A 144,179-nucleotide genomic window follows, 5' to 3' on the forward strand; every position below is an offset into this window, starting at 1 on the left:
TGTATTGTTTAGTTGACAACCACCCGGTTGCAGGTGTGCAAAGAGCGACCGAGAGGCCAAGGGAGATATTTATTAACGTTGTGTTTGCATGATGTTGTGTGTTGATAATACGTGTGTGTAGGAAAGCTTAAGACTGATAGGCTATGCATGACACTGGCTCGAGGCAAAGGAAAAAATGAGATTAGAAGCAAGAGGTGGAGGCATAGAGCATTAGAGGAAACAAAGGAGGGAAGAACTAACTAGAAATGAGAAAAAAAAACAAAGGAGAAAGCAAGAAAGAAAATATTTTAAGGCTACTAATTATTTTATTATTTTATATACATATATATAAATATATATTTAGCATTCTAATGCATATTAGGATTGGACTGGATCCAAATTGGTACAGACCGAAAATTTAATCCCAAGGAGCTGGGATTGAAGTACCCAACCCAACCCTATAAAAATTTCCTCAAAATTTTTATAATCCCATTTTCTTGGAACAATCAAATCGAAATTTTTTTTTTCTTCAACTATGCATTAGACTATCAAAAGAAAAATAAAAAAAATTTATAGTATATGCTCTACTATAATAAATATTTGGGTTTTAACATGAGAACTTGTTATTATAAATTTAGTGACTTCCAAAAATATATTGACAATAATTTTAAAAGAACTCGCAAGGTAAAAAATAAATGAATAAGCTTGATAAATAGAGTTTACCATTTTTAATGTTTATGCTTGCAGATCTCCCTACTTGACTTCGAGGTTACATATTAAACATATATAATGGGCTACGAAAAAAATGTCTCTAGTTAATAGCTAAATGTAGGACTTTGATATCCATAAACTATGAGGATTCCATCTTCATGTATTCCTCCTGATGGCTTTAACTCGAATAAATTGTCATTGATTATCATCTTTTAATAATGCTTTATTAATATTATCATTTAACATTCTTTGCAAAGCATATTCCCAAGTTATGAAGTTTGTTTAACAAGGAGTATAATGATAAAAACAAATTAGATATTGTAGGCTAAAATAAAGTTTGCCAACATAAAGACCCTAGGGTTAGGTGATACTCCCTATAAAAGAAATTAATATAGTAAAGCTAACGAAACATTGTTGGAGGATAATAAGTAAAGATAAATTTATTTGAGATAGAGCCATGCTGGAGAAGTACATAATCGTGAGTTCTTCCAACCTAGATTTTGAAGTTGTACGCTGAGCTTTATCGAGTTTTTGAACTAACTTAACCAATTATACCTTAACAAAGGTGCATGGGCGATACTTGGTGCAATTATAATTGGATAACATTATATACTACATAGAATATTTTGTCATTTTTATAAATACAAATATTCAATATAAGTAACATATGATAAACATCATTTTGTATTTTAACAATTGCATTAATGATAATATACACAATCTATTTAATAATTTATTTTCAATAAAAATTTCAACATATATAATGCTATTTTTTTTTTTGTTCTTTGAGGAAAAAACCCAATAAATGCATTCAACAATAAAAATGTAAAACATCCAGCACAATAACGAGAATTAATAAAACAGGAGGTTCCATGGTACAAAAGTGTCCATCTGTATTACATAATGTTCATTTGGCGTAGTAGAAGCAACTAAATTATAACCTCGAGATATCCAAACTAATAGAAACATATTAAAAAGCAAACAACATAGTTCTATAATCATCCATAAATAAGCGAAGTTTCAAGTTCAAAGAGGAATTGGAATTAAATAGTCTAATCACCAATTGAAAATCACCATCAACTTGTATTGTTTTAAATTCCAGCTGCAAAGTCAATTAGACACTAAATAGTATAACTTAGGCTTCCATGAGCTCCGTAAATGATGTAATAGGAGGATGTCTCATCCCACTAAAACACACCTTATTAGTACAATCCTAATAAACCATTCTTGATCTTGTCCAACCATTTTATTCCACTGAAGTGACATAATTCAATTTATAAATTTATAGTGGTGGTGTTTTCCATCAAGACTATATGCATTGTTCTGTAGTGTCACCTAAGATACTAAGTGATTCAGTATGACAAGCCATTTCCAGCTCATCTATATATGATTGAATTTTGTGCATCAAGATAATAACGATCAACCATTTACCAAAATGGACCCATTGATTTCGGCTCCACCAAATGCCCTATAAATAGTTATGATACATGTGATGAAATGAGAGTTATCCAAAGACAAATAGGAAAGTAGTTAGTTCAAAAGATATATATTCACATTGTTGTTAATACAAATCGTGCTAACTTTTCAAATATACCTTGCATATAAGCAACATTAAAATAAATATTCCACATGCTCATTAGATTATATGGTACTTTGCATGTAAGCATGCTAGATGGACCTTAATTGATAACACATCTCCAATTAATCTCTATAACAAATATCTGATCCTCAAAATGGCAAATACAGTGCTTCCTCAAAATCAAGTTTAGGTATAAAAAGGATAGGCTTAAAAGAGGAGTATTTCCTTATGGAATGCTAAATGATATCTTATTTTCACCGAGTGTTATTGGGCCTGTATGAAAACAGGCTGACCTGACTCACATAAAAACACACCATTTCACTAAAGAGTGATTCAATGCGTTCGAGCTAAATTGAGCTCGGGGACAGAACGAATATTTAAACCCATCTTCTTTCCCAAGCAACCCTAGCTGCTATCCTCTTTGCTCCCGTCGACGTAGTACTAAAAACTTCTATTTTTCTCTATTTTCTAGCACTTTTTTCTTGTTGTTTTGCATGTAAAGATGCACACTCATCATTCAGCCACTCCCTCGAAGAGGTTCTCTCTTTGTTTACTCGCTTCTGTGCTTTCTGCCGTCAAATAACATCACCTACAAAAATCCAATATTTTCCTTCCCTTTTATCTATCATTTTTAAACAAAAACATTAGTTTTGGATAATTTAGTCAGTGAACTTCATTTTTTTTTATGGTATAAGAGCATATGAGGAATGGAGAGTCAAAATTTCTACAAAACCACTGCAAAACCGAAACCAAACTTTTGGGATTTGGTCATTAAAAATCTGGACCCCTCAAATGTCAACAACCTGTATTATCTTGATAAGTCACTAAATTCTATCGATGTTCTTATCCCAGAACTACTTAATGACAACAACTATTAAACATAGACAATTTTTATGGAACGAGTATTGATTATATAGAACAAATTAGGGTTTATAGATAGAACCCTAACACAACCTACGGATCCAGCAGATCCATTGAGAACACACTAGAAACGGTGCAATGATATGGTGATTATTTGGATACAAAATGCACTTTTACCTGGTATTAAGACTAGCACATTTTATGCTAAAATAACATATCAACTATGGCATGAACTAGAACAAAGACATGTTGGACAAAATGCAACTAAGGTGTATCAAATTAAATAGTTCATATCTGCACTCACGGGAAACCAAGAGCCAGTACGGACTTACTTTTCAAAGCTCAATTTTTTTATTGATGAACTCATAAATTAAAGACTCATTCCCATGTGCACATGTGGGAGACTTAAACGATTATTGGGTACCAAGAGAGGGCTCTCATAATGAGATTTTTAATGGGACTTAATAAGTCATATAGCAACTTGACGTCTCAAATCTTGCCAATGAAGCCTCTTCATAATTTAAACAAGATATTTTCTATCATCCAACAAGAGGAGAAAATAAGAAACTTTTTTTCGAAATATGTCATTAATCGGGCAATGGCTTTTAGTATAAAAGTGGCCACTAAACCACAGAGATTTGCTAGCTCGAATAATGAAAAATATTATTGTACCTATTGTAAGAAGACTGGACATTCTTTGAGAAGATGTTTTTAAGGTCAATCCAAATAGACTTATATGCACCAATTGTAATATACCAGGACATATGGTTGATGTATGCTATAAATATAAGAACTAAGCAAATGGACAAAGGACCCAAAATAAGATCAGACAACCCACAATCAATCAAGTATCCTTTGTTGATGCACAAATTGAACTCAAGGGAGAAGAACATAATTTATTGACAAAGGATCAACTCCACCAACTTATGGCCTTTATTCAACAAAGTCAAGCTATAGTCTTATGGTATAAGCAACTTCAGAGCAAACTCAAGATCAGAAACTCACTGCATTCTCTAGTATATTTTCTTATTTTAATGTATGTACAATATATAGAAATATTAACACACACACAACTTGGATAATTGATACTGGGGCCTCAGATCACATAGTACACACACCACAATTATATACTGAGATACCATCAATTGTTATACTTAAATTTATAGTAACGAATAAAGAAAGGGTAGATATATCTCATGTAGAGATAGTAAAATTAAGTGATAAGCTTGTATTAAATAATGTATTATGTGTGCCTTTATTTAGATTTAATTTAATATCTGCAAGAAGGTTAACATAGGATATTAGATATTGTCTAATTTTATTACAACAATATTGTGTCATCTAGGACCTTTTGACCTAGAAAACACTTGGGATAGACGAGATTAAGGATGGACTATACCAGTGTAGACAACCCAAGGATTCAAAAAACGCAAGTCAACAAATCTTTGCAGGAATGACACTACGAAGCTCCAGTAAAGAGGAGAGAGACTTTGATATGTGCACTATAGATTTGGACACTCTTCATTCAACTCTAGTTTTGATTTTGATATATTAGCAAACAAAGACTCTAAGTTATGTTATGTATGCCAGTTGGCAAAAATGCATAAAATTTTATTTTTTGATAGCAATAATAAAATATAACGATGTTTTGATTTAATACATTGTGACATTTGGGGACCTTGTAATGAAATTTCTTATGATGGGTTTAGAAATTTTTTAATGATTGTTGATAATTTTAATAAATGTACTTGGGTATATATGATGCAAAGTAAAACTGAAACAGATTCACATTTATAACATGTTTGCACTTTTGTTAAAACTCAATTTGATAAGAAAGTAAGAGTGATTAGAACTGATAACGGAAGAGAATTTGAAATGAAGAGATTCTATAATAAGAAGGGAATCATGCATCAAAATAGTTGTGTGGAAACTCCACATCAGAATAGAAGAGTGAAGAAAAAACATCAGCAAATACTCAATATTGCAAGGGTGTTAAAGTTCCAAAGTGGAATGGACACCAAATATTGGAGTGATTTTATTCTTATTGCTGCATATTTAATTAACAGAACACCCTCCTCTATGTTATGTGGGAAGATACATTTTGAAGTTTTACATAGAAAGATACTAAATTATAGTTATCTAAAAGTATTTGGGTGCTTAGCCTTCATGTCTAATTTATTGGGTGGGAGAGGAAAATTCGATGCAAAAGCGAGAAGATGTGTGTTCATAGGGTATCATTTTGGTACAAAGGGATACAAATTGTTAGATGAAGAGACCGATAAAGTTATTATTTCTAGAAATATAATATTTCATAAAAAACTATTTTCTCACAAGGAAAAGAAGTGTATAAAGGATATGCAGACTATACATGAGTCTAGAAATATATTGATAGATGAACTAGAATCAAACACCTTTGTACAAGACAACACGAAGGACCAAGTGATGGGTAAAGATAGCCCATATATAGAGGTTAGGAAACTCACACAGATAGAAGATGTATCCAATAATCAAGAAATGATTGATGGGGAAGGAGAAGAAGAGAAGACCATGTGAATGATGATGAAATGTCAAAGAGAAAATCAATAAGGATAAATAGGCCACCAGAGTACTTAAAGGACTATATATGTTATTAGATTCAAAATAAAAATGATTGCATAGAGCTGTCTGATCCATAAGTCCGCAATGGTGGTGTCGCTCCCCTATCAAGCACAATTGCATACAATAGACTTATGTGGGGACACAAGAAGTACATACTTGTTGTAGCATATCATAATGAACCAAGTTCATATGAGGAGGTCAGCAAGGACCCAAACAGGAGAAATGCCATGGAAAATGAACTCCAAGTTCTTGAAGAAAACAAGACTTGTAAAGTAGTTGATTTACTGGCAGTGAAGAGAGTAATAAGATGCAAGTGGGTCTACAAAGTGAAATTCAAAACAGATGGGACCATTGAAAGACACAAAGTTAGACTTTTTGCTATGGGCTTCACTAAAAGAAAATGTCTAAACTATTACGAGACATTCTCATATGTGGCCAAAATCATCTCTGTAAGAGTATTGTTAGCTCTAGCTGTAATCAGAGGATGACACTTTCAACAGTTAGATGTCAACAACGCCTTTCTGCATGGGGATTTAAATGAAGAGGTGTACATGGAGCTTCCTCTTGGGCATCCTAAAAGCAGAAAAGGGAAAGTATGTAAACTCTAAAAAAGCTTGTATGGGCTCAAACAAGTATCTAGACAATGGTATGCCGAATTTTCTGAGTTTTTTACTCAACAAGGATCCAAGCAATCCAAGGCCGACTACAGTTTGTTCATGAAGACCAATGGTGAGAGCTTTACCGTACTACTTTTATATGTTGATGACATTATTGTGACAGGTAAAGATGAATATGTTATTAAAGAACTAAAGATAACATTGGATAATAAATTTAAAATTAAGGATTTAGGAAATTTAAAATATTTCTTTGGCATTGAAGTCGCTAGGTCAAAAAAAGGGGTTCATATATGTAACACCCTAATTTTCATTATTATTATTATTATTAGAATTATTATAATTTTGATTTATTTTAATTGATTTATTTAAGTAATAATATAATTGTTTTAATTTAGTTTAATTTAATTTAATAGAAATAAAAATAATAATAATGATAAAAATGGATAAAATTATTTTTTGGGTTTAATTGAAAATAATTTTGGGAAAAGGGGTAAAAATTCAGATTTTAGGGGTATTTTTGAAAAGAAAATCAGAAACTGAGGGTCAAAACGCAATTTAAAAAAATTACGCCACGTCAGCAGCCCGGTTAGTGGCTCCGGCCAACCAGGACATGCCGCGTGGCAGAGACGCTGACGCAGGAAGGCCACGCGAAACGGGCCACGTGGGCGATCCGCGTGTGCGCGATCGGACGGCTGAGATCGGTTCCCGCGCGCACGGATGACCCAGATCAAACGCGCGCGCGGACGGCCCAGATTGCACGCGTGCATACGACCCAGATTGAATCACACACGGACGGCCCAGATTGCATCGCGCTGGACGGTCCAGATTCATTTTTAATTTAATCGCGATCGGACAGCTTAGATTAAATTGTTATAGACGGCTTAGATTAAAAGGAGAATGTTGTAAATAATATCATCCACACTTAACCCTAAGCCCTAGCCGCCAGAGTCCTCGCCGGAGAAGACAGCCCAACTATCGGAGGAACTGACCGCCGCCAAGTGCTGCCGCACCGGAGCACTTTTTGGCCGCCAAACGAGGTAAAATTTCTCCCATTGGCTTGGATTTCAATGCTGAACCCCCCTGTGGCCAAATCAAAGCTAAACCACCGGCCAATTGGCCGGAAAACGCCGCCGAAGCCCAGCGGTGCCGCCACAGGTTTTTTCAATTTTTGCCTCCAATGACGCCTTTCCCGATTCTCATTCGATCTATTTTTACACCACTATGATCATCGTCATTTCCTCTACAGGTTGATCGGAGCAAAACGCCAATCGCGACTCGTGCCGGAGGAGCTGCCGCACTCGAGAGCTCCGCCGTCGGTAAGTCTCGGTTTTTGAGTTTTTTTAGGCCCACCAAAGGCCTTACGTGTGTTTTATCACAGGAACCAATGCAAGTTTGGCCGAATTCGGCCGAAAATGGTCAGAAACGACCAACCCGTGGCGGATTACCGCTGGAGCACGGCGGAGTCGCCGTGCCGAAATTTTGAAATTGGCTGAGGAGGCCCTGAGACTGATTTGGAGTTTTTTCGGGACATGTGTAGGTACCAGAAGTGTGTTTCAGTTCTCGGAAAAAAAATTCAGGGAATCTAGGGACTGCCCATAGGCACAGTGAAAAAAATCGATTTTAGACTTCGAATCAAGTAAGGATCTCTCACCCTATTTCCTATCACGGTATTAAAGTCTAATAAATGATAAAACGGTATTCTATGAATTCATGAATATGTATAATTAATTAAGGTTGCTAATGGAGCCCGAATCTGATATGTTTTTCGGTCAGTTCCTCTTTGATTTATTTTATAGTTTAAATGTAGTGTAGTATCTAATTTGTTTATTCTGTGGCTTCGTATGCATGATTCACTGTTTAGTTTATTATGGTTTGATTATTGTGAAACCGATGTTATGTTTGTCTGGTTTGGTATTCGTTACTGGTTTACGTATTCATGTTTGATTAGATAATTGAGACTAAGAACAAATAGGAATGGGATTGAGTTAATAAATGGATAGGTTGATAACCTCACTAGACATCCTGGGAGATGATGGACGGACTGGGTCCATAAGGGACCCTACCGGGAATGTTCTCTCATACCGGATGGGGTATGGAGACTTTAAATGTTTTGGCGCTCATACCGGACGGGGTATGGGGACGACCTGCTTCACCCTCATACCGGACGGGGTATTGAGGTTTATTGTTTTGGCACCTATACCGGACGGGGTATGAGGACGACTCTGGAATTAAGTTGTTAAAATGAATGGTTCACGTGTGGCGGGAACCCCTATGGATCCCCATGGATACTGGTAGGCTGGTGAAAGAGGAAATTTGTTGCTTGATGATTGAAATATTAAAAGTATGACATGTGTTATGTTATAGAGTGCGTATAATTTTATGATATTTTAATGTTATTATTTTCATAAGTTGTTTTCATGAATCTCACCGAGATAAATGGACAGTAAAGGGTTTTATTATTGATAAATGAATTTGTTATAAATTATGCTCCATTGGTCGTTTTTGTTTTTTACCAATCTTTACTTCTGTGACAATGAGATAGTGTGACATTTTTTATTGGGTTAATGTAGCTCATTCCTTACTTAACTATTTCAGATAATGAGGACTTGATTCCCGAGCCCGTTCCGTAGGAAGACGGAGAGTAGATGCCTAAAGATTTTATAGTTTTCCTTATAGTATTCATTTCTAGTTTTCACTTTAGTTAGCTTATTCTTTCATACGAGTTTAATACGTTTTGGTTATTGTGTGAGAGATGTTAATTATAATATTTTATTTCGCTTCCGCATTTAGAATTTTATATATGTAGTTCCTTTTAATTTCCTGGGTCGTTACAATATATGTCAGAGGAAATATATCTTAGACCTTTTGAAAGATGCAAGGGTTCTAGGAAGCAAAACCTCATCGCTCCCCCTGAAACAGAATATTAAACTTTCGAAGGATGAAGGAAAGCCAGTAACTAGATCCAACGATGTACAGGAGGTTGATTGGAAGGTTGATGTACTTCACATTGACAAAACCTAATCTAGCTTACTCTATTCAAGTTCTAAGCCAATTCATGGAGAGTCTTAGAAACTGTCACTTAAGGGCTGCATATAAAGTCCTAAGGTATGTTAAAGGTACACCATATTAAGGTTTATTTTACTCAAATACAACTAAGCTAAAACTAAATACTTATCCTGACAGTGATTGGGCGGGATGCCTATACACAAGAAAGTTTGTTACAAGATATTGTGTTCTTTTAGGAAATTCATTGATACCTTAGAAATCTAAGAAACAACAAACAGTTTTTAAATTTTCGGTAGAGGCAAAATATAGAGTCATGTCTAATGTGTGTTGTGAACTAACTTGGATAAGGTACTTACTTAATAACTTTAAAGTGTGTAATTTAGAAGCAACAGACCTATATTGTGATAACAAGGATGCCATACATATAGCTGTTAATCCTATATTTCATGAAAGAACCTAACACATTGAGATAGATTGCCATTTAGTTAGAGACAAAGTACAGCAAAGGAGTATAGTGATGAGATATGTGAGCAACAAACAACAACTAGCAAATATTTTCACTAAAACTCTATCTAGTTGGCTTCTCAAAGAGCATATGTTTAAGATGGGATGTTATCGGCCCTGTATAAAAATAGGCTGACTCGACCCACACTAAAACATACTGTTTCACTAAAGAGTGATTCGGTGAGTTCGAGCTCAATTGAACTCGGGGATAGAATAGGTATTTAAACCCATCTTCTTCCCCGAGTAACCCTAGCTGCTCTCCTCTCTGCTGCTGTCGACATAGCACCAAAAGCTTCTATTTATATATATTTTCTTGTTGTTTTGCAGGTAAACACGTACACTTGTCATTCAGCCACTTCGACAAAGAGGTTCTCTCTCCGTTCACCAGTTTCTACGCCTTTCGTCGTCACCGAACACCGCCTGCATAAATCTAATGTTTTCCTTCCCTTTTGTCTATCATTTTTGCATAAAAAAATTAGTTTTGGATAGCTTAGTCGGTGAACTTCATTTTCTTTTACCGAGTAAACCCCATTGTGTTCAAAAGCCACTATAGGCTTATAAGGGGGGATACAATGGTTTAGAGGTAAATTCAAAATAACACTAGTTTCATAGGGTAGAAAAATAGAGCATATCAGCGTTGAATTTCACAAAAGAGTATGAGAGATCATCAGGTTATAGAGTTTTGAAATAGTAACATCACTTGGGCGAGATGTCTAGAGTTTCGTGGATGTGGTGATGGAATCCATTTGATCCTCCCACACATGTACATGGTGTCCATTCTTAATATGCCAACCTAACCTTTCATTGAGTAGTTGTCTATCCACTAAAATTCTCCTCCATTTATTGCTAGGTCGTTTACCAAGATTAGCATACATAAAATCACCATGGGCAAGTATTTTTCCTTTAACAATTTAAATAACAAAGGGTCCAAATCAATCAACATGTCCTATCCAATATAGCTTTACTAAAACAAGATAAAAAGAAAATAACCGCATCCAGGTAAGGATGCTGAGACAAAAAAAAAAGGAATCAAGATTGTAGATAGATCACTGCAGTGGACCTCCTAGCAAACCTAGGACAGGAACCCAACACTCATTGGGTAAAAAAACCTAGCATCACTAGGATGTTAAAGCTTATATGTACATATGTAATATTATTAACTTACTAGATATAACTAACTTTGAGAAAATTACAAAATCCTCAACTAATATTTTTTTGGGTTTTCCTGATATATAGATTCACCAAAAGAACAAAGAAATTATCATAATCAAAATTTTAACATGGTGATACAACTTGAGCATCATGAGGATATTATGAATATATTGTATTAAAAATAACTGAATTTTGATTTTTTTTTTCCTTTTTGTGTTTTAAAATATAGATGTTTGAATAGTACGTGTACATATTCATATTATTATAGACTAACTAGTAATTTAAAACAAAGAAATCATCAAAAATGTCCTAAGTTAGCTCCATTTGTAGAAATAATTATAGATAAGGCTTAAAAAAATTGAGCAATTTAATTACAATCATATATATATACATTCATAATTATCTTTATAAGTGAAGTTTATATCTTAAGATAACTATATTGATAAACATAGTTAGATTAAGAAAAAAAAACTTTGATAAGTTACCTATAAATATAGTCAATTATAATGGAAAATTAACTAAATTTTTTCTTTTTAGACAAAAAACAAAGTAAAACTTTTTACTAATTTCATTATGTTACTTGGTACTGACTATCAGTAATGAGCTTGTATTATGCAATAGTGAAAATTGAAAATTCTTCAGCAACAACATTAATTCTTCTAGTAGTGTCAGTTCCTACTTGTGTTGTATATCCTATTATTTCAATATCTATTTAATATACTCACATTCTTTGGAAATAATTATACATTTTTGTCATAGATATGCACTCATTCTTATGGACTATTTTGTCAAAAATGGCTCCGATAAATATTAATGCGATTATTACAACTATGAGAGAGATAAATCTAAATGTATATATTACTATAAATAATGTGGATATGTAATCCCCATAAGTTGTGCGATGAGAGAGGTAAACTAAAGTTACATTTATAAATTCATAAAAGAATATATACTATATGAGAGTTAAGTTTATTTACAGATTTTGATATTTGGTTGCACGTCAATGGCTATCTTAATTATTTCAAGGAGAGTATCCGATCATGTAACTTAAAGAAGAATTTTATCCATAGGGAATGAAAATATTTACCATAAAATAATATGATATGCTATCAATATGTCATGTATAAAGGTCTTAGAAGTCACAACAAAGAGGTTTTTAGTTATGATGACTTCATTACAAATTTTAAAGATTGTGGGATTCAGAATTAAGTTGGTCTTTTTAGCATTTGAAGAAAATAGCATATGCACTATTTTGTTTTAAACCGAAGGAGGTGGTATGGCAAAATGACAACACCTATGGATACCAAAAAGAAATGAACTGAATTTCATAAGAGATTGATGTGCTAATAGTTAACAACAAAATTAAGAACCTAAAATATATCAAAATTACCAACTTCTACTTTCTCAAATCAATGTCAAAATTTGGGTTCGCTATTTTTTTTGAGAGAAAAAGTTTGCTGTATATCTAATAACAATGCTTGTTTTATACTTTAATGAACTGTTTGTTTCTTATGTCTAAATAATTTGTTTGGTTTTTAATTTCTCTATAATATTTGAATTTTTATGACGAGAAATTTTGTACAAAAATATAAATTACGCTATTATTTCTTCATAATTTAATAAAAATCGTATTGTTAGTTACAGTCTTGGTTAAATATAATATAAAAAAAATCTGATGATGGAAACTTCAAAATTAAAAAAAAAAAAAAAAATAGAAACTTGCTCCATGTGCATACTGATGAAATTTGTCTTACAAATGGAGCCCAAGGGTTAATTGTTTCAGTTACGTGAAGTATGGTGAAGAAATTGATTTAAAAAAATGAGACTTTTGACCATGTGGACAGCCATTCCCAAATGAATGAAAACTATAAATGAAAACAAATAAACAATTGCCCGATCGTTTTTTAAAGCAAAATTGCTCCATCGTTTCTCCATATTTATGAACTGGAGAATTATTATGCAAGAAAGACAAATGGGTTGGCTATTGTAATACATATTGATCTTGGATATTGGGTATGCAGCATGTTTGATATCTGATTCCATAAAATTATCTTAACTATGGTGAGGTGACACCTGGGCTGGTGAAACATTAACACCTGAATTATCGGCTCTACTAGCAGATGAATTAGTTGTCTTTAGTAGAGGTATGTTCTTGCTCTCTTTGGATTTGTTTGTTTCCACAAAAAACATGCTTAGCTTTCCTTCTCAGTCTATCCGGGTGCTTAAGGATCTTTCCTTGGTTACCATTTGAAGTTCTCTTTGTTGTTCATGTTTTTTTACCTGCAGCACTCTAATTCACATATAATTTTTGTAAACCTTCAGTTTGTTTGGATTGTAAGATTGGCTTTGGATTTGATATTTTTCAATTATCTTCATGATATAATTTTGGGTTTATCTTTAGATTTGGTTTATGGCTAAAATCTGGTTTAATCAATCTTGGATATCATTTTTAATCATGTTTAGGAGGATATTGCCATCTATGTCACTTCATAAATGCTTTTTGTTTATGGTTAAAATTACTGGGGATTAATTTTGTAAGTACTTGTCTGCCTTGCAGGTCTTGCCTCTGTTACAAGGAAAGCATGGAGACGTGGAGCAGAGGAAAGTGGACAGAGATGTTGCAGTTAAATTACTGGAAAGAAAATTCATTTCCTTCCATGATGTATTGAACACTTTTGATGAAGATGATGAGGGGGAAATGGATCTTGTTAGATCATCTTTCCACAAAGAGTCTGACATAATCTTTAATGAGTCACCTGAGGACCATTTGTCAAATTACACTGATAATGTCTTCAAATATCATTCATATTCCGATGAGACTTTCTTCATGTTTACAGCTACATTTGAGCCAGGATTACCACTTGATCTTACAATGGGAAAGAAGGATGCTGGATTAGAGATGATCAATGTCGAAAATTTCAGGATCCCAAAAGCATTAGCTCCCGTGTTACAAAAATTGATTGAAAAATATGGTGATTTCACTGCTGAATCTTATTTAACCAGTTCCAAAGTTAAGACATATCACCTGGTTATGTTTTTCTATGTCGTACATAACATGCGAAACACTAAGGTTATGGAAATAAATGCAAATTTACTGAGAGAATGGTGGATTTACTGCAAATTAATGCAACATGCTGGATTCAAAATTCAATTTGCCTTAGAATGTCTGAACAAAGTAGCATATGTTCGATTTGCCCTTGTATCTGAATTACATGCAGGTGCCATCCTTGATCAGATTGATGGTGGAATCACAAAGATTTCTAGATGGATGGAGGAACTAACACAACAGTTAGAGGAACTCAAAGCAAATCGAATTCAACATATATCATCAACTAGATTCGGACATTCAAGTCTAAGGGAGGGATTCTTGTCCGAAGTTTTGGAGTTGAGATTGAATACGGCAATGGCTGATCTGTTCTAATCTATGTGCACACCTGATTTACTTTTCATGTTTAAACATTCTGATAGAAAATAGAAAGAGTAGAAAAATAATAGCAAGGACGGTAAGAAATGAGAATTTCCATTGATAATCTTCAAGATACAAAAGAGTAATATATATATATATATGAAGGTTTTTTGCCTAAGTAAACAACTTCCGTAAATTATAGAAGGAAATTATAATACTAATTACTCTAAAATACTATGTGCATATTTTACTGTTAAAAATATGCAGGACCATACATATACACAGTACTTTGTACTTGCGAAACAGAAAATACTTAAACATTTCTAAGAAAAATTCTAATACATCAACATTCCTCCTTTTTCTTAGAAATGCTTAACTTTAATCTTAATTCTTCAAATCTTTCCTTCCCTAATGGCTTGGTCATGATATCTGCAAGTTGGTTCTTAGAGCGGCAGTGAACTAGAGAAACTTCACCTTCTTTCTCAATTTGTCGAATAGCATGGAACTTGACTTGTATCTGTTTTGTTTTGCCATGGTTGACTGGATTTTTTGCCATAGCCAAAGTTGACTGATTATCCACCTTGATCACAGTTGGAGTAACTTGAATTTACTTCAAATTATGTAGAACTTTTCTTAACCATATGACCTGATTTGCAGCAGCACTAGCAGCAACGTATTCAGCTTCTGCTGTTGACTGCACCACCACCTCTTGCTTTCTTGATAGCCATGAAAACACCTCTGACCCAAGTGTAAACACATATCAAGTAATGCTTTTGAAATCATCACGGTATCTTACCCAATCACTATCAGAGAAACCTTCAAGAACACCATTTTTAGTCTGTGTATAAATAATACCATAGTGAATTGTTCTTTTGACATATCCAAGCCTTTTAGCTGCTACTAGATGCAAATGTCCTGGGTCTTGAATAAATCTTGAAAGAACACTTGCTGCAAATAGCAAGTCAGGTCTTGAAGCTGTCAAATAACGCAACTCCCTATTAAAACTTATGAATAGAGTAGCATCTACATTTTCACCTTTGTTTACTTTTGATAGCTTCAGATTTTGAACCAAGGGAGTAGAAACTTGTTTGCAGGTCTCCATTTAAAACTTCTTTAATAATTCGGTGGAATATTTCTGTTGAGACATAAAAATACCTTCTTTTGATTGATTGATCTTCATGCCAAGAAAATATGTCATGAGTCCCAAGTAAGACATCTCAAATTATCTTCAATTTTTCTTTTGAATTCTGAAATAATTTGGAACAACTTCCAGTGACTAACACATCATCTACATAAAGAGAAACAATGATCACTTGCCCCATTTCAACAGCTTTAACATATAAAGTAGGTTCATTCTCACTTCTCATAAATCCACACTTTGTCAAGTGAGTGTCAATCTTACTATAACAGGCTTGAGGAGCCTGTTTAAGCACATAAAGAGACTTATGGAGTCGATACACTTTGTTTTCCATACTAACAATCTTGAATCCTTTGGGTTGCTCTATATAAAGCTCTTCCTCCAACTCACCATTCAAGAATGCAGATTTTACATCAAGATGGAAGACTTGCCATTTTTTTTGAGCTACAAATGCCCATAACAAGCTGATAGATTCATGCCTTGCCACGGGAGCAAATGTATCTCCAAAGCCCACACCTGGTTGTTGTGAATAGCCGTTGACAACAAGTCTTACCTTGTGTTTGTGAATGAATCCATATGGATTCAACTTTGTTATGAAAATCCACCTAACATCTATGGCATTCTTCGATTTAGGTCTTTCCACCAAGCTCCATGTTTTATTTTTGACAATCATAGATATCTCCTCCTATATAGCATTTCTCCATTCTTCGTATTTTTTTGCCTCCTTAAATGTAGAAGGTTCAAGCTTCATGAAATTACATTTTTCGTATATGTCAGACAACAACCTTATCTTCTGCTTTGATGATTCACTTAAAGCTTCAAAATTGGGATTTTCATCTTTATTGTTTGCTAAAGCTGGTTCAGGTACTTCTGCAGAGTGAACTAATTTTTGACCTTCAAGTTCATCTTTCGCAATTCCTTTAAGCTTCCAATTCCAATGTGAATTTTCATCAACAATTACATCTCTATATACTTGCACTTTTTGAGTGATCAAATTGTATACTTTATACCATTTAGAAGCAGCATCATATCCCACAAAAATTCCCTTCTCAGCTTTCTCATCAAGTTTGGTTCCTTTTACAGCTGGAATATGCAAATAACAGGTTGAACTGAACACCTTTAAATAATTTGCTGATGGCTTTACCTCTGACCAAGCTTCTATAGGTGTTTTAACCTCCACAGCTTAGTTGGTGACCTATTCAATACATACACCGAAGTATATGCTGTCTCAACCCAAAATTGCTTAGGTAAAGACTTATCATCAAACGCCTTGCCATTTCTACAGCAGCCCTGTTCTTCCTTTCACAAACTCCATTTTGCTGGGGTGAGAAACTAACTGTGAGTTGATGTTAAATGCCATTTTCTGCACAAAAAATTCTGGAATTCTTTTGAGACATATTCTTTACCATTATCTAATCTGATAACCTTCAGTTTACACCCACTTTGCAGTTCAACCATGGCTCTAAATCTTTAAAATACATCAAATACTTGCTTCTAACTTCTTAAGAAATAAATCCAAGTCATCCTATTACAATCATCCATGAAGAGCATGAAATATTTGCTCTTGTTAAAAGAATCAATGCGCATAGGTCCACATATATCTATGTGGACTAATTCAAGTTTTTCTCTTACTCTCCATTTAGAATTTGAAGGAAACGGCTGCCTATGAGACTTTCCAAGCTGACATACACCACATACAAATCTGATTCTTTTAATCCCTGAAAATCTCTAGTTAACTGTTGCGATTGTATTTGTCTCAATGATAAAAGATTGAAATGTCCATATCTCCTATGCCACAGCAATGTTTCATCACATTTACTATAAAGAGCACTATCAAGGGCTGAATTCCACTTAAGTGAAAAACATTTATCTGCCATTTTTACTTCAACAACCAAGTGATTGTTTTGATCAAATATGCAACAACTTTGATTTTTAAAAATTAGAGAATACCTATTGGAAATCATTTGTGCAATACTTACGAGATTTTGTGTCAAGTTTGGAATGTAAAGAACATTTTGAATATATTTGGTACCTTATGGAGAATGAACAACAACAGTACCTTTGTCTTGAGCTTCACCCACTTGTCTATTTCCAAGTTTGATCCGTGTATTGATTGTTCTATCAAGTTCGCAGAAAATGTTCTCCTTATTTTCCATGTGACTTGTACAACCACTATCCACATACCAAATATGATTGCAAGTGTCAAGAGAGGATTGAGAGACCATAAACAATTTTGAAGTTTTCTCCTCCTACTCGTTAGTGTAATTTGCATGTTGTGAAAGCTGCTTTTTGTTGTTTGCTTGATTTTTCTTCGCCCAACAATTCTTTTCTATGTGCCCCAGCTTCTCACAATATCTGCATTCAATCTTTGGTTTATCTTTGAACGTGCAATCTTTCTCAAGATGATTTGTTCTTCGGCAAATGCTGCATGCAGGGAACTTATTTCTCTTTCCCTGATCCTTTGAAGTTTCAACACCCTTCCCTTTCTCAGCACCTCCCTTCTTATACTGCTTCCCTTGAGGTCTCCATTTCTGCCTAGCTTGAAATGCACCTTCAACACCTTCACTTTTCTAAGGTTTGATCTTTGTTCCTGAGCATGCAATTTACTTATAAGTTTTGCAACAGAGAAGACTTTAAGATCACATGATTCCTCTATAGTAGAAATCTTAAGCACAAACCTCGCCGGAAGATTTATCAAAATCTTTTCAACTATTTTAAAATCTGGAAATGTTTCTCCATATAACTTGATTTTATTAACCATTTCTTGTAACTTTGCTGCATATTCTTTAACAGACTCGCCCTCTTTCATTCGTAGCATCTCAAACTCCCTTTTCGAAGTGAGAAGCTTCACTGATCTCACCATTTTCACTCCCTTCATATTCTCCTGTAGTTTGTCCCATATCTCCTTAGGAGTTTCACAAGCCATCAAACTTAAGAACATAGTTTCAGACAAAGCTGAGTGCAGACAGGTTAAGGCCCTTGGTTTCTTGGCTTTCTGCTCTTCATGGTCTTTAATTTGAGCCAATGTTGGATTTGGTCCAAGTGGTGTAGGATCTCCTCTATCTTCAATTACTTACCACAAGTTTAAAGCTTTTAAATAAGCTTTCATTTTAATTGCCCAAATCTGGTAGTTCTCTCCATTAAATAATGAAGGACCAGTCCCTATAAAGTTTGATGAAGTCATGTAGCAATTAGTTTGCAAAGTATTTGAACTCTCACCTTACAAATACTCAAAATCACTTTTCATAGATTTTTTAAGAAAAAAGCTCTGATACTATTTGATAGAAAATATAAAGATTAAAAAAATAACAACAATAATGGCAAAAAATGAGATGATAATCTTCAAGATACAAAAGAGTGATATATATATATATATATTTATATGAAGGTTTCTTGTCTAAATAAACAACTTCCTTAAATTGTGAAAGAAAATTATAATACTACCTACTGCAAATATTATGTGCATATTTTACTGTTAAAAATATGCACGATCATACATATACACAATGTTTTGTACTTGCAAAACAGAAAATATCTAAATATTTTTAAGAAAAATCTTAATACATCAACATATTCAAAATTTAATTGCATCTTTGTCAAGCCTTTTGAATTTGTTGTCCTTATCAGGTAACTTGCAAGAGCTAACTTTCTAAGTCGATCAAGAAAGGAAGCCTCACTTTGCCTTGCTTCATACAAAACTCATTTTAGAACTAGAAATTGATTCTAATTAGCTCGTACTCCTATTAGGTCCTTTAAGGGTGTTAACAATTAACGACTTAAAGAACCATAATGCTATTTTCAAAGAAGAAGAAGAAGAAAAAGAAAGATAGTTTTGAGTTGACTATGAAACAATAAATAACAAAGGCAATGATCCCATACAATATAGACAAAAATTTTATCCAGAAAGTTATGTACTAAAACTTTTCCTTAATAGCTGATACCTCAATGTTGAGGGATGTCAAAAGAATTAACCAGCAATTAATTAGGCAGCAGATTTTATGTAATTAATCAACATATGTTATACAGTTAATCAGAAGATTTTATAAAATTATGGCAGCAGATTTTATGTAATCATGGCAGTAGATCATAAGCAATTAATCAGCATATATGTCAGTACATTCTATGCGATTAATCAGTAGATTTCAGATAATTATGCCAACAAATTATATAATTAATTTGTTAGAAAATTTTATATCTAATTTTATGGCTTGTATAGTTTTAATAGTTTTAATTAGGATATATTTGTTTAGCTAATTTAGAGGCATAAAATTAGTTTGTATATTTATATATATAATGAGAATTCTCCTCCATGGAGAGTTCACAAAAATTGTTTTACTGAAAAATCTCTTAAATTGTAATGGTATCAAAGTATAGATTCTAAATTCTTAATTTTTTTTTGGTCTTATTTCAAGTCTTAATCTCGTTTTATCCTTAGTACAATCCTTTATTCTTGTTTGTTATTGATCAAGATCTCTCGACAGTATGTTTACAAGCAAGTATGAATCCATCTTGATTTGTTTTAATGGTAAAAACTATTCACTTCAGACATTTTACTTCAAAATTTTTGTCAAAGAGAAAGATTTATGGGACCATATTGATGGTAGCAAAGCTGCCCCAAACAAACATAAAGGAAAGGATGAGCATGTCAAGTGGGAGATCAAGGATGCTCAAATCATGGCATGGATTATAAGATCTGTTAACTCGAATATCATCTTGAATCTCCAACCTTTCAAGACTACAGTTGAGATGTAGACTTATTTAAAAAAACTCTTCAGCCAGTACAATACTCGAAAATTTCAGCTTGAACATGAATTAGTCATTCTTCAACAGGATAGTCCCTCTATCTCTGATTTTTATTTTATTTTTATGAATTTTTGGGATAAATATATTAATAGAATATATGGTACCTTACCTCCTGAAGGTCTTATCTCTGTTCAATCTATTCATGAAACTACTAAAAAAAATCAATTTCTTATAAAACTTACTATTTGAATTTAAAGGCATCAGATCTAATCTTATGAACCGAGAACCTATTCCCTCAATGGATGCATGCCTCAATGCTTTATTTCGTGAGAAACAACGAATTTTCACACAAACCACCATGGAACAGCAAAGATCTACCTTTGTCTCTGTGTCTTATGCAGCACAACGTATGCAAGAGGTTTGGGCACAAAAGGTAGAAATTTGAGCACAATTTAATATTTTTATTGCCAGAGGTTTGGGCATTATGCTTCAAACTGTTCAAAAAAATTATGCAACTACTATAGAAAAGACAATCACATCATTGAGTAATATCCTATCCGACCTATTAAGAAATCTAAAACAGTATATACAACGTCTATTAGTTCTTAGAGTACTGATAATTTTGTGAACATAGCACAGAGTGCTCATGCTGCTCCTACTCTACCTGCAACTCCTGAAATGATTCAACAAGTGATTATCTTTGCATTCTCTGTCTTAGGACTCTCAAGTAAATCTTTCTCAATATCATCTTTTTGGTACTTTGATTGTGCGACTTCTAATCATATGACCAACTGTCCCAATTTTATTACCTATGTAAAAAAGTACTCTAGAAATCTCAAAATTTATATAGCTGATGAAAATCCTTTACCTATCATAGCCATTGGTGACATTTCTTCTTCTCTAATAAATATTTTTGTCTCTCCTAATCTTATAAGTAATCTTGTTTCTATCGATCAGTTAGTTGATGATAATTAATTATAAAGTAGAATTTTCTTAATCTGGCCATATTGTGCATGATCAACAATCAAGGAAAATGATTACAAGAGGGTCTAAAGTAGGACGTCTTTTCTCTCTCTTATTTCTTTTGTCTCCTTGTTTTTCTTTACCCATTATAACTTGTAATTCTGTTAATGTTGATTACCGAGTATGACATAAATATCTCAGACATCCAAACTCTAATGTACTCCATATTTTATTAAATTCTGGTTTGCTTGAGAATAAAAACTCGTCATCTCTTAGTGTTGTTTAATTTGATTACAATTCTTGTAAGTTTGACAAAAGTAAAACTTTTCCATTTTCTACTCACACATCAAATGTAGTCCAACCTTGTGATATGATACATAGTGATGTGTGGGGTATGACACCAGTTACTTCTCATGCTAATTACAAGTACTTTGTCACTTTTATTGATGATTATAATCATTTTATATGGATCTATTTTCTTCATTCTAGGGACGAAGTACTTTCTGTCTTTAAGCTTTTCTATGCACATATTCAAACCCAATTTTCTTTTAAAATCAAAATCCTTCGCTCTAACAATAAGGGTGAGTACATGTTTCATTCTTTTCAGGAGTTCCTATAAATTATGGTATAATTTCTCAACGATCTTGTCCTTCAACCCCACAACAAAATGGCGTGACGGATAGAAAGAATCTTCATCTTTCTGATGTTGTTCACACCCTTTTACTAGAGTCTTTTGTACCATTTCGGTGTGAAGCTCTCTCCACTGTTGTGCACCTCATCAATGAATTGCCTTCTCTCTCATTGAACCATGTCTCTCCTTTTACTCATTTATTTGGTTGCACTCTAAATTATTTTAACCTTCGTACTTTTTAATCGAGCCGAGCTGCTGCCTAAAAGATCTGTTTCCAATTTGTAACTTGGTCTGCAAGTTGAACATGTGTGATATCCCTACACCAACTTGAGGGAGATGTTGAAAATAATAGTTTATTATCATTTATTAAAATAAACATTTTACTATAATAGAAATTTTATTTAATAGGAATTTTATCAAAATAATTAATTTTCTTATTAATAGTTTAAGAATTTTATAAATACACTGAATGTAATACTTTAAAAAGTGATAAATATAATTATATTTTTTCTCAAAAAATCTATAATAAAAAAAAATCTTGGTCAGCTCACATACTTCTTGAGGTTAGAGGTGCATCATTAGGCTCAAAGTATTTTTCTGAATCAACAAAACTATATTTAAGAGTTAGTTAAATTAACCGGTCTCATGAACACTCTATCTATTGACACTCCTATGAAAATTATGTGAAATATCGACGTGATGAAAGAGAATTTCTTGAGGATCTTACTTTATATTAAAAACTGGATGATAGTCTCATTTATCTAATTACCATTCGACTAGACATTTCTTATACTGTCCACATCGTTAGCAAGTTCATGCAAGCTCCTCGACACTTCACCTATCAGCAGTCTGTCGAATCATCAAGTACATTCACAAAACTCTTAACCATAGGTTATTCTTTCATATTGATTCTTTTCTTCATGTACAAGTCTATAGTGATGCTGATTGGACAAGGTGTCCAAACACTAGGAAATCTACTACTGAATAGTGTACATTTCTTGATGATGCCCTTATCTATTGGAAATGTAAGAAACAAGACTCTGTATCTAAGCCTTCCATTGAGGCAGAATACCGAGTCATGTCTGCTGCATGCTCCGAAATCATTTGACTACGTGGTCTTTTTACAGAGTTTGGTTTCTCACAAGTTGAACCTATTCTGCTACACACTGACAACACTAGTGCGATCTAAATTGCTGCCAACTTAGTCTACCATGAAAAGATAAAACACATAAAAGTTGGCTGTCATTCCATCTAGGAGGCATATGACCGTCAAGTTATTACCTTGATACATATATCCACCGCCCTACAGATTGCATATCTTTTCATTAAATCTATGACACGTCAGCGTCATAACTTCTTTGTTAGCAAATTGATGCTTGTAGATTTACCAGCATCAATTTGAAAGCGGATGTCCAATAAATTAACTGGTAATTAATTAGCTAGCATATTTTATCTAAGTAATCAACATATATTATACAGTTAATTAGCAGATTTTATAAAATTATGATATCAGATTTTATACAATCATGACACCAGAATATATGCAATTAATCAGCATATATAGTAACAAATTCTAGCAATTAATCAGCAAATTTCAGACAATTATGCCAACAAATTATGCAATTAATTAACCAACGGATTTTATGTCTAATTTTATGACTTGTATAGTCTTAATAGTTTTAATTAGGATAGATTTTTTAGCTAATTTAAGGCATGAAACTTATCTTGTATATTTGTATATATTGTAATACCTAAGTATTTTAATTTTTATTATTATTATTATTTTTTTTTCCTTTTTTTGTATTTGAATTTTTTAGATTTTTAATTAATTTAATTTGATTTAATTTAATTTAATTTAATTTAATAAAAATAAAAATAATAATAATGATAAAATTCGGTAAAAATATTATTTGGATTTAATTGAAATTGATTTTGGGAAAAAAGGGTGAAAATTTAAATTCTGGGGGTGTTTTTGAAAAGAAAATCAGAAACCGGGGGTCAAAACGTAATTTAAAAAAGTTGTGCCATGTCAGCACCCACGTTAGCAGTCACGTCAGCGGCCCGGTCAGCAGCCCCGGCCAACCAAGACACGTCGCGTGGCAAGAAAACGCTAACCAGGGGACGGGCCACGTGGGCGATCTGCGTGCGCGCGATCGGACGGCCCAGATCCGTTCCTGCGCGCACGGACGGCCCAGATTCATGCGTACGGACGACCCAGATTTAATTCCAATTAAATCGCGATCCAGATTTAATCTTGATGGACGGTTGAGATTAAAAGGCAAAGGGTATAAATAACCCTACCCACACCTGACCACAAAACCCTAGCCGCCAGTGCCTCGCCGGAGAAGAAGAACCAGACGCTGGAAGAGCCAGACGCCGCCACCCGCCGCCGTACCGGGGAAGTTTTCGATCGCCAATCGAGGTAAATTTTCTATTCCTGGCTCGTTTTTCGATGCTGAGTCTGCCTATGGCCAAACCGCAGCCAAACCACCTGCCAAACGGCTAAAAAACCCAGCCGAAGTACAGCGGCACCACCGCGCCCTCCCTCTATTTTTGCCTCTGATGAGGCCCTTTCCGGCCTCTGTTTGATGCAAATTTTATACCACTGTGATCACCGTTCTTTTTTTTACAGGTTGATGGGAGCCAAACATCAAAATGCGACTCACACCGGAGGAGCTGCCGCACCCGAGAGCACCGCCGCCGGTAAGTTTCAGTTTTTCGTGATTTTTTGGCCCACCGAGGGCCCTAGGGTTGTTTTATTACAGGGACCGATCCAAGTGTGACCGAAATCGGCTAAAAACGGCCAAACCGAGGCGAATCACTGCCGCTTGCGGCGGCGCCGTCGCCGGAGCACGGCGGAGCCGCCATGCCAGAATTCCGATATTGGCCGAAAGGGGCCCTAGGTCTGATTTGGAATTTTTTGGGACACGTGCAGGTACCGGTAGTGCGTTTCAGTTTTTCAGAAAAAATTCAGGGAAATTAGGGATAGTCTGTAGGTACACTGTAGAGTCGAATTCAGATCCCAAAACAAGTAAGAACCTCTCACCCTGTTTCCTATCACGGTATTAAAGCTAAATAAATAATTAAATTGTACTTTGTGACTTTATAGATGTATAATTGATTAAGGTTGCTAATGGAGGCCAAGTCTGATACAGTGTTGGTCTGTTATTGTTTGATCTAATTTTCAGTATTAAATGCAGCATGATGCTTGATGTAATTATGTTATGGTCTCGTATATATGAACTATGGTTTCTTTTATTATGGTTTGTATTATGGTGAACCCGGTACTGTATTGTCTTATTTGGTGTCAATTACTGGTTTACATGTTGTGTATGATTGGATGATTGAGATTAAGGAAAAAGGCAAAAAAGTTATGTGAATTGATAAGTGGAAAATGTGGACAGGCTGACTAGATATTCTGGGAGATGGTGGACGGACCGGGTCCATAGGGAATTCTACCGGGAATGTGGTCTCTCATATCAGACGAGGTATGGAGACCTTATGTGTTTTGGCGCCCATACCGGACGGGGTATGGAGACGGCCCGTTTCACCCTCATACCGGATAGGGTATTGAGGTTCATGGTTTTGGCGCCCATACCGAAGGGGGTATGGAGACGGCCCTGAAATCAGGTTGTAATGTTAATGGTTCACGGGTAGCGGGAACTCCCTATGGATCCCCATGGATACTAGTAGGCTGGTAAATGAGGAAAATATGTTGTTTAATGATTGAAATACAAAGGTGTGATAAGTGTTATGTTATAAAGTCTATATGATTTCATGATGATGTTATGTTATTGCTTTCATATGTTATTTTCATGGATCTCATCGAGGTAAGTGGATAGTAAAGGTTTTTATGTTAATAAACAAGTTTGTTATAAATTATGCTCCATTGGTCATTTTTATTTTCTACCCACTTTTACTTCCGTGGCAGTGAGATAGTGTGATATCTTTACTGGACTGGTGTAGCTTATTCCTTATTTAACCATTTCAGATCAGGAAGACGTTCCCGAGCCCGTTCCGCAGGAAGACGGTGAAGGGGACGCTTAAAGACTTCATAGTTATATTTATAGTTCTTATTTCGAGTATCTTTTTTAGTTAGTTTGTTCCTTCATGTTTTGAGTACATTTTGCTTATTGTATAAAGAATGTTAATCAAAATTTTTATTACACTTCCGCATTTGAGATTTTAATACATACATTTCATTTAAATATCCGGGGCCGTTACATATATAATGAGAATTCCCCTCCATAGAGAACATACATAAAGTTTTTAGCTCAAAAGCTCTTAAATTGTCAAGGGAGACACATGTTGTTAACTCAACTTGAATTTGATATCCCACCTTCTCTACTATGGGAATACTAGTTGAAGATTTTTTCTATTATAAATAGTTGTTTACAACTTCTTTCTATTAGACTTGAGTGTGTAATTAGGTAGCCAATAGTTTAACAAGAGAAATTACAAAACTTTCTGATAGAATTATAGTTATTCAAAAGTCTCCTGATTTTTTGATTATCTTGTTTAAATTAGATTTCGTTTCTTGTTAGTAATGGATGATGAATAGGTTCTGTCTTTAAAATAAATTAATATTTCTCATAATAAATACATGATGAATAGTTCTCTATAAAAAGAAAAAGTTAATGTTTTAAATCAATTGAATATACTCTTACTCACATTTGAAATAAAATTTTGAATCAATTTAATATGTCTATTTTTTTCTCTCGGTAATACTATTTTGCTCTTGTATATCATAACAAATTGATTAATAAATGAAACCTATTTCTAGAAGAAAATTTTCCAAATATTTGTTAAGATATCCAATTTCCTTATCTACTCAAGATGCCAATATTTGGTTTGGAATTGATTTCCAATCATAAAGTACAAAATTCTTTGGACCATTGTTGAAGTTCAAATTTCTTTTCCAACAAAATCCAATATATTATTGTGGCCATCAATAAATGCCGTAAATTATTATTTTTTTTATAAAATGTGTTAAAATTAGATTGACTCAAATATCATTAGGAAAAAAGTAAAATGATTTTGATGCATAATATAGTTTTAGAGGATATAAAACACGATGATCTTTGGCCAAATGAAAATGTCACAATGAAATTTTGAACGATAAATCCCTTTAAACAGTTAAGGAAATAAAGGTTTGAGATATGGAAAGCTAGAATGCCCTAATCTCCTATACCACAATAAACTTGATCTTCATTAAACGAGCTGTACCTAGTCCATAACTTGTTTTATTCCTAAAAGTTATTTTATTAAAGGAGTACAATCCCTTTATTTCTTTAGTAGTTCAAATCATCTTCCTCCTGAATAACACAATGAGAAAAAAGAAAAAGAATGGAATAACTAAAGTTTTTTATAATTTTCTGATCGAGAGAAGAATGCCAACAAGTTTAGTAACATACAAAACTAACTTGAGTTCGATCTTTTAAGAAATTTTAATTTGTTTTCTTGCCTGCAATACTAGAATCAGCTATTCTAACTTTTTGGATAGCAGAAGAGGGATGTTATTTATTTACAAAAAAAAAACAAGCGAGAAACTTGTCATGTGATGGGAAGCCCCTACATGATCCAAGGTACGACATTTTACAAAAACTAAAAGTGCTAGAGGATTAATACCTAAATGTGCTAGATAACCAATAGGAAAAGTAAGTGAATAATAGGATTTTAGCAATTTAATAAAATGATCTAATTGCTCTTTGCTGAAGAGGGGGTGGCTTCAACCTCATTGACTATAGGAGTGCATTGTTGTCCGGACTTGTTTCCCTTATCATTAAGTGATCTATCGTGTAGTTTATAGCAGTCACGAGTATGGACATGGTTTGCCACAATAGATGCTAGATAGATTGTTTTTATCTCCTCCACGCTTGTTTTAACAATTGACTTTGGTTTTAGGAATTGCTAGGCTGGTCCTTCTACATAATCAGTTGTACTAGTAGCCCTTTTTCTCTGCATCACATGTCTGCAACTTTCTTTTCTGCTTCAACAAATACATCACCTATCAGAGGTAGAGGACTTCGTCCAATAATCTGGTCACATTTTTCGTCAAACTTGATCTTCAAGCTTGCAAGCAACTTAAAGATCCGATTGATGTCCACCATCCTCCTATAATGGTTACAATCCTGCAATAGTTTCCATTCGTAAACATTGACTAAGACAAGGTCCTATCATACCCTTTTTAGAAAATTAAAATATTATCATAAAATCGTCATTATGTTAAAGATTGAGTTTTTCATTGAACAAGAAGCTGATGTTTTTGTCATTTCAGCTCCAGAATTATCTGTTTTCCACTATTTTTTATAGCGACAGCTTTAGCTGGTAAGCTGTTAAATAAGAATTGAGTTCTATAATTTTTTGTTCAGCTCTATATTTTTTTTATTTAATGATGATCTGCTTCAGAATTGGTAGGATTAGTTGGTCACTTAATCTGTAAATTTTTCCTCCATTTTATATATATATATATATCAAATTAATGGAAAAGTGCAGGGAATTGAACACTTTCCCAGCAACAGAAAACTCTCTTACTTTTTCTTCATTTTTCCTTCTTCATTTTCTTCCATATTCTTCTATTTTTACCAGAAATTTAATCTACTTATATCTCAACAGTGGTATTAGAGCTGTTGTTCTTGTGGGCTGTTAAGCAAGCTTGTTATTTAATTAAACTTCATCAAGTTGATATAAAATGGCCATGAATGTGAATTTACCTGTATCACCAGTGTTCACACGAGAAAGTTATGATTATTGGGCTGTGAGGATAGAATCATATTTACTTGCTTATGACTTGTGGGCTGCTATAGAGGAGAATTATTTTTGGTTGTCTTTAGCTGAAAATCCTACATTAACACAAATTCGTCAGGATACTGAGGGCTCCATGAAGAATTTCAAAACTCTATCTATTATTCATTCAGCTGTATCATAAAATATTTTTTCAAGACTGGTTGGTTTTAGAACAGCAAAGAAAGCTTAGGATTATTTGAAAGAGGAGTATGCTAAAAGTGAAAAGGTGAGGGGTGTAAAATTATTAACATTAAAGAGGGAGTTTGAGTTGATGAAGGTGCAAGAAGGTGAAAGTGTTAAAGACTACTCTACCAAGGTTATGAATCTGGTAAATTAAATCAAATTGCTTGAAGGGGACTTCAAGGATCAAAAAGTAGTAGAAAAGATGATGATTAGCCTTCCTGAGAGGTTTGAATCAAAACTCTCAGTGATTAAAGAAACATGTGATCTTGAGAAGCTTACTGTTGCTGAACTTCTCAGTAAGCTACAGATTCATGAGTAGAGGATTTCAATAAGAAATAATGAGCTCACTGAAAATGCTTTTCAAGTAAGACAGAGGTACAAGTTTGGGACCTCAACTTCAAAAGATAAAGGTCAATCATTAACAAATAAAAGAAAACAACCACAGAGTTCAAAAAATTCATCAGAAAAAGGAAAGTATCCTCCTTATGGAGGTTGTAGTAAATCCAATTATCTCGAGAGTAAGTGCTAGAAGCATGTACAATGCAAGATTTGCAAAAAGTATAGTCATTCAGAGAAGGTATGTTGGAAGAAAAAAAATCAAGCATCACAGCAAAAGAATCAGACTCCACAACAACAACAACCACTTCAGTAACAAGAAACCTATTTTGCTGAGAACCATGAACAGCAAGAAAGTCATCTTTTCATGATGACTGAGACATCTTGTGTGAGTGAAAGTGATTTCTAGTATGTAGACAGTGGGTGCACAAGCCATATGGCCAAGGATCGTATGTTATTCAACAACTTGGATGTTAATTGCAGAATTAAAGTGAAACTTGACAACATGACAGTTGTGGAAGCTCAAGGAAAAAACTCAATATAAGTTCAAACTTAGCAAGTTATTAAACTCATAACTGATGTGCTCTTTATTCCTGGTTTAGAGTAAAATTTATCGAATGTTGCTCAAATGCAAAACAAGGTTATTCCATTTTGCTCAAAAATGATTACTGCTTTAGTTATGATTCTATAAATATGCTAATAGCAAAAATCAAGAAAAATAATAATAGCTATGTGCTTGGTCTGCAATATAGAAATCAACATGCTTTTGTTGCCAATGATGATTTGACCTACTTGTGTCACAAAAGATTTAGTCATGATAATGTTGACTCTTTGAAGTTTATGCAAAAGAGTAGAGATGTGTTTGTTACTGAATCAACATTTTAGAATTGGGATAAAAAACAAGTTGAAGCAAAGAAAGCTCATAAAAGATGCAGCTGTTGCAGCTTCAAGTTCCCAAAGTGTTCCTATTGAAAAAATTCAATTTGATTTTGCAAAATTTAGTGATCTAATTGCAAACACACCAGACACAAAAACCAAGTTATTAACAGAAGATTATGAAAGGTGCAATTTGGTCATCATTAAATCAACAAACAATGAAGAGCCTATGACGTACAAGGAGTGGCATCTTGCTATGCAGGATGGAGAGGCTGACATGGTATATGAGTTGAAGAAGGCCTTGTATGGGCTAGTGAAATATCATTTTCTTTGTGAAGTTGAGAAGGATGGTGAATTTGGTTTAGTGTACTGTAATTCTAATGATCAAGTTGTTGATATAAAAGCTCTATCTTATTGTAAATTTGAAAATTTGATTGTTAAACTTGGTTGTTCAATGAAAAACTCAAGGAGGAGTGTTAAAGATTGAGTTTTTCATGGAACAAGAAGCTGATTTTTTTGTCATTTCAACTCCAGAATTATCTGTTTTCTACTCTTTTTTATGTTAACAGCTTTAGGTGGTAAGTTGTTAAATAGGAATGGAGTTTCATAATTTTTTGTTCAGCTCCATACTTTTCTAATTTAATGATGATCTGCTTTAGAGTTGTTAGGATTAGTTAGTGACTTAATCTGTAAACTTTTCATTTCACTTTGTATATATATATATATATGTATCAAATTAATGAAAAAGTGCAGGTAATTGAACACTTCCCCAGCAGTAGAAAACTCTCTTATTTTTTCTGCATTTTTCCCTCTTCATTTTCTTCCATATTCTTCCATTTTTTTCAGAAATTTAATCCACTCATATCTCAACACACTAGGTGAAAAACCACCTCTTGCAACTAGGTTTGTCCTATATATATAGAAAAAGGGAAAGAATCAATTTGAAAAGAACCCCCCTCACTTTTACCAAAACTTAATTTTTGGAATTTTTGAACAGTAAAATCCTTTGCCTATGAGCCACAAGTCACCAGAGTTTGACGCATGCAGCTTCCGAACATCTTTTCTAGTAATTGAATTGCAACAAGAGTCTGTTTAGTAACTTCTTAAAGCAAAGGTCTGGTTACTAACTTCCAAATTAGTCTTGCATGATTATTGAGATTTTGATTTCTTAACTTCTAAATTTGCACTTTAGCATAGTTTTTCTTCATTTTCTTTAACACCTTTAGAGTGTGTAAAACACCTTCAACGTAATTTATCTTCATTCTTTTTCACAAATCTTAGGATTGGTAATCTAGAAAGAGTTTATCAGCCTTAAAAATATTTAAGGGAGAGGCTTCTTTCAAACAAATACTCTTTGTAATATTATGAATTGGTCGCATTAGTACACTTAACTTTGTGTAGCTTAACAATTTAAAATGATGCCAAAAGAGTTCATAATTTAACAACCACAACAAAAAGAAAAATTAAAAGACACACATAATGAGCCAATTAATTATGAACTCTTTTATGTTAATTATGGTATTGTTGGATCGGATTTTGTTTGCTTTGAGATTTTTATGTTAATTATGGTTTTTTTTATTCTTGTTGATTTATTTCAGGATCTGTTTTTTAAATATCTGTTGAAATTAGTCCTGTTCTTTAGCTGACTTTTAGGAGATTTAAAATGAGTTTTCTGTTGCAAAAGTAGCTGATATTTTTAAAAGATATCAGCAGATTTTTTAGTATTTTTTTTGTATTTCAGTTCTATTGTAACTCTATATATTTGAAGTTAGAATTCAATAAAAATTAAACTTTCCAAAAAACAAACTTCTTGCTTCTGTTAATCCACAAATTAACAGTGGTATCAGAACCCTTTTTTCTTAAGGGACTTGTGAGAATTTTGGCTGAACGTTTACCAAAAATAACAACCAAATCTGCTTCTGAAAAATACCATTAAAACAATGGAAGGTAAGAATTCTTTTCAAGCCATGGCTCCACCAGTGTTTGATGGAGAAAACTACCAAGTGTGGGCAATGAGAATGGAAGCTTATTTGGATGCATGTGCCTTGTCGGAAGCTGTAGAAGAAGATTAGGAAGTGCCTACTCTATCAGGAAATTCAACCGTTGCTCAGATCAAAATCCATAAGAAGAAGAAGAGAAGAAGATCCAAAGCTAAAGCTTGTCTTTTTGCTGCAGTTTCTCCAACCATTTTCAGCAGAATAATGACATGTAGCTCAGCTAAAGCCATATGGAATTTTCTCAAAAATGAGTATGAAGGAGATGAAAGAATTAGAGGAATGAAGGTGCTGAATCTGGTCAAAGAATTTGAGATGCAGCATATGAAGGAAGCAGAAACTGTTAAGGATTATTCAGATAGGTTGATTGACATTGCAAATAAGGTGAGAATACTTGGAGCAGAACTCACCGATAGTAGAATAGTTCAAAAAATACTTGTATCATTGCTTGAAAAATTTGAAGCCACTATTGCTTCTTTAGAAAACTCTAAAGATCTGTCAAAAATTAGTTTGGTAGAATTGTTAAGTGCACTCCAGGCACAAGAACAAAGAAAGATGATGAGGCAAGAGGGAACTATTGAAGGAGCTTTGCAAGCCAAGTTGCGGCTGAATTCTGGAGATAGAAGTAAGAAATGGAAAGGAAAAAATGGGAGTGTCAGCAACTCTGAAACTACAGCAGCTGAGAACAACACCAACGCTACAAATAAAAAAGGAAAATATCCTCCTTGTCAGCATTGTGGCAAAAAGAATCATCCATACTACAAATGTTGGAGAAAGTTAGATATGAAATGCAGAAAATGTCAAAAGCTTCGGCATGCAGAGATTATTTGTAAGGAAAAGGAGATGCAGCAGCAGGGAGACGCTCAAGTTGCAGATCAACAAGAAGCAGAACAGCTCTTTGTTGCATCTTGCTTTGCATCCAGCATTCTAAGTGATAGCTGTCTCATTGATAGTGGTTGTACAAACCACATGACAAGTGATGAAAGTCTCTTTAGAGAACTTGATAAATCAGCAACATCAAGGGTAAGAATTGGAAATGGAGAATATATATCAGTAAAACGAAAGGGGACTGTCGCAATCGAAAGTTTCACAGGTACAAAACTTATTTCTGAAGTTCTGTATGTCTCTAAAATTGATCAAAATTTACTCGGTGTTGCAAACTTGCTAGAGGAAGGGTTCAAGCTTTTATTTGAAAATAAAATGTGTCTAATCATTGATTCAAATGATCAAGAATTATTCAAAATTAAGATGTAGGGTAAAAGCTTTTCTTTGAATCCATTAGAGAAGGAGTAAGTGGCATTTCCTAGTCAACACAGTAGTGCAGAAATATAGCACAAAAGGTTAGGACACTTTCATCACGAAGGCTTGTTGTTTATGCAAAGAAAAGAAATGGTAAAAGGAACTTGGAGGAACATGTTTCAAGCTGTAAGGCTTGTCTATTTGGCAAGCAAATTAGACTTCCATTCAAAACATCTACTTGGAGAGCTAGAGAGAAGTTGCAGCTGATCTATACTGATGTTTGTGGACCACAAACAACTCCATCACTAAATGGCAGCAGGTATTATATAGTTTTTATTGATTATCTAACAAGAATGTGTTGGATTAATTTTATGAAGTTCAAGTCAGAAGTTGCTGGAATCTTCCTAAAGTTCAAAAACTGGATTGAAAACCAAAGTGGCTGCAAGATTCAAGTAATCAGATCAGATAATAGAACTGAATATACATCAGAAAAATTCAATTCCTTTTGTGAAGAAGCTGGAATTGAGCACCAATTCACTGTCCTTTACTCTCCACAACAAAATGGGGTTAGTGAAAGGAAGAATAGGGCAATCATGGAGATGACTAGATTTTTGCTGCATGAGAAGAATCTACCAAAGAAATTCTGGGCAGAAGCAGAAAATACTGCTGTTTTTTTGCTGAATAGACTACCTACAAGAGCATTGGAAAGAAAGATTCCATTTGAGGCTTGGCATGGTGTTAAACTTATTTTAAAAAATCTTAAAATATTTGGATGTCTTTGTTTTTCTTATGTTCCACAGGTTAAAAGGGATAAACTTGATGAGAAGGCTGAACTTGGAATATTCATTGATTATAGTTTGGTTTCGAAAGCCTACAAAATTTTTCAACCTTAGTCCGTGATGATTGTGATAAGCAGAGATGTTCAATTCCTTGAACGTGAGCAATGAGACTGGAATGAGGAATCTCAAATCAAACATCATATCTTGCAATTGGATCCAGATGAGTTAGAGGACGAACAATCTGTAAGGAGAACAAGATAACTTTCAGATATTTATAAAAAATGTAATGTTGCTGTTTTTGAGCATGCAGGATATGATAAAGCAAAAACAGATCAAAAATGGATAGATGCAACGAAGGAGGAGTTGGCAATAATTTAAAAGAACTAGACTTGAAAGCTAGTGGAGAGGCCCCAAGATAGAAAGGTAATTGGGGTTAAATGGGTATTTAGGACAAAACTAAATCCTGATGGTTCAATAAACAAACACAAAGCAAGACTGGTTGTAAAAGGTTATGCACAAGTTTGGGGTGTAGATTTTTCTGAAACTTTTGCGCCAGTAGCCAAATTGGATAGCATTAGAATGTTTTTGGCTTTAACAACACAAAAGGGATGGAAGACCTTTCAAATGGATGTGAAGGGTTCCTTCTTGAATGGTATACTCCAAAAAAAAATTTATGTTGAGCAGCCACAAGGTTTCAGTTTACTAAAAAATGAAGAAAAAGTCTATTTATTGAAGAAAGCTCTCCACAGATTGAAACAGGCTCCTAGAGCTTGGTACAACAAGATAGATGAACATTTGCTCAACTTTGGCTTTGAAAAGAGTTTAAGTGAATCAACTCTTTATGTCAAGAGAGTTGGCTGTAACATAGTTATCATTTCTCTTTATGTAGATAATTTACTTGTTACTGGAAATAATGTTGTACAAGTTGAAGAATTCAAGGAGATGATGAAGGTCTTTGAGATGATAGACCTTAGAGAGATGACATATTTTTTGGGTATGGAGATTAAACAAATGCAAAATGAAGTCTTCATTTGCCACAAGAAATATCTGAAGGAGATTCTAAAAAGGTTTAAAATGAAAGAATGCAAGAGTGTGAAGACTCCTATGAATAAAAAGGAGAAGCTGCATAAAGAAGATGAATCTTAACTTGTTGATGAAGGAATATACAAAAGCTTAATTGGATGTTTAATGTATCTCACAGCAACAAGGCCAGATATCTTATTTTCTGTGAGCATTTTATTTAGATTTTTGAATTCTGCTAGAGAGTTGCATATGATGGCTATTAAAAGAATGCTTAATTGAAGTTTGGATATGAGATCCAAACTTGTTTTGTACTTTATTAATGAGGGGAAGGATTCACTAATTTTCTTTTTGAGCCAACAAGTTTGTTGGATATCTAATAACAACGCTTGTTTTATACTTTAATAATTTTTTTTTGTTTTCTATGTTTAAATAATTTGTTCCATTTCTAATTCTTTTTCCATGAAAAATTTTGTACAATTGGAGTATGTTATTATTAATTAAAAACTTAACAAAAATTGTAGTGTTAGTTAAATATTGTTAGTAAAAAGTTAGAATGACCCAAAATAAATCACTTTGTCAAGTAAAAATAAGATTAAAAAAAAGCTGATGATGAAAACTATAAAATAAAATGAATAGAAGATGGCTCCATGTGCTGCATACTGATGGAGTCTGTGTTAAGAATGGATCCCAATGGGTTTTTCTATTTTTTTTTTTTTGACTTTGACCATGTGGACAGCCATTGCCAAATTAATGTCAACTACAAAAATGTGACAAGTATAAATAAAAGCAACGAAGGAGACGCCAAAGCTATAAAAATAAAACGAATAGGAAATGTGAAAACTATAAATAAACAACTGCCCAATCATTTTTTCAAGTAAATTTGTCCGGTCATTTGTGCACACCTCTGAACCCAGAATTTTATCATGCAAGAAACACAGATGGGTTGGCTACTCTAATATATATTGGTCTTGGGGTTTGGGTATGCAGCATGTTTCCGATCTGATTCCATTAAATTACCTTCACATCACCATTGTGAGGTCAGGCCTGTACTGGTGAAATAGGCTATACTAGCAGATCAAGTAGTTGTCTTCCGTCAAGGTATGTTCTTGCACTCTTTGGATTTGTTTGTTTCCTCGGAAAATAAGCTTGACTTTCCTTCTCCTCAGGCTAATCCGGGTGCCCCAAGGATCTTTCCTTGGTTACCATTTGAAGTTTTCTTCGTTGCTTCCGTGTTTTTTACCTGCACCACTCTAGTTCTTGTTCACCGTGCTCCGTTTTTCATTTATCAATTCTGATTTTAGTAAAGTTTCCATTTGTTTGGATTGTGAGATTGGCTTTGGATGTGATCTTTTTCAATTATCTCCATGACATAATTTTGGGTTTATCTGTAAATTTGTTTTATGGCTAAAATCTAATTTAATCAATCTTGAATATCATTTTTAATCATGTTTAGGCGGATATTTATGTCGAATACGAAGTGGAGTGAGAGCTACAATCAGCACAGTATATTTTACGTTGAAAAAGAAAATTATATAGCTTTGGTATATCTACCTTATTGCTCTATTTCTAGTTCTGATATGAGTTTGAGATACAGTTTTAAGATAATAATACGTCACCAAAGGCATATACTCACAAACACACATAAACATACAAAAAAGTCTTGGATACACATTATTGTGTGCTATGGGTTATAGGCTAACATAAACTATTATAGACACTTACAGTTGGCAAAAAATCAGTATTTTACGAGTTAATGCGTAGTAATTTTCTTTTATAGTTTTCTTTTATCTTTATTGCTCAGATTCCAGTTTAGTGTTATTTTAAATTATGTATTATCAAATTAACAAATTTGTGGGGAGAAGCTGTAAAAATAATTTGTTATTGTAAAAAGGGATGGAACACTTGTGCCATGGTAGTCCATTGATGCTAACGGAGATGGCTATTGAAGATGAAGTCTTGTGTCAAGGATGTGGGAAGACCATTTCAGGTCAGAGCTACGGTTGCAGTGAGCATAAGTTTTATCTGCATAAATCCTGTGCTGAGCTTCCCTTAAAGATTAAGAGCATCTTCCACTTAAAGTCGCCTTACTCTGCATAAGGATTACACTAAGGATAGTGAAAAAAGTTGTATATGTTATTGTTGTAAGAAACATATACCAGGTTTCAGATACAGTTGTGACAATTGTGATTTTCATTTGGATATTGAATGCGCTTCACTGGAAGACAAGGTATCTTGTTGTGAGAATGAAAATTCGGGTACTTACCATCGTTTGGCACTTCTGGAGAAGGAAGAAAAAGACAGACTGAGTTGCAAAGTGTGTGAAAAGTTCTGCTCGGGTCCTACATTTTCCTGTGATCGTTGTGGGTATTATGTGCATAAAGTTTGTATGGATCATGTGAACGAAAAAGTAATCAACTTCCGTCATCCATGTCCTATGCTCCTGCGCAAGCTTCCCCCATACATCTGTGGTATTTGTAACCAAATGCGTTCAGGTGTTGTATTCCGATGCGAGAAGTGTGACTTAAATATGGATATTGAATGTGTTCTCCGTCACAAGACGATTAATCATTTTAGCCATGGACACCCATTGACACTTTCTCACAAGAAAGATGATGATGGTGCTTGCTGCAGAGCTTGTGGGAAGAAATGCTCGGGTGCCACCTACTCTTGCAATAGATGCAGCTTTTGTTTACACGAATCTTGCGGGGAATTACAACGAGAGATTCATCATGAACTTCATGAACACCCTCTTACTCTCTTTGATAAATCATTTCGATGCGATGCATGCTTAGTGGAGTCCAATGGTTTCACCTACAACTGCTCATCGTGCAACTTCAATCTCCATGTTGAGTGCACTTCCTTGGCACCTTCTATTAAATATGAAGGTCATGATGAGCATCTTCTTACTTTTGTAAGTCATGTTTATGGGAAGCCTCCTTGCCATGTGTGTGATTCTAAATATTCTTGGGATTATAAATATTCTGGTGATCCTAAATATTCTAATATTTCTAAATATTGTGGGGATTCCTATTTACGCTGTGTGAAGTGTGATTTTAATGTCCACCTCATGTGTGTTCCGCTCCCTTGTGTAATTGAACATCCTTGCCACACTGATCCTCTTGTTCTTAAAGATTGTCATATAGACGATGCTTCTGAAGGTCAAGAGTATATTTGCGACGTTCTTGATTGTGAGCTGGAAAGAGATCCTCGAGAATGTGTTTATTATTGTGAAGAATGTGACTTTGTAGCTCAGCTTGGTTGTGTTTTGGGAGAGGTAATTACCGTCATTAGTAATTATCATCTATCTCACTTCATATATGCTTTTTGTTTATGATTAAAAGTATGGGGGAATAATTTTCGTACATGTTTGTCTGCCTTGCAGCTCTTGCCTCTATTACAAGGAAAGTGTGGAAACGTGGAATGGAAAAAAGTTGACAGAGATGTTGCAGTTAAATTACTGGAAAGAAAATTCATTTCCTTCAATGACATACTAAACTCTTTTGATGAAGATGATAAGAAGGAAATGGATCATGTTTTATCATCTTTTCGCAGGGAGCGTGACATAATCTTTAACAATTCACCTGAGGACCATTTGTCAAACTACGCCAATAATTTCTTTAAATATCATTCATATTTGGACGAGGCTTTCTTCAGGTTTGCAGGCACAATTGAGCCTAGAATACCACTTGAGCTCACAATCAATGGATTAGAGATTGTCAAAGTTGGAAATCATGAGGTCACAAAACAATTAAAACCTGTCTTAGAAAAGTTGATTGAAAAATATGGTGATTTCACCGCTGACTCCACTTTAAAAAGGCCCAATGTCAAGACATATCACCTGGTTATGTTTTGCCATGTCGTACATAGCATGTGCAACACTAAGGTTATGAATATCAATGCAGATTTACTGAGACAATGGTGGATTAACTGCAAATTAGCACAGCGTGCTGGATTCAAAATTCAATTTGCCTTTGAAAGTCTGAACAAAGTAGCATATGTTCGGTTTACCCTTGTATCTGAATTACATGCAGGTGCCATCCTTGATCAATATGATGATCGAATCACAGAGTATTCTAATCGGATTATGGAATGCAGAAAACAATTAGAGGAACTCAAAGAAAAGCGTGTGCAACATGTATCATCTACTAGATTCGCAGAATCAAGTCAAGCGGAGGGATTCTTGCGCGAAGCTTTGGCCTTGAGATTGAATACAGCAATGGCTAATATGTTGTAATCTATGCAGACACCTGAATTACTTTCATGTTTAAGCATTCATAATTCAATTGCATCCTTGTCAGGTCTTTTGATTTGTTGTCCTTATGATGTAACTGGCAATAAACAAGTTTCTGAGTTTATCAAGACAAGAAAGCCTTACTTCGTCTTGCTTCCCAAAAAATTCATTTAAAACTAGAAATTGATTCTAATTAGTTCAGAAATCAGTTATTAATTTCAGGTAATTGATTGTGATCACTTTTGCCATAATCCTACCTATATATCTACATTGAGTTATTCAAGATGAGAATTTGTACAGATGACTAGAATGGGCGAGTAGTAACAGCTTGAAATACATGAAGTACTAAGCAATTATTTTGGCTCCTACGAAATACAAACCTCTATTCAAATTTGGAAAGAAAAAGAAAACGAAAAATGAACTAAAAAATTAACAAAGACGTACTTAAGAAATTAGCCCAAGTTCATTAGCAGCTTAAGAAATTTTTGTCTCCATGTCCATATCTCTGACATCCGCAGGAAGAAAAAGAATAGCGTCCAGTGTCTACTTCAAAGAAAATCAACTATCACTTTTTTAAACTAAGTTCTAATGGAGTGCCTTCTAATGCGACAGAGACACCTAAAAGAACTAGATAAACGTTTAATATATCGTTAATAATAATTATCGCCTATGTAAGAAATGCAAAAAGAAAATGCTTTTTAAGTATTCCCTTTTACCCTAAGATGACCCAGATGCAATTCTAGAATCATATACGAAATATAACATCTGGAAAGCGCAGTTACACTGGCACCAATAACAAGTACCAAATACACTACCAATACAAATTAATCCCTTAAAAACTTGAAGAAAAAGTACTCAATTCAAGCAACTCAAGCAGACATTCAGAACAACTAATACGTAAAGTATACCAATATAAACATATGCATAATCCAGAATTTGAATTGGCAGTACCAGAGTTGGAGTCGGCGAGCCCGCTGAGCTTTACAGGTTCCTGTGAGGCGGGCTCCAAAATAAGAGTTCGGCAACTTTGATACTGACACCCATGAGAATCATCAGGCAACTGAGGATTTGAATAGTGTGATTTTAAGAATCCAAATACAAAGTGTTGATTGAGATTCTTCTTTCTGCACATGGTAAGGACGACGTTTTGGCCCATCGACCTTGTTATGGCCCTTAATGATAGCATTTTCACTTGAAAAATAGGAAGCGCAACAAACAGCATATCGGATATTTGTGTGCAAGGCGTGAGGCCGAGGAAACGACCATCCACGGTCCACCAACGAACCACTGCATGAGATAGAACAAACGACGTTAACAGGTTGGGAAGCCACAGAGCGGGGAGCACAGCCAGGTGCTCCCAATCATTGGGTCAGTCGCAAGCAGACAGGGAAGATTGGGGATTTAGCTGCGTTGGGTTGCTTTTTTATTATCATTGTTATTTGAATTGGCTGCTGCGTTGATCGGGCTTCGTCCCCAAGTAGCCTGAAATTGAAAAGGCAGTGATCCATCCATGGTCCTCTAGCAACGGTCAGGTAGATAAACTCTACCCTGTGTTGGCTTAGAAACAGTGCATTTAAAAATTTTATTTTGATGATTAAAAAGGGATAGATTAGAGATGAATATTTATTAAAATTTATTGAAAAATTTTAAGTATATTCATGAATTTCTTTTTAGGAGCTAAAAATAGAATGAGATATTGTGGTGTTTATTAAACTTTATTTAATTTTTTTAGAATATACTTATCATTTTTTGCATCTGCGCGTCCTTACTTAGTATATTCATGAATTTTGATATACATGTGTACACATAGTAAAGAAAAACAAGTGAAATAAAGCAACTATTGTATATTGAATAGGCTCGAAGCTAAAGCGAGAACAAATAAGGGCCGAGGCATAAAGTGATGTTTGGCTGACAACCAACCGATTGCACGCATGTAAGAGCAACTGAGAGACCAAGGGAGAGACTACATATAGCACTGGATGGAGGTGAAGGAAGATATGAGACTAAAAGTAAGAGGTGGAGTCGTGGAGCATTAGAGAAAATGAAAGAAAGAGGCATTTGAGCAATGTGAAAAAAGGAAAATAAATAATTCTTTTTTTCAAGATTATCAAGTTATTTTATTCTTGATCTATATACATATATTTTTAGTATTTCATATCAAACTAGGACTGGACTAAATTCAAGCCAATGTTGATTAAAAAATTAATTCTAAAAATTTAGGATTAAAGTGCATATCTTTAGAGAAAATTAAGATAGGTTTTTAGAATCTTCAAAATTCCTCTAATCCAGTTTTCTTGAAATAACCAAATAAAAAATCTTTTTCTCGTCAGATGTGCATTAAATTGTCGAAAGAAAGATAAAAGAAACTTATAATAATGTTCTATTATATTAAATACTTTGATTTCAACATAAAAATATGTTATTATAAATTCAATAATTTTTAAAATATATTGGCAACAATTTCAAAAGAACTTGTAAGGTGAAAAAAACAAATTGAATAAGCTTGGCAAGTAGAGCCACCATATACAAAGTTTGTACCTACAAATCGTACTACTTTGTTTCGAGATTATATATTAAACACATATATGAGCTAAGAAAAAATAACTTTCTAGATAGCTAAATGTGTGGCTTTGATATCCATAAACTACGAAAAGTCCATCTTCATGTATTTCTCCTGCATGGCTTTCAATATGGGCCTGCAAAAGTGAGGTAAACGATTTGGCTTTTTCAGTCCTGTCTCGATACCTACTTCCCTCAGAGAAAAAACCTATGCTTAGCTTATCTAGAGTTCTCTCATCAGTTCTATTTGACTATTTGACAACTCACAAGCCCACTTGATTAAACACAGTGTCCATTACTTACATTTTCCTGTATGCACCATAATTGAGAGCATTTTATCTGGCACCTTGTGACCATCAAAGTCATCGATTACAGAGTCATTGATTTTTGATATTTTAACGGTCTTATTTCCATTAAACGACTGCACAAATATATTTTTTAAGGACTCGTCAATTTTGAGAGGCCAAGATGGTCATGATTTCGTTGAATCCCACTAATGGCGCTTAATCCACTCGTTTAGGAGCCTTTCCCATAATCAGTCCCCTTACAATTATTAAGATAATCAACACATATCTTCATCATTTGACTCAATTTTTCACATGTATAATATAATAAAGGAAGTTGCACATATCAAAACCCCATCCAATGATGATCACCATGTACTAAGATTAGTGTTCCAATTGGGAGTGGATTACGAATGTCAAAATTGATTCAAGACCGTAGATATGGGGTTGTGCCACATACTAACACTAGATCCACAAAAGATAGCAATCCCCGCCTCCCCCAAATTTTTGCACCACATTTTCTTCCAACATCTTTGGTTAGACGGTTAAAGGAAGATCTTAGACACACTCCCATAACTTAGTTGAATAACAAAGGACCTGATTTGGATACTCATTACCCATAACTATACTAAGACAAACTATGAGTCGTTGAAAGTGACATCATGTTCCTCTTCATACTTGTTAAATATCCTTCTCATTGTCAAACTAGAAGAGTAACAAAGCCTTGGTCCACACCCTTACTTCCATCATACCCTTTGGTCGTCACAATATCCTCATCATCTCTAGAAAAGTCTGGGCGTTTTGTGAAGTGATATGTATGAAGTCCGTCAATTAACATAAATTTTTTACGTTCCTTTCCCTAAGGGGATATAGAGCCTGACCGATCAAGGGCCTTAACCTCGTTTGTGAATAAGTGAAGTTGGCCATGTAAAGCACATGAAGGGGAAGCTGTGAGATAAGACAACTGAACAACATAACTTGGCACGTATTACAAAGTCAAATATTTACCTGCAAAAACAATAAAACATTAGATAAACTATATTAGAAAACAAAAAAAAAGAGTTAGAAAAGACACAACTAAGTAATGACGCATAGATGCATAAATAAAAAATGAATCAACATTGGAAATACATCAACTACACTAGAATACCTAACAAACCTAAGAAAGTAACTCAACACTTGTTGGGATAAAAAACTTAGCACCAGAGGGACTGAAATTTATATATACATATTTAATGTTATTAACTTGCTAGATATAACTAATATTGAGGAAATTTCAAAATTCTAAATTAATTTTTTTTTTCTGATGTGTAGATTTACTAAAGGATAAAGAAATTATTATAATCAAGTTTTAACATGGTTGTAGAACTTGAGCATCATGAGAATGTTATGAATATATTATATTATATTATATTATATTAAAAATAATTAAATTTGGATTTTTTTTTTAAGTTTTAGAATATGAATGTTTGAGTAGTATCTAGATATACTACTATTATTCTAGATTAAATAGTATTTTAAAATAAAGAAATCATTCAAAATATTCTAAAATAACTCTCTTTGTAAAAATAGTTATAGATTGAACTTAAGAAAATCATCAATTTATTTACAATATGTTGGTACATAATTATCTTTTCAAGTGAAGTTTTTATCTTTTAAAATTTAACTATATTTGTAAATCTAATTGGATTAAGAAAAAAGCTTTGTTAATATATTTATAAATATAATTAATTATAACAATTAATTTACCAATAAATTAACTATGTCTTTTAAGAATAAAGTAAAACTTTTTATTAATCTCATTTGCTACTTCTTGCTGACAGCCAATAAAGACCTTAGTTTGCATAACAATAAATATTGGGAAGTCTTCAGCAGCAACATTGATGTTTCGAGTAATGTTAGCTCTATTTTTTAAAAAAATTATATATTCTTATCATAAAATATATACTCATTCTTATGGACTATCTCATTAAAGATAATTCAGGTGAATATTAATATGATAACTACTATTATAAAGAGTTACTTTGAATGTGTATATTACTATAAAAAATATGAGTATCTAAATTATGCAATTCGTTCGAAGAGTAAGACAACTAAAGTTGTCTTTTTAAATTCATATGATAATATATATTATATAAAAAGACATCTACTTTAAAGGAAGAGTGCAACTACTAATTTAAAGAAAAAATTTATCCATAGAGAATAAAAAGTTACCATATAAATTTTATTGATAAAAGTAAAAGAACATGACATCCTATCAACATGTAGTGTATGAAGGTTTAGATATCACAATAAAGGTACCTGAGCAATGGTGACTTCAATGCAAATTTTAAAAATTATGAGATTCAAGGTTAAGTCGATTTCTGAGCATTTGAATAAAATAACAAATGCACAATTTTGTTTCAAGCCAAAGGAAGTGGTATGGCAAAAAGACAATACGAGTTTCCACAAGAAATTGATGTGCCAACAGCTAATAGCAAAATCCAAGTTTACCAACTTCAAGAGCGTCAAAGAATGATTAATCAAAGTTTGGATATAAGATCCACTGTTAATACAGACATGGGTTGGCTGGATTTTCTTTTAGAGAAAAGGTTTGTTGGATATTTAATAACAATGCTTGTTTTATATGTCAATGCTTTGTTTGTTTTCTGTTCCTCAGATAATTTGTTTGCTTTCTAATTTCTCCAACCTATTTGAATCTTTATGATGAGAAATTCTGTATAGAAATATAATTAGTTTGCTGTGTTATTATTTATTAACAATTTAACAAAACTTGTTGTGTCAGTTAAATATTTTACTAAACTATTAGTAAAAAGGTAAAATTACCCAAAATAAATTACAGTGTTAATTAATATAAATTACCTGATAATGAAAACAATCATTCACAAGTCAATGGTCAACACAGGAAATGTGACTACTATAAAATAAAACAAATAGAAAATTGCCCCATGTGCATACTGATGAAGTTTCATGTTAAAAATGGAGCCCAAGGCTTGTTTATTTATTTTTGATTTCGTGAAGAGTGGTGAAAAAGTCTACAAGAAAAGACTTTGATAATGCGGACAGCCATTCCCAAGTCAATAGTCAACTAACAAAATGTGAAAACTATAAATAAAAATAAATAAAAAATTAGCCGACCATTTTTTTTCAGCAAAATTGTCCCATTATTTGCGCATACTCATAAATGGATAATTTATTATACAAGAAAGACAAATGGGTTGGCTATTGTAATGTATATTGGTCTTGGAGATTGGGTGTGCAGCATGTTTGCTCTCTGATTCCACAAAATCACCTTAACTATAGTGAGATGAGACCTGGGCAGGTGAAGTATTAACCCCTGAACCATCGGCTCTGCTAGCAGATTAGTTAGTTGTCTTTCGTTGAGGTACGTTCTTGCTCTCTTTGGATTTGTTTGTTTCCTTGGAAAGCAAGCTTAACTTTCCTTCTCATACTATCCGGGTGCTTAAGGATCTTTCCTTGGTTACCATTTCAAGTTTTCTTTGTTGTTTCTGTTTTTTACCTGCACCACTCTAATTCTTGTTCACTATGCTCCGTTTCTCTTTTTTCACTTCTACTTTTGGTAAACCTTCAGATTGTTTGGATTGTAAGATCGGCTTTGGATTTGATCTTTTTCAATTGTCTTCGTGATAGAATTTTGGGTTATTTATGGCTATCTGGTTAAATCAATCTTGGATACCATTTTTAATCATGTTCGGGAGGATATTTATGTCGAATATGAAGTGAAGCCAGAGCTAATAGCTAGAGGAAATTTTGGGTCGTTGGATTAGATAATTTTAGGTTTCAAGTAATGATCAGCTTAGTATATTTTACATTGAAAAAGAAAATTAGACAGCTTGGGTATATCTATCTTATTGCTCTATTTCTAGTTCTGATCTGAGTTTCAGATGCAGTTGTAAGATAAATAAGTGTCATCCAAGGCATATACACACAAACACACATATACCTATAAAAGAAGTCTTGAATACACATTACGGTGTGCTGTGGGTCATAGGGTAAGATAAACTATTATATACACCTACAATTAGCAAAGAATCAGTATTTAAGAAGTAGAATAATACTTGTGAAGAAGAGTAAAAGCAACTTGTACTCTAAACATAGTTAATGCACAGTAGTTTTCTTTAATCTTTATTGCGCAGCTTCTACTTAAGTGTTCAGCATCTTAAATTACAGAACAAATCTGTGGGGAAGAGCCGTGGAAATAATTTGCTGGTGTAAAAAGGGATGGAACACTTGTGCCATGGTAGTCCATTAATGCTAATGGAGAAGGCTATTGGTGATAAAGTCTTGTGTCAAGGATGTGGGAAGACCGTATCAGGTCAAAGCTATGGTTGCTGTGAGCATGAGTTTTATCTGCATAAATCCTGTGTGGAGCTTCCCTTGGAGATTGACAGCTTCTTCCACAAATGTCATCTTACTCTGCATAAGGATTATGCTAAGGATAGTGAAAGAAGAAGTATATGTTTTGGTTGTAAGAAATATATACCAGGTTTCAGATACCGTTGTGAACCTTGTGATTTTAATCTGGATACTGAATGTGCCTCACTGCAAAACAAGGCATCTTGTTGTGACGAGCAGAATGAAAATTCGGGTAATCACCATCCTTTGCCAATTCTGGAGAAGGAAGAAAAGGACAAACTGAGTTGCAAAGTGTGTGAAAAGTTCTGCTCGGGTCCTACATTTTCCTGTGATCGTTGTGGGTACTATGTGCATAAAGCTTGTATGGAACATGTGATGAAAGAGGTGATGAACTTCCGCCATCCATGTCCTATGCTCCTGAAAAAGCTTCCCCCTTACCGATGTGGCATTTGTGACCAAATTCGTTCAGGTGTGGTTTTTCGATGCGAGAAGTGTGATTTAAATATGGATGTTGAATGTGTTCTTCGTCACAAGATGATTGATCATTTTAGCCATGGACATCCATTGACACTTTCTCACATGAAAGATTATGATGGTGCTTGCTGCAGAGCTTGTGGAAAGAAATGCTCGGGTGCCACTTACTCTTGCAATAGATGCAGCTTTTGTTTACACAAATCTTGCTGCGAATTACAACGAGAGATTCAGCATGAACTTCACAAACACCCTCTTACTCTCGTCGATAAATCATTTCAATGCAATGCATGCTTTGTGCACTCGAGTGGCTTCACCTACAACTGCTCGTCATGCAACTTTGATCTCCACGTTGATTGTACTTCCTTGGCACCTTCTATTAAATATGAAGGTCATGATGAGCATCTTCTTACTTTTGTAAATCATGTTTATGGGAAGCCTCCTTGCCATGTGTGTGATTCTAAATATTCTGGTGATTCTAAATATTCTGGTGATTCTAAATATTCTGGTGATTCTAAATATTCTAATGATTCTAAATATTGTGGGGACTCCTATTTACGCTGTGTGGAGTGTGATTTCAATGTCCACCTCATGTGTGTTCCACTCCCTTGTGTAATTGAACATCCTTGCCACGCTGATCCTCTTGTTCTTAAAGATTGTCATATTGATGATGCTTCTGAAGATCAAGTGTATATTTGCGACGTTCTTGATTGTGAGATGGAAAGAGATCCTCGAGAATGTGTTTATTATTGTGAAGAATGTGACTTTGTAGCTCAGCTTGGCTGTGTTTTGGGAGAGGTAATTAATGTCATAAGTAATTAACATCTATCTCATATATACTTTTTGTTTATGATTAAAATTATGGGGGATCAATTTTTGTATGTGCTTGTCTACCTTGCAGGTCTTGCCTCTATTACAAGGAAAGCATGTAGACGTGGAACGGAGAAAAGTGGACAGAGATGTTGCAGTTAAATTACTGGAAAGAAAATTCATTTCGTTCAATGATATATTAAACTCTTTTGATGAAGATGATGAGAGGGAAATGGATCTTGTGAGATCATCTTTTCTCAAGGAGTGTGACATAATCTTTAACAAGGCACCTGAGGACCATTTGTCAAACTACACGGATAATGTTCTGAAATATCATTCATATTCTGACGAGGCTTTTTTCATGTTTACAGCCACAATCGAGCCAGATTTACCACTTGGGCTTACAATGAAAAAGATGGACACTGGATTGGAGATTGTTAATGTCGGAAATCTCAGGATCACAAAGGAATTAGCTCCTGTGTTACAAAAATTGATTGATAAATATGGTGATTTCACTGCTGAATCTTATTTAACCAGTTCAAATGTTAAGACGCATCACCTGGTTACGTTTTGCCGAGTTGTACATAACATGTGCAACACTAAGGTTATGGAAATCAATGCAAATTTGCTGAGAGAATGGTGGATTCGCTGCAAATTAGCACAGCATGCTGGATTCAAAATTCAATTTGCCTTTGAAAGTCTGAACAAAGTAGCATACGTTCGATTTGCCCTTGTATCTGAATTACATGCAGGTGGCATCCTTGATCAGATTGATGATGGAATCACGAAGCTTTCTAGACAGATTGAGGAACTCACAGAGCAGTTAAAGGAACTCAAAGCAAAGCGAATTCAACATATATCATCCACTAGGTTTGCACAATCAAGTCTAACAGAGGGGTTCTTGTCCCAAGCTTTGGAGTTGAGATTGAATATGGCAATGGCCAGTCTGTTGTAATCTATGCAGACCCCTGAATTACTTTTCATGTTTAAACTTTCATAATTTGATTGCATCTTTGTCAAACCTTTTGATTTGTTGTCCTTACGAGGTAACTTGCAAGAACCACTTTTCTGAGTTGATCAAGACAAGGAGGCCTTACTTTGCCGTGCTTCCTGCAGAACTCATTTTAAAACTAGAATTAAATGAAAAATTAAACATGCTAATGAGCGCATACTAGCATTAAATTTTTTAAGGGTGTTAACCATGGGCGACGTAGAGAATCACAATGCTATTTTCTCGAGATAAGAAGAAAGCTAGTTTTGAATTGACTATGAAATAATATATAATAAAGGCAATTATCCAATACACTATAGACATAGAAATTTTATAAAAAGAGTTGTGTACCAAAACTTTTCATTTAATATTTGACACCTCATTGCTGAGGGAGACTCATAAATTATTGAAAATTCACTTGAATCTGATCTCTCCACCTCTGTTATGGGAATGAAAATTGAAGATTTATTGTATAAACAATTGTTTGGATCTTCTTTCTGTTAGGTTTCTTTAGTGTGTAATCAACTAATCTGCCTCGCTCTTGAAGACCAACATGTTGCCAATGTATCCTCCTGGTAAGTCTCTCAAACTGCAATTCTTGAAACCACCTGGAATTGTGCCTTCAGCTTCTCTTTCCCGTTTCTGCTAGATTGTTTGGTTAAGGACAGATAGCTGGAAGCTGAGAGAAGAATGTCCTATTTTAATCGCAGTTCCGCCTGTCACATGAGAACAATTTTGTTTTAGACAATCAATTCTGTCCTTTCCATCTCAAGAATTCTTTACTCATCTGTTATCCGGTAACCAAACAGTGTTCCAAGATCTAAAACAGGATTAGTAGTGTTCTCATCATACTCTTGATATCTTGCAGCCTCCCCCAATTCTACCTTATCAAGAAGTTCTAACAACAAAGAAAAGCAGTATTAAACAATGCAGAGTTGCAATATGAAGAATGTATAGTGGTAAGGATGCATGACAGAGATCATTACAGTGTCATTATTGTCTGTGAGAGAAACTGTAGACCTCAGCAGTCGATCATGAATACATGACCATGTAATATAGAATAATTCACACATTGTTGCAAAAAGGAATATTCTCTAGAAAGAAAATACAGTTCATACACGAACAATATCATCTTCTAGGATATTTCTTTCTACATTAGAGATTGCCTTCACACTTATCATTTGCCACCAAAAGGATGATTAGATGAAATGGTTCTACCAAGAGAGACTCGTTTGTAGGGGCAGCTAACATCATACCTGGGTCCTCAGAGAAAGGTCTTCACAAAGGAAGAGTAGTAGGATAGCAGGAGTTGTGTTAGTCTTGCATAGGCATCAGGGAAACCTGATGTTAGTACCATAAAAAGGTGAAAGGGAGAGTGTTGCGTGGCTAGGATTTTACACCCAAGGTTCCTGGTAACTATTTTTTGCTTCTGGAGCTGAAGTATTAACAGCATCCAAGATGCTGTAAAACTTTAAGATAGAATTATGATTTTTTGGTTCCACTGTTTAAGTAGGATTTCATTTCTCATTGATAATGCATAATGACTAGTTTTGAGTTGCTTTGTAAATACAAATTTGACTATGTACGTACTAAAACATTTATGATTCACTGTTTGTTTTGTTTCGTTAACTAGTTAATTTTTTTATATGAGAATTAAAATTTAACTTATCATTATGTCGTCGAAATTCTAATAATTAAATTAAATTTCGTTTAAATAAATTGTAATATAATTTAATAAATAAATATTTTATAATGATTAAATTTTGTTGATTAGAGTAGTTATAACGAACTAAAAAATTCATAATAATCTTTTACTTATAAAAAAAGTTAAATATCTTCAATTTTAATTATTTCAATTATTCAATTAATACATTAATTTTTTTTTGTCACATGACATGTCACATTAATAACATATAATATCTTTAATTTAAATAAAATTAATATAAAAATTCATCAAAAATAAAATACTTTATTTTTATAATTAATTTTGCCCAAGTAATCTATCATGTCTTGAATGAGCCTAGTTAATCCATATTTCACATTCCTTCCTATAAGTAAATACATTAATTTAGTTAAATAATTTATTATAAAATAAAAATATATTTATATTTTTAATATTATAATCAATACATATTTATTTTATTAATGCGATATATCATATTAATTTATTGCATGTTCTATGCATTTTTGTTAAAAATTTTATAATAATTAATATATATATATCAATAAATTAATAAAATATACTAATCTTTATAAAAAAAAACACACAAATCATAAATTAAACACAATTAACAGTTAAAAATGTTTGGGTAATCCAACTGATCCATTTAGCCTAAAGACTTTCTCGATACTGATGTTAAGTTTTCATATAAAAATTTCCAGTAATTGACCTGGCTTAGTCAAATAGAATAAAATGTTGTTAGTAATTCTTTTCTTATGATAATTAATTTTTTTAGTTCTAACGTAAATTTATTAAATTTAAAAAAAAAAAAAAAAAAAGAACAAGGCCTAAATTTAAACGCCCTTTTTATTTTTTTATTTTTTTGTAATTTGGCTCTTATGAAGTTGAAGTTCATAATTTCTTTTTTTTCAAGAACTTTTGAGTTGCCTGATTTGTAGCAACTTTGCGTCTCTCCTGCCGTTGCCGGTGCCTGAAACCGGACATATTGGATCTGGTAATTTCATCTTCTCTCTAATTCTTTATCCTTATCCTCCATATTTTTCAGTGAACATATACCGACCTCTAGGCGTTTTATGTTTCCGTTAATAGGGGCAGAGGGGGTTCTTGTTGAATTCAATTTGTATAACTGCATCCCCGGGTATAGGGATGAAGCTTTCTTTAATTTTTTTTGTTTTGATATTCGGCACTCCAGTGTAGATGAATGTTAGGAACTTTCATGAAGACTTTTACGTCACCATTTGGTTAATCATTAAATGTTATTAATGGTTACCAAGGAAGAGCAAATTTATTTCTTTTCCTGCATCAGGTTCAGGTTTGCATTTTTCTTTCTTTTTTAAGATGACTGAATATGGTTTCATTCTTTAACCTAATTCATCATAGTATCATTGAATTTCAGTAGTTTCACCAAAAAAAAAAAAAAAAAAAAAAACCCTTGGGTGTTGTGATAACCTCTTTAATTGCATCATAATCAGGGCACAATTAAATGGAATTGTCATTTTGTGTTGACGGCATTGGATTCTTTCTTCTCCTGTAGTGAAAGTGAAAGTCGCAATTTTGTTGTCATAGTTGGATTGAGGATCTGATGTGCCATCAAAGTTCTTGCACTCATTTATCTGCAGAAGAGGCGATTTCCGCTGAGGAGAGGCTCTTACTATATTGCAAGCCTGTTGAATTATATAATATCCTTCATCGCCGCGCCCAACACAATGTAATTTCATGCATCCTTTTCGTTGCTGGAAATACGAACATCGTAGTTTTCTTTTTTTATGATAATTTTTTTTTGGGTTTCATAGTACTAGGTATATTCCATCACGTATCCTTAGTGCTAAAGTAATTTGCTATTCTTATTTATAATTCACGGGAGTAATATATAAATATCGCTTTTTAAGAGATTGAACTCATTTGAGAAATCAATATTTTGGATGCTTTTAGGCTGCCTTGTTGTTTGACTTAGGAAAATAGTAGATCTCCGATTATTTGCTGTTTGGATTACGAGCATGTTAATCTTTGTACTACATGTTGGTTATTTCAGTACTTATTTGAAAGCTATCCCTTTTTACCCATAAGTGAGATCTAAGTGTCTGTGAGATGTTTTGATGTAATGTAATTGCTAATATGGGTGCATCTTCCCTCTGTTTCTACTTTATAACCATCTGTTCTTCTGCTGCAGCCTTTGTTTCTTCAAAGATGTTTGCATTATAACATACAAGAAAGGCGCAACAGGGAGTAAGAACTATCTCCTTCATGTTTATTTTCATATGCATGTTTAATAACCTAGGAAGCCGCTAATAGTATTTCCACAGCCCTTAATGATACACTGGTTCTTGAGGAATTTTACCTTAATGACATGGTAGGTATTAGTGTGAATTCTACTCTATCACTTTCATCCTTTTTAAGAGTGTCTACCTTTCAGCCATCAGTCTAATTACAGGTGTTTATATGATTATTTCAAAAGTGCTTTCTTTAGAGGTTGATTGAGGTGTTTGATGAGAAGATATCCATTCACCACAGTACTTCTATGGAATGTATTAATGCCTCTCTTATCTCTAATGAGGTGGTGGAGGAAGGTAGTAGGTCGAGAAACAGCTGCTTGGTGTTTAATTTTGATTTTGAGGGAGCCTATGACCAAATGAGTTAGGCTTGTTAGTTAAGGTTTTGGAGAGAAGATGCAGTGTGGAATTTCAGGTTTACTTTCTTCAATAGCCTTTGCTATTTTGACTAGTAGCAAACCTAGAGATGGGGTTCTATAGTGGTTTGAGACAAGGGGACTCCCTGTCACGTTGCCTTTTCATGATGTCTTAGCATTGGTCATTGTAAGGTAGAGGTTCCTCTCTTATGATAAGGTAAGGTTCTATAATGTGCTTACCATCTTGCAGATCTTTGAGGGTATTACTGGTTTGTGGCTAAACTAAGAAAGAGCAGCTTAGTGTGTTTAGTGTCGAGAAGCAGAGTGTTTTGGATTTGGTTGTATCTGACATCTTATCATCTGAATGTATCTAGGTGCCCGTCCAGAGATAGAGAGACATAAGAGTGAGTAAAACCCATAGCTAATGTGTTACAGGACAATTGTAGGTAGAAAGTTATAAATTTAAAATAGGTATGAAACTAGTGTGAATTAAATGATATATCTGTTCCGATCCGACCTGCTCCGACATTGTTAATTCTACTTGAATGAATTCGCTTTAAAATCAAATTCATTATTTAAAGGAATAATTATTACTCTCTTGCATTTATATTCATTTTTAAATAAATTTTATAAAAAATATTTATTTCCTCTAAATCTATTATCTAGATAAAAGTAAAATGGTAAATGCCACATGTTAAATTCTCTTATTAATATTGATTTGTTTATGTTTGAATATTATTTTAATATATAGGTTGTTTTGATTAAGACTTAAAATTTTTCGATTAAGTTTAAATTATTTATTTGAATATGTATAAGATTTTTTATGATAAAAATGTTAAATTGGGCAGGTTTTTAGCTGTAGGGTAGATGGATAAAGAAACGAGTTGTTTGTATAAATAATTATGGTAGATGATCGCTATAAAGTTTTATCCATGGGGCAGTTGATGGGTAAAAAACTTTCTAACTATTCCGAGTGTGAGGCAAGTATAAATTTCATTTTTTTACTACGGCGGATATAGGAATTGAGATATCCACCCCATACTTGTTCCATGCCCATCTTTACCAGGGATAATCCTCGGGTTGCCTTCTTTTGAGATCCTGTTGCAAGCAGAGTCTCTAATCATCTGGATTGCTGGAAAGGTGCTTTTACCTAGCATAATATCTTTTTTGATATAAAATTCCTAGATATATAGTTCAGATAATTTAATAGGTGATGAAACCTTTGGTTGCAGTTGAACAAGTGCTCGAAAGATTATTTTGTTGGTTGAGAGATGTATTGTCTACCCAAAACTACTGGGAGGCTTGATATCAGGAACTTCTATTAAAAATTTATCTTTTGGCTAAATGGTTATGATTAGGGATGGCCATTGGTCCAAAAGCAGATTGGACTAGAATGGACTGAGGACCAACTAGGGATGGGAGTTAAGACAGAATACTATACTAAAATGGATCGATTTTTTAATTAAACTATTAGTGAATACTAATAAAAAATAAATTCACAATAGAAGTGATTTTTTTATTTTTTTGTATTTTGGTCTGCAGTCTATTTTCGTTTGAACTGGAATTAGATCAAAATGGACTGATCTTTTTGGTATTTTTGGTGTCTGAACTGAGAATTGGACTAACCATTATGTAGTTTTATTCAGTCCGGGCCATTCAGTGCAGACTGGTTCAAGTTTTTGTCAGGACCGAAATTTAACCAGCGATGATTTCCTTTGTGGTCATGCTCTTTCTGACACAGGATAATCAAGAATAAGTTCATTTTGATCGAAATTGATGGGATCCAAAGTTTAATGTTTCGAACGTATTAGAGCCACTAAAAATTATTTTTAGCATGTATTCTTCTTTCTTACCCTTTTTTACATTATGGCTTTTTTCTGGGATGACCAAAGAAGTAAAGGTCAACCTTAATGTTCCAAACTCCTTTACCCTATGGTATAATAAAGATCAGCCTATAACATCCCCTCTCTTCTCCTCTTTGATTCTTTGATTATTTGATTCTTTGGGATAAGCTGATCTTTGATTCTTTGGGAGATGCTGGCTTTCTTTCCATCTCTTTGGGTTAAATTTTCATATGATCAGCTTAAAGATTTTTCTTATTTAATTTGCATATAAATTTTTTTGCTATTCTATCAGAACTTTAGTTGGTCCTCCTTTTCTCTTTCTCTGTTTTCTTTTTTCTAACCTGTACGTGTTTTTGTTCAAAGGTTATCCTTTTGCTTTTGAGGGGGATTAACAGCTCTTGTTGATATTTGTCAAACTTTTAGATGTCATTTCTTATACATTGATGACATCCCTTTGGTGCCTTTCAGTTACAAATTTCATCTTCTTGGAAAAAAGTAGGCAGACCTAGTTTTTGGTGTTTGTGTCCTTTAGGTAAGAGCAAATAGCATATATATAAGTATTTTAGATTGCTTTTTTTTGGCATTTAATGTATCTAATAGGTTTAACATAAATTAGAAGAGTAGAAAGCAAGAAAATTAGAAAAAAATAAGGTGCTTCTTCCACTATAGAGAATATTGTAGATCCTGAATTTCTAATTTTGAAACTCCTTGAAAAAGCAAAGTACATTGCCAAAGAAGCATGCCTTTGTAACCAGCGGAAAATAAAAGTGAAGATTGTTGCATAGATATTTTGGTTCTTGAGGTTAATAAGCCAAAGAATTTGATTCTCTATACTTATAGAGAATATTGTAGATCCTAAATTTCTAATTTTGAAACTTCTTGAAAAAGCAAAGTACATTGCTAAAGAAGCATGACTTTGTAACCAGTGGAAAATAAAAGGGAAGATTGTTGCATAGATATTTTGGTTCTTGAGGTTAATAAGCCAAAGAATTTTATTTTTTATACTTATAGTTGAAGACCTCAATTGTTTTTAGTAATTCCATTATTTTGGTTAACAACAAGCTATGTTTTGGTTTCATGGGTAAAGAGGGTTTGGATAGAACGATAATCTTTCCTATTTCTTACTCATGCTTGTGGTGGATGTCTTGAGGATAGGGATGATATTTTACACTTGAACCCACTTAATCCAATTTGTTTGAACCTGATCAAATATAGTTTTTTTTATGTTAAAGTTCGGGTTCTGGTTAAGTTAGGTTCACGCTGGCAGAAAAGAGGGGGCAGTTTAGGGCAAGTTTGAGTTTGATCATCCAAAATCTGTTTGAACTCGACCTGCTATATATATATTTTTTGATTTTTTATTATTATAAATATATTTGTACTTGTAGTAATAAATATAATTTTTATATTAATAAATATAATTATATTTATATTGATAAATATAATTACTATATATTATTATATCTTAATTAATATATTTTTAATTTTTTATTAATATAAATATAATTTTATTTACATTAATATAATAAAATGATTGGACCGGTTCGGGTCGGACAATTGTAAATCCAACATCATTAAAAAAAAATTCAAACTTGCACTAGGTTCGTTGCGAGTTTGAGTTTGCACTGCATAAGGGTGATTATGTTCAGGCTTGGTAAAAGCTATCCTATACCCGCCCTGTTGCCATCCTTACTTGGGGGTGTTGGTCCATGGTATTGAGAGAGTTCTACTGACAGGGTTATGTGTGGGTGCTGAGATGTGGCGCTCTCCTACCTCCATTTTTGTTGACTACCTTATTTTTAGCTACTTATCATTCTAATTCCTCATTAATGACTTATATTATTATTTAATTTTATAAATTTATTTTTATTACATTTTAGTCATTAAATTTAAAAAATTATTTTAAAATATATTTTTAATAACAATGTTAAATTTTGAAAAAATAAAATGGTGGTTAAGTCTTGTTTTTCCAAGCACATTGAGTGAGGTATTTTGGTGAGAAGGTCAGAACAAAATTCTGCAATTGAACATCTGTTCTATTTTGATATATTTTGAAAAGCATAGGAAAAAAGAAACAAATAAGAAGCTTAAGTGGGTATGAAAAACTATTGCTATCGTTACTATGGCTACTACTATCATTATCAATGTTATTGTTGGTATCATGAGGATTGCCACCACTTGTTGTTATCACCATTATGCCGATGTTACCATTTTCGTAGTTGACATTGGCACTATCACTACCATCAATACCACTGTCATTGCCACCATCGCCCTAACACTCTTACCACCGCCCTAACACTCCCACCACTATCGTCCTAACACTCCCACCACCATCATCATACTCACTGTTGTTGTCACTATCACTCCATCACCACTAGCATTGCTGCGATAATCATCGTTATAGTTGTCATTTCGACTCTCGTCATGGTCACTCCTATTGCTAAAATCCCTTAGTTACTGCCACCGTTGTCACCCTCACCACTGTACTTATCATCTCCGTCATCGCTGTCATCATTGTTGTGCTCACTACTATCTCTTACCACGACCATTGTTGCTACTGTCATCATTATCACCATATTCGTCACCATCCTTCTTGTTCTCACTCTACTATCATTACCATCGCCGTTGTTACTACCTGCGGAAATATTATTTATTTCTTGAAGTCTAGATACAGAATGAGAGTATATATACAAGTTGAATTCTTAAATTGTAGTCGCATATTATGCAATTAATATCTCTAGGTACTAAAGAAGAAAACAACAACTAATTAAGAGATATTCTATTTTCTTTAAAATCAGAAAGGGATTCTAGCTGGATCCCACTAATTTTGACATTTAATCGTAATCTCATATTTTTACACCCTTCCTCAAGTTGGGTGGTAGATGTCTAACATTCCCAACTTACTCTTCATATTTTCGTAACTTGCATTTGGAAGTGTCTTTGTCAAAATATGTGCTGTTTAGCGGCTAGATAAAGTATACATGAGTTTGACTATTCTTTCTTCAATCTTCTCTTTGATGAAGTTGCTCTCCACGTGCTTAGTTCGGTCGTGCTGAATAGGATTCTTTGCAATATTTATGACAGTCTTATTATTACACAAACTGTCATAGTGAGATTTAATGTAATTCTAAATTTTTTAAATATTTTTTAGAGTCATATTCCTTCACATATTTTATGAGCCATTGCTCTGAATTATGCTTATGGACTACTTCTTGCGATTATCGATTGTTATGTACTTCTCCAAGTTACTATGTTCCCCCATACATAGGACCGGTAGTTGATCTTCGATCAGTTAGCGATCTTGTCCAATCTGCATCAGTAAATACCTCAACTTCCGTACTTGAGGTTTTCTTGAAGTAAAGCCCTCTACTCAGGCTTTTCTTGAGATATTGTAAAATTCTATATATAGCCTTCTAAAGATACTTCCATCATCTTGCTGACTTTCTGAATGTTTTAGAAACCCATTGCGATCACCCATCTTTGTTCTCATCCACCACATTTGTCCTTTCCAAGCTCAGTTATAGTATCTTTCCTATGTCTAGATTTGGTCACAAAAACAAGCGCTTGGACCTCTTCTTCTATCAGCACCATCTCAAGGTTTCTATCATCATCATTTTCTCTGAAGTCTGCGTTTTGGCACTTTCCTTTATTCTCGAACTCTTCCTTCGTCGAAAACACCGAGCATAAATCATCATCTTTCCTTTCAAACTTTCTCAACTCACCAATTTTCTCTTCTCTATCTTCCTCACCTTCTGAACTCACCTTCTCCGCTTGCACGCTTCTCTCCTCTTCTTTCTTTTTCTTTTGAGTCTCAAAACCCTTGATTAATTCGACCCCATCCTTTTTTTTTGAGCCTGAGGGTTCTCCCCAGGTTGGGTTATTTGCACCCGGTCTCCACACACCATTGTGAAACATTCTGGGTCTGACTCCACGATCCATTTTTCTTCCCAGGAATATCTTCTTTTTTCACCTGGACCACCCATTGTAGTTTGGTCTAGGCCCACCCATTCAGAGGCCACGGGAGAGTTAGGAGTCACTCACTTAGCAAGGAATTTCGCTCTCTCTCTCTCTCTCGCTCCTCATTTTGTTTTCATATGGAAACATGTGCAAAAGTTGCTTGATAATTAATTCCATACATTTGTACCCATTGGGTACCAATTTGGTTTTGTACTTTTCTTTTGTGTCATTAGCTTTATACTTCATGATGAACAACCATATGCATCTCATAAGTCTTTTTCCTTTAGATAGGTCGACTATATCTCATATTTGATTTTTGTCAATTGCTTGCATTTCAACACTATGATATTTTTCAAATTTTCGCAGGATAATATTTCAGATGATAAGTTAGGGATAGACTTAGTATTCGTACTCATGAGAAAACTTCTTGTAAGATAGTGAACATTTATCAATGACACAAATTTGGATATTAGATAAAGATGATTCTTGGTGCATTCTCTGGTTCTCTTACAAACTACAATAGGTACATTAGATCAGAATGCAAAGGGTTTTGAGAAGTTACCTCATTTTCAAAACTTGACTCTGATGCTTGAACCTGTTTTAGTTCAGGATTCAAATTCTTCCTCCTTAAGTAAATTTGAGTGAAACTTAGATCATGCATGGTTTCTGGTGTTGGGTCACTTCCTGAGTTTTGGTAATAGAAGGGAGTCATTTTCTGGGTTGTGAGATAATCGAGATTGGTCATTTGCTAGTGGTTTAAATGCTGGTGGTATAGATGGTAACGTAATGTAGAAAAAGTTCCCTATTTTTTGACAAAGGCTCACGTGAAGATAAGGATGAGTAAAGTAAGACTTTGTCTCTACAAATGTAACATCTATAGATATTTAGAATTTTTTGGTGGGTAGATGATAGCACTTTTATCTCTTTTGATTGGAGCAATATCTGACAAACATATACTTTAGGGTTCTTGGATCAAGTTTTATTTGTTGATGTAAATGTATATGGACAAAAGCAACACCCTTAAATATTCTAAGGACAAGATGGTCTATGATATTGACCTCCAAATAAAATATAGAAAGAACTTCTATAAGACTTCTGAAATTCAAGACTCTGGATAATAATAAATTAATAAGATAGGTGACAGTAATTATTGCCACGCAAGTACTGTTTAGGTCCATTTTTTGAACAAGAAGGCCTAGGTAGTACCAAGTCGGTGATTGTTTTTTTTTCTTACCACTCCCTCTTGTTATGGAGTGTGGACACCATGTTGGAGAATAGAATGTTATGTTTATTACTGAATGAAAAGGGTTTTATATATACACAACTCTTAGTATAGAAAATGAAACTCTAAATTTAATTACATATAGGTAGTTTACTCTTATATTTTCACATATTAAATTACATATATATACGCTACCGACACACCTCGTGGCCTTTCATTGAACAACTATAGAGCCACTAAACCTTGTTTCTCTGTGAAAAATAGAAAAAGCATTTTATGTTTATTCCTTTTACTAGACTCGATGCTTTGGGAGAAGATGACTATTTTGGCCTCTCTTTTGGCTAAGACTTATGGCAAGTACTCTGAGATCTCCTTATCTGTGCTTCATAGAAGTTGGGATGACTTGATATTATGACAAATTGTCGTTCTCTTTGAGTAATGTTTTGTTTTCCTTGTTTTTGTTTCTTTTTACTTCGTTTCTCAGCAGGATAATTTATTTGCTTTAATTCTTGTTTTGTGCTCATCTTTTCTCAATAATATTTCTTTTTCTGTCAAGAAAATATTCATTCCGTTTACTTTTTTCCTTTTTGATAAAGTTTACATTGAACATATTGCCTTCTTATCCAGGTTGAGGCCTGGAATTGTAATTTTCAACTATCGGGATTATAGCAATATGCTACAAAAGGTTGAAGGTAAGAATTTCCTTATCCTTTAAAAATTAGTATTCTTGTGCGTTGTATTGCTCTGTACTGTTGATTGGTCAGATTTCAGTAGTAATGTTATCAAACTTGTTTCCTATTGTGGCTTCCTCTTTTATTCTCAGTCCTTGCTGGTATAAATAGGTAACTTGAATCGCTCATTAAGTATTATATTTGTGCAATTTTAGTTCTGCTATGTTTTGCCTTGGTCTGATTATTTTCTAACTTATCAGTAAAATGTTCGTCTAGTTGGAAGGAGTGTTTTTGCTTAGGTTGTCGAGAAGGGATGGCAGCCTGGACTGAAACTGAGACCTCACAGACTAGACGATTAAATTATGGTTTCTCTCTTGGTTCTGATTAAGGGAGGTTTTAGTTTTGAGATCATGGATTAGTTTGAGGTATGTGTACTGGACATTTCAGGCAGATTTTGTTAATCTGGCCTTGTTAGAAAAAGGGATATGATTTTGTGGAAATAATTCATGTGAAACATGCCTACATTTCTTACCTTGTGGGGTTAACTAAGGCAAGGTATAACTTTTAGGGGTGAGGTTCAAGATTCAAAGAATTTAGTCAAGGTTGAGGTAAACTTTCAAAGTGACTGAATAATAGATATTCAGCTGAAATCACTCATTCTTGCTAAAAATTTATCTACAATATAAATGTAAAATGTAGACTGTTTGAGAATAGATCATTAATTGCAGACAAAAAACTAGGATTGTGAATGTAGCAGTTTAGGGTTCAAGAAGTTGATTATCTCATATAGTTGTCGAGTAAAATGGGAAGCATGATTCTGCAATGGATTGTCACTAGAATGCAGTAGCCAGATTTTAGAGAAAGTGAGTCCTAGGGAGAGACATTCCTCTCTCAGATCAATAAATTTTCTTCACTGGCAACCATCCTACACGTTTGTCTGCTTGGGCAAGCTCTAGATGGCTGGAGCATCATGCACATGGTTACTCTACAAAAATTCCTGGTGATCGAGGAAATCGTCCGACATCTCTCAGAGAAGAAGATGCGAGATATGTTGCACGTCACTGTAACCGATTTGTAGTCTACTTCAATTAGGAAATAAAATAGTTCTCTAGGGTGCTGTCCGCATAGAGCAACACACCTAGCATAGATGTTTTAGAGGATCCAATCACACTTTTTTTCACTCCCTTCGAGTAGAAACAGAAGGGTTGCTTATGAAGTGGAACAATGGGAAGAGAAGGACGCTACTAGGTGAGTGGATAGTTCTTGGTGCCTCCTTCTGGCAATTGTGGTTTGAATTTAGCTTTTCTAGTTCTCATCTCCAAGACTGAAAGTGGTGTAAATTGATCTTAGGCCCATTGATTTTGTGGTAGTATCTGGGGGTTGACTTTTAAGGTTCTAGATAAAGGATTGAGCTAGATTCCGAGCCTTATAGTTGGAGAAGCATTAATGGGCTTCTGTTGAGAGCAAGCAGATTGTCAATACCACCTCATTGTATGAGCTAGTGGATGATCTCCAGAAGAGAAGGGAGGATGGAATTCTGGATATTAGACAAGTCTATGACAATGCTTCATACTGTTTTTTACTCTCATTACATAGAATGGGCTTTGGGACTAAATTCTGCAAGTAGATGCATTTCTTCATCTCGTTTGTTGTATTTGTTGTAAATGGCAGACCATCAGATTTCTTTCCTTTTCCGAAGGGGCTCAGATAGGGAGATCCCCTTTCCCACTTCTTCGTCATTCTTCTGATGGAGACTTTCTTTTGTCTTCTCTAAAGAGCTATGAATCTGATACTGGTGGGCTGATGTGATCATAAATGGCATACCTGTGTTGGCTGATGACAGTTCTTTTTTCTTTTTTGGCAAATGCACAGGAAGGCTTAAATCAACGGAAGGTGTGTTCTTCTTTGTTTCCAACAATGTTTGGCCTCGAAATGAATTGGCAGTCAAAAACTATTTCTATTGGAAACTATATCAATATTAAGAAGACAATGCAATTCTTGGGATGGAAGTTGTTTTTGTTCTTTTTTCTATGAGAAGAAATCTAGGATTTAAATTCTTTTCTTAGCTACAACAAGAATATCTATATCCATGTTATAAATTCTTAAAGAACTGAGTTAATATTTGCTAGTTTTTAAAGAGAATAATTGTATAATTGTTAGGCGAACAATCTCTAACCAGTATCCTGGTTAATTGCATAGAGAGGGGCCACGGGAGACAAACAAAAGAGAGACCGCAAGCTTCTCTACTCCTGTTCAAGAGCCTACGTCCTCCCTTTTGCTCCCATTAGGAGGCGTCAACTTCCTCTTCTCCTATGTAAGTTTAGGTCCCTTACAAGTTGGAATATAGGAAATTAGATGTATTAGAAATTTAAATATTAGAATTTCCTAAATAATAATCTTGGGAAGTATATATGTATAAAATTTAATATGTAAGGGTATAATAGTAAAACACTTCTATGTAATTAATTTTAAGATTCATTTTCTATACTCAAAGCTTTATATATATATATATATATATGACCAAATAGTTATATAATAAAATATGATATTCTGTTCTTCCTCGTGGTATTAAAGCTCGAGATAAACAGTGTATTTAAACATATGAAGAACTTTTTGTGAGATGGAGAAAAATTGTTAAATGACAAAAAATTTGAGATTAGATAAAGCGGATATTAGTAGATTTCCTAGTTCATTTTCAAATTGCAATAGATATATGAAAAATTTAGGAAAAAAATATTTCCTTTATTTCACTCTTACTTTGGTGTTATAGACCACATACACATATATATAAGAATTCTCATGTACACATAAGGAAATTACCCTTATAATGGGGTACTATCATTATGGAAAAAATTAATGGTAGAATTATAAAATATCGTGGTTATTTATGTAACAAAATGTTCATGTTAACACTCACCCTCAACTTGGTGTAACAAAATGTTCATGTCAACACTCACCCTCAACTTGGTGTAAAAATATCACACATACCCAAGTTACATATCAAGTTCTAAAAAATTTTGTTGCTAAGTTCTTTAGCGAAGATATCTGCCACTTGATTGATTGAAGATGTATGATATAAATATAAGAAGTCATCAACTACTTTTTCTTTTATGAAGTGACAGTCACAACCACTTTTTCTTTTATGAAGTGACGATCAATCTCAATGGGTTTTGTCATATCATGTTAAAGTGAATTTTAGACAATAATAATAGTTGCTTTATTGTCACAAAACAATGGTACATTTTCTTCTTTAAACAATCTTAACTTCTTCATTAGCTTTTGTAATTATAATAATTCACATACCTCGTGGGCCATTGCTTTATATTCTATTTCAGTAGTAGAACGGGCAGCTCCCCTCTGCTTCTTGTTTTTCCCTGTAACCAAGTTGTCTCCAACGAGTGTGTAGTAACTGGTAGTTAACTTCTATCGTTCGGAGATCCAGTCCAATCGACATTTGTAAATGGTTCTATCTTAAGGTCGCCATTTCTGGAGAAGAATAAATTTTTTCCTGGTGCGGATTTTATATATCGTAATATTTGGAAGACGGCATGTAAATGAGTCTCATGAGGATTATGCATGTATTGACTCACCAGGCTAACCGCATATACAATATCTGGTTTGTTATGTGAGAGATAAATGAGTTTTTTAACTAATTTTTAATATCTTCCCATATCCACTGATGTACCTTTACTTGCTTGTAGTTTGTGATTACTTTCAATAGGAGAATCTGTTGACTTGCAACCCATCATACTACTCTCTTCTAACAAGTGTAAGATATACTTTCTCTGAGAAATGAAAATTCTTTTATTAGATCTGTTAACCTCAATTTTTAGAAAGTACTGCAACTTTCCTAAATTCTTGATTTCAAATTCTCGAGAAAGAAGTCCTTTTAATCGAGTTATCTCCTTTATATCATATTCAGTCACCACAATATGATCTACACAAATAATGAGAAGAGTGACCCTAACCTCACAATGCTTGATGAATAAGGAATGATCAATGTTGCTTTGTTGATATCCGAAAGAAATCATAACTCTTTTGAATCTTTCAAGCCATGTTCTTGGAGACTGTTTTAATCCATATAAGATCTTATTTCATTTGCAGACTTTTCTTTGTTTTCTTTCCTCTTTAAATTCAGCTGGAATTTTCATGTATATCTCTTCCTCTAAATACTCATGGAGGAAGACATTTTTGACATCAAACTGCTGTAAGTCTCAATCAAGATTAGTAACACAGGATAATAATATTCTAATTGTGTTCATCTTTGTGATAGGTGCAAAAGTCTCCTGATAGTTAACTTCATAGGTTTGAGTAAATCCTTTAGCCACTAGTTTAACTTTTTACCTTTCAATCGTCCTATCTGCTTTATGTTTTGTAGTAAATACCCACCTGTAACCAAACATCTTCTGCCCCTGTGGGGGATGAAACAAGTTCTCATGTTTCATTTTTTGATAATTCTTTCATTTATTCAGTCATTGATTCCTTTTATTTGAGATTTCCCAGTGCTTCTCTCCAATCCTGTGGAATAGACACAAAGGAAACAGATAAAACAAATACGCTATGAAAGGAAGATAGAGAGTCATGGGAAACAAAATTACATATAGAATGCTTAGTGCGAGTTTTGATTCCTTTTCTATGAATAATGGGTTTATTAGATAAATTACAAGTTAAAAATGGCTCACTAATATTTTCAGGAACTGAAGAAGATTCTTGATCTGCGATAGATTGCATGATGACTTTTTGTGTCTTATCTTTCATTGAATACTTCTTCAAGTCCGATTTATCTAGGCATATGGTATTTTATTCTTGAATAAGATCTTCTGACATACAATTCTCCCCCTGAATAAGATTGTCAAGGGTTACCGAATTGGACATCACCTCTTCCTTCTCACTCTCCCTCTGAAAGAGTGTTTGGATGGAGCTGAAGTATGATTCAGATTCTTTAAAAGTAACATATATAGTCACAAAATATTTTTTAGACGGTGGATGATAACACTTGTACCCCTTTTGGATAGGAGAATACTCAACAAATATGCATATGAGAATTCTAGACTCCAATTTACTCACATTTTTAATATGAACAAAACAAACACATTCAAACACGTTTTAGGGGAACAATATAGGAATTTTTATCTTGCAAAACTTTCATAGGACTTCTAAAATTTAGGATTCGCAGAGACATTCTATTAATAACTTATGCAATTGAGAAAATTGCATCTCTTCAATAACTTTCAGTTAGATTCATGGTGAACATTAGAGATTGAGATACTTCCATTATTTGTCTGTTTTTTCTTTCAGCAACTTCACTTTCTTCATTAGTGTAGGCACAACTTGTTTAGTAAATTATTCTATTTGACTTTAAATAGGTACGGAACCTACTTATCCATATGTTTTATACCATTGTCAATTTTTAGAACTTTAAACTTTAACATTAAATTGTGTACATATTATTTTATGAAATAATTGAAAGCATGAAAATACATCACTTCTTACTTTCAACAGGTAAGTACATGTTAATCGAGTACAACAGTCAATAAAACTAATAAATCATCGATGATCAGGTAGAGAAGTATTATGAGTAGGTTCCCATACATCAAAGTGAATAGTTAAAAAATGATTAGATCTTCTATTATTAATCAAATGATGAGAACTCCTTTTATGTTTAACAAGTTCACATGCATCACAAACAAAGAATTTATGTAAGTTTTTTTAGATAAATTAGAATATAATTTTCTAAAATAAAAAAAAAGGGTACCCGAACTGCCAGTGCCATTGTAGTATTTTCATATTGACTTCCTTATTCTCAATGGTTGCTTGATTTCCAATTAGGTTTTGATTTTTTTTTTTAAGACATATAAGCAATCCTACAGTTTACCAATGCTAATTCACTTCTTTATTCGAAAATCCTGAAAGATACAATAATAAAAGAAAAATTTAATTTTACAGTTTAGGTTTCTAGTAATAACACTAATAGATAAAAGACTATTAGGAAAAGTAGGTACATGCAAAGTTTAAGACAGTGTAATAGTTGAAGTACAATTAATGGAATCTGTTCCAGATACAGGAGTGTATGACCTATCTATTATACGAACATTTTTTCATTTAGTAGAAAAAAAATAGGTTAAAAATTATGGGGAAGAGTTTGTCATGTATCTGCTAGCTCCAAAGTATATAATCCAAATATTAGGAGTGAAAGTAAGAGGGAGGAAAAGAATGTCTGATTTTACTATATTTAATGCATCAATAGTTATTAAAGAGTTAAGTTGAGATAGAATATAGTTTAGACTTTGAATCTCTTCGGTTGAAAAAACTCCAACTGTTGGCACTTCATATGCTTCACTTGTCTCGACCAAGCTTGCTTGAGCTCTCATAAATCCACCTTTCTTTCCCTTTCAATCTCTAGTGGGTCGTTCATGCAATTATCTAGTAAGTTTCTTTAGTGTGTCTTGACTTGTTACAACAGTTGCAATTCCATTGGTTTTTGAAGTGATCAGACTGAGCAACTAACCCAGGTTTCTCAGCTGGTACTTTGTGGAACATGACATCTCTTCTACTCTCTTCTTATTGAATATAAGAATAAGTTCTAATGAGGAAAGGTGGTCCTTACCAAGTACCTAGACTCTTATTTGATCATATTCCACATTCAGACCGGTCAAGAAATTATATATATTCTCATTTTCTATCATTTTTTAAAATTTGACTGCATTTTCTGGGTAATCTGTTTGAAAATTTTGGTAATAATCGAGCTGCTGCTATAGTCTATTGACTTTAGAAAAATATTAAAAGATAGTCATTTGTCATTACTTTATGCTGTGAATTTTGTATGGAGTTCATAGATTTGAGCATCATTACCCACTTGTGAGTATGTAAGAGACAATACATTTCATATTTTTTCTGCAGTATTGAGCAACAGATATGTTCGGGTAATGTGAGGTTGCATAGAATTGATGAGTCAAGACATTATCAAGGCATTTTTAGAGTCCCATCTGTTATATTCCAAACTGCTGATGTTTGGTTTCTTCACATTATCAGTAATATAACCCTGTAATTCTCTAGCTTTAATGAATAGTAAAATTTTTTTTTGAGCAAACAAGATAATTAGATCCATCAAGATTTATGACTTGTTTGTAGTGGTGGGTTATCAGAATTAAGAATAATCAATTTCTTTGCTTATGTCATATTTGAGTACTAGAAACAAGGAAAAATAATACCCACTAAATATCGCAGAGATAGAATAAACTTCCTAAACACCACAAAGGCCCAAAAAAAATTGCTACGAAACCAGAAAAGATAACTGGAATCAGAAGCTGAATCAGAAGCAGAAACTGAAAAACCCAGAGGAGACCTTTGCACAAATCAGAAGCTGTTCGCGAGGAAACCCGGTGTAGGAGCAATGGTCGTGCGCGAAACAGAAGCTGTGCAAGAGAACCAAACACTATGCGCAAACTAGAACCCGTGCACGAAGGAACCCAACGGAGGAGCAACAGCCGTGCGCGAACCAGAAGCTGCGTGCGAGGGAACCAGACACCATGCGCAAACCAGAAGTCGTGCACAAAGGAACCCGACGAAGGGGCAACGGCTGTGCACGAAGGAACTTGAAGATGGGTCGGGTCGGGCATGCGCAACCTAGAGAAGGAAACAGTGCGAACCAGCGGCCTTGTGCGAGGAAGCAGCATGAACAAAGGGGTGCGACCGGAGCAGAGGAATCGAGTAGGGCGGAGAAGGTCACTGCATTAGGGCGGTAGGTCACCGGTGAAGGTAGGACTCCATTTGGGTGGGTGGTGAGAATGTTTTAGAATTCGAAAAATTTAGGAAAAAAAATATTTACTTTATTTCATTCACTTTGGTGTCACAGACCACACATATATATACAAGAATTTTTTCGTACAAATGAGGAAATTATTTTTATAGTAGAGATTCTAAATAATTACAATCATTATGGGAGAAATTAATGGTAGAGTTATATGGGAAAAAATATCACACTTATTTAACCAACAAAATATTTATGTAAACAATATATCAATGTCAGAGGGCAAAGAATTATTAAAAGTTACTTCATTTCCCGAACTTGAATAAGATCTTTGAACTTGCTTCGGTTTAGGATTCATATTCTTCCTTCTTAAGTACACCTAAGAGAATCTGAGGTCTTGTGGGTATTAGTGCTGGTTCATTTTGTAGGTTTTGAAGTAATGGAGGAGGGTCATTTTTTGAGTTGTAAGGCAACTGAGGAGGGTCATTTGTTGGTTGTGTAGAGGGCAAGGTAATGTCAGTGAAGAACAAGTTCTTGTCTTATAATACTGAGCCTCCCTGAAAAATAAGACTGGCTAAAGTAGGACTTGGTTTAAAAAATGCTACATCTGCAGTATATAGAATTTTTTTTTATAGGTGGATGGTATCATTTTAGCCTTTTGATTGGAACAGTATTCCACAAACACACACTTCATAGCTCTTGGCTCCAGTTTCTTTCTTTGATGTGATGTATGGGAATAAAGGCAACGTACTAAAGTATCTTAGTATAAGATGGTTTGTGATACTGACCTGTGGATAAAATGTAAAAAGAACTTTCATAGGATTCTTTTAAAGTCCAACATTCTAGATGGTAACTGGTTAATAAGGTTGACAACAATAAGAACGGCTTCCTGTCAAAATTGTTTAGATTTATGGTTTTAGAACAAGAAAGCTCCAGTATTGAGAAGTAAGTGACTATTTTTTCTTTATGCCATTCTATTTTGTTATAGAGTGTGGATACAAGAAATGGACGATTCTTTCTTTGTAGAAAAAGGAGGATAGCGCTTGATTGAACAAGTCTTTAGCATTGTTTTGGAACAATTCACTGTCAATTGAGGCTTAGTCATATTGTAAAACTGCAGAAGCATATGACTCATATATGATTTTAACTTGAGAGAAAAAAGTAAGGTGACAATTGTACAATTATCTACATGTGACTATGAATTAAATAAAAAAGAAATGTTACTTCTTTTATTCCTGACAGGAAATATGTCATGCTTATGTTTAGGTAGTTCACTTACATCTTATTTGAGTTTTAAATACGATAGGAGCATAACCTTATAGATAAAAAAAGATGAGTATCAAAGTCTTTTATGATGTAGCCAAATCTTATTTGTAGTCGTAATAGATAAAAAGCAGTTTATTAACTCAAGTGCATTCAAGAAATATAATTTTTTACTTAACTCACCATGTCTAATCATCTTCCATGAGTTGTGGTCTTGAACGGCATAATAAGAAGGAAAAAATCACTTTGCAATTCAAGATTTTAGTCAGTGATACAATATTTATGTATGGTATGGGGGCATCAAGTATATCTTTAAGAGTAAAATGGGGGTTAATCCTTATATCAGCAACTCCAACTACCTTGGTTAGTGAACTGTCCACAGTGATTAAATTCTTACTACTTGGATAAGAAACTTATGTACCAAAGTAGTGCGAGGAATTTACCATGTGCTCGATGGCTACTGAGTCTATTGTCAATGATAATGCTAGGGTCTATATGAGGCATTAAACCATGTAAAATAGAAAACTTACTTGAATGTGCCAATAAAATTTACCTGCGGGATTTTCCAGAGACTTGACATGAGTTTTTAGCTATTCAATTTCTTCTTTGAATTCCCTATATATTAACGTCTTTTCTTCCATTTATTGATTTGTCAAGTGGGCCTGTTCCTAGGGCTTATGTAGGGCACTTTTGTATTCTCATTCTTTGCTTTGAATCAAGATGGTGAAGTAGTACAAAAAATTTTCTTATATAGTGGCAAGGAGTTCGAGCGATCTTAGTGACTATGTTTTTTTGGGGACCTTATTGACATTTTAACTTATTTGTAAGGCTGTATATATTTGGATTGCACCCCTTGGTACATTGTTAATATATCTCTTTTTCCTGGAAAAGCTCTCATGTAACCAACCATAGTTGCCTTCTAGACTGTAACTGTCAGTGCTTCTTGGCAATATTGTGGAATAGAAAGATAAGACAACAACTACATAGGAAAGTGGTAATGAATTTGTTACAGTCCCTTGTTTAGGATTAGGGTTTTTTTTTTTTCTGAAGTAATGTTTAGGATTAGGTTATGGATTGACATACACTGAATTTAGAGTTTAGGAACCTTTGGATCTCTAGAAAACTCAATTAGGCTAAATGTATTCTTTTTTGCATTAAAATATCACAAAGGGTTTGAATCTGCTTTTGCTTGTTCTATCTTTCTCTCCTTTTTGTTTTTGGTATATACATTTTATCTTAACTGACGCTTTAGTGATTAATTGTTTTGTTGAGGCTTAATTGTTTGTTTTTCTCGTTTCAACCTGCAGTAACTGAAGACTTCTCGTGTCCATTTTGTTTGATACAAAGTTCAAGCTTTAAGGTAGGTATTGAGCTAAGAGGATTACTGAATTTATTCTATTCATAAGCTAAATCATTTGGAAAGGTTGTTAAAAATATTCTTATTCTGAAGGCAGAAAAGGGAAAGAGAGTGCAGATGTGAGTTTAGGTCCAGTGGATATGGGAGGGGCTTTATTATCATGCTTGTCGTCATTCAAAAGCATATATATTTTTTTCCTTCCTTTCCATGTTTTTTACTTGAAAATAGAAATCTTGCTTTCGAAATTAGAAAGACCTCTTTCTAAATAACCTCAAATTAAACACATGTTTTCTGTTTTCCATTACTGAGAATTGCTTTGCAACTTTATTATGGAAGATAAAATGGAAAATAGAAATAGAAAACATACTATAGAGGCAGAAGGTTCTACATGGGACATGGCCTCATGTTTTTACATGAAAATACTTTATTAGATTCACATCTTTATTTCACTACAGTTGTCTACCCAAGCTTCCTTTGGTTGAGAAATCACTTCAGTTAAAGAAGCTGGAATTCAAATAGAGAAAAAATTATGTGTTATAATGTTACTTGTCCTATGTCGGGAGTATTTTTCTAATTTGTATGATTCTTTTTATTTTTTGATTGTAAAAGAATTTTTTTGTTTGCATTAAGAATGATTGATATGTATTTTATTGAATATCACAACCATATATATATAGATTTTTTAGAATAGAAAAAGTGACATCTGCAGGCACAATTTTGTGGGGGTGGATGATAATATTTGTATCTTTTTTAAGAAAGAGGAGTACCCAACAAACATGCATTTTAAGGTCTGGAGATTTAGTTTCTCTCTTTGATAGGAATGAATATGAATAAGGCCAAAACACCAAAATATCTGAGGGACTAAATGGTTTATGACACTTACTTTTGGATAGAATTTGGAGAGTCATTCTAGAGATCTTTTGAAATCTAGAACATTGCAAGGCAAACGGTTAATAATATAGGTTGCTATAAGGACGGTTTTGCCCCAATATTGTTTTAGAATGTGGTTTTGGAAGAGAAAAGCTCTTGCTGTGGCTAGAAGATAATTATTCTTACATTATGCTACTCCATTTTGTTATGGATTATGAATGCAAGATGATTTGTGGAGAATCTTTTTCTTGGTAGAAAAATGATAAGAGTGTGTGATTAAAAATTTTTTTGGTGTTGTATGCGGATTCCAAATTGGATTTTTATCATGTTGCAAAACTAAAATATGATCCGGCTAAATGTCGGTTTGACTTTGAGTAAGAAAATTCAGGTGACTCTAGTGCAATCATCAATAAATGACATAAATCATTGAGATTTAGAAGTATTAGGTGTGTTGATCAGTCCCCAAGTGTCAATATAACTTAATGAAAAAGGAACTAAGTTTCTTTAATTGTTGATCAAAAATATTATATGCTTATGTTTGACAAACTTATAAATTTCACAATATAAATTTTCATATTTTAAATTCTTAACTAACAAGAGAAACATAACCGTCCAAATCTTTTATGGTAGACCCAACTCTTGTGTATAGGGTTGATAGTAACAATAGATAAAGATCTCCTAGGTGCATCCAAGTAGTAAAACCGTTTCTAGCGTCAACAATCATCCGCCTGAGTTCTAGTCTTGAATGTCGTAGTGAGAAAGGAGAAATGTTACTTTGTAGTTCAAGTTTTGTGATAATTTATTAACTGACACAAGATTTGTACACGGTTTGAAAACATACAACATATTTTTTATAGCCAAGATAGGACTAAACTTAATATTGCTTTCATCTATAATAATATTGAGAAAACCATCTGCAATGAAAATTTTCTTATTACTTGGATAGAGAATATATCTACGAAAATGTTTATAAGTATTAACCATATAATTGGTGACTCCTGAGTATACAATCTAAAAATCTTCAAATGGTTTATTTGAGACGTTTGAACTTTGTGAAAAGGAAAACATACGTGAGTGATTTATTACTCCTGTGCCTATGAGTTTCTTAAGATCCTCAAATTGACTTCATAGTCGTTTAATCTCAGATTTGAAAGCAGCGAAATTAGTAGATGTTCCTTTCTCACACTGGTTGGCCGTATTAACCTGTTTGGGAATCTTCTATGGAGTAGTTTTGTATCACCACTCCTTCGTGGAGGTATTTGGCTTGCCATGCAGTTTCCAATTTTTTTTTTCGTTGTATCTGAATCTTTTGCAAAAAGTACATCGAAGATTGTTCTTGTTGTTCACTGCAAGAGATGAGTTCTCAGCAAGACTCATTTCCTTTGTCTGATGGTGAGGTATAGAATCTCATGAGATCATAGTTGAGCTGTCATTAGGGCGGGTTTCTAGCATGATTGCTCTTCTGCTCTCCTCCGAAGTTATAACGAAAATTACGTTATTGAGTAATAACATTTTTCTTTCCCAAGATTTATATCCGTACTTAATCATATTCAAGATTTAATTATGCCAGAAACTAATATACACGGTCTTTTTTCACAACTTTTTTGAGACGAATTGCATCTCTACCACAATCTGGTACTGGTTTAGTTCCTGCCACCAGGTTTTTAAATATTAGAATATATATTGATTGAGCTGTTCCCTTACTTGATAGGCTGCGTCTTTACAATCAAGTCATAAATCTATGCAGCTTCCTTGACCGTGGAGTTGGTTTCGTCAATTACATCCTATAATTCTTTTGTTGTGTGCAGAAACATCACGGGTTTGTTGATTTCTGGAGTCATAGAATTCGAAAGCCGTGCTATAATCATTGGATCTTTGTCATCACAAAGATTGAAGGTTGACTCTCTGGATTTTGGTTTGGTACTCAGAAAATGGCTGAGTTCGCCTTTTTCCTTGAGGGTGGTATGGATTGACTTATTTGCGTTTGCCGCAGTTAATCCTTACTTGTGAAATGATAGATAGTCTGGATTAACTGAAATTCACTAGAAGAATTCCCTATGTGGGAGTGTGTTCCAATGTTATGGGATTTTACTTCTGACATCCTTTAATATTTTTATGGCAATTAGGGCCAAATAAAAAATTATAGGAAGAATTTTACCATGAGGTTGCACGATTGCATGTATTTAGCTGGAGCGGTTGCTGTGAAAGCTACTGGCTTGCAGTTTACAGCTTCCACGTGTGGGACTAGGCACGACTGGGTATAGGAAGGGAGTTGCGACTTGCGGCTCTGTGTGGACAGAATCTGGAGTGGAGCTGACGAAAGAATCTGGATGTGTGGCTGGGAAGGCCACTGGGACTAGGCATGGTTGGGTGCAAAAAGGGAGCCATGACTTGCAGCTCTGTGTGGACATTATTTGGAGCGGAGCAGATGAAGGAATATGGATGCGAGGTTGAGGTGGAAGGTTGTGCGATTGACGGCGCAGAGGTGGGGAGCAGCCAGTCTCTGTGGTTGGTGTAACAGGCCTGCGTGTGGTGGAGCAACCATGTCTGAGCAGCAGGTTGAATCTGTGTGGCTGAGTAGTAGGGTCATCGCACGTAGGGGGAGCCTTGATTGATTACTGGTGTTGACGATAGATCTTGGCAGTTGGTGATTGATGGTTGGTGGCGGCCAGTGGTTGGACAATGATATCCAAATAGAATTTTAAAGAGTCTAAGGTTTTCTAAGTTAGGGTTCTAATACCATGTTAAGAATAGTTAATATGTATTTTATTGAATTTCACAACCCTGTATATACAGGTTTTCTAGAATAAAAAAGAGAAATAAACAATTAATTACATAGAGCACATTTTACCCTATACTCTTTAACCTAATTTGCAATTTTGTTAACTGGTTGTGATGCCATAACTGTGCCTGGGTTGATTTCAGTTACATGTACTCAGCATTGATTATTTTTATATGAATGTATCTCAATATCGAACTCAGAAAAGCTTCTCCATTTTGTTTTCTGCAGGGTCTGAGATATCATTTGTGTTCTTCACATGACTTATTCAACTTTGAATTCTGGGTTGGTAGTTTATAATATCAAGCATTTAATGCATGCTGCTAGGAAGATAGTCAAGAAATCTGTTTTCTTTTTTTGGTCCTCCCTGCAGTTAAAAGAAGAGTACCAAGCTGTGAATGTTTCTGTGAAACTTGAATCCTTGAGATCTGAGGTCAGTACTTTAGGCTCATCCTGGAAATTTAAAACCTTTTAAAATTTTTTTAAATTTTAATTATCCTGTCTTTCCTTTTTTTTCCCATATTAGCTTCATATTGAACTTTGAATATAAATAACAAACTAGGGATGATTTTCTATAAGCATAAATGTTTTAAGTAAAAAATATCGCTGTTTTATACATGGTATTAGAACTTTGAAGATTTCAAATCTTGTTTGTTTTGTTTTCATTAGAATTAAACTTCATGGTTCGGTATTTTGTGCTTATGAGGTAAGTGAAAAAGGAGTTACAAGTATAATGGGCTTATTTCATAACATTAGGGATCATATTGTTGAATGGGAAGTGTGTTTTCTTATGGAGGAGGAGGAATTAGGTTACATTGTTGATGTGCTAACCAATATATAAATCTTTTGTATACGGGTTGTGCCCCCTGGCACAAATTCTTAATACAATTCTCACACTTTTATTTCAAAAACAAAAAAAATGGAGCAGGAATTAGATACTGCTGATCTAGTAGCCCAGAACCTTGCATTAATAGCCAAGTAGTTAAGCAGGTTTTTGCTGGACTCTACTTCGTTGTGGCATAGGGCAGTGAAGGGTAACTTTGGGCTGCATTAAAATGGTACAGATACCAAATTTGGAACATGTTACTCACAACAAACCACTAGAAATCTATTGCAATGGGCTATTATTAATGTGATTGTTTTGTTAGGTAGGTGTCCTCCTTACTTTTCTGGCAAGATGGTTGGGTGGGGGAAGAACCCCTCAACTTGAGATTTCCCCAAAACATAGACTTTCCATAAGACATTACATTCCACTTACTTCCTTCGTCGACCACCATGATGTGTCACCTTTGTTGGAACCTTTTCTTCTTAGACATCTCTATGAATGAGTGTGGTGAATCATTAGAATTAATGTCTTTGAATACCTTTTTGGAGAATCATCCTCACACTTGCAATTCGATAGAGTGATAAGAGTCATGAAGTTGGGAAATAACTTTCAAGGGACTCTTGTAAGATAGTGGCTTTAGTATCCTAGTAATTCTTGTGCCACAAAGAGTGAGGTTTTGTAGGGAAATACCATAACCATTTAGTTGATAAAAACTAGTTTTCACACAAGGTTCCCAATGCCTCTGCGTCCATTGCTTTTTTGAAGATAAACTATCTCCATTTGACCAAGTGATATCTCTCAGACTCGCCCACACCTGATTAAGGAAAAATCTCATCACTATGTCCATTTTCTCAATCACACCCCTATGTCTTAAATAACGAAAGATAATATATGAGTCATACCAAAGAGAAATGACTAAATGGAATCACCATGTTGGATATTTTTTGAGACTATCTTGGGTTGGCGTATTAACAATTTGGTAAGAGTGGTCTCATGGGCATTAATGTCAAGAGCTAGCTTGTATTGGCTCTTATGTATTCTACGGGGGTGTGATGTATTAGAGTAGCCATTTACTTGCCTAAGCTTTTCACTTTGTGGGAATCCTCGATCTTGTTACTTTTGTGATCTTGTGGTTTGTGAGTTCTCCAAACATTAGGAGTATTGGAAATGTGATCTTTTCTCCCTTGCAGATAGGGTTACTCTTGTTCAGTTGTGTTTGTCTATTACCCGATTGTACTTCATCTCTCTTTTAAAATCTCAAAAGGGATAACTAATAAGATTGAGAGGGTGCTTAGATCTTTTCTTTGATCAAGATTGAGTGAGTGTAGGAGAGATAGAGATCACTTAGTTAATTAGGGGAGAAGTTGGAGTGGCGAAGAGGGAGGTCTCGGTAATTGGAATAAATTGTCTCCTTTAAGTAAATGGTTATAGAGATTTCATATGGAATCCTATTATTTGTAAACAAAGTTATAAAGAGCAATTCCGAACCTCACCCAGCACGAGTGAGATTCTGAAGTCATTGTTTGGAGCACTTATAAGAGTTCGAGAAGACTATTTATGATGGAGCTTGGTATGGATTAACAATGTTTCTCTTGCTTCTCTTTTCTCGAGCTCTTATCTATTGATTAATAAGTATTTTTCTCCCATATCCTGTGTTAGGATTCGGTAAAATAGTTTTCTACCTTCGGATTTGGCTTTCTTAAGAAATCTTAACCATTTTGAAGCAAAAGCATGGCTAGTACAATCTCTTAATTCTATGGAATTTTCTTATCATCCAGACTATAGGATCTGGTATTTGGATTTCTCAGGTTTGTACTCTCGTAAACTGTACATGCTTTTCCTGGCGCGATTCGTTATATAGAGTAGTCCTCTTTGTAAGCCCTTACCTTCCCCTTAAGGTGAAAGTTTTTGTTTCGAGCACATTTGACAATAGACTTTAGTACTATTATTTCCTTTAACAACATAGGTTGAATCATGCTTTGTCACCAGGGATGTATGTGATGTGTTATCATAGTGCTGAGACTCATAAGTATTCTTTCTTGCATTGTGGGATGGATTGGAGAATATGATGCTAGGTTTTGTAGACTTTAGGCATCTCCTATATTTCTTTTAGTATGTGTGAGGGTTTTCTTTCTTTTGTGTTGTTGGGCCCAATAATGAAGAGGGACCTTAAAGCTCTTTGGTATAGGACTATATTCGAGGTTATATGGTGATCTTTTTGGAGCGGACTGCAAGAATCTGTCAGAATTCATGTATAACCATTTTTTGTTTCTTTAGGATAAAGTTTATTTTTTATTTTCTTTACGTGCCAAGGTTAATGGATACTTCAATGATATTTCTTTATCAATTTTAAGCTGAGATTGGCTTGCTCTTCTTTCTTCTGATTAGCTAACTTTTCTCCTTTTTTTTTTTTTTTTTTTTTCTCTTTTGCATTTTGGACGATACTGAATCCTTCCTATGTGGATCTCTTTCCTCCTTGTAATATGTAATCGTTTTGATAACAAAAGCTTAAATCAGATTGACCTTCTTTTCTAGGGCTAAAAAGCACCATTGTACAACAATGAAGGACTTATAAACCACAGGCAACACTCTTCAAGATTGGTCGTATATATCATGTGTGCCAATCTTGTTACAAATAAACTTCTATAAAGACTCGGAATTTAAAAGAAAATAAAATCATAAATTGAATGCAGAAGCGTAATAATGGAATTAGGGTTTACATTTTTTACACAATAATTTAGAATGCCCAATATGGATACGGGAATGTACCTTTTAAAAAAAAAAGTGAAAATTAAAGAAATAAATGAAAAATAAACAACTGAGCATCCTAAGACGACCTTCACTACCTTTTGAAGGGAGTTCGGATGGTGAACTATTTACAACCTTTTTGTTGATCAGAATCTGGATCTTGGTCATTTTGATCTAAAATAGTTAATGAAAGGGTGAGTTACAGTAGCCCAATAAGAATATCACACTACTCACCAGTACAGAAACTGAAGGTTGGTAAAAATTATAAAAATAACCAATTGAGATATTAATTTAGGTAAATTCATTTATTATAAATAAAACAATTTATTGCATATTTATCGTTGCGAGATTTCTAAAACCAAACTATAGAGATAATAACTCCAATAACATCATAATCTTATATTTATATGAGTAATGACAACAACTTTATCTTTTTATTTGCTTACTGGTATCCCTGGGGGTCCATAGGGATGTCCCACTATGCGTGCAATATCTAAACTTATCAACTAATCAGCCATACCCCGTTCGGTATGAGCGCCAAAATACCATTCCTTGATGTTCTATCTGGTATGAAGGTGAGTCGGGCCAGCCCCATACCCCGTCCGGTATGAACGCCAAAAATACCATCCCTCAATACCCCGTTCGGTATGAGATAATGTTCACGATAGGGTTCCTTATGTATTCGGTCCGTCCACCATCTCGTAAGATATCCAGTAAGACAACTATTCATTAATTCTCTTAACCAAACAGTTTTTCCGTTTACAAATTAATTTTCAATTTTACAAATTAACCGTAAATCATGCAAGACAAATAATACATGTATCAAGGAAGCACAACTAAGTCATTTAACCATTTCAGTATATTATCATGCATTTAAAGCTGTAAAATCAAACAATCAGTTAAACTGGACAAACAGTAAATAATTAACCGGTTCCGGCTCCATTAGTAATCTGTAATTATTCTCAAAGTTTTTTAAATTATACAAAATACTATATTATCGATTATTAAGGTTCAATTTTATAATAGAGAATAAGATTAGGAATTCTTATTCGAATTGGTATCCGCAACACCGAACTTTCTAGTGCGCTTACTGCTGGTCTCCGATTTTCCTAAATTTTTCTACGGAGATTAAAATACACTTCGCGTATATAAAAATACACCAAAACCCCAAAATCGGTGTTAAAATCTTTTTTTGGCCAATTTCGGGGTTCCGACACAGCATTACCGCCGTGCTCTGGTGACGACACCGTCGTGCTCCGGTGACGGCACCGTTGCCCGCAGCGGCGGTTTGTCTTGGTCTGGCTGTTTTCGGCCGGTTTTGGTCGGTTTTGGCTAGTTTTATACCCATCCCTATGAGAAAACACGTTAGGGGGATTCGGTTGGCCGAAAAAAAATTAAAATATGAAAACTTACTGGCGGTTGAATTTTTCGGTGCGGCGGCTCTACCGGCTCACCTTCGCGGCTGAGGGTTTTTCTTCGTTCAACCTGTAGAAAACAGAACGGTGAACACAACGGTGGAAAAATCGCACGAAACAGAAAATGGGAAGGGGCTCATCGGAGGCAGCTGCGGGTTTTCTCTGCAGCGGCGCCTTCAGGTTTTACCCGCGATTTTCGGCTCACCCGCTGCTTGTTTTGCTCCGATATAGCCACATGGGTGCTCGGAATCGAATTCTGAGAGGGTGAGAGAGTTTTTACCTTTTTTGGCAGTCAGAGGTGGTTCCGGTATAGCGGCGGACGGTGGTCGGCTCCCTTCTTCGGTGACTGGTTCTTCTCCGGCGGGGGCTGGCAGATAGGGTTCAGGTTATTTGTGATGAGAAATATTTATAACCTTATCGCGTTAATGTGAGCCGTTCATCGCATTTAATCTCGACTGTTCGATCGTGCCTAAGGAGAAAACGAATTTAGGTCGTTCATCGCGTTTGATCTTGATCGTCTTATCGCGCCTAAGGAAGAAACAAATCTGAACCGTTCATCGCGTTTGATTGCGATGGTTCAATTGCGCCTGAAGGAACAGATCCGGACTGTCCACACACGCCGGAAAGCTTCTGGGTCGTCCGATCGCGGGGCATGCGCATCGCCAGCGTGGCCTCTCGCGTGGCACCGAGTCAGCGTGCCTTGCCACGAGACGCGCTTCGTTTTGTCAGGACTGCTAACTGGGCGGTCCTACATGGAAATATGTTTCAAAATTACGTTTTGACCCCCAGTTTTCGATTTTTCTTTAAGAAACACCCTCCGAACCCAAGTTTTTACCCCTTTTTACTAAAATTATTTTCAATCTCATTCCTAATTTATTTTTTTCAAATAAAATAAAAATTTCATTAAATTAATTTATAAAATGTATTTTGTTTTATTTTTTATACATCTCTAAATTAATAAAATTTATTCCGAGCCAATTTTCCGAGCGCGGGTATTACAGCTTCACTCAACCTCTCGAAGGATTTTGTGAATTTATTGGCAAGTTGAGCTGTTGACTTCATATAAATGGTCAATAAATTTGATTTTTTTTTTCACATAAAAGGAAAGTAAAGTTGTTACCAACTATGAGTCTTCTCTTGTTCTTCTTTGTTCATCATTTCCCCTGATATTCTTCAAATTCAAACGCTCTTCCTCGATCGTTGCTGCATATCTTCATTAGCAGGAGTTTGTAGAATATTCATTAGCACAAAATAAGTATTTGGTATCATTAATTATTTCAAAAAAGAATTGGAATCATAAAAATCAATATAATATTTCAATGACACTTTTGCTTTTTAAAAAATTCTAATTGCATTACGAGTCAAAACTTGAAGAGCTTAAACTGTAATCAGTCCTGCAGCTATCATAAATTTCTTAAACAAACTTGGTAGGTTAGATCATCTCACCTTAACTACTTCAATTAATTTTTATTTGATGTTTGAACACAATATGACACCATGGCTCTTGAATTATATAGAGCTGAAAAGTTTTAAGACAATTTTATCATTGATTCTTTTCAAATTGTGTGACAATGCATGAAAAGATGTATATAGGAAATTAATGTTTTTGTATTATTTATCCAAGCAATTTATATTGTATGTATTTTATTTATCCAATGAGTATTTTGACATACATAAGTTGGCGTGGAGTATCCCAAAATATTATGATTCTCAAGCGTGTATACAAAGAGTTCAATATTGTGATGCCTCTAATTGTTGACGTTAAGACATACAAACGAAAAGTCCTTTTATGTTTCTGTTGGGAATGGTTTGTGGCTTGTTGTTGCAGATTAGTTCTCGAAATGAGGGCAGCATTTCTAGCGGTCTTTGTTCACCTTTAGCATGAATATTTAGGTGGTGAGTAAGTTTATTGATGCTTGTTGCTAGTTGTTGGTTGATCAGGGAGAATGATGGTGAATTGTTGAGGCAGTGACTGCTAGGGTGTTGCATTTTTTGGCCAATTTTTCTAATGCAACTGTTCTTCATTAGAAGAGTTAGGATATAGATCAAACTCTGATGTCAACTGACATAGTAGGATAGAAAAGGGAAAGGGAATGGGGATCGAAAAGATTGAAGATAAGGGTAATATGGTGGTTAAGAACTAATAGCAAAAGGAGAAGAAAACATAAGAACTAGGAGAGAGAAGAAAATGAAGAACGAAATTATTGAGATTGAAAAAATGTTAAATACTTACTACCTATTCTCTTTATTAGTTGGCCTTTTTAAGTTACTAATCACAACTACAGACAGTTTCCTATTTCAACTACAATTCTTATCATGTTAAATCTTAGGCAATTTAGTAAAAGTGAAGAAATTGTAAATGTCATGAAATCTGACAAGCCTTTCAACTTTATAGGTCTCTTAGTGAGAATCATAATTCAATTCATTGGCATGAATTCGTTCTTTCAAACTACTGAAATTTGGTTTATATGTTCTTGTTACAGACAATAGCAAGTGGAGTAGACCCACGACTACAAACATTTTTCTTTTGGTAGGATAAAATGTTCTAAAAACTCCTAATTGCTTCTAGATGATGCGTTATTCTTCTTATGAGCATGAATATTGGGAATTAAAAGATAAAATGGTGCAGCTCAAAGCCACGGAAGCGCAGGCCAAAAGATTTTGTTCGTGGTAAGCATGTTAGCGTAAAATTCTTGGGCTTGGATTCACCCGGATTAGATGGCGAAGGGGCACACTTTTTGGAGAAAGATGATGGTAATTTCTTCTCTGGCAATTGCCTCTTAAGATGTCTTTACTTGCTTTGGCGCCATCAAACTTACCACCAATAAAATAAGTCTTGCATGATTATTGAGGTTTTGATTTCTTAACTTAAAACACGTTTTGCGTAACCTGTCTTCATTTTCTTTCACAAACATGTTATTGATATTTTAGAGTGCGTAAAACACCTTTAGCATAAATAAATATGGTTAGTTGAAGCTTGGATGACCTACTTTTGGAGAGAAATAAGGTAATTGGACTTATTCTTGTCAACTACTGAATTTGCTCAAAACAATTCTATTAGCAGGTTAACTGGAAGAATTGTTTTAAGATTGTTCAGAATTATTCTCCTGTTGACCTTCTCCCACTATGGCCTGATACTAAATTTTTGAGCCTGCCAATTTTATTTTATTTTTTCCAAACACATTCATAGCTTGCATGCTGAGATTAGTTAAAAGATTGCTTTAGGTATTGTGGGTTATAAACTTGCAGTGTTGTGCATCATAAAGAAGAAAGTTTTGTGGCAAATTTGTTATAATTTGCTTCCATACCAAAAACTATTTTAAACAGTTTGCAAAAAAATGACATGCTCGAGCTTGCACGACTGCTGGATTTCTTGAACCTAATGCATATTTGCTTGATTAGCCTTTTTGTGGATATTAATCCAATTTTCTATTTTTAAGTGCGAAAGGTTTTAACACATTACCAACGCACTCTTCAGTCTCTTTTGTTGCCATGTTTTCCTTCAAGAAGGCAAGGAAGAGGTTGAAATTATCCTTGAAGAATCATTTGTTACTTCCAATGGTGATTCTTGATACTATCTGGTAAAATGGTGCAGGCTTCTGGATTTTTCCTTTTTATGAAAAGAAATATCATTAAGAAGAGAATGAAATAAGTACAATTATGAAGATAAAAATATCGTCATCAAATAGTCAAATAGAGGATTCAGTCATGAATGTAAGAAGTGGATGTCTGGATTATGAAACTTCTTGGATTTCTAAAGACTAATTTCCTTAACCTAATTCAAATTTCTTAGAATTGCATCTTCACTCTACTTCACTTGAGTCCATCTCTTCTAGTGGCGGACAATGATGCAAAATTAATAAAGTAAAAAAAATCATTAATGTGAAGTTTTGTACTGAAAAATAGTAAGAAGATTTTAAATCTTCCTTTCTAGTTTTTTCCTGTAATGGAGGAGGTAATTAGTCTTTCCTATGTATTAGAATGTTTGTATAGACATGAGAATTCCTGTTTTTTTTTTCCTCTTATTTCTTTTTTGTGTTCTCTGCTTATAGATAGGGTACTTTAACTTATTATTTGATAAACTCTTATGATTATTATGCAAACATTATTCAGATATTTAATTGATTATTGAGATTCAAAATCTCTAATTTAGTTCTTTGTTAATTTTCTTCTGAGTATTATGTTCAAGCTCCCTATATCTTTTATTACTTGTTATTCCCTTTAATAGTAAAATTTCCATAATTATTTTCCTGTATTGGCTCTTCAGAACTTATGACAGGATTAGTTAGGGATTTTTTTTAGGTTGTGTTGAGGAAAGGTTTCAATAATAGGTGGGGGAGATGAAGTACAGCTTTGTTGGCTTTTATATCTTTTGTGTTATCATTAACGAAGAGCCTAACATCCATTTCAATGTTCCCACAAATTTAGTAGGTCAAAGCTCCCTGTAACATTAGAGTTTTTGTAGAACTGTTGTTCTAAACAGAATAGTTTTTCTTACAGAAAATAAGTATCAATAGAAAGAACAGATCAAAACACACGAATAGTGTATAAGGATTTCTCCTAAAAGAAGAAAACAAAATGGAAAAAGAAAATACAAAAAGAAAAATGCTACACTTCTCAATTTCGCTGTTGAAAAGTTGAAAAACATCCTTAAAAACCCATGAGCCTTGGCCTAGGACCCATGAACAATATTTCATTATGCTTTAGTCATAGCACCCATAGGCCAGTGAAGAGAGCACCTCTCCCAAAGCATTGGCTGCCTTCTTAAAACCACCTCCCATAATGTTCAAAGGAAGAGAACACTCAAGGGCAGATAAAACCCCCAAGTACCCAAAAGTAAGAAATAATCTAAACAAAAGCCTCCAAGGCACGCAGAAGAGAAGAGGAAAAAGAAAAGAAATGGAACTCATAATACTTATATCAACTATTGAAAAGGTTGAGGTGGAGCTTCGGAATAGAATAAAGAACCTTAAATAAGGAGACTGCATTATTGATCACACAACGACTTAGCTTAAAGGAAGAGGTTGGTGTTGAAAAGTGTCTGTGTGTTATTTTAATAAATAAGGTACTGTAGTAAAATACTCTTACATACTTAATTTAAGGGCTTCATTCTTTATACTAAAAGCTGTTTTTATATGAACCAAATTATTTAATAATAAAGCATAATATTCTATTCTCTCACATGGTATCAAAGTTGTAGAAAAATATCCTAACTTTTTCACAAACTTTAGTAAGCCTTTATCGCTGAAAAAAAACAAAACATAAAACCATAAACTAGGGTTGTCTTCGTAGCCGGAGGAAACCAGCTGGTCCACAACAGCCAACTCGCAGACATTTCAGCCGCTGAATCTCCTTCAGCTGCACTATTCTAAATCAGCAGCTGCACCACTCCAAGCTGCATCAGTAGCCGTACACCTCCAGCTATTGCTGCATCTCCAGTAGCCACTGTGCCTCCTTCAGGTTGCGGGTTGTTCTACTGACTGCGCCAGCCATTCTTCCTGCTTAAGCGTACTCCAACACTTTCTCAACCATCACAAAAGTCGTGTTATTACCAGCCACCAGGACCAACCCTAAAGGGTTTGCATCGCAATATCCAGCTGGAGAATTACCACACATTCAGGCAGTCAATCGGTTGAATAAAAAGAATTATTTAAAGTGGTCACAATTGATTCGTACTGTCCTAAAAGGTAAAGAAAAAATTGACCACCTTCAGGAATAGGTCCACAACCAAGAGATCCTCGATTTGATGCATAGGATGAAGAAGACTCCACACTCATGGTTTGGCTTTGGAACTTCATGATACCAGAAGTCAGTTACACTTGCATGTTCCTACTAATTGCAAAAGAAATTAGGGAGATGGTTTAACAAACTTATTCTAAAGTTCGAGATGCAGCTCAGATTTATGAACTAAAGATCAAGACCACCTTCACAAAACAAGTAGGTCCATTACAGATTATGCCAATCTCCTGAAAGGTGAATGGCAATAACTAGATCACTACTATTGTTTCAACATGCAATGCAGTGCAGATACCGATTCCTTAAATTGAGTATCATATTTACATGTAACTTTTGTAAATAAAGTACCATGAATAAAAATTTAAAAATAGAAAATTTAATTACAAATTTTCATGGTATTAGAGCAGGAACCTTTAAAAAATCTTTTTTTTCTCTCTCTTGCTATATTTTGTTCAAGTATTGATGATAAATTCTTAAGGATGTAAGAAATTTGAATATTTATTCACTTTATGGTAAAATACCTTCTTAATGATAGAAATAAATTTTTTCTTAATGGTGAAATAATCCATGCACTTTCAGTAACTTTCTGAAAAAAAAGTTACTGAAAGTGCATGGATTATTTCACCATTAATCTTGTTCCTCAATAATTTGCAATTCATGTCAATCTCCTACCAAATTTATCATGTATTAGCTAGGAAATGAAATCCTACAACTCTTTTCTTCCTTTCTAAGGCCTTTGGTAGAGTCCACTGAGATGTTTTTAGTATTCTTCTATGCGAAGGTGAGTGGGCTTCTAAGTTGTTTCCTGCTGGAAAAGACTTTCAGAATGGATGGCATAATGCAGAGTATTGCAGTTCAGATTCGACTAATGTGACAAAGTATGATGGCTGTCCTTCATCCATCTGCAATGCTCCAAGTGTTCCGATTGCCATGGCTCAATCTTCTGTTGACCGTGAGTATGTAAAAGCACCATGTGCAAGTGATCCAGCACTTCCTGCCACAAAAATGAGGAAGTTATCTATAGAACGTTCTGAATCTAAAAGGTATGTTCTGTTTGTTTGACCCATGTCTCTATCTTTAGGTTACTTCCAGATTTTCTGACGTTTCTCTTCATAAATACAAAGATTACCCAGAGAGAGCTATGCTACTTAACAGTGTCTAAATTCTGCCTTTGCTGATTCATTTTCTTGCTTTCCTTTTTCTAATTTCTCTTCCAGCCGCATGCTTCTGCAGAAACGCCAGTTCTATCATTCCCACAGAGTTCAGGTGACTTTTTATCTTAAATTTTATTTTTGGCTTCTTTAATTGTTGATCTTGTAAATCTAACATATTCTAACTTTAACTAAATCCTGTAGGGTAAGATAGATTATCTCGGGGGGAGAAATTAGAATTGAGAAAAACAAGTCATTCCGATAAATCCAGGATTATATGGCATAACAAAAAGAGAGTTCTCACAGCAGATCTGAATGTATTAGGTTAAAGTTATGTAAATATGTATAGGCTGCTAACTGTTCAACTTCTATTGATGTCACATAGCTGTGCGAGGGAGTAACTTAAAAACAACTCCTAAACCGTGAAGTTAGATTAAATATCTTTTAGTTCGCTTTTATATCAGTGAAGTTTCAGGTTTTGCAAGGAAGTAGAGCTTTAATTACATTTGATACTATAAGATAACCACAGCACCATGTTCTTTCAATGGTTGGAAGTTGTTTGAGTGAGATTAGGATAATTGTTTGCTTCTGCATCCTCTTACACTGGCCAGAATTGTGTGGAAGTAGTTGAATCTTAAGCATGACAAACTAGTTTCTTTGTCTAGTTGTCACATACTTCTCATTGTTGTCCCCTCCCCCCTCTTATTTTCCCTCCCAGTATTATCTGGAAGACAGGTCAATGTATGAATCTCATTTTCTTTGGAATACTTGTTTGAGATGCATTAGAGAAGGTTTCCACCTTATGAGGTTAACATAGGATCATGAGAGTATAGAAAAGGATACCTAAAACATAAATATGTAGGTGTATTTTATTATTATACCCTCACATACAAATTACGTATATACACTTTCAAATGCTCCCCCTTAAGTCAGTGAACAGATATTGTTCATTTCCACATTGGCAATGATTGTCTGAAATGTTGAATTGCTCAAGCTTTTGGTGAGCATGTCTATAAGTTGGGAGTTAGTAGACATGTAGGATGTGCAAATCAAACCAGTATCTAGCTTCTATGTAATGAAATGTTTGTCAACTTTAATATATGTTATCTTACCATGTTGTATTAAATTATAGATAATGTTGATTGTCGACTTGTCACAATAGACTCTCGTATGGTCGTCCCATTTAATCTTTTAAGTCTTCCAAGATAATTTTTTAATCATAATAACTCATAAACTCCTTGTGTCATTGCTTAAAATTCTGATTCTGCATTAAATCTTACTACCACAATCTTTTTTTACGTCTCCATCTGGTTAAATTTGCTCTAACGAATGTGTAATAACCTGTAATAGATATTCTATCCATTACTGACCCAACATAGTCGACATTAATATAAGCTTTTAAGAATAATCCAATATTCTTTTTGAACATGATACTTTTTCTTGTTGTTCCTTTAAGATATTGTAGCGCTCATAATGTTCTGTAAATGCATTTCTTTGGGATTGGTGCATAAAGTGACTTATCACACTTACCATATCCGCAATTTATATTATTGTATGTTACAAATAGGTAAGTCTCCCTACTAGCGTTGGGTATATCTCCTTGTAATTGTTGTGTCCTTTTTTGTTAATTCAGATTAATGGTTGGGATCAATTGTTATGCCGGCAAGTTTTCATTCTAGCTAGTCTATATCTTTTAGAAGGTCACTAATGCACTTTGCTGTAAGATAAAAATTCTTTGTTTTGAGTAGGCTACTTTAACTCTAGTGAAGTATTTGAGTTTCTCTAGTTCTTTAATTCTAAGTTCTTTGCCAAGTAATGTTTTGAGTACTAATCTCTTTTTTATCGTTATCTGTCACGATAATGTCGTCGACATACACAAGCAAGGTTATAACTCCCTTTGAATCTGAGTGCTTAATGAACAGGGTTTGATCTCCTTGATTTTGCTTGTATTCCATTACTAACATCATTTTTTGAACCTTCCAGACCATACTTTCATTTAGTATTTGAGTGCATATAGAGCCTTTTATAATCTTCAAACTTTGCTGGTTCCTATATTTTCTCTAAATCCTGGTAAGATATCTATTTATATTTCCTCCTATATGTCTCCATATTCTTCATATCAAACTGTTGCAGTTGCAGTTCATAGTTGGCAACTGAAAATTATAGTAATTAGATTGTGTTCATCTTGGTTGCAAGTGCAAATGTCTATTGATAATTTATTCCATAAATCCGGATATATCATTTGGTCACTAGCCCGACTTTGTATCTTTTTATTGTATCACCAATTTTATACTTCATAGTAACACCCATTTGTATTCACAATTTGTTTTTCCTTAGGTAGGTCCATCACCTTCCATTTTTGGTTATTCTCTAATATCTACACTTCAATACTCATAGCATTTTTCCATTTCACACAATATAATACCTCCGGTTATGTCTTAGATAATATGTTAGAGATAGACACTGTATGTAAACTCATGAAAAATTTCTTGTGAGATAGTTAACATTTGTCAAACAACACAATTTTAAATTTTGGATAAGTGGGTGCTTAGTACATTTTGTAGTTTATTTCTAAACTACAATACGGATATCAATATCCATGGGAAAAGAATTCTTGAAATTTGCTTCATTTCCAGAACTTAACTTTTATGCTTGGACCTACTTCAGTACATGGTCCAAATTCCTACTTGTTGAGTACACTTGAGAGAATCTTGGGTCATATACAATCACCGATCTTGAGTCATTTTCTGAGTTTTGACGTAATGGACGGGAGTTATTTTTTGGGTTGTTAGGTGATTGAGGAAGGTCATTTGCTGGTGGTATAAAGGATGAGGTAAGGTAAAAAAAGAACAAATCGTTATTTTTTGATACAGGCTCTTCTTGAAGATAAGGTGGGATAAAGGAGGACTCAGTTTTAACAAATATAACATCCACATTTACATAAAATTTTTTAGTAGGTGAATATTGATATTTGTAATCCTTTTGAGTTGAGAATATTTACAAACACATACCTGAAAGCTCTTGGGTCAAGTTTTCCTCGTTGATGTGGATGTAATGAACAAATACGATACACTCAAATATCATGGAGACAAGATAATTGGTGACACAGACCTCTAGATAAAATGTAGAAAGGACTTCCATGAGACTTTTTAAATCTAACATCTTGGATGGTGATCGGTTGACAAGATAGGTTGTAATAAGAATGATTTCTTCAAAATACTGTTTAGGCTTTTGGAACAAGAAGGCCCGGTAGTAGTGACTGTTTTTCTTTCTGCCACTCTATTTTGTTGTGGAGCATTGATATAAGATGATTTGTGGACAATCACTTCCTGGTAAAACAGGATGAGAGTGTCTGGTTGAAAAAGTATTTAGTATTGTTAGTCATAAATCGCTTTTTGTGAATCCTAAGTTGGGTCTTTACCATGTCATGATGATGCAGAAGTACATGATTCTTATCAGATTTGAACTTGAGTAAAAAAGGCTAGGTAACTCTTGTACACTCATTTATAAAAAAACAAATTATCGAACCCTATAAATATTTGAGATGTAAAATGAACCCCAAGAATTACTACGAATTAATAAAAAAGATACTTGATTCTTTTATTACTAATAGAAAATGTTACATGCCTATATTTAACTAGTTCATGTATGCCATTGTATAAATTTTCATTATTAGAACATTTATATACAGAGTGAAACATAACCTTGAAGATAGAAAGGGAAAGGTGTACATGTCTTTTCTGGTGGAGCCAGATCTTTAGTGGTAGTAGACAAAAAGGAGAGAGGTAACCAAGTGCCTCAAGGATGTATAATCCATTCCTTATCTTCATGTCCAATCATCTTTCCTTGGTACTGATCCTAAAAGGCACAATCAAAAGGAAAAAAGATTGCTTTTGCAATTTAAATCATGAAAATTTAGTACTAAAGTGCATAGTTTCAGGACAGTGTACATTCAAGAGTAGATTTGGGAATAATCCGGATATTACAAACTCATGCTCCATTGATAATTCCCTTGGTTCTGAGATTTTCTAGAGACTCAAGTTGAGTTCTTTATCTGTTCTTTCACTGGTTCATTTGTCAAATGGGGCTGTCCCTAGATATTTTGTGAGACATTTTTGTATCTACATTCTTTGCTGGAAGTGGGAGGCTTTTCATGGAATTTTCCAGTATTTTATTTTTTGTGCTTTGGTTTCTTGCAGAAAGTGTATTATAATTTGTCTCGATTTTCTCCACCTGCTTTCTTTGTACCAGACTGACCTTACTCCTTAGCCTGCTTGCATGATTTTGAAGCATTGGTTAGCATAGCAGAGCCCTCATTGGAGTGGAGTTCAAAGTGCTGCCACCACATTCTCTTTTCCAGCTCTGTACTCAACAACAAATCAAAGCCCAAGAGCTTACTCAACAACAAATCAATCCAATGTTGATATGGAGAGTTAAGAATGGACCGCTCTAATTAAAAACTTGAGACTATAATGATGGCTTTTAATGTTGAATTTTTGTCCCCATAAATAACATATACAGTGCCTGACAGCTTGAGCAGCCCTATTAACTCTTTCTCATAAGCAGGAAGGCCTAGGTGACATAGAGCCAAAGAACCGTGGGAAAACGTTATAAGGCAGTCCTACTGTTGTAATATTTCCAACACCAAGGTCAGAAGCATCACACTTAACAACAAAAACTTGGTAAAATCTGGAAGTTAACACTGGTGTAGTCATCATAAGATTCTTGAGAGTTTCAAAGGCTAGCCAACTTTCATCAGACCAAAAGGAGGCATGCTTTTTCGACATACTTGTAATAGGAGCTGCAATAACACCATAATCTTTAACAAACTTGTGGTAGTACACTGTTAAACCCAAGAATCCTCTCAAAGCCTTGACAGAAGTGGGAAGAGGCCATCTTTTCATAGTTTCAATTTCTCTTCGTCAACTGTCATACTTTGTTGAGAAATGATGTGACCAAGGTAAGCCGTTGAAACTTGAGCAAAAGTACATTTAGATTTCTTGGGAAATAGCACATGTTTTCAAAGAATGTTAAAAACAATATGAAGGTGTTGAAGATGCTCAATCCATGATCAGCTATGAGGATATTATCGAAGAAAATTAACACAAACTTCCTTAAATAATGCTGGAAGATGTGATTCATTAATGATTGAAATGTAGAAGGCGCATTGGTGAGACCAAAATGGATTACCAAAAATTTGCGATAGTTGTGATGAGTCCGGAAAGCTGTTTTCGCAATGTCATTAGATTTTCTACAGATTTGATAGTGACCTAAGCGAAGATTCTACTTGGCCACGCATCTCTTTCAACATCTCCTCAATAACAAGAATTGGAAATTTATCCTTGAATCTTTTGGCATTGAGGGCTCTACAGTCCACATAAAATTTTCAAGTAGAATCTGCCTTGTGAACTAACACTGGAAAAAAAAAAATGGAGATTGGCCAGGCTGGATAATTCCCTTCTAATGCATAGTGGAAGATTGTTTCCCAATATCATTTTTCTGGAAGTGAGGATAATGAAAAGATCTTACTACCATGGTAGGAGTATCTGGTGCAATATGATACGACGGTCAAACTGTCTCTCTGGTGGCAACCCCTTAGGCTCTTGGAAGAGGCTATCAAACTTAACCAACATTTGACTCAGAGAAACTGATTGACCCACATCTTTAACAAAAGCTGTAAGAATTTTAAGAGGCATGGGAGAAGAAAATCCTGGCATCCGAGCCAAAGTCACTTTAGAGCCCTGGAACACAAAACTCATCTGCATAGCCTTGAAACATCAAATAATAGGGTCTAGTGTTTGTAACAAATTGATTCCCAATATCATATTAAATCCAGAAAATGTAATAAAAATAAAATCCACAAAAAAAGTTGTCTGTTGCATTTTCACGGATATTGCTTGGCAAAAAACCGCTTGTAGGAATTTTCTCACCATTAGAAACCACAACTCGGAAGATATTATAATGGACAACATGTCACGGAGTGAGTCTTTTCAAGGTACCCGTGCGGTACTTACTCAATCTTGATGGTTTAGACTAAGCAAGTAAGGCTTTAGAGTGTGAGAAGAGTTAGCCAAGAGCAAGGGAAAACAGCGAGCTTGAGGAAATAAGAGAACTTTTATTGAGAGCTTTAGATTCCTACAAAATATGCTTGTGTTGTTGTGTATGTACAAAATAAGGGAGGGGAGAGGCCTATTTATAGTAGGAGGCCTTCAAAATAGACGAATAGGATTTACATGATCCAACAGTATAACATTAATTTACAAGATATTTCTAGAATTATGTACAAAGCCTACAAGAGCTTAGAAGTTTCCGGAACTTCCTTGAGTATTTCGCTTCCGCGGGCTTCTAGAGACTCCCAGACTTGTCTCACCCTTTCCAGAATCGTCCCCCAGCTTTTGGAGGTTTTTAACACGTTCTAGTACGTTTCTGCGCTTTCTGGCACATCCCGCAAGCTTCTAGAGATTTCCTGTGTGTTCCAAAGAATTCCCACAGGATCGGGACTGTGTGTTCCTGAGAATTCCCACGGGATCGGGATTTTCTCCCCTGTCATGGGATTTTTTCCGCAGTTAAGTAGTAGATTTGCGTGTGCGTTTGGCACTTGTCTAAGGCTTGGCTGCATGTCATGCACTCGGGATGTAATATTCTCCCCCATTGGATCGTGCAAACGTCCTCGGCGCGCTCTCCTCCTTGTATCGTTGGATAGCGTCAGTGAACTACCACAATAAATCTTCTCGTTCCCATGGGACCTCGTTATCCGGCAAATTTTTCCATTTCACCAAGTATTTTATGTACTTAGGCACGCGATGCTTCTGTACCTCTCTGTCCGCAAGGATGCATTCAACTTTCCTGTCGAACTCAGTGCTGACGGCAGTAGAGGCATGCTTAGATACGCATCTACTTGGATCCTCCCTGTCTTCATGATAGGGTTTCAAGAGGCTAACGTGGAAGACAAGATATTTCTTGAGCCGTGATGGGAGTTGGATTTGGTATGCGGCCCTGCCAACCTTCTTGATGATGGGGAAGGGGCCCTCATATTTCTGCACCAATCCCTTGTGCACTTTCTATAGGGATTTAAATTGGTAGAGTTGAAACTTCACCATCACCGTTTCACCTACAGAATACTCCATTGGACGCCTCTTGGCGTCAGCCCTTTTCTTCATTCGTCGAGTGGCTTTGTCAAGACAAAATCTCATAATATCAAAATTCTCATGCCACTCGCGTGCAAGTTTGTGAGGTATTGGGCTGCTACCCCCATATGTTGAAGCTATGGCGCTAGGCGTGAGGGGTTGTTGTCCCGTAACAATTTCAAAGGGACTTTTGCCATTGGATTCACTCCTCTGGAGATTATAAGAGAATTGAGCCAAATTGAGGGGCTCCGTCCAGTCTTGTTGGTGGGCACTGACATAGTGCCTTAAATAAAGTTCGAGCACGACGTTCACCCACTCGGTCTGCCCATTGCTTTGCGGGTGGAAACTGGTTGAGAATTTCAGCTCGGTCCCCAACAGCTTAAACAATTCTCGTCAGAATTTGCCAGTGAAGCGAGAATCTCTATCACTGACCATGCTTCGAAAAATCTCTTATAATTTTACAACATGCTTGAGAAACAGGCGGGCGACTTCATCCGCTTGGCAGTCTGCCGAAACTGGAATGAAGATGGCATATTTGTTGAACCTGTCAACGACCACCATGATGCATCTGCATCCTTCAGATTTTGGTAGGCCTACAATAAACTCCATTGAGATACTTTACCAGGGCCTCTCGGGCACGGGCAGTGGTTCTAGTAAGCCAGCAGGGGGCTATTGTTCGGCCTTGTCTTGTTTGCAGTCAAGGCATGTCTGTACGTAGGTCTCTATGTCATCCTGTATGCAGGGCCAGTAATAAAGATACTATATAAGTGCTAATGTGCGTGTCATACCTGGGTGGCCAGCCCATTTAGTGTCGTGGCTCTCCTTAATAATTTCCTTCCGCAGATTCTCGAATTTTGGTACAAAAACTCGATTACCAGTAGTTAGGAGGAAGCCATCTTCTACCTAAAACCGCCAAGTCTTTCCTTCGTGCGTGAGCTTCATCAAATTTTTAGCCAAAGAGTCTTGTTGCATCTCGTCCTTGATACGTTTAAATAGATCACTTTGTGGTGCAGTTACGGAAATTGTGGCAAGTTTCGCCCGTCTACTCAATACATCCGCCACAACATTTGTCTTGCCTGGCTTGTTTTGTTGAGTATAATCAAATTCAGCCAGAAAGTCTTGCTACCAGGCTTGTTTAGGACTCAATTTCTTTTGTATTTGGAAGTAGATAGTAGCTACATTGTCGGTCAGGATAGCGAATTTACTGCAAAAGAGGTATTGCCTCCAGGTCCGAAGACAATGGATGATGGCCGTCATTTCTTTCTTTTGGACCATATACCACCGTTTGGTGTTGTTGAGCTTGGGACTTTCATATGCAATGGGGTGTCCGTCTTGCATCAATACTCCCCAAATTGCAAAGTCAGAGGCATTTGTATGTACTTCGAAGGGTCTAGAATAATCCGTAAGGGTCATGACGGACTCATGAGAGATTGCCTTCTTTAGTTCTTCAAAGGCAGTTTGGCATTATGATGTCCATTTCTATGGACGATCCTTCTTAAGAAGATCAGTAAGAGGTGAGGCTATGGCGGAATAACCTTCAATGAACCGTCAGTAATAATTCACCAGCCTCAAGAATGATCTCAAGTCGGGTACTTTAGTGGGAGGCTCCTAATCTAGGATAGCCTTTATCTTTCCCGGGTCCATCATCAGCTTGCCGTCGATCTTGTGGCCAAGAAATTCCACCTCATGCTGGGCAAATGAGCATTTTTCTGATTTGTCTCACCCTTTCCAGAATCGTCCCCCAGCTTCTGGAGATTTCTAGCACGTTCTGGCACGTTTGCACGTTCTCTGGCACGTTCCGCAACCCTCAAGACCTTTCTTGCATGTCCCAGAGAATTCCCGCGGGATCGGGATTTTTCCCGTCGTGGGATTTTTCCCGTGGCTAAGTGGCAGATTTGCGCATGCGCTAGGCGGCTTTTGTGCGAGCACGTTCGGCGCTTGTCTGAGGCTTGGCTGTGCGTTATGCGTGCGGAGCATAACAAACAGGCTTATTCAAGGCTTTTGCCAAGTTCTCATCCAAGAAACTACAAGTTCTTCCATCAGTTAAAATAATGATGGAAGTATGATCAATAAAACCTTTTACCTTCATCATCCTCGCCAACCAACATGCTATGTAAGGAAATTTCAGCTTCGCCCACTCTGTCAATTGCACTACCAGGTTCATTTTCTGTTATTTTATTGTCGGTCACATCCAGTCCGTCAACTTCCAACCAAAAGAGTCGCTTACAGTGGTGCCCGAGATGAACTTTTTCATCACAATTAAGACACAAATTTTGGATCCACCAACATTCACGTTCCTGGATGGATACCATGCGCACTGCTGGAACAACCCCTCTATTTACGGGACTAGCAGTAGCCAACTGCTGGTCAGTCGTAGGAGAACAGCCAGAACTGGATTGAGTGACCATTGGGGCAGCTTTACACATCCATTCTGATTCAACCACATTACGCACTGTCCTCCGCTCATATCACCTTGGCAAATTCATGGTAGTGCTCACATCCTGGGTATTGCAATTCTACCTGCAAGGCTATGTACTCCTTTAAGCCACTAATAAAAATTTTAACATTTATTTTCAGGGTAAATGCACTTGCTTGTGCAGAAAGCAACTCCAATCGACGTTGGTAATCTGCCGCTGGGCCCAAATGTTTCAATTCACACAACTCTTCCAATTTGTTGCTTCTAATCGACTATTCAAATTGGAGATGACAAATATGTTTAAACTTTTTCCAAGTCAAATGTAGCCAATCCTACAATTTTAAGAACCAAAATTATTTCTTCCCATTCCAAGTGAAAAGAGGCTATGACACTTTTCTTCATTAGCTGTGTGCTGGTGCTGGAAGAAGTGTTCACATCATCTGGTCCACGGAAGAGGATTGCTGGACTCATTGAATCATGGAATATCCAATTTCATATACCTTGGCACAAAACTGAAATCTGCAACAGGAGGGAAACTAGCAACTGAGACCCCACTCAGCACATGCAGGGGAGTCTGGCCAGACCCACGGTATGCAACCAGGGAAGGTTGGCACCCGAGAAAGGCCTTGGGGAGTGCGCATGTCTGGCGTCCAGGGAAGCATGCGTGTTTGGCCTTCCAGACCCGCTGGTCCTGGTTGTGCTCAGAGGTGTGGCTGCATCCAGTTTTTCTTCCCCTTCACTAGCTGGTTCATCTAGTATCTCCATCTCTAAAATGCTGAAAGGGCTTTGTCTGACTATAGCCTTCTTCAACATCTTTCTGGATTGTTCTGGCCAACAATTCTTCCGACTATCCAACCAAAAATTCAAACTTTAATTTCTCGTGCTTTTTATTCTCTTCATTCGTTTGCAGGAATGTTTCAAACATAAATTGTAGATCACCCATGACAATTGGCTCTAATATCAATTTGTTACAGTCTCCTACTTACGGATTGCGTTATAGGATGATTGACAGTGAAATCGGTTGGTAGATTAACATTTTTCTTTGATTTTCTACCTCTACCTATCTTAGAAATTAAAGAAATAATTAAGGCTCGTGAAATAGAGAGGCCCTATGATCTCTAGAGTAGAAAAGTATTTTTCATTCCAAAATGAATCCAGACATTATATTTTGTTTTCCCCACAGCAGAGGATATATACAAAAAGGATAATTAATTCTAATTTTTTTAATTTCTAGAATTACCTATACCACCTTTGTCTTATGAGAAACTTATTTCCCTCCCTAATGCATACTTAACATTTAACTAAATACACTTACATAAAAGTCACATAATAACACTTTAACTAGCACATATGGGTAAGCAATTACACAAGATTATTCTTTTCTATTCCTTCTTTGATAAAAGTTTAGGGTGAGGAATTATTTTGCCCCTGACAAATGCCTTCCTGCATGGGGAATTGGAAGAAGAAATTTATTTGAAAATGCCCCCAAGATTACTAAAAGAGTAAAAATGAACAGAGTGTACAAATTGAAAAAGGCATTGTCTGGGTCATCCATGTGGTATAGGCAGAGTCAGGGAGACAACATCCTGTTCATTAAGCATTCAAAGTCAACTGGAGTCACTATCCTCCTCGTATATGTAAGTGACATTATTGTTATTGTGAATGGCGAATATGAAAAAATCGCTCTCAAGTTAATATATTTGTCACATAGAATGACAGACATTGCACATACAGTGAATGTAGTGAATCAGTTCATGCACAAGTGAAGTGCATTTGCAAGCTGCCTATATGATACTCCGTTATTTGAAGGGTACTCCAAGAAAGATAATCATTTTCAAGAGAAATAATAGGCTACTCCTTGTAGCATATATGGATGCTGACTATGAAGATTCATTAGTCAACAAAAAGTCTACATGAGGATCTTGTACCTTTGTTGGAGGAAATTTAGTGACTTAGAGAAGTAATAAACAAAACGTCGTATCTCAATCCATTATTGAATCAGAGTTTTGGGTTATGGTTGAAGGGGTGTGTTAGCTCCTATGGTTGAAAGTAATTTTTGAAGACTTGATTTAGTGAAATGGACCTATGAGACTCTATTGCAATAATATATCAGCAATTAGTATTATCCACGACTATGTAAAATAATATGACAAAATATATTGAAGTTGATCGACACTTATCAAAGAGAAGCTAGATAGAGATTAATATGCACACCGTACATGGCTACTACTTTACAACTTGGAAATGTACTGACCAAGGGGTTGAGTAATCCTATGTTCCAGACTATTATTGGCAAGTTGAGGATAGATAATATCTACCAACTTGAGGGAAAGTGTCGGGTTTCCTTGTATAATTGTTGGGGACTTTAGTATATAAAGTTTTTGATGCTCGATAAAATTCACAACTCATTCTTCCACAATTTTATTGTTGAATAGTTGTGTCCTATATAAATGCAATTTTAAGTATGCAAAGGAAACTCTAAAACTTAATTAAGTAGGTATATTTTACTACTAACCTTCACATATTAACTTACATATAGACTCTTTTTAACACATGCAACAAGACATATTAGAATATATGATAAAGTCGGGGCCTTTTTATCAATTTAAGCTTTTGGAGCAACTAATTAATCCACTTATTATTCGACGGTAAATTTTTTTTTAATGGGAGTTTTCAGTACCATCATTGTTAGTTGCAAAAGATATAATTGTGAGTTCTTTTTCAACTTCTAATCTAAGAGTCTTCAATCACCATCTTTACATCATCATATATATGATAACCTCTACTTCTATATCATCAAGCGTCCAACATGCAGAACAAATATCGAATACATATCCAATATCCAACCACCAATGTTGTGTCTTGTACAACAAAGGTCTGGTGCTAACATGAAAGTGTCTAAGCAACAATATACACATATATGCATACATACACGAGCTGATGCAAATTTTCTTTCATATTTTTGCATTTGAAGCCAATGGCGTTGGAGCAAGTAATATCAGATCGGGACAGTGAAGATGAAGTTGATGATGACATTGCAGATCTTGAAGATCGCAGGGTATGTTTGATAATTCTGCCAATTTAAATTGCTGTTCAGACAATAAAGCTTGCTATTTTTTGAGCCTCTGATATTCAAAAGAACTTGATCAGAAGTTCATATAATTGGTAGATGCGTAAGATTTTTATTCTCAAAAATTTCTCAGTGGCTTCTTTGTATACTGTCCTAAAGATAAAAACTTGAAGTGGTCAGATGTATATATGACTCTATATGTAGGATGACAAAGCTTATGCAACTGGTTTTTCTAAAAAATTGGAGCTAAGTTGATAATTTGGAATAATTATAGCCATAGAAATTTTTGGTTAATCATTTTTGTAGAAAGGGAATTATATTAGGAAAAGAAAAAGGAGATACGACCTAAAGGAAGCTAAGCTATCCTCCATAAAAAAAAAGGAGAGAAAAGAACAGACGAGAACAAAGAAAACCAGAGAATCAATACAAAATAGTAACTCAGTCCCTCTCAAAGTAGAAATAAAAATTCCCATAACGGATCCGTGTGCTTTAGCCCCAGGAGAAACTAAGCTTAAGAACCAGTCCTGCATATTGATAATAGAATAGAAATTATCATTTCAATTCTAGCATTTCTCTCCAACTGAGGACCCAAAGACCTACAGAGATAGTCCCTCCCTAAAGTGTGGAATGCTCTTTACTCCTCCCAAAATCACGGAGAGGTAAAAGTGGAAATCTCCAAGTTTAGGGGCAAAGCCCAATCCAATTTGAAGTGAGAAAAAATGAAATATTTGAAGATGTTTGAGTGGTTAACTAGCCTGTTGATAGGGCTGTATCTCTGCAATAGGATTTTGGAATAATTATTATCAACATTGTCACAACAATAATGCAGGGACAAAATTCTGCAAAAAAATTTATTTAAGAAGAAATTGTTAATTAAATATTTGAAGTCACAACTGATGGTAGCAAGATATGAACTGTATGATTTATCGGTGGATTTGTTTGAGTCCGCAAAGTGAAAAAAATAATTATTTAGTTTGTCTAACTGCAGCGAGTTCGTGAAGTTGAACATGATTCAATCTATAAGACAAAGTGGCAACTACGCTCGTACAATCAGGAATAGTGAAGCGTAGCGGTCATATCAACCTCCTAGTAATTAAGATTCATAAGTAAAGACATGTTCCAAGAAAATGAATCATCATATTGCTCTGCACAAGAAGAAAAGGTGAGATGAGGAATCATAAAGGCAAAGTATTTTTTCAAGCACTCCTGTTTGTCCTTAAAACAATAACTTCAGAATCTCATCCATTTTTATGCTACCCAAAAGTCATTAGGCATAAGAGGCTGATTCAAAAACAAAAATTACCAATATCAAGATCACCATTAGACTTCAGTAACCAACAACTTTTGGAGGAATCACCCACTCCATACTAAAGAAAGTTCCTCATAACTCTCTCATTTCTCTTTGCAACACCTCTAATTATGTTAAGGAGAGAAAGATAGTAGAGCACAATTCTAGACGAGCAAGACTAAATGAGAGTACGGGATCACCCATGGAAAAAGAGCATCCTTCCAGCAATCCAAGCAAGGAGTCTTTAATCAGAATTGTCCTGGGAAGAGAGAGCTCTGGAATTACCTTCAAGAAACACCAAGATAAAGGAAAAGGCCACCTTGAGACATTACAGACAACTAAGTCAACTAGATCTTTCAAGTTCTACACAGCAACATCAAGACCTACTGTATCTCTTTGCTTTCAAGTTAATTTTCAGACCTGACTTTCTCAAAGCATGTAAAATGGTAAGGGCATTATAAAACTTCATATGATCATATAGGAGGAAGAGAATAGTATCACCCACAAACTAGAGATCAGAAACTTCCACCACAAACTAGAGATCAGAAACTTCCACCACCTGATAATGATATAACCTAATATATCAGAATTCCCACGCTTAACTTCAGAGTCAGGGCCATTACCTTAAAAGTAGTTATCCATGAAAAATGGTGCAGAATAGTAACATTCCTAAGTACCACTACTAGGATTTTGTGTTTAGAAGACAGAGATTGGGTAATCTCCTTAGTTCCTTTATGAGTACATATTTCATTGATCTGGCAATTGCTGCTAAATGATCAAAGCAGTATTATGTGGGACTATTATCATGATGAGTGAGTCAACTTGTTTCAAATGATTGTATTTGGTCTTGAGATCTACTTGAGTCAATTACTTATGTTGTTATAATCTGTCATCAAGATTCAAAATGGTAATCAGCTCCATACTTACACTTCATATTGGCATTCTTCTGCTTCAACTTTCTGTTCATTGTTACAAGATGGTTTCTTTTGGCGTTTAATTTTGCTTGGTTAGTTTCATAGAAAGGATCAAACTTTTGAGTTTTACTTTACTTTATGTATGAAAAGATCTGATAATTTTCTTTTCAGCTCAACAAATACAAATTTCAGCCAGAATGAACCTTTTTCACATTTTTTTTTTGATCTTGGACAGTAACATTGAACTAGTATGTTGCAGATGCTTGATGATTTTGTGGATGTTAGCAAAGACGAAAAACAGCTTATGCATCTCTGGAATTCATTTGTAAGAAAGCAAAGGTAGTGGACCTCTCGTTAAAGCCTCTTATACCTTTCTTTCACCTTATTTTCCATTTGATTTTGCATATCAAGTTAATGCTTCCGCAAGTGAAGTGTCTCACAAAGTTTTGGTTCTTTATTCGGTCATTATGAGAAGGCATTAATTTCAATGCAGGGTTCTGGCAGATGGACATGTTCCATGGGCATGCGAGGCATTTTCGAAACTTCATGGAAAGGAGTTGGTTCTATCTCCTGCTCTCTTTTGGTAGTGTCCCGGAAATCTTTTTGCTTTCACTTTTGCCACTGTTTACATATCATCTGTTTCTTCCTTGGTCCACGTGAAACTCAAATTGACACCCACAGTTCTGAGGCCAACAACATGATGATTTAGTTGAACATATTATAGCTGCAACTAACTAACTTGCATCTGATGTATTACGTAGAAATCTTTTCTCAAACAAGCGAGTAGGAAAATGTGTCACCCATAATCTAGACCTTGTTACTTATGCCTACATAGATCACATTATTAGTTATTCACTTGAGTAGAATCAGATGTTCATGCTATAGCATGACAAATGTTTTGGCCATCAGATTAATTATCTTCTTGAATTCATGAAATTAAATAACTCACGAACCTGTATTTAACTGTTACCTTTCTTTGAATGCACTAGTGTTATCAGCTACACTTTCTTCTCCATTACCATATGTTTTCTTTTTTTCTTTTTTCTTTGAGCAGCTCATGATACAATGTTCAATTATAAATTACCAGTCCTATAAACTTATTTTCTTTTATTTTTGTTGAGGAATGTATTATGTGTAATAATATAAGAAAATTAAGTTAAAGGACATGGTGGTAAAATACGTCCTATGTAGTTAAATGATAGTTTCCTTTCTTATTAAGGAAAACTTGTGTATGTAGAGTTTTGATAGTTAATAAAATATACAATCAATTACCTTTGACATGGTATAAGAATTAGAGGAAAATACATTTCCTTCTTTATAAACCCTAATCGGCCTTCACTGCTGAAATATTAAAAGAAATAAATAAATAAAGGGATCTGCCAGCAACCACAACCTCAGCTGCTGGCCACGACAGACCTGCCACCAACGATCAAGACCAGCCTTCATCGTCAGCTTAAGATCACCCAACTGCACCTACAGCTATGCACACAAAACCTTCAACTACGCCAACAACAATCCCAGCCACTACTCTCTACACCTGCACACCCACCCAGTTGTGTGCCTGCCCACTTGCCGCAGGCCTGCAGTCACGCACCCAACAGCAGCGTTGCCTCTATTTTTCTCCATCAATCAGCAGCTTTAACCTGCCATTGTTGTCACCTTATTGTTTCTATAGGCCTTAGTTGCCCCAAAATTTTAGGCCATGTCGGAGGTTTCATCTCAAGTCACACACCCTAAGATAGCAAATACACAACAACACAACGGAAAATTCCAACCAATTCAAGTTAGCTTATTGCATGAATGGAAAAAAGTATTTGAATGTCATAATTAATCAGAATGATCCTCAAGGGAAAAGGGAGACTCAGGCACATTCTGGTCATCGAATCTCAACCGGGAGACCCTCGATTTAATGCATGGAATAAAGTAGACTCCATAAAAATGGAAATAAACAACACCTGTATGTTTCTTCCCATTACTAAAGAGGTATGGGAAGCAGTTCAAGAAACCTATTTCAGGGTGAAGGATGCTGCTCAGATATATAATCTCAAGATCAAGACATGGTCCATAATACAGGCAAACATGTAAGTGACTGAGTATTCTAACCAATTGAAAAATTGGTAGCAGGAATTCGACCAATACTGCTACCTTACTATGGAGTGCAGTAAAGACATAGCCCGCCTGAAATAATTTGTAGAAAAGGATCATGCCTACCAATTCTTGGACCAGATCTGGATGTGATCAAGTCAACGTCCAAATTTTGGTAAAGAAGATCTATCATCTCTAAATGAGGTAATCTCTATTGTAGTTGCAGAGGAAAGCAGGAGAAGGGTCATACTAGAACCCCGCTCCAATATAGCTCAGCCCTGAACTCCAAGAGTTCCAAGCAACACCAACGAGCAAAAGAGCTAAGTCCTACTGAAACCTCAGCTTCTAGCAGAGAAAATAAGGACAATCTGTAGTATATTTTTCTTTTTGCAAAAAGTCTAGACACACTTTGGAAAAATGTTGGAAGCTTTACGAGAAACCCATTACATCAAGCTGGGAATAGAAATACAAGAACACTTCACAAAAATCTTACAAGCAAGCTCATGTTATCAGTCAACAGGAGGAGAAATCCATTTTATATTAGCGAATTCAAAGCTGAAACTGAACAGTTAAGAAGCAGATTGGAGGATCTTGAAAAACCTACAGGTATAGGCTTGTTGGCACACTCAGATATGCTTTTTTCTTATATGGTTCTAAGTATCTCAAATACACCTTTTGAACAGTTATGGATTACAGACTCAATTGCCACTAACTATGTAACTAACTCTTCAAAGTACTCTCACACATGTTTCTTGTCCAATTAGTAGAAAAATTATTGCTAATGAGTTTCTAAACACTATTACAGGAAAGAGAATGGTGGGAAAATGCACCTTATGGAATTAAATGATAGTTTCATTTTTTATTTTAAAAAACTTGTATATATAGGATCATGATACTCAATAAAATGCACACTCGATTATTCTTGACAATTCTCAACTACAGTTGGTGGTATTCTGACTTTTCTTCTGGAAGTTTAAAGCTTTACATTTTGTTGCTCTCATGATATAGATATATGTACTTAAAATCTCAAGCACTGATGGACTCAGGTGTTGGAGACTGTTTATGATCAAACTTTGGAATCATGGGCTTCTCGATGCTGGCACAATTGACAACTGTAATACAATTCTTGAAAGGGTCAGATGCGAAGGAAGAGAAGCTGCCAAAGGTTATAGGTGACAATATATACTTGGTTTCCAAGAGCAAGCATTGATAAATTGTGCATGTATTTGATTGATTATATCGTATTTTCTATTTCATTTTTTTAAGCATATTCTTGTTGCCCGGATCGAATGGAGCTAACATTTTTCTTATTATTGTAATCTCAAAGAAAAGATCATTCTCGTGGTGTAGTCTCATTCAATTAAGGCATTCCTCTATCTAAATTCTAAATTCTTTCAGAAAATATTTTCTGATCAGTGTTATTGGCCTTCGGCTTTCTTTACGTACACTTTCATGGGTGGGAGTGTTTCTTTGGAACTGGTTGACCTGGACCAACACAAATGAGTAAACTACTGTAATACCAAGGTTGGAAATCCTTATAATGCATTATACATAACTGGAAAGACACCAATGTGGGAGGCTTATAACATGTAAATATAGGTAGAATGTTTAGATTATTTTGAAATAGTTTAGATGGGGAAGAATAATATAGGAAATTTTTATTATTATTGCTTGGTAGTTCCTGTTTTAACTTTTTTGTTGCGTGGTTGGTACAAGTACCTCCAGAATTTATAATGCTACGATTGCCATTCACATTATGTTTTAAATAAATGAAGTTAAGAAAACTGCAGGATTTATTTGTTAAATGTCTGTTTCCAGGAAGCTGATAAAAATATAAATTTATAAATAAGTTCTAAATTACTAGTTAGAAATTCATTTATTTAAAATTTAAGATTAAAAAATTTTGTAATTTGATATAAGGTAAATTATTGTTTGAACTTCTATACTCTTTTTTTTTTATCAGAATCCAATATTTTTTAGCTTTTTATGACAGTTCAATACCGTGTAATTTTATATTTTTTAATTTTAAATTAGAACTTTTAGCATAATCTTATAATTTTTTAGATTTTTAAAAAAATTTGATTTGTTTAATCTTGAATTTTTTAAGTATGTATTAATTCTTAGATGTTCAAATACATGCAGATGTTTCTCGAAAATTAGCAATTTTTTCACAAAATGATAAAAAAATAAGCCACATATTGATGAAAGAATTATAAGATTCAAATTGCAATAAAGCCAAACTGTAAAGAATAAAATTGTCTTATTGGCATATCAATGGTGCTTTTAAAAGCTCATTATTTGAATTTAAAGAGTTACTGAATCAATAATTCTTGCGTGTAAAATACTGCTCACTCTTTGTATGTGCAGTAAAATGTAAAGGGAAGAGAGAATTTTGATATAATTGACGACTTCATCTTCTTGTCCCAATTGGAATTCTTAAATGTGGTGCTTTCATAGGTTAAGAGACTTGAAAAGAGCTTGTAGTCATTTTTTAAAAAGAGGAACATGAAACGAGGAGCAGAAAGGGCTTAGAGAAAGAGAAAAAGAATTGAAGTTGGAAATGGCTGAAATATGGAGGAAAAAGTCTCAAGAATAGCTGAAGTATCTGGTTATGGAGGAAAGAGGGGACAAGATGTAGTCAAGAGTGTTTGCTGCTTAAAATGAAAGAGGGATTGGGGAAAGCTAAGAGGGTGAGAGATGGAGAATACAAAAAGAAAATCGTAAGACTCACTTACATGGTATATATTCCGGGTTACGTACGTATCCAAAAGTCGGAATTATTTTTCAAAGATGAAACTTAATACCAACGTGGGCATGAGACAGATAAGGGGGTGCTCGGTTGTAACTTTTGGTTACAGTTTATGCAGTGTTGAAGTACTTTATAACCAAATGAAAAAATCTTAAAGTTTTTTTCAACAAAGTTAAAGTTACAATCTGTTTTTGCCTAAAAATATGTAAGAGAAATTATTTTGCTTTTCTCAAAAACAACTAAATCATCCATCATAACCAACTGCCATGAAGAGAGAAATTAAGAAGAAAATCCCTGAATCACATAAAAGGAACTGCCAATTGTTCATCCAGTTTAAAATGTAGGAAACAATCCCAGCAATAAAATCCTTTAAGAAACCAAAACATAAGAACATGCAAACAAGGAATGTTCAATAGTCTGCAAAAACTAATTAATAAAAAGAGTCCAGAGCACTAATGGAATCTCCATGCTTCTTCATATCTAATCATTCTCTTCTGGAGGAGGCTCAAGATTCAAGTCAAAGAGGACAGGTCTTGCAAGATTCTGAGTGACTTCAACTTCCTCCATTTTTTCACCTACCAAATGAAAATTTTAAGAAGATAGCCTTAGGAAAGATGAAGTTGACTGAGAAAACAATCTTAATGGAAAGAGTTTTTTGAGGGGAAAAAAAAAACCTCCAGTATTTTCAGCAATAGGTTCTGCCTCCTGATTCCGCAAGGTTTTCTGCAGTCTCACGGTCCCAGGAAACATCAGGATGTTCATGTCCAGCAGTTTTTTATTAAGCTCATCATCAACATTTGAGAACTGATATTTCACGGTCCACATTTCAACCATATCAAGAACTGATGGAATTATTAGCTTTTTAACTTTCACGTAGCAAAGAATCTGTCCACCGGTGAAAGTTGAGAGAATTTCTTTATTTAAATTTATTTAAATAATAAACTTTTCCAGAGTAATAAAATATTCAATTATGATATAAAATCATCATGTTCAATAAATTTTTATGTAAAATAACCTATCAATTTACAAATGGAGTTTTATGAACTTACATTTTCAATAGCATTTTGAAGCTTCTTTGCCATCCCTTGCATCCTATAAATTTCACGAGTTGCCATGAATGGCATTTCTGCTATATTTCTCTCATGAACCCTACAAATCCATTAATAAGGAAAGTGAAATAAGCTACATAAATTATTTCCAATAAATATGTAAAAGTAACACTGAGACAAGTGCAAATTATGTAAGTTTAATATTCAAACAAGTGATGTAGAAACCTGATGGATGCAGCACAAATTATCTCTTCATCTTTCTCCAGAATTACTGTATAAAATCCACCAAAATTCAGCCTGGGCAAATTGGAACTGAGAAAAATATAAAGTACGAAAGAATCAAATTACTGGATCATAGAGATCAAAGTCTAATAATAAGAATGATATATATTGAAAAGCTAGCAAACTTAATAGAAGAACGTACTATGTTTCACACTTCTAACAACTGGAGACTCAACAATTAATTGGATCATATAGAAGAGAAAATATGGAGGATGAAAATAGATGATGTAAAAGAGTTTGTACCTACGATGATAAACAACACTCTGAACTATATTAGTTCTAGTATGGCGATCGATGTAGGTCATGAAGCATTCATCCATCACTCTAGAAGCTACTGCCAGTTTAGAGTTGCATTCAACTCTTTGGTATCCATGGGGATCATCAAGCTTTGTTTCCATCCAGCGAAGTAGAGACAAAGAAAAGCCATCACCTAGCTCATCTTTTTTTCCAACTAGAACTTGCAAGTCCGTAAAAATCTTCATAGCATTCAAAAAACTCAGATTATCCAGTCAATCATTCAAAAAGATGTTCACAACATCCAGGTTGTGAGTTGAATTATCAAGTAAATCATTCAGAAAATTTAAAAGGGTAGCCAGGGGTCTCAATGTAATCAATCTGCTAAACCTATCAAGTTTGTCATAGTTACTGCTTTTAATTGAGTCCTTTGCTGCAACCTCATCAATTGAGTGCATTTCTCTTTTCAAAAGGTTGGAAAGCACAGACTATTAGTCCACTTTGCGGAGAATGAGGCCATTTTTCCGAATTAAGCTACCCTTCCAGCTTTTTGAGTCTAAAAAAAGTTATGCATACATGAAGTGGATAGTAAATTAGTATAAATGTATGGAAGAAAGAATTGAGTTTTACCCTTTTGCAGGCATTGCCACAAAATTGAAATCCTAGATGCTTGCGATTGAAGTCTGACATTTCACAGCAACATGCCAAATGAACTAAATATATAACAAGCAAAGATTAGATTATAATGGTTCTAATTTTCTTCTTCTTCATTCAACAATAGATTCAATTCTAAACGTAAGAAACCTGAAGGAGAAAAGATACATACATTTCTTCTGACACTGAATACATATTTCTAAACCACCATCACTACCACCACAAGATTTGCACACACAGTAAGGACAATTCCAATCTCCTTGAGGAAGCTTCTGTGCTAAAAAATTCTTAATTATATATAGCAACATTCTAAAAATAAAATTAACCAAGCAAGGAAAGAGAAAATAGAAGTAAGAAAACTTCTCACCTCCATTTTTAGGCAACTGGGATGAACTGTTGAAGGACACTTGCCACAGCAGAGTAAAGATCCTCCATCAGCACATATGAAACAGACATCATCATGTGTGTCTGAGGCATGCGGTTGAGGCCCAACATAGTTGAATTCGCGAGGAATCAACTCTTTGTCTTTATTCCAGGCTTGGCTCTGTAAATACTGGAGGGAAAAACCTGTTCCTGATAAGTAAACGTTACCATAAGGCATCCTGCTCTCACCTCCTGCATGAACTTCAAACTTCCACACTGGAACAACCTCACTGCAGCAACTACAAATTATACCTTGCCTCTTTATCTTACCCTCAATGCCTTCCTGATCAGGAATTCCACTCTTGCACCTGACCACATCATTCTCTTCAACAACTTTCATATCTATCATCCATGATAGAATTGTTCTTTTCCTTGTAAGCTCAATGTTCATGTTGTTGTTTGATAGGCCTGCACCATCTCTGCATGACTCTAGAGAACACTTTTGCCTTCTAGGCCTATGGTGACACATTCCATCTACCCTTCTTGCTACAGGCTGATCAGAATTCTCTGCTTCCATATCAGCTATTTCGACTCCATTTCTTGGCTGTGATCTTCTTCTTCTTCTAGGTCTGCTGCTATCATAGTCAGGATCAAAATCACTGCTGTAATCAATTTCCTCCACGTCATCATCAGAGAATGGCCATTGATTGTTATTTGGAGCTCTGACGTTGACCCTGTTCCTCAAACCATAGTTCAAGTTGCACATTGTTTTCATACTTGAAGAAGCTTTTTAGAACTGGTTTTGGTAAATAGGATCTTGCCTGAAACTGAGAGTTGCAGAGACAAAAATGTAAATCACCTCCATGGCATTAACTATCTTTCATTGTTGAATGAAGAAAAAGGAACCAATCAAGGGATCAATTCTTATCAAAACCATTCTGATTAATTTCTTTACATTCTCATTTTCATAATGATTTTGTATTCTTGGTCATAATTGAGATTTTGTTGTATAGTTTTCCTTGAGCAAATCTGGTATACAATTACTTGAATCTTAAAAAAGGCAAGAATATACCTACCAATTTAAGTTTTATACATTGAAGTGTACTTAAACTATAAAATTATAGATATCCTTTACAAAGTTATCTAAAAAGTTAAATTTATTATTTTTTAAGAGTTGTATATTTTGAAGAAGTATGTGTAAATATTTTTAATAAATTTTATAAATAAAATTTAATTATTTTAAAAATAAAGCTTAAATATTAATAAAATAAGAGCTAAACAAAATATTACAAAACAAGCCTTAATTTCAAATAAAGATTAAAAAAGAATAATTTAAAAAAAATAATCAACTAATCTTTACATAATTGAAAGAAATTTTTTGAAATTTTTTATTAAAATAAATAATTATACACATAACAAGGTAAGTAATTTTTTAAATAATAATAATAAATTATGTCTCTTTTCAGAAGTTTTTTATAGAGGAGCACAAAATGTCTGAATGACGGCACTTGTGCCGTTAAATAAAATATATATTTTTAACAATTTGAAGATCTTATCTATTTATACAAAATTTCGGATATAAAAATAAAAGTAATTATTAATGAAATTTAAAAATAATAATACCATATGGGAATATACATACACTCACATACAGAAGTATTATAAATCCACAAACAGACAAAAGTTTCCTATGTTAAATATTCCATGCTTGTAAAGAGAGAGAAAATACAAAATCTTAATAAGTTACTTCAAATTTGATAAAATAAAATATACAAAAGCTATAACCATTAGATTCACATATCCACAACCACAAAGATTTAAAGTCAAATTGAAAAACTTTTTTTCCATTGATCGGAATAGAAAATTTTTCATGATCGAAGAAAAGAAATTACCTTCAATTATTTAGAAAAGCATTTTTAGTCGAAGTTTTGAGTTTACATGTGCTGTTATTCTGACATCATCAGTCAATCGTTAAAAATTATAAATAAGTTCTTATTTTATATTTATAATCTAATAATTATTGAAAAAATCAAAACTAAAAATTCTTATGGTAGATTTATAAATGAAAATATATGTTGGTAATTAATATACAAATATTGTATATAGAAGAGAATCAAACCTAGAAGAATCCGTCAGAATTATATTATGGTATATGTAAAAAATCAGTGAACGCAAAACACTACTTCACAGATTATATCGAATCGGTTTATAACGAAAGAAGTGGTGTTTGGTAAACTTGAAACAGAAGATTTTATAGAGATCAAACCCTAAAAATAAAGAAATTTTTCGTACCCAAAGAAAAAGAGGAGATGAAAGAGCGAATATTTCAGTAAAATAAGAATGATAACCAGTTCAGTTTATAAAGTAGTGGTAAATATAATAAAATATTATTTAATTTTGTTTACTGACGGTTAAGTAGAAATTAGATAAAAAGTACATCAAATAGAACTGAACGTATATTCTATCTAAAAATGAATAACTGAGTTAATGTAAATTTATTTTACAGATGTAAGATGACATAAAAATAATAATCTTGAATTAGAAAGAAATAAATAACAATATGACCCACTTATATAAAATTCTACCTTGTCTTGGCCTAAAAAAAAAATTTAATGAGAAATATTGTAACAAACTCCTAAGAATATAGTTGAAACTACATATTTTTTTTACTTAAAACCATATGCTTGTGCAATTAAACTAATGGAATATGCTAAAAATTTTAAAAGACATTTTTCACTATTTTTCAAAAATATTATTCTAATTTTTTAATTCTAAAATCAACTATTTGCCAATAAATAAAAGTGTAGTACATATATGTATGTAATTCTAAACATTATTTCAGTTAATAATTGAATATATTTTTAATATTTGACACTCTGAATTTTATTTTGTAGGGAATATTTTGATATATTAATTTGGAAATATGACTTAGGGGAGTGCACTGTTAAAATTAATTGTTAACAGTAAATAAAATTAATTTCAACCAAAACTGAACAATACCTCATACTAATTAATAAAAGAATTACCAAATAATATATATATATAATAAGGATTATCTTCTGAAAATTGAGATTATGTTGTTCAAAAAATACAATTATTTGTATATATTCGCATAAATACTATCTTGATATGTAGTATAGTGTCAATTTAAATTTAAGTTTCTGTATAGAGGAAAAAAAATCTAAAATGCATTATAATTCCCCAAGTGTGAACAAAATCAAAATAAAAAGGGAAATTTAATAAATAGATTTTTTGTTTTACTCTTTCAGGCTAGTAAGATTTTTTCTTTAAAAAATAATTCAATTTTATCTAATACTTGCCAAATAGGGGTTATTTTTTTTTCTTTAATTCTAATTTTTATTTTTTACAGTAATAAATACACGTAGATAACTACAGATAAAATCAAATCCAACTAGGATAAATATCATGACTACCAAAATTGAAAGCTGGTAGGTGCAAACTGTGGACCCCATTGACTATTGCTTTGATTTGTTGACCATTTTTTGTGGATTGAGAAGAATGTGTTCATCTAAATTGAATCCAAATACAATGTTTAAATTCTATTTAAATAGAAGATTTGGTTGAATTAGAACAAATTTATTGTTTATGAATTTAAATATATAATTTATAATAAGTTACCTAAAAAATGGATAGATAACACTATAGCTATTTAAGATACTAATTTTATTTTCTGTTAAGTAATGAGATTATTTTTTAATAAATAAAAATACAAATATTATTATAAGTCAAAAAATTATTACATACATATATATATATATATATATTTTTTTATTGTTTAGGGGCTAGTATAATAGAGAACTCTAAGAAAAAAATGGAAGGAGGAGAAAAGAGAAGAGATGAAGGAGCTTAGTCTCCAAGAACAAAGATAAATCTCCTAAAACCAACTCCAAACTCATTATCATGATATATAGATGTTGTAGCTAAAGAGTAAATAAAAAATAAAGAACAAAAGAATTCTTGGTGGGCTCTAGGTTTTCGTCTATTTATTATTTTTTGGTTAACTTTTCACCATCAAATTATTTTAACTACAACCTACATTTTGTAAGCTTCTCACCCTCCCCATGAGAATTGAGAAATTGTTAATTTTTAAAATTTTTACATATAACTATACATTAGATTGAGAAACATAAGCTCTTTGGCTATATTTTTAATTTTTTAGCCAAATTTCATCCACCAAAACTATATAATTATATGTTAGATTTATAAACTTTCAATAGATATAAAATTGCATCAGCTGAAAAAAAAATTGAGGAAATTATGAATTTTTTAATATTAAAAATCTTGAATTTTGTGAATCTCGTTCTACCAACTTATGCTCATGAATCTCCTTCTTCCTGTAAGTTTCTGATCAATTTATTTTTTTTAAATTATAGTTTTAGATGTATAGTTAGTGAGTATGTAAACCTTGATTTTTATTTATGTATGTGTTAGAATAATTGAATTATTAAATGTGAATATGCATTATAAAAATATAAAAATTTAAATCACAATTTTTATTGACAAATATAGGATATTAAAATATATAATTTGGGTAATATTATAGCTGAAAATTATATAAATATGTATATTTTTATTCATATATGAAGTATTAAAGTTAGTAACGAAAATAGAAAGAGGTGTGAATTCTGAGAGAAATAAATTTTATATTAAATTATGATAAATTTAACAAATTTTAAGTTAGATTTTGATAAGTAAACTATCTATTCATTGGGCTCTTCGTCAACATTCATGTTTATTATTAAATTTTTTGAATATTTATTTAATATTTTGAATGAATAGAATTTAAAAAAAATTTAAAATTTTCTCCCAAAAAAATTCAGACTTATCATTATACATGAGTATTCTTTAACAATTCTAGTGATTATGTTTAAGTGGCTATATTAGAGTATAGGAGAATATGCAGCTACACTTCCTAATTTCAAGCATTTATTCATTGGTTCTAGCTCAATAGAAAAAGCAGCATCAGATCTTTATTTACGTTATATTGTTTTTACTTCCTCAATATATTAAATAATGGCATCAAAGCCTCGGATGGTAAGAAAAAACAACTAAGTGAATTGTGAGGATTATAAAAGTCGATGAACCAAAAGACATGTAAAGTATGTGAAATATGAAAGAGAAAAGCAGTAGTTTTATTTACTCTTCTTACGGCAAACAGTAAATCATGATCACCACCAATAACTTTATGTAACTAGCAATTCCCTACTTCGGTGGTCAATATAATCATTAGAGAATTCTAATGGAGAACGTCTTAAACTCCAAGGAGTATTAGCAGGTTATTGAATATGGAGTAGCAGAGCCAACAGCCGGAGTAAATGCTTGAAAACACAAAAAACTGAGTTAGAGACATTGAAGCTCAAGAACAAAGTTAAGAATTATTTTTTCTAAGCTATTGATCAAGCAACCTTGTAGACAATTCTTAATAAAGTACTTTTAAGTAGATTTGAGACTCTATAAGGAAGAAGTATCAAGGGAACACGAAGGCAAAACGAGTACAACTTCAAGGATTTTAGATCAAATTTGAGAATCTATCACGTGTTCAGCGAGTCAGTTTTAGATTTCTTAGAAACAATGACGACAATCAGTAAAAGATGATGACCCTTCAAGAGAAAATAAAGGACATCACCACTACTTAAAAAATCTTGGGTAGATGACATCAAATTTTAATTTTATTATATGCTATATAGAAGAATTGAAATACTTTCAATTGATGAGTCACAAAAGCTCATTGCTGGCTCATAAATGAAAAATTACCAGGAAGAGAAAAAGGAGAAAACATTGACGGCCTCAAAAAACCATGAAACCCAAAGGTTATAGAGGAGGAGGCAAAGGTTGTTCAAGATAATGCAGAAATTATTGAGTCATATGTTTTGCTTATTTAGTGACATATTTTGGTTATTTTTAATTAGTTAATTAATTGTCCTAGTCTCGTGGTTGGTGAATTAGGATCAGATATTTAAGGGGATGTGTTTATCTGGTTGCTGAAGTAGTGAGATGTGGTTGTAGCTCGTGTATAAATTTGTTGGCTGAGAATAATCAAAGCGTATCAGTTCTTCAACATTTTTATTTTCTGTCCATAATCTGTTTGTTAGAAGTTTTGAGTGAATTGTTTCTGATATGTTGCTTTGCCTCTCTTGATTTTGCAATCAAGCAGAAAAGTTCATTTTTTGTTTATAACCAGTTTAAAGTTAACATCTAACATTAGAGTAAGGTTATATAAGAGATTACAAACAACTCTATAGGCTTGAGTTCAACTCTTCCCTCACTACCATTATTCAGAGGAAATGACTATAATATATGGAGCATAAGATAAAGACTCTCTTCATTTCTCAAGACTTGTGGGAGCTGGTTGAGTATGGCTACAATAAAGCAAGTGTTTCAATTGAATTTCTTAAAGAATCCAAGAAAAAAGATGTTAAAGCTCTTTTTTATAATCAACAAGCTATTGACGACAACATCTTTTCATGAATTGCGACTACAATGAAGTCACAAGACGCATAGAATGCACCATAAATGGATAAGGGGACAACCAAAGTTCAATCTATCAAATTGCGAACACTTAAAAGACAATTTGAAGAGTTCTCCATGAAGGATGGTGAGACTATAAAGGCTTATTTTTGCAAAATACTGGAGGTTGTTAGTTAGATACACAAATATGGTGATCAATTATCAAAGCAATAGGTTGTTGAGAAAGTGCTGCAAAGACTTCTAAAGAAATGATCACGTAGTGGCTGTTATAGAATAATTTAAAAACTTGAGGCAACTAACAACTTATGAATTGTTTGGCTCATTACAACCTCATGAAGACAGATTGAACAAGTGTGAAGAATGTGGTGCTGAAAATGCATTTCACACAAAGATACTGTAACGGCCCCGGAAATATTAAAATGAAATGAGTATTTAAATATATCAATTGCGGAAGCGAGATCAAAATTTCAGTTAACATCCCTTACACGAAAACCAAAAACGTACTTAAAATATAAAAAGTTAAACTAACTAAAAGAGAAACTCGAAAACAAAGCTATGAGTATGACTACAGAGTCTCTAGGCATCCCTTTCGTCGTCCTCCTGCGGAACGGGCTCGTTAACCATGTCTTCCTGATCTGAAATGGTTAAATAAGGACTGAGCTACACTAGCCCAGTAAGAACATCACGATATCTCACCGTCACGGAGGTAAAGGTGGGTAGAAAACACAAAAAAGACTAATGGAGCATAATTTACAACAAACTCGTTTATTAACATGAAAACATTTACCATCCACTTACCTCGTTGGAATTTATGAAAATAATATAAGAAAAACAATAACATTATCATAATCATGGAATAATATAAGCTGTAAAACATAACACTTATCACGCCTCTTGTAATTCAATCATTATACAACATATCTTTTTCTCATTTACCAGCCTACTAGTATCCGTAGGGGTCCATAGGGGTCCCGCTACCCGTTAACCTTTAACATTCATAATCAGTTTCCAGGGCCGTCCCCATACCCCGTCCGGTATGGGCGCCAAAACCATAAACCTCAATACCCCGTCCGGTATGAGGGTGAAACGGGCCGTCCCCATACCCCGTCCGGTATGGGTGCCAAAACCATAAGATCTCCATACCCCGTCCGGCATGTGAGACCACAATCCCGGTAGGGTTCCCTACGGACCCGGTCCGTCCACCATCTCCCAAGATATCTAGTCAGGCTGACCCCCATAATACAATTATCAGTCTACACAATCTTTCATTTTCCTTTTCCTCAGTCATCATCATCAATTCACATTTAAACAAGCAAATCGTAATTCATGCCAAACAGACAACATACAGTATCAGTTTTTTCAGTCATTCAACCCATAATTAATAAAAACGTAGTATATGCACACAAATCTGTAAAATGAACACATCAAACCTCATTTTGCATTTAAAGCTGTAAACAGGCCAAATAACAGTAAATCACCAATCACACTAGACTCGGGCTCCATTAGCCACCTTAAGCAATTTCACACATTCGTTAATTCAAGAAATACCGTTTTATCATTTTGAACTTTAATACCGTGATAGGAAATAGGGTGAGGGGTCCTTACTCGTTTCGGGGTCCGAACACGGCTTCACAGTGCGCCTACAGGCTGTCCCTAATTTTCCCTGAATTTTTTCCGGGGAACTGAAACGCACTACTGGTACCTGCACGTGTTCCAAAAAAATCCCAAATTAGGCCCAGGACCCCTTTCGGCCCAAATCGCAACTCCGGCACGGCGGCTCCGCCGTGCTCCGGCGACGGCGCTGCCGCTGGCGGCGGCGATTCGCCTCGGGTTGGTTGTTTTCGGCCATTTCCAGCCGAATTTGGCCACACTCGCATCGGTCCCTGCGAGAAAACAACCCTAGGGCCCTCGGGGGCCAAAAAAAATCACGGAAAAACGGAGCTTACCGGCGGCGGCGCTCTCGGGTACGGCGGCTCTCCGGCGAGGTTCGTGTTTTGGTGATTCGGCTCTGGTCAACCTGTAGAGAAAAGAATGGTGATCACGGTGATATAAAAATTGCATCAAACGGAGGCCGAGAAGGGCCTCGTCGGAGCTAAAAACCGAGAAGGGGCGCGGCGGCGCCGCTGGTCTTTGGCCGCGTATTCCGGCCGTTTGGCCGAGATTTTGGCTCCGATTTGGCCACAGGAGAAATCAGCGTGGAAAAACGAGTCGGGGGTATGAAATTTACCTCGATCGGCGGTCGAAAATTTTCCCGGCGCGGCGGCGGGTGGCGGCGGCCGGCTTCTGGTTTGTCTTCTCCGGCGAGCGGCAGGCGGCTAGGGTTTGTGGTCTGGTGTGGGGGTTCTATTTATAACCCCTTGCCTTTTGATCTCAGCCGTCCATTTTGTTTTAATCTGGGCCGTTCGTTTTTGATTGAATCTGGGCCGTCCGTGCGATTGCATCTGGGCCGTCCGATCGCGCGATTGATTTGGGCCGTCCGATCGCGCCCACGCGGATCGCCAACGTGGCCCATTCCGGAGTGATGTGGTCTTGCCACGTGGCAGGCCCCGGTTGGCCGGGATTGCTGACCGGGCCTGCTGACGTGGCTGCCGACGTGGTTTTTTTTTTTTTTTTTTTTTTCCGGCCCCTTTTCTCTGGGCGCTACAGATACATTTTTCTAAAACAAATCCTAATGAGTCAAGTAACAAGCAAGAACGATTAGGCTATGTTGGCTATGGACGAAAAGGAGGTAAAGGCGGTCGAGGTGGTGGACGTGGCAGTTATAATCGCAACAAAAATACCTGGAACGGTGAGGCTCAAAATCAGAAGCTACAATGTTTTTATTGTAAGAAACTTGGTCACATTACAAAGTTTTGTCGACTCAAAGCTGAACAAGCAAAATTTACCAAAGAGAAGGAAAAAGAAGATGAAACTGAAAGCTTGTTTTTGGCTTGTGTTACTGGAAATGGATGCTTGTCAAATATATGGTATATGGACAGCGACTGTAGTCATATTATAGCAGATTTAAATATTTTCATCAGCGTAGATAAGACAATCATGTTGGATTTTAATCGGTTATGTGGGTTTAATGTGGGATTTATTGTGCATAAAAAGCTATCGATTTTATTGGATCCATTTAAAAGTGATCTGTTATGGTTAAATGGATATTGGACCTTGATGCATTTGGTACAGTATGGACCTGGTTTTATGTGCAGCGACAAAAAGCGTTATTTTTTATTTTATGATGGGTTAAATCAGAATTAATGAAACTTAAAAAAATAAAAGACGGTTATGATCTCCAAATCGCACGTAGAAATTTATTTTCTTGTTATTCCATCAGCAGAGAAAAAGAGATTTTGGAAGCTCCATAGGACCACGTATTGATTTGGAAGATCTACTACAGAATGCAAAGATTTCTTCCGCTATAGATTCATGTACGCTTTCGATTATAAATTTAATCTTTTTGATTCAATATGAGCATAGTTATTTAATATCTTATTTAATTTGTTTTGGAATGTAAAAAGTGGTATCAGAGCTTCCCATATTGAATCATTGGGATTGAAAGTTATTTTTATCAAATTGTTTTAGTTTAAGCGAAAAAAAAATTTGAAATTAATTTCTAGATTTTGGATTCAACCGCGCGGCTTTTTAGTCGCATGATCACGCGGCCTCGCGATTGGTAGGATGTTTGGCATCACGACCGATTTGTTCGGTGGGTTGACTTGCTGCGGTTTTTGCCACAACAGAAGGAAGAAGAAGCGACAGCCAAAAGCCCTTCGCATGAGGAGAAGAAGAAGTAAATTCACAATCGGGTTTCCTTTTGGACCCATTTTAATCGCAAAAGGCATTGTGGTCGTGGTGTGATAACAAATGCTGCGGCCGAAGCTGCCGCATCAAAGAAAAGGAAGAATGAAGCGGTGGCGGCACATGTCTTCTTCTTTATCCTAGAAGATACCCTAGGGTTTCATTAGGGTTTCGGGCTCTGATCTGGGTATGATCCAAGAGGTCAGCATTGGCCTAATAGGCCTATATTGGGTTTTGAGCTTTAGGCTCAAGCCTGAGGTTGAAAAAATAAATAAAAAAATGGGAGGGGAGGCCCACATTCGCGTGGGCTCAAAGTTGAAAAAGGTTCGAGTTGAGACCAACCCAGTTCATACCCAACCCGTTCCAAACCCGACTCATTCACCAGTTAACTCGACCTGGCCAATGGTCAGGCATTCACTTTGACCAATCAACAGTTAACTGTTGACCTGGAAAAAAAAAAACAGAATTTGAGGGATTAATTTTCAGGATAATTTTGGGTCATACTTTGAGTACATTTTGGATTTTTTTGCTTCCTTGTATAGAATAAATTTGGTTGAATTTTGAATTTAAATCTTAGTATATCTGTATACATTTTGAAATGAAATGATTTATGTAACATGTCACCAAAGTGACCTATCTTATGGACAGTTTATTTATGTTAGAATGTAAATGGTTATATGAGTGTGATTTATGTTAATGTTAATTGACACAAATGAATGTTAATGTTTAACATGATTACATTTTAATTTGAGGTGATAAATACGTGACAGTTATTCAATTTACCATGTAAATTATAAATTGACACAAAGAAAGATTTGTTGTTTGGTGTGTTTTTATTGTCAATATTTAATTATTATAATAAAATATCACTTACAAATTAATATTCTGTCTAAAGATAGAGTGTTAATAGAGTATCTTATATCTTGATATGACATTTACCTTTATTTAAATTTATTATTATTGTTTATGGTTTAAGGTTTTATGTGAGTATCGATTGACTGGTTGTTGCCTGTTCAGTTCCCTGTTCTGCTGCAAATATCTCCATGAGTGTTAATTTCATCATAATATTAAATGGCACAAACTTTAATGCATGGAAATAAAATGTTCTCATTGTTCTTGGAGTTATGGATTTGGATCTTACTTTACGGATCGATCAACTTGATCCGCTTACTACTACTAGTACCCCTGATGATAAGAGGAAGGTGGAACAGTGGGAACAGTTGAACCGTATTAGTTTGTTGGTCATAAAACGTACCATTCTAGAAGTTTTTGGGGGCATTATGTAAAAGACCAAATTTTTATTAGGGATTCCAAGAAAATAACTCAGTAATAGTCAAACAAACAATACTGAATTTTATAACTTAGCAGAAGCAAATAAAGTTTAGAGTTATATTCTTTACACAATTTACTTAAGATGCCCAATAAGACTACGAAAATGCCCTTGAAACTTAAATAGAAAAAATATAAGAAAAAATAAATATAATTAATCTCTACTCGAAACTAACGAAACAAAAAAGGCGATGGCATGGTCAGTCTCCATGATCCTTGCCATAGTGCTAGCAAATCTAACTGCGTCCTGCTACTGGGGGCTGGGGAAGAGCTTGAGTTGCGGGCCTTAGTCTCTTGTTCTGCTAGTTCAGTGTAGTAGGTGCTGGTCTGCAATGCGGAACTGGGAACCTGGAGTTTCCCGCTGCTGAGGAAAAAAGCGGAGGTTTCTCTCTATTAACTGTGTCTTAGCCAAAACCGCTGAATAAGTGTCAAGCTCAAATACATATAGCTATTGTCATATCTCATGACAAATACCCCATTCAAACCTTTTCGCCTTCCTACCATCATTTGTCATGTTCTCAGGGGAGTACTGGTCTAACTCTAGGAATTTTCGAGTATAGATATTGATAAATCTATCTGGACCAGGAATTTCTTTCAGATATCGTAAATATTTCGGAACATACTTACCATTTAAGGCTGCCAAAAACTATTCCCAGATGACTGGAGTGGGTAGAGTAGCCTGTTTAAGTTGTCACCAACACCCTGCCTCACCTATGAGCATGTAAGTGGCAAGGACAACCTTCTGTTTAGGAACCACTGCAAAGGTCGCAAATGTCTTCTCTGTCTCTGCTAACCAGTACTCAGATTCTTTAAAAGTGGATGCTCCTACAAAAGTAGATGGATTAAGTCTCTTGTACCTTTCGGTGTAGCTCAAATCCATCGTAAATGGAGTTGGGTCCTGCTAAAGGGGAACTGGATTATGCTAGGGAGGAACCAGGTGACCCTGTAGCGGCACCAGGTTGTACGGTGGAGACACCAGATTGTATTGTGACGGTCCCGGATGGTATTGTGGAGGAGTTGGGTTATACCATGGGGGTACTGAATCATCTCGGTGCGAAGGGTGCTTATACTGTAACAGGGGTAGACGGGGATCAGGCAACTCCCTTCTCTCCTCCTTGGTCTACTAGGTAGAAATGAGTCTCTAAAGTATCTCGAAGAGTCAATCAACATTCTCTAAAAGCGATCCCTCCCGGGCTGCTCTATTTAGGGGGGGCTTTCCTCTCCTCATCTTCTTTCACCTACATTTCATAACAATGGTTTGAGATTCGGGTTGCATTAAATTTACACTAACTCTATGTGTAAGGAATGATTTCGAGGAATATACCTCTGATACTAACTGTAAAAGACCAAACCTCTACTAGAGATTATAAGCATATAACTAAGTAATAGTCAAATAAATCACACTGAATTTTATAATTTAGCGGAAGCAAATAATGTTTAAAGTTATATTCCTTACATAGTTTACTTAAGATGTCCAATAGGGTTAGAGGAATGCCCTTGAAACTTAAATAAAAAAAATATAAGGAAAAACAAATATAATTAACCTTTACTCGAAATTGATAAAACAGAAGAGACAATCTTTTAACTTGTTTCTTACTGTTCAGGATCCGGGTTTTGATCGTCTTGATTTCAAATGGTTAATAATAAAGGGGTGAGCTACACTAATTCAGTAAGAATATTAACGTCTTACCACTGATACAAAAAATCAAAGGGTTGTAAAAAATATAAAACAACCAAAGAAGCCCATTTTTAATAAAACTCGAATGCTAGTGTATTTATTTTTCATTTCACTGAAAATGTTAATATTTTCTCAATCCACTTGTAAATTCTCAAATGCCATTTATTAAGGTAAGAATCAGAATAGTAATTCATAAATACACATTCTAAAAGACATATAACAGTTAACTCTATGCTATTTCCCAAAATTGGATCCCTTACCATATTCATTTTTATCATTTTACCTATCCTACTAGTATTGTTGGGGGTCCATAAGGATCCCTACTACACATGAACATGAATTTTTTCTCTATAATTAAACGGCCGTTCTTATACTTTGTCCAGTAATGGGCGCCACAACGCACAACCACCTCAATACTCCGTCCGGTATAAGCATAATTTAAACAATTCCCAATCCTGTTTAGTATAGAAATTCTCAGCTCCATACGACTAAGATAACGTCCATAGTAGGGTTCACTTTACGTACTAAGTCCATACACACTTTCCCAGGACACCCAGTAGCCCTTTCATTCAACACCATTAATTCATGTATACCTTTTTATTTATTTACTATTTACCCTTAAAAGATACGTATATCTGCATTCTAAACAACACATGAGTACGGAATTCATATTTCAGAGTACGTGAGTGAAATAAACATGCATTATGCTAAAAGAAATGTATCATGCACGCAATAGAATGATAAGAAAACATATATTAAGAAACCTTATCACGTTCGCCATAGACTTAAAGTGAATAAATTTAAATAATTAGAACAGTGAATAGATAAGTATAATAAATGATTGAAGAAATAACTAGTACAATTAAAACTCAAAACACGCAATAGACTGACCGGTTACTAGTTCTATTGGCACCTGTACTTAATTAATTAAAGGATTTCCAATTAACTAAAATTTTTATTTATTATCAGTTTAGCTTCAATTTAATCGTAACAGAAAAAAAAGGTGAGGGATTCTTACCCTGGGTCGGTGTTCAGAACACTACCTTTTTCATTATGGTTCTCGATAGTTTTCGGTTCTTAAATTTTGTGGGCTTTCCTACTAAGATCGAAACTTATGTCAAAATAACATAAAAATATGCGAGAAACAACCAAAAAAGGACAAAACTCTCACTAAGGGGTTGCGTTGGGGTTCCGGCATGGCGGCACCATCGTGCTCCGCCATTTGGTCCTCTTTCTCCAGTAACTCCTCCCTCGGTCAAGACATTTTTGGCCAGTTTTCGGTAAAAATCTATTTAAATCATGGTTAGGAGGTGTTTATCGACGAAAAAGGGAAAATTTCGAAGCTTATGGGCGATTTCGGCCTTTCGGTGCAGTGGCTTAGTCGAGCTCTGCCATTCTTCCTCGCGAGTCACAATTAATTTCGGTTATTCTGTATAAAAAATGTGTTAGGTGACTAAAGGGCAGAGAAATGGGAAGAACGAAAAGAAAAATCGCACTCACTGGTGTATTTTAGGTCTCTGGTGTGGCGACGCTGGTGGCTGGGCTTCTCCTCTGGCCACCCTTCTTCTTCTTCTTCGATGAGGTGTGTTCGGCTAGGGTTAGGGTTTTGGTTAGAAGAGATGCTTAAATAACCCCTCTGTCGATTTAGGTCGTCCATCCGGGCTCGCACGGATCCTCTTCAGCCATCTGATCATGTTTATTAGGAAAACAGATCTGGGCCGTTCGATCTAAGACGCGTGAGCCATTCAATCATGTTTATCTGTAATATCAATCAAAACCGTTCGTATGTGTAGGAGTGAACACGAGTCGTTGGATCACCCTGGCACGCGGATCGCCCACGTGGCTCCTACGTAGAGCCCGTGCTAGTGTGTCCGCCACGCGGCGCGTTCTGACTCGCCACGCTACTGACATGGCCGTCCTACGTGGCCCGTACTTTCTCTTTTTGAGATTTGACTCTTGTTTTCAATTTTTTTTTTCAGATATACCCCCCTTTATTTATAGTTATGTTTTGTTTTTTAAAATTATTTTCAAATTCGTCTAAAATCCATATATTTAAAAAAGATTAAAATTAAACTCTATCAGTTCTCTTTTTTATTCTAGAGATTTAATTACATTATTTCGAGTATAAATCTTGGGTTTGGGATGTTACACATTATGTTCGATGAGATTGCTACAGTTAGGGTTTTCCTTGAGGTTCTCGTGAAACATTTTTCCAAGAATGAGAAGGCCGAAGCTAGTACACTCTTGGCAACCCTTGTTTTCATGGGATGCAAAGGGAAAGGAAACATAGGGGAGTACTTTATGAAAATTTCTCATATACAGTCTAAATTCAAGACACTCATACTGGAATTATCAAAAAAATTAGTAGTGCACTTTATTTGATATCTCTTCCGCCACAGTTTAGTTAGTTTAAGGTGAGCTACAATTGTCAGAAAGAATCCTAGTCCCTTACTGAGTTCATCTCTTAGTGTGATTAGGAGGAGAAAATGCTAAAGCATGAAAAGACAGAGAGTGTTCATTTAGTCATGATATCAAAGGACAACATGAATAAGAAAAGGAAAATAGGAATAAGTGTTGCGGCTCAAGCACCACAGAAGAAACAGCAGAAGGTACAAACTATGGATGTCTGTTTCTTCTGTAAAGCTGCAGGTCATAAGAAGAAGTAATACGCTAACTATTATGCATGGTGTGCAAAGAAAGTTATGTTTCTTAATTTTGTTTGTTATGAGGTTAATTTAACTTCGGTACCTACACACACGTGATTGATAGATTCTGGTGAAACAACTCACATCAGTATGTCTATGAAGGATTGTCGAAGTTACTGAAAGCCACATGAAGATGCTAGATTTATTTATATTGGTGACGAAAAGTCAATGGAAGTTGAAGTGATTAACATATTTAGATTATTGTTAAGAACTGATTATTATTTAGATTTGAATGAGACTTATATTATAATATCATTTAAATAAAATTTGATTTTTATTTCCGTTTTAGAAAAATTTGGTTATTCTTATTCTTTTGGAAATAAAATATTTAGTCTTTTTTATAATTCAAAGATGGTTGGTACTGGTTCTTTATCAGGTTATGATAATCTTTATTTACTTGATATAATTATTTTTTTTTTACTGAATACTTGTATGTGAGTACACAAAGTGTAAAACATAAATTAACCAGTTAGAATTCTCCCTCATTATGACACAATAAATTAGGTCATATCTCCAAAGGAATAATAGAGAGACTTGTGCCGGATGGAATTTTGATCCCTTTGATTCTGCAAATTTTGACACGTGTATTAATTGTATCATGGAAAAATAGACAAATATCATAAGATTGGGTGCCAACAAGACTATGAATGTATTAGAACTTAATCATACAGATATATATGAATCATTCCTTACAGCTTCTTAAAATGGTCAACAACACTTTATAATGTTAGATGACTATTCTAGATATGGCTATCTTTATCTTATTCATAAGAAATCACAGTCACTAGATATGTTCAAAATTTTTAAAGCTGAAGTTGAGAACCAACTCAACAAAATAATTAAAGCTATCAGATCTAACTGTGGTAGTGAATACTATGGTAGATATGACAAATTAGATGAACAGCATCCAGGACCGTTTGTTAGATTCCTAGAGGAATGCGGTATCGTTCCACAGTACACTATGTCGGGTTCATCTAGCATGAATGGTGTTGCTGAAAGGCGAAACAGAATACTTAAGGATATAATGAGGAGTATGATTAGCCATTCTACCTTTGATGAATCTCTTTGACGAGAAGTATCAAAGACCGCAATATATATACTCAACAGAATTCCAACTAAAGCAAATACAAAGATCGCTTATGAGCTTTAAATGGGCAAGAAGTCTATTTTAAAGCATTTGCACATTTGGGGATGTCCAGTTAAGACCACGCCTTATAAGCTGAATAAAAAAAAATTAGATTTAAGAACTGTTAGTTGTTATTTTGTTGGCTATTCTGAAAAATTCATGGGTTACAAGTTTTATGATATCACTATTAAAACAATTTTTGAGACAAAAAATCTCTGATTCTTTGAGGATATTGAGTTTGGGGAGAGAGAGAGTTCGAGATCTTGTCTTTGAAGAAAAATATATTGATATTCCCTCAATTGCTATTGACAAATATCAAGATCAGATTCTCATACTTGACATTGTTCAAGAAGTAACTCCAGATCAGGACAAATTCATTGTACCTCCCATTTATGCTCAAAAAGTTGTTCCAGAAGAATAAACTTTACAATCTCAAGAACCAATGATATTAAGGAGATCCACTAGAGAAAAGAGAAGTACAATCTTGGATGATTATATTATATATCTTCAAGAACATGAGATGGACATTGAAATGGTGAAAGATGATCCTATCAACTTCCGTCAAGTTATAGAAAGCTCTAACTCTCAAAAGTGGATTGATTCCATGAATGAAGAGATCAAGTTCATGAAGGATAATGACATATGGGATCTTTTTGTATTGCTTGAAGGTGCAAAACTCATTAGTTACAAATAGATTTTTAAGACCAAGAGGAATTTGAAAGGCGATGTGGAGAGGTACAAGATTTGTCTTATCGTTAAGGGCTTTACACAAAAAGAAAATATCGATTATAAAGAGATTTTTTTTCTAATTTCATCGAAAGACTCTTTTAACACTATAATGACTTTAGTGGCACATTTGATCTTGAGTTGTATCAGATGGATGTTAAGACAGGGTTTTTCAATGGTGACATTGATGAGACAATTTATATGGTGTAGACAGAAAACTTTGTATCAGGCGATGCAAACCAAATAGTTTGCAAACTAAAGAAATTTATCTATAAACTTAAGCAGATTTCTCGTTAGTAGTATCATAAATTCCATCAAGTTATTATCTCATTTGGTTTTAAGATGAATATAATGGATGAATGTGTATACCATGAGTTCAGTGGGAGTAAATATATTTTTTTAATTTTATATGTCGGTTACATATTGCTTGCCAGTAACGATATGGGCTTATTGCACGAAATAAAAATATTTCTGACAAACAATTTTGAAATAAAAGATCTTGAGGACACTTCTTTTGTATTAGGGATCCAGATATACTAAGATTTGCTATCAAAGTATTCTTGAATTATTACAAAAGAGATATATCGAAAAGGTTCTTAAGAGATTTATGCAGGACTGCAAATCAGGTGACACTCTTGTATCTAAAGAAAATAAGTTTACTTTAAGTTGATGCCTTAAGAATGATTTTGAGTCTAAACAAATGTAAAAGATTCCTTATTCTTCAGTTGTAGAGAGTTTTTGTATGCTTAAGTTTATACGCGTTCAGATATTGCATATATTGTGGGATGTTTGGGAGATATTTGAGCAATTCAGGTATAAATCATTAGAAAGTAGCCGAATGCATTATGTGGTATCTATAGAGAACGAAGGACTACATACTCACATTCAAGAGATCAAATCAGTTGGAGATCATAAATTATTCTGATTCTGATTTTGCCGGATGCCAAGATAGTAGGAAATCTACTTCAAGCTATATCTACTTGCTTGTTGAGGAGTTATTTCCTAGAAGAGTGCTAAGCAAATACTCAGTCTCTTCTACCATGGCAGCAGAGTTTATAACATGTTATGAGGCGTCTAATCATGGAATATGGATGCGAAATTTTGTCACTAGGCTGCACATTATAGATGGAATTGAAATATTACTAAAGATATTTTGTGACAATAAGTCTGCAGTTATGCATTTCAATAACAACAAGAGCTCAATAAAGTCAAAACATATAAAAATCAAGTTCCTAATTGTCAAAGAAAGAGTTCAAAGTAAATAGATATCAATAGAGGACATCGGGACGAACTCTATGGTTGCGGATTTGCTCACTAAGGGATTACCACCAAAGATTTTTAATGAGCACATTGCTCATATGGGTATTGTATCTCTTGAGGAAATATAGTTTCATTAGGAGTTTTATACTATAGTTGCTTTTATAATACAGACATGTCATGAGTTATGTATTTTGGATATGGTTTATATATTTGGTAATTGATTTCATTTATATTGATTTGGTTTATTTTTATATTTTATTTCTAAATTTACTTAAAGTTGATCTCATTAAAGTAAACACAAGACTAGTTGGAAATAAGTATATTTGGATCACATAACATGTAATTTCCATGCTACACATCCATACTTGATCCATACTATTCGGTTATATTGACATACGTGATCATTGATGGGTTTAACTATGACAGTTGTAGTGAAGACCGCTTTGATCTTATATTGATATGATTGATGGATAGAATTGTTTAAAAATGCATTCAGGTATTGATGGTAAACCTTTGAGTATTCATAAAGTTGTTTAATGCACAATTATCAGGTGACACACAAAGCCCAAGTGGGAGATTTTTCGGTTTTAATCGATCATGTGGGTTTAATGTGTATAAAAGCTATCGATTTTATTAGATCCGTTTAAAAGTGATCAGTTACAGTTAAATAAATATTGGGTCTTAATACATTTGATAAAGTATGGGTATCTTTTTATGTGCAGGACCAAAAGAGTTATTTCTGATTTTGTAATGGGTTAAATAAAAAATAACGAAACTTGACGATATAAAAGGCGGTTTTGGTCCCCGAATCTCATGTAGGGATTTATTTTTTCTATTATCCCATAAACAGAGAAAAAGAAAGTTTGAAAGCTCCATAGGGTCATATGTTAATTTGGACGATCTGCCGTAGCACGCGAGAATTTCTTACACTATAGATTCAGGTATGCTTCTGATTATAAATCTAATCCTTTTGATTTAATATGAGCATGATCATTTGATTTCAGATATACTTTATTTTAAAATCCTACAAATCAAGCAACGGATGAAGATGGGAGGTGGTATGGTTCGTGAAGCACGTGAAAAAGGGACTGTCAAGGTAAATTCTAGTTGTTTCAGCTACATTAAAAATGTTCTTTATGTACTTGACCTGAACTCAAATTTGCTGAAATTTTTAAGAGAAGTGTATACACTTATTTTTTAGGATGTTTTATGTGCTATTTTTTCTGATAAAACTAAGAAGCGCATGCTGTTCAAGATGTCTATGGTTGATAATAACATGTTTCCTCTCTCGTTGGAGTGCAAAGATCAAGCACTTGCAAACTTCTCGAATGATAATGGCTGGTTATGGCACAATAGGTATGAACATTTAAATTTTAATAACTTGAAATCTTTGTCTAATCAAGCTTTCGTGGATGGTTTGCTTGTAATTCAGAATGTGAATTATATATGTGAAAGTTGTATGTTTGGAAAACAACATCGAGATGCATTTCCAAGAGGACTGGCAAGAAGAACATCAAGTTCGATTGATTTATGCGGTCCTATGAGAATTCCTTCACTAAATGACAGGTTATATTTTTTTGTCTTTGTTAATGATTACAGCAGAATGACTTAGGTCTGTTTTGCGAAAGAAAAGTTTGCCACCTTTATTATTTTTAAGAAATTTAAAAATTATATTCAGAAGTAAATTGGGAATACTTCGAAGATTCTCAGAACTGATTGCAGAGGTAAATTTGTTTCAATTGAGTTCAATTATTTTTATGAAGATTGTGGTATTGAAAGACAATTGACAGCTAGTTACACAACCCAACAAAGCTGTATGGCAGAGCGAAAGAATAGAAATCTAGTGGAGATGACAAAGTGCACGTTGAGATCAAAAGCTCTTCGAAGATGTTTGTGGGCTGCAGCTATTCATATACCTGTTTTTCTTCTCAATCTGAGCCCTACATCAGCCTTGCAAAATCAAGCACCTTTTAAAGTTTTTAATGAGTGGAAGCCAAAGATAAGCCACTTCAAAGTCGTTGGCTATATTTCTTATGCTCATATTCCTTCTAAAAAAAAAAACGCAAACTTGATGAAAATAGTGTCAAGTGATATTTGTGGATTATTGGGATGAAACAAAAAGGTACCGTTTTTATGACCCTGTCATTAGAAAGCTGATTATTAGTCATAATGCTATATTTGATGAAAAAATTAAGTGGAATTGGGATGAGAAACAGGGCTGTTTAGAATTATTTGAAGCCGGTGATGATGTTTGTAATACACCAGAAGTTCTGACGAATCGTAATGGTTGTGATTCAAATCCTTCCAATCCATCTAGCCCAACCAGCCCGTCAATAGCTGAATCTTCAAGTTCAAACTCAAGTGATAAACCTCCAAGGAAGTGGGGATCCTTGAAGGAGATTTATCAAAGAACTGAACGTTGACAAATTGCACAAATTCAAGAACTTAGCTGCTTTAATGATGCTGCAAGCTCGAAGGAATTATGTGATGTTATGGATGAAGAAATGAAGGCCTTGGAATGAAACAAAACATGGAAACTTGTTGAATCGTGCAAGAGTAAACAAGCAATTGGATTGAAATGGGTTTATAAATTGAAGTACAAACTTTATGGCTCAATTTAAAAGTATAAAGCACAGCTGGTTGCTCGTGGTTACATGCAACATGAAGGTACTGACTTCAAAGAGACATTTGTTCTGGTGGCAAGATTTGACCCCATAAAGGCTATTCTGCCTATAGTTGCACATTACAAGTGGAGTGTTTATCAATTTGATGTCAAATCATCCTTCTTGAATAGTTTCTTGGATGAAGATATCTTTGTGGGCAGCCGCCAAGTTATGAAGTAAAAGGGCAAGAGATAAAGGTGTGCAAATTGAGAAAGGCATTGTATGGCCTTAAGCAAGCTCCAAGGTTCTGCTATGCGAGGATTAATGGGCATTTCAGCAGCAATAGTTTTTGAAGAAATGTTAGTGAGCCTATTTTATATGTAAAAGCAAGAGGAGCCGATGAGGTACTTATTTTTAGTCTTTATAGCGATGATTAAATCTACACTAGTAGTATTCCTTCATTGTTGGATGATTTTAAAAAGTTTATGATTATAGAGTTTGATATGACTGATTTGAGTTTGATGAGCTGCTTTTTGGGACTACAAATACATTAAAGTGATGCAAGATTTTTTATTTGTCAATAAAAATATGTAAAAAAATCTTCTTTACAAGTTTAAGTTACAAGATTACAATCCAGTAAAAACTCCAATGACAACTAATCAAAAGTTCAATGCTAAAGATGGAGAAGAACAAGTTGATGCTCATGTTTATCGAACCTTGACAGGTAACCTACTCTATCCCACTAACATTAGGCCGAACATCTTGCAAGCTACTAGTCTTTTTTCCAAGTTTATGCAAAAACCAAGCAAGATGCACTGTGGGGCAGCAAAAAGGGTGTTAAGATACTTGAAAAGAAAAAATCTTATTTTTTTATAGCACCAGTAATTTGAATTTACATGGATATCCGTATCGTGATTGGATAGGTTATGTTGATGATCGCAAAAATATTAGGAGATATGTTTTTAGTTTGGGATCAAGTGTCATATCTTGGAACTCAAAGAAACAAGTATTTACAGCTTTATCATCATCAGAGGCTGAATAAATGGTTATAACTTCAGCAACTTGTCAAGCAGTATGGTTGTAAATAATTTTAGAAGAGATGAAGAAAAAGCAAGAGACAGCTATGATCTATTGTGACGATCAATCCACCATTTCCATGACGAAAAATCCTATTCATCATAGTCGCATAAGACATATTGAGACTCAACATCATTCTATTTTCGAATTTGTAGCAAAAAGAAGCATTCAGATTGCATACTGCAATACAAATGACCAATTAGTTTATATGTTTAAAAACCTCTTCCTTTGCTAAAATTTGAATATTTTATACAAATGATTGGTCTTATATATTTCTTTATTATGGGGGAATGTTAAAGATAATGCACAAATTATAAGTCTATGTGTGTTGCTTATTTAGTCACTTGTTTTTCCTATTTGTAATTAGTTAATTAATTGTTCTAATCTTGTGATTAATGAGTTTGTGTCAGATATTTAACAGAATGTATTTATCTAGTTGCTGAAGTAGTAGGATTGTGGCTGCACCTCGTGTATAAATTTGTTGGCTGAGAATAATCATATTGTATCAATTCTTCAGCATTTATGTTTTTTGCCCATAACCTGGTTGATAAAAGTCCTGAGTAATTTTCTGATTTGTTACTCTTCTTCTCTTGATTTTTCAGTCAAGCGGAGAAGTTTCTTTCTAATTCATAACCAGTTTAAATTTAACAAATGCATAATTAAAGTCAGAGAGAGCAATAATCATGACAACCAACAGCCACACCACCAGCATTGAGAAAATCAATCTCAAGGAAAAGGAAGAGGACGCGGAGGCCATATGTCAACAACTCATAGACTAAAGTCAAAAAAATATGTAAAAAGATGTCATAGGTATAGTATTCAGTCAAAATGTCAAACTAATTTGAATAGGTAAAATGGAGAAAGAACTAACTTTGCACAAAAAAAGATGCTTGTTTCGCTGGTGTTTTATGTAAATGAAGAAATCTAACAAAACTTGTGGTACTTAGATATTGGCTGCAACAACTACATGTGTATAGATAAGAAGGCATTCTCTAACCTAGAAGTTCCTCAAACTCCGCTCTAGTTTGTGAAGAATATGCTGTTACCAAGGACCACTATAATCAATTTCCACAAGGAAAGTCATGGAGAGCAAAAAAATATATTAGAGTTGGTGCATTTTGATCTTTGAGGTCCAATAAATCCACCTGCAAATAGAGGTAATCTTTATTGAAGATTTTAGTAGAAAAACTTGAGTATATTTTTTATATGAAAAATATGAAACTTTTGAAGCTTTCAAAAACTATGTACTAGTTGAGAAGCAATAGGTAGCCCGATCAAATTCTTCATATAGACCATGGTGGAGTATATCTCACAAGAATTCGTAAAATTTTTTGCTAACCATGAAATCAACAAACAACTAATGATAGCTTACACATCTAAACAAAGTGGAGTTCCCAAGCGAAAAAACCGTGCTATTAAAATACAGTGAAGCCTCATCCCTTTTGCCTAAAATAGTTAGTTGGAGCATTCTTATATTGAACAGAAGAAGACCTACATGTGTTATTCAAAATATGAAACCAGAGAAAGCATGGAGAGGTAAAAAATCGTTTAAAAATTTTTAGTTGTGTTGCTATGCCCATATTCCATACTAGAAAATGACAAAACTAGATGAAAAAGGAGAGAAATTATTTTTGTGTTTGCAATATATCAAAATCTTATAAACTTTACAATCCTATCACTAAGAAAATTTTTATCAGTCAGTGATTTAGTTTTTAATGGAGAAATGTTTCAAATACCATTCAACTATGATGTAGTTAATGAAGATGACAGCCAACACAGCGGGCAAAAAATGATCAACAACTTCCAGATGGCCCAGTAAATGTTCTAAGCATGCCAACATCAGCAAACAATAAAGAATGACCTCAACATGTTACAAGAAGACCTGCATGGATGATTGATTATGAAGTAACTGGCATTGACTAATCTAAGAAGCTACTCACACATTTTGCTCTATTTTCATATTTTGATAAGTTATCAAAGAATCAAAATGGCAAAATAAATGGATAAAGAAATTGCAGGCATTGAATAAAACAACACAAGGGAGTTCATTGGTCTTTCAGAAGGCCACAAGATAATTGGTTTCAATTGGGTGTACACAACGAAGTTGAAGTAGAACAGAGAAGTTGACAAGTATGAGAGCCATTTAGTCGCTAAAGGTATAAGTAAGAATTTTGAGATGGATAATAGAGAAGTATTTGCTCCCGTTGCAATACATGATAAAACCAGGCTATTACAATAGTAGTACAAAATTCATGCCAATCTTTCTGTTGGACGTGTAGTGGACATTCTTGCATGGTGATCTATAAGAACATGTATCTATCAATCAACCTCTCAGCTGTTTAAAGCTTGGAAAAAAAATGATGTCTGTTCACTCAAAGAGGCTTTATACAGGCTAAAATAAGCTCCACTCTCTTAGCATATTCGTATTAAAACTGATTTTTCAAAAGAATGTTTTTTAACATGAGCATATAAGCATACACTTCTTGTTAATATTGGAGAAGGAGGAAAAGTTCTTGTTGTGTGCTTATGTGTTGATGATTTGATTCATACTGAAAATGATAGTGCTATCATTATTTGAATTTAGAAAATTGTTGAATTAATAATTCTAGAGGTTTAGAGCATTGCCCAATCTTTGTATGTGCAATAAAACATAAAGGAGAAAGAGGATTTTGACATAATCAAAAATTTCATCATCTTGTCCCAATTGCAATTCTCAAACGAGGTTTCATAGACTCGCAGATTTGGAAAGAGCTCATATTCTATTTTTAAAAAAGAAGAGGAACATGAAACAACGGACAAAAGAGGTTTTAAGAAAGAGAAAAAGAATTAGAAGTTGGAAATGGCTGAAATACAGAGGAAAGAGCCTCAAAAATAGCTGAAGCATCTTGTTATGGAGGAAAGAGGAGACAAGTAGTGGTCAAGTTTTTGCTGCTTAAAATGAAAGAGGGGAATTGATGAGTCACAAAATGATGTGAGCATGGGCATGGACCAGAAAGAGAAGGCCCAATCCAAAAAAGGATGAGGAAATAGGCCAAAAAGGAGATCTTATGGCCGACCCTAAATTTTCATATGTCTCCCCATTAATTTGATCACAATCTCTTTTAATTAAAGGAAAAAACTAAATTTATGTTAGTTAGAAAATTAACTTTTAATTTTTAATTTATTTCTATAAGACCTCTTTTTAATTTGGCCACAATTTCTTTTAATTAAAAAGGAAGACTAAATCTATCTTACTGAGGAAATTAGTCTTTAATTTTTAATTTTTAATTTTTAATTTATTTTTTATGTAATTGCAAATTAAATTAAGAGATTTTATTTTCTATTTTATTTATTTGGCTTAGCCTATAAATAGGCCACCAAGTTTTTATTGTAAGATATTCAAAAATTATGTCAATAATATTAAGAGTATTTTTTTCAAGAGAGATTCTTCTACCATCTTGTTGAGTAAGGAGTGGATTCACTTATCAATGTACGACCTTATGGTATTTTTTCATTCTATTTCTTTAATTTTCAGAGACCTTAATTCCTATTATTCTTGATAATCGGTTAAGTAGGAAGGGTTTCTATAGAATTAATTCCTTTGATGCTTTTAAATGAAATTGTGTGAGTTCTTGCTCACGTTGATTGATCTTGGATTCCGCATCACAAAAACTCTTTGCTGGCTTATAAACGAAAAATTACCAGGAAGAGAAAGAGGAGAAGACATTGACGACCTTAAAAAACCATGAAACCAAAGGTGATAGAGGAAACGACAAAGGATGTTAAAGATAATGCAGAAATTATTAAGTCATATGTTTTGCTTATTTAGTCACATGTTTTACTTCTTTTTAATTAGTTAATTAATTGTCCTAGTCTTGTGGTTAGTGGGTTAGGATCGTATATTTTTGGAGATTTATTTACCTAGTTGCTGAAGTAGTGAGATTGTGGTTGTAGCTCATGTATAAATTTGTTGGCTGAAAATAATCAAATTATATCAGTTCTTCAGCATTTATGTTTTCTGTCCCTAATCTGTTTGATAAAAGTCCTGAGTGAATTTTTTCTGATATGTTACTCTGCCTCTCTTGATTTTGCAGTCAAATAGAAAAGCTCCTTTTAATTCAAAACCAGTTTAAAGTTAACATCTAATATTAGAGTATGGTTATATAGGAGATTACAAACAACTCTACAAGTGTGAGTTCAACTCTTCTCTCACTATCATTATTGAAAGGAAATGACTATAAAATATGGAGTATAAAATAAAGACTCTCTTCATTTCTTTAGACTTGTGGGAGCTGGTTGAGAATGACTACAATAAAGCAAGTGTTTCAGTTGAACTTCTTAAAGAATCCAAGAAGAAATATACTAAAGCTTTCTTTTTTATTCAATAAACTATTGATGACAGCATCTTTTCATGAGTTGTGGCTATAACAAAGTCACAAGACGCATAAAATGCACCACAAATGGCCTATAGAGGGACTGCCAAAGTTCAGTTCGTCAAATTAGAAACACTTAGAAGACAATTTTAAGAGTTCTCCATGAAGGATGGTGAGATTATTGAGGCTTATTTTTGCAAAATACTAGAGGTTGTTAATTAGATATGCAAATATGGTAATCAACTATCAAAGCAATAAGCTGTTGAGAAAGTGCTGCAAAGACTTCTAAAGAAATGATCACGTAGTGGCTGTTATAGAAGAATTTAAAAACTTGAGTCAACTAACAACTTATGAATTGTTTCGCTCATTACAACCTCGTGAAGACAGATTGAACAAGTGTGAAAAATGTGGTGCTGAAAATGCATTTCACACAAAGATACATTTTTCTAAAACAAATCCTAATGAGTCAAGTAACAAGCAAGAACGATTAGGCTATGTTGGCCATGGACAAAAAGGAGGTAAAGGCGGTCGAGCTGGTGGACATGGCAGTTATAATCGCAACAAAAATCCCAGGAATTGTGAGGCTCAAAATCAAAAGCCTCAATGTTTTTATTGTAAAAAACTTGGTCACATTGTAAAGTTTTGTCAACTCAAAGCTGAGCATGCAAAATTTATCAAAGAGAAGGAAAAAGAAGATGAGACTGAAAGCTTGTTTTTGGCATGTGTTACTGGAAATGAATGCTTTTCAAATATATGGGATATGGACAGTGACTATAGTCATATTATATCATATTTGAATGTTTTCATAAACATAGATAAAACAATCAAATTGGGTTTTAATTGATCATGTGGTCTTAATATGAGACTTATTGTGCATAAAATACTATCGGTTTTATTTAGCTCATTTAAAAGTGCTCGGTTATGGTTAAACGGATATTGGATCTTAATGCATTTGGTAGAGTTTGTGCCTTTTTTTATGTGGAGATATAAAAAATGTTACACGATGCTACAGCAAATAGGGTGCGGACAGTCGTCATCTAGCCACAGGAGCAAATGTTTCTTCATAATTGATACCAAATTCTTGCTTATATCCTTGTGCTACCAAGCGAGCTTTGTATCGATCTAAAGTACCATCAGGTTTAACCTTAATGGTATAAACCCATTCACTCCCTATTGTTGACGTGTCAGGTGGTCGACGAAGTAAATCCCAAATATGATTCTCCTCTAATGCCTTAAGTTCTTCTTCCATTACTTTTCTCCAACATGCTTGTTCTATTGCCTGGTTAAAAATAGAAGGAATCTTTATAGAATTGAGATTAGTAAATAAAGTGTACCAAACAGGTGGCTTACCAAAGTTGACATGGGTGGATCTCTTCAAAGATGACAGTTTTGGTGTTGGTTCATCAATGACAATTATGGAGGAAGGACCTTCAAAACTAGAATCATTAAGTGGCATTGTAGACGTTGCTTCATCATTCTTGGTATGAGGATTAGAAAAATCATATAAAAAGGAACTGGAAGAACTTGAATCTGGTGGACTAGAAGATGACATAAAATAATATATATTTTCGAAAAAAATGACATGACGAGACACATGCATATGTTGATGGTAGGGATCATAGCAAACATAACCTTTTTGTTTATCACCATAACCAAGAAAAATACATTTGGCAGCTTTTGTAGACAACTTAGTTCGCTAATGTTAAGGTAATAATACAAAGCAAACACAACCAAAAACTGGAAGATACAAGTAGTCTGATGATTTTTTATATAGACAAGAATATGGCGATTGATTATCAAGAATGAGAATAGTTTTTCGATTAATAAGGTCAACAATAGTATGGACTGCCTCTACCCATAACTTTGGAAGAACATAAGATTTTAGTAAAAAAGTTCTGGCAATTTCCAAAACATGATAGTTTTTCTGCTCTACTACCCCATTTTGTTCTGGTGTATCGGGACATGATTGTTGAGCTAAGATTTCTTTTTCTTGATAAAATTTGATAAGATCAAATGCACAGAATTCTCCACCAGAATCTGAACGAAAAATTTTGATTGTTTTACCAAATTGTGTCTCAATCATAATGATAAAAGTCTTTGCACCGCTTCCTAATTTAGATTTAACTCTTAAAAAACATACATAAGTGAATCGTATAATTGATTAATAAATAAAGAAAAATACCAATATCCAAGTCTAGACAAAATGGTTGAGGGGCGCCATAAATCACAATGAGCTAAATGGAAAGTTGCATCAACATGTGTACTACTAGAAGCAAAAGGTAGTTTAGCTAATTTTTCAAAAGCATAACTCTGACAATTTTTAACTAAAATAGATTGAAAATTTAATTTTCTTGGAAGAAAATTGGATTTGAACATATACTCTAACCTACTAACATATGGATGACTAAGACAATGGTGCCCTAGACTCCACGTATCATTGGCACATGAAACAAATGAGGATGGTGATCCTGAACAGAAAGACACAATGGGGATTGCTTTGTGTGATCTACTTCGAGATGAAACAAACATCCACTTTTATGCCCCTTCATGATCATTTGGCTCGTTTGAAGGTCTTGCACATCACAACCAAGAGAAGAAAATTTAACTAAACAATTCTGGTCAGTTAATTCTCCAACAGAAACTAAGTTGGCAATTAAATGTGGTACATAAAATGCATTAGGCATATATAAGGATTTTTTAGCTGTATTAGGTAAGCATATAGTAGCAACTCCTTTAATTGGTAATTTTCTTCCATCAGCTGTTGTAATTGACTGATTTAAAGAACAATGTTTGATTTCAGAAAATAGGTGTTTTTGGCCAATCATGTGATTAAAGGCAGCAGAGTCAAGATACCAAGGAGCATATTTAATTCCTTTACCTGATAACCCAGCAACTGAAAAAGCAGAAGAGATTGCACCTGGAAGAGTTGACTGCATTGTTTCTTGAATCATCTTTTGGATTGTTTGAGGAGTAAGGAGGGTCTCATTAGCACTTTCTTATTCTTGATCAGACTTTGTAGCAATAAAAGCAAATTAGCTCCATTTTTTTTTTCAAAATTCTGCAATCTAAAATGATTTGTCCTGGCTTCTTGCAATAGTTACATAAATGTGACCGAACTTCTTACAATGTGACTGAACATATCTAAGTTCATTGCTGTATCTGCACCGCTTCTCTACCTCCATATGTTTTGGCTCAAATTTACCACTTGAAGTGATAAAGGCTGCATCAACTGTATTGGATTTTATGTCCAATTTTGCCTGTGTATTTAGTCAAGTTTCTTCATGAACCAGATCTCTAAGAATAGACTCCATAGTCATATTTCCTCGATTGATTAGTGTAGCCCTTGCATTTTCAATTCTGGTCAAAGTTTCATGAGAAATTACATCACTCTTCCACGATATCTTTCTTTCTTAATCTCCTCATATGCTGCACTTGAGATGGTATTTAATGATATCATATCCTTATCAGTCCTCAATTTTAATATGTCAACATAAAAACTATGAATATCTTTTCCCTCTTGGCTGATGTTTGCGATCTCATATTCAAGTTCGAACAACCTTGATTGATTAACTTGAGAATAGATTCTTTGAAAATGTTCCACATTTCTGTAGCAGTTATGAAAGATTTGAGGCTCAATGCAATATCAGGTTCTATTGAATTCAATATCCAGGTAACAATTTAAGCATTCTTGGTTCTCTGTAAACTCTTTGCTGCTTTGTCACGAGTTTCCTTTTGAAATCCATCAAGAATAGCAGAGAGTCCTTTTCCTTCAAGAAAAATCTGAAATCGAAATTGCCAAAGAGTACAATTTTTCCCTTTGAATTTGACAGATATGGATTCGAACTTGTTGCAGTCCATATTTCTATCGAACACAAATTGAGAAGAAAAGGAAACAAGTTCAAGACTACACCAAATCCTCTAAAGGGTAAAAAATAATTCTCAAAAGAATTATCAAAAGTGTATTACGGAAGCAAGGCTCGAGTACAGGGATATATATATATATATATATAAAAAGAAACTTGTCTAATTATAGTAACCTAGAAAATGAAGAAAAACTTAATTACAAATATACAATTAGAATCTCTAAATAGTAGGAGACAAACTAAACATTTGAGAAGTGATCGACTATAAATCTGGCACAAATCCATAAATTTATTCCTTGCAAATTTATAAATTTATTCTTCTTGATAAGGGAAAACAACTGAGTGAGTTGTGAAGTGAGTTGTGAGAATTGAAAAAAGTGGGCGAACCAAAAGATAGGCAAAATATGTGAGACATAGAAAAGAAAAGCAGCAGGTTTATTTACTCTTCTTATAGCAACAGTAAATCATGATCACCACTAGCAACTTTGTACAACTAGCAATTCCCTACTTCGATGGCCAATGTAATCATTAGAGCATACTAATGGAGAACATCTTAGGCTCCAATGAGTATTGGCAGGTTGTTGAATATGGAGTAGCAAAGCCAGCAGCCAGAGTAAAATTGTCCAAGATACAAAAGATGGAGTTAGAGACATTGAAGCTGAAGGACCTTAAAGTTAACAATGATTTTTTCTAAGCTATTGATCAAGCAACTTTGAAGAAAAAGTATCAAGGGAACACGAAGGAAAAGCCGGTACAACTTCAAGGACTTGGGACTCTATGAAGAAGAAGTATAAAGGGAATATGAAAGAAAAGCGAGTACAACTTCAAGGACTTTAGACCAAATTTGAGAATCTATCATGTGTTCAACGAGTCAGTTACTGATTTCTTCAAAAGAGCAATGACGATCACCAACAATATGAGGACCCAAGGAGAGAAGATAAAGGAGATCACAAGTACTGAAAAGACCCTTGGGTAGATGACATCAAATTTAATTTTGTTATATGCTATAATTGAAATACTTTTAATTGATGAGTCACAAAGATCTTTGTTGGCTGATAAACGATTACCAGGAAGAGAAAGTGGAGAAAATATTGAAGACCTCAGAAAACCATGAAACGGAAAGGTGATAGAAGAGGAGGCAAAGGCTGTTAAAGATAATGCAGAAATTAGTAAGTCACATGTTTTGCTTATTTACTCACATGTTTTGCTTGTTTTTAATTAGTTAATTGATTGTCCTAGTCTTGTGGTCAGTGGGTTAGGATCAGATTTTTAAGGGGATGTATTTATCTAGTTGCTGAAGTAGTGAGCTTGTGGTTGCAGCTCGTGTACAAGTTTGCTGGATGAGAATAATCAAAGTGTGTCAGTTCTTCAACATTTCTATTTTCTGTCCATAATCTGTTTGATAAAAGTACTGAGTGAATTTTCTGATATAATGCTTAGCCTCTCTTGATTTTGCAGTCAAACAGAGAAGTTCCTATCCAATTCATAACCAGTTTAAAGTTAATGTTTAGTATTAGAGTAAGGTTGTATAGGAGAATGCAAACAACTCCACAGTTGCAAGTTCAACTCTCCCCTCACTACTATTATTCAAAGAAAATGACTATAAAATATGGAGCATAAAAATGAAGACTTTCTTTATTTCTTAGGACTTGTGGGAGCTTCTTAAGAAGCTACAATAAAGCAAGTATTTCAACTGAAGTTTTTAAAGAATCAAAAAAGAAAGATGCTAAACCTCTTTTTTTTATTCAACAAGCAGTTGACGACAACATCTTTCACGAATTGCGCCTACAACGAAGTCACAAGATGCATGGAATGCACCATAAATGGCCTATAAGGGGACTGTCAATGTTTAATCCGTCAAATTGCAAACACTTAGAAGACAATTTAAAGAGTTCTTCATGAAGGATGGTGAGACTATGGAGACCTATTTTTGTAAAATACTAGAGGTCGTTAACTAGATATATAGATATAGTGATCAACTATCAAAGCAAGAGGTTGTTGAGAAAGTACTGCAAAGACTTCCAAAGAAATGATCACGTAGTGGTTGTCATATAAGAATTTAAAAACTTGTGTCAACTAATAACCTATGAATTGTTTTGCTCATTGCAACCTCATGAAGATAGACTGAACAAGTGTGAAGAATGTGGTGCTATAAATGCATTTCACACAAAGATACATTTTTCTAAAACAAATCCTAATTAGTCAAGTAACAAGCAAGAATGACGAGGCTATATTGGTAATGGATAAAGAGAGGTAAAGGTGATCAAGGTGGTAGATGTGGCAGTTATAATCCCAACAGAAGTACCGAGAATGGTGAGGCTCAAAATCCAAAGTCGCAATGTTTTTATTGTAAGAAACTTGGTTACATTGCAAAGTTTTGTTCACTCAAAACTGAACATGCAAAATTTACTGAAGAGAAGGAAAAAGAAGATAAGATTGAAAACTTGTTTTTGGCTTGTGTTACTAGAAATGGATGTTTGTCAAATATATGGTATATGGATAGCAGCTGTAGTAATCATATGATAGCAGATTTGAATGCTTTCATCAGCGTAGATAAGACAATCAAGCAATGTGTGAAGATGGGAGATGGTATGATTCATGAAGCAAGTGAAAAAGGGACTATGAAGGTAAATTCTAGTCGTTTCAGCTATATTAAAGATGTTCTTTATGTACCTGAATTGAACTCAAGTTTGTTGAGTGTGGGGCAATTTTAAGAGCAGGATATACACTTTTTTTCATGATATGTCATGTGCTTTTTTTCCTGATGAAACTAAGAAGCACATATTGTTCAAGACGTCCATGGTTGATAACAACATATTTCCTCTCTCTTTGGAGTGCAAAGATCAAGCACTTGCAATCTCCTCAAATGATAATGTCTGGTTACGGCACCACAGATATAAGCATCTAAACTTTAATAACTTGAAATATTTCTCCAATTAAGCTTTGGCGGATGGTTTACCTGTAATTCTGAATGTGAATTACATATGTGAAAGTTATATGTTCAAAAAACAACATCGAGATACATTTCCAAAAGGATTGGCAAGAAGAGCATTAAGTCTGATTGAGCCAGTTCATGCTGATTTATCTGGCCCTATAAGAATTCCTTCACTAAATAACAATTAATATTTTATTGTGTTTGTTGATGATTACAGCAGAATGATTTGGGTCTATTTTGCGAAAGAAAAGTTTGTTACCTTTCTTATTTTTAAGAACATTAAAATTTATGTTGAGAAGTAAAGTGGGGATAAAATCTGAAGATTCTCATAACTAATTGCGGAAGTGAATTTATTTCAGTTGAGTTCAATAATTTTTGTGAAGATTGTAGCGTTAAAAGACAATTGACAGCTAGTTACACAACCCAAAAAATCGTATGGCGGAGCGAAAGAATAGAAATATAATGGAGATGGCAAAGTGCATGCTGAGTGCAAAAGCTCTTCCAAGATGTTTTTGGACTGAAGCTATTCCCAGAGCCTTGCAAAATCAAACACCTTTTGAAGCTCTTAATTGGTGGAAGCCAAAGATACCCACTGCAAAGTTGTTAGCTATATTTCTTATGTTCATATTCCTTCTCAAAAAAGACGTAAAATTGATGAAAATAGTGTCAAATTATATTTGTAGATTACAAGAATTAAATAAAAGGGTATCATTTTTATGATCCTGTCACTAGAAAGCTAATTATTAATCGTAATATAGTGTTTGATGAGAAAAGTAAGTGGAATTGGGATGAGAAAGAAGTTTGTTTATAATTGCTTGAAGCTGATGATGACATTTGTAATACTCTAGCAGTTCCAACGAATGGTAATGGTGATGATTCGAACCCTTCCAATCCATCTAGCCTATCGGGCCCGTCAATAGCTACATCTTCAAGTTCAAGCTCAAGTGATACACCTCCAAGAAAGTGGGGATCTTTGAAGGAGATTTATCAAAGAACTAAATGTTGCTAAATTGCACAAATTGAAGAATCTAACTGCTTCAAAGATGTTGCAATCTCGAAAGAATTATGTGATGCTATGGATGAAGAAATGAAGGCCTTGGAACGAAAAAAAACATGGCAACTTATTGAATTATGTAAGGGTAAAGAAGCAGTTGGATTGAAATGAGTTTATAAATTGAAGTGAAAACTTGATGGCTTAATTTAAAAGTATAAAGCATGGCTGGTTGCTCGTGGTTACATGCAACGTGAAGGTATTGACTTCAAAGAGATGTTTGCTCTGGTGGCAAGATTTGACCCCATAAA

At 34.4% G+C, this 144,179-nt stretch overlaps 5 protein-coding genes across 9 annotated transcripts in view; all 5 read left to right on the top strand.

Moving 5' to 3' along the window:
- Positions 1-31,883: 31,883 nt before the first annotated feature.
- Positions 31,884-35,428, top strand: LOC148266238 (uncharacterized). The gene has a single exon (XM_088217695.1). The coding sequence runs from the start codon at positions 32,271-32,273 to the stop codon at positions 33,315-33,317; it is 1,047 nt and encodes a 348-aa protein (XP_088073821.1). The 5' UTR covers positions 31,884-32,270; the 3' UTR covers positions 33,318-35,428.
- A 542-nt stretch (positions 35,429-35,970) lies between these two features.
- Positions 35,971-48,857, top strand: LOC110811446 (uncharacterized). 2 transcript variants are annotated; one of them, XM_088217689.1, is made up of 4 exons: positions 35,971-36,156; positions 45,501-45,563; positions 46,370-47,824; positions 47,928-48,857. In XM_088217689.1, exons 3-4 carry the CDS (start codon positions 46,421-46,423, stop codon positions 48,789-48,791), a joined length of 2,268 nt encoding a protein of 755 aa, XP_088073815.1. In that variant the 5' UTR covers positions 35,971-36,156; positions 45,501-45,563; positions 46,370-46,420; the 3' UTR covers positions 48,792-48,857. The 2 variants fall into 2 exon arrangements, with proteins under 2 accessions (XP_088073815.1, XP_088073816.1); XM_088217690.1 differs by lacking the exon at positions 35,971-36,156 and having other exon boundaries at positions 45,371-45,563; positions 46,336-47,824.
- LOC110819249 (uncharacterized) lies at positions 36,063-39,420 on the top strand. Its single transcript, XM_022048376.2, is given in 4 exon segments — positions 36,063-36,202; positions 36,996-37,190; positions 37,192-38,378; positions 38,487-39,420. Coding segments are annotated over 3 exon segments (2,190 nt in total). The 5' UTR covers positions 36,063-36,202; positions 36,996-37,039; the 3' UTR covers positions 39,339-39,420.
- A 2,490-nt stretch (positions 48,858-51,347) lies between the features above and the next one.
- Positions 51,348-105,022, top strand: VRN2 (VEFS-Box of polycomb protein). 4 transcript variants are annotated; one of them, XM_088217691.1, is made up of 15 exons: positions 51,348-51,502; positions 52,043-52,216; positions 52,679-52,734; positions 60,782-60,846; positions 71,146-71,198; positions 75,076-75,129; positions 75,218-75,277; positions 82,317-82,363; positions 82,463-82,587; positions 86,351-86,612; positions 86,787-86,835; positions 99,238-99,321; positions 101,795-101,874; positions 102,029-102,118; positions 104,667-105,022. In XM_088217691.1, the coding sequence occupies exons 2-15, from the start codon at positions 52,091-52,093 to the stop codon at positions 104,794-104,796; spliced, it is 1,281 nt and encodes a 426-aa protein (XP_088073817.1). In that variant the 5' UTR covers positions 51,348-51,502; positions 52,043-52,090; the 3' UTR covers positions 104,797-105,022. The 4 variants fall into 4 exon arrangements, with proteins under 4 accessions (XP_088073817.1, XP_088073820.1, XP_088073819.1 ...); XM_088217693.1 differs by having other exon boundaries at positions 51,387-51,502; positions 51,981-52,216; XM_088217692.1 differs by lacking the exon at positions 51,348-51,502 and adding an exon at positions 51,688-51,820.
- Positions 105,023-143,312: 38,290 nt separating this feature from the next.
- LOC148266239 (uncharacterized) overlaps positions 143,313-144,179 on the top strand; it is a 928-nt gene continuing 61 nt past the window's right edge. The window contains exons 1-2 of the mRNA XM_088218374.1: positions 143,313-143,522; positions 144,085-144,179. The exon at positions 144,085-144,179 is cut by the window's right edge and continues 61 nt beyond it. Coding sequence (XP_088074500.1) covers positions 143,313-143,522; positions 144,085-144,179 — 305 coding nt within the window. The remainder of the gene's footprint in view (positions 143,523-144,084) is intronic.

The sequence above is a fragment of the Carica papaya genome, chromosome 4, assembly GCF_054855325.1.
Source record: "Carica papaya isolate Zhongbai chromosome 4, ASM5485532v1, whole genome shotgun sequence".
Classification (NCBI taxonomy): Eukaryota; Viridiplantae; Streptophyta; class Magnoliopsida; order Brassicales; family Caricaceae; genus Carica; species Carica papaya.

Excerpts from the sequence above, each read along its gene's own strand:
- LOC148266238 (XM_088217695.1), top strand. The coding sequence starts at position 32,271 with ATGACATGTAGCTCAGCTAAAGCCATATGGAATTTTCTCAAAAATGAG.
- LOC110811446 (XM_088217689.1), top strand. The coding sequence starts at position 46,421 with ATGGAACACTTGTGCCATGGTAGTCCATTAATGCTAATGGAGAAGGCT. Across the intron at positions 47,825-47,927 it reads TTGGCTGTGTTTTGGGAGAG|GTCTTGCCTCTATTACAAGG; the intron begins GTAATTAATGTC and ends TCTACCTTGCAG.
- VRN2 (XM_088217691.1), top strand. The coding sequence starts at position 52,091 with ATGTGCCATCAAAGTTCTTGCACTCATTTATCTGCAGAAGAGGCGATT. Across the intron at positions 52,735-60,781 it reads CAAGAAAGGCGCAACAGGGA|GTTGAGGCCTGGAATTGTAA; the intron begins GTAAGAACTATC and ends CTTCTTATCCAG. Across the intron at positions 86,613-86,786 it reads GAACGTTCTGAATCTAAAAG|CCGCATGCTTCTGCAGAAAC; the intron begins GTATGTTCTGTT and ends TTTCTCTTCCAG.